At 43.1% G+C, this 144179-nt stretch overlaps 2 protein-coding genes and 1 long non-coding RNA gene across 4 annotated transcripts; 2 read left to right on the top strand and 1 right to left on the bottom strand.

The window, feature by feature from the left end:
- Positions 1–45712: 45712 nt before the first annotated feature.
- On the bottom strand, positions 45713–99439 carry LOC145357489 (uncharacterized). The gene is made up of 3 exons (XR_013889294.1): positions 98709–99439; positions 46779–46807; positions 45713–46628 (listed from the first exon to the last, which is right to left on the bottom strand). It is a non-coding gene; the product is annotated as an uncharacterized LOC145357489 (long non-coding RNA).
- LOC145357488 (claudin-3-like) lies at positions 50826–54177 on the top strand. Its single transcript, XM_080210861.1, has one exon. The coding sequence runs from the start codon at positions 50941–50943 to the stop codon at positions 51589–51591; it is 651 nt and encodes a 216-aa protein (XP_080066987.1). The 5' UTR covers positions 50826–50940; the 3' UTR covers positions 51592–54177.
- Positions 99440–119639: 20200 nt separating the features above from the next.
- abhd11 (abhydrolase domain containing 11) lies at positions 119640–128665 on the top strand. Of its 2 annotated transcripts, none has more exons than XM_080210820.1 (6): positions 119640–119750; positions 121870–122005; positions 122248–122421; positions 123510–123680; positions 126812–126993; positions 127853–128665. In XM_080210820.1, the coding sequence occupies exons 1-6, from the start codon at positions 119659–119661 to the stop codon at positions 127989–127991; spliced, it is 894 nt and encodes a 297-aa protein (XP_080066946.1). In that variant the 5' UTR covers positions 119640–119658; the 3' UTR covers positions 127992–128665. The 2 variants fall into 2 exon arrangements, with proteins under 2 accessions (XP_080066946.1, XP_080066947.1); XM_080210821.1 differs by lacking the exon at positions 119640–119750 and adding an exon at positions 119786–120090.
- Positions 128666–144179: the final 15514 nt, after the last annotated feature.

Below are 144179 nucleotides of genomic sequence, written 5' to 3'. Positions count from 1 at the left end.
GCATAGGGAGTGTGCCCTCTGTGGTCAGGTTTCGCTCTGCCTTTACTGTTTGAGCCTATCATCAGCAAATGCGGAGCAGAACCAGACTCTGATTGGATGAGCCACTTCACTGTTTTTTTCAAAAATCAGCCAGACCAGATGAATGTTCCTGGAAAGTGTCTCCCTGTCCTGTGAGTTGGGGGCCTGAGCCTAGGCACAATGCATTTCATTGTAGATCAGCCCCTTTTATCCTTCAATCAACACCACAGAAACAGATGATCTGGTCATTGTCATATTGATGTTTTAAGGGTTAGTGAGCAAACAGGCTGCCCATTTCCTACATTACAACAATGATTACACTTCAAAAGTACTTTATTGGCTGTAAAATGTTTTGAGATATTCGATGATTGTGAAACACATAACAAGTCTATGTTTTTAGACACGTGAAAGTTGACACTATGTTACTAATGATGTTTCCAACACATGAAACATCAAGAATGGATGCTAATCTCGAATTAGAGATATGCACCAGAATTCTACAGCCCCGCCCTCCAAGGAATCGGAGCGGGTGAGGGGCGGACAACAGAAATATCCATTGACCTCAGGTAGGAACCTCCGGTCTTGCTCAAGCAAGGCCGTAAAATCCCACCCCATGGAGTTGAGATGAAAAGCCATTAATAAAGATACTTTGACAATGGTTAAATCGGTAAGAGTGGAACAAGACAAATGTAGTCCCACTGAGATGAACAATAGAGAAGAATCGTCAGAGTGGATGGCATGTCAAAAGGTGCAGAGAGGGTGAGCAGGATGTGGAAGCATAGTGCTCTGCAGCCATAGTTATAAAGAGTGTTATTTATGATTTTCACTTGCCCATTTCAGTTGGTGAGAAAAGAAACCCGGAATTATCTTGTTTTCCAGGATAATGTTAGGACAATGGGAGTGATGGCGTGGCCTTAGTCAAAGCAGATTGAGGCCTAGAGAGTTTGTTTAGTCCAGCTAGACAGCGGTGGGGGAGGGCTTAAACTAATATTCATGATGTGGGTATGCCGGCGTTGGACTGGCGTAAACACAGTAAAAAGTCTGACAACACCAGGTTTTAGTCCAACCTATTTATTTGATAATAGACTCACAAGCTTTCGGGGTTAGTCCCTTCGTCAGGTGAATGGAGAGTTCTGGCCTCAGACAGAGCATATAAAGCACAGACAGTTTAGAGATTACTGATTAGAATGCAAATCCTTACACCTAACCTGCTGTTCAAGACCTGAAGTGGCTGATAATGTGAGTGGAAGGAGCACTGATCACAGGTTAAAGAGATGTGTATTGTCTCCAGACAGTACAGTAAGTGAGGTTTTGCAAACCCAGGCAAGTCACGGGGTTACAGATAGTGCGACATGAACCCAAGATCCCTGTTGAGACCGTCCTCATGTGTGCGGAACTTGGCTATCAGTCTCTGCTCAGCGACTCTGCGCTGTCGTGTGTCGTGAAGGCCGCCTTGGAGAATGCTTACCCGAAGGTCAGAGGCGGAATGCCCATGACCACTGAAGTGTTCGCCAACAGGAAGGGAACAGTCTTGCCTGGTGATTGTTGAGCGATGTTCATTCATCCGTTGTCGTAGCGTCTGCACGGTCTCCCCAATGTACCATGCTTCGGGACATCCTTTCTTGCAACGTATCAGGTAGATAATGTTGGCCGAGTTGCAAGAGTATTTACCATGTACCTGGTGGATGGTATTCTCATGTGTGATGATGGTATCCATGTCGATGATCCGGCATGTCTTGCAGAGGTTGCTGTGGCAGGGTTGTGAGGTATTGTGGTCACTGTTCTCCTGAAGGCTGGGTAGTTTGCTGCGAACAATGGTCTGTTTGAGGTTGTGTGGTTGTCTGAAGGCAAGAAGTGGGGGTGTGGGGATAGCCCTGGCGAGATGTTCATCTTCATCAATGATATGTTGAAGACTCCGGAGAAGATGTCGTAGCTTCTCCGCTCCGGGGAAGTACTGGACGACAAAGGGTACTCTGTGCACTGTGTCCCGTGTTTTCCTGGGTTTGCAAAACCTCACTTACTGTACTGTCTGGAGACAATACACATCTCTTTAACCTGTGATCAGTGCTCCTTCCACTCACATTGTCAGCCACTTCAGGTCTTGAACAGCAGGTTAGGTGTAAGGATTCGCATTCTAATCAGTAATCTCTAAACTGTCTGTGCTTTATATGCTCTGTCTGAGGCCAGAACTCTCCATTCACCTGACGAAGGGACTAACCCCGAAAGCTTGTGAGTATATTATCAAATAAATCGGTTGGACTAAAACCTGGTGTTGTCAGACTTTTTACTGTGTTTAAACTAATATGCCAGAGGGATGGGAACCTATGTCAGGAGTCAGAGAAGGAGGGAGCAAGGATTAAAACAAAAGGTAAAAAAGGGAATAAGGAAAATAATAGGCAGAGAAACCAAGGACAAAATTCAAACAGGGCTGTAGAGAAAAATACTGAGATCAGACAAACAATGTTAAAAAGACAAGCTTAAAGACTTTGTACCTTAATGCACGGAGCATTTGCAATAAAGTGAATGAACTAATCACGCAGATAGATATAAACAGGCATAATATAATTGGGATTATGGAGTCATTGGCTGTAGCATTAAAGTTAAAGTTAATTTATTAGTCACAAGTAAGGCTTACATTAACACTGCAATGAAGTTCCTATGAAATTCCCCTGGTCGCCATAGTCCAGTACCTGTTCCGGTCAATGCATCTAACCAGCATGTCTTTCGGGCTGTGGGAGGAAACCGGACCACCCAGGGGAAATCCATGCAGACGTATGGGGAATGTGCAAACTCTGCACAGACTGTGACCCAAGCCGGGAATCAAACCTGGGTCCCTGGCGCTGTGAGGCAGCAGGGCTAACCACTATGCTACCGTGCAGCCTAGGGTGACCAGGGATGGGAATTGAATGTCCAGGGGTATTCAATATTTAGGAAGGACAGACAAAAAAGAATGAGTGGTGGAGTGGCACTACTGGTTAAAGAGAAAATTAACGCAATAGTGAGAAAGGATATTGGCTCTGACAACGCGGAATCTGTATGGGTGGAGTTGAGAAATACCAAGGGGCAAAACACATCAGTTTTATATAGACCCCTAAACTGCACTGGTGATGTTGGGGATGGCATTAAATATGAAATTAGTGATGGAGGGCAGCGACAAGGGAATATAGTGATCATGGGTGATTTTAATCTACACATAGATTGGGCAAATCAAATTAGCCACAATGCTGTAGAGGAGGAATTCTTGGAGTGTATACAGGATAGTTTTTTTGGCCAATATGTGGAGGAACCAACTAGAGAGCAGGCCATCTTAGACTGGGTACTGTGTAATGAGAAGGGAATCATTGCCAATCTAGCTGTATAAGAGACTCCTAAGCGATGAGCAACCATAACATGATAGAATTTTTTATCAAGGTGGAGAGTGAAGTCGTTGATTCAGAGACTAAGGGATTGAGTCTTAATAAAGGAAACTATGAGGGTATCAGGCATGAGTTGGCCTTGATAGATTGGGGAGAGTTACTTAAAGGGATGACAGTGGATAGACAATGGCAAACATTCAAGGAACGCATGGGGGAAGTGCAGCAACTATTTATTCCTATCTGGCATAAAAGCAAAATGAGTAAGAGGGCCAATCCATGACTTACGAAGGAAATTAGTGAAAGTATCCGATCTAAGGAAGAAGCATACAGATTGGCCAAGAAAAATAATAGGTCTGGGGATTGGGAGCAGTTTAGAATTCAGCAAAGAAGAACCAAGGGATTGATTAAGGAGAAAATACCTTTCAAAAGTAAGCTTGTAGGGAACATAAAGACTGACACTAAGAGTTTCTACAGGTATGTGAATAGAAAGGGGTTGGTGAAGACAAATGTAGATGTCCCTGTACAGACAGAAACGGGGGAATGTATAATAGGGGACAAAGAAATGGTCGAGCAACTGAATACATACTTTGGTCTGTCTTCACAAAAGTGGCACAAATCAAATGATAGAAATGTTGGAAAATGCAAGATTTAGTGAGAGGGAAGAATTGACGAAGATCCATATTAGTAGAAAAATGGTACTGAGAAAGTTGATGAGATTGAAGGTGAACAAATTCCCAGGGCCTGATAATCTACGCCCCAGAATACTTTAGGAAGTGGCTCTCCAAATAATGGATGCATTGGTGATCATCTCTCAGGATGCTACAGAGTCTGGAACAATTCCTGCAGATTCGAGGGTAGTGAATGTCACTTTAATATTCAAAAAGGGAGGTGGAGAGAAAACAGGGAGTCATAGACCAGTAAGCTTAACATCGTTAGTGGGGAAAGTTCTCAAATCCATTGTCAAGGACTTATAACAGAGCATTTAGAAAGCAGTGGCAGGATTGGACAGAGTCAGCATGGATTTATGAAGGGGAAATCATACTTGACAAATCCCTTGGAATTCCTTGAAGATGTAACTAGTAGAGTTGACAAGGGGGAACCAGTAGATGTGGTATATTTGGACTTTCAGAAAGTATTTGACAAAGTCCCGCACAAGAGATTATCATGCAAGATTAAAGTGCATGGGGTTGGGGGAAGTGTATTGAGATGGGTAGAAAACTGTTTGGCAGAGCGAAATAAAAAGTAAGAATTCGTGAGTGCTTTTCAAACTGGCAAGCAGTAACTATAGGGTGCCACAGGGATTCGTGCTGGAACCCCAGCTATTCACAATATATATTAATGATTTAAATGAGGGAACAAAATGTAACATCTCAAAGTTTGCAGATGATTCCAAGTTGGGTGGGAGAGTGAACTGTGATGTGGATGCAGAGATCCTTCAGAATGATCTGGACAGTTCGGGTGAGTGGGCTAATCAATGACAGATGCAGTATAATTTGGACAAATTTGAGGTTATTCACTTTGGAAGCCTACCTGAATGGCTGTAAATTCGGAGAGGAGACTGTGCAGCAGGACCTGGGTGTCCTTGTGCACCAGTCACTGAAGGTAAGTATACAGGTGTAGCAGGCGGTAAAGAAGGCAAATGGCATGTTGGCCTTCATTGCGAGAGGTTTCGAGTATAGGAGCAGGGATGTGTTGTTGCAACTATACAGGGCCTTGGTGAGGCCGCACCTAGAGTATTGTGTGCAGTTTTGGTCTCCTTTTCTGAGGAAGGTTGTTCTTGCTCTCGAGGGAGTGCAGCGAAGGTTTACCAGGCTGATTCCAGGGATCACAGGATGTATGAGGAGAGATCGACTACGTTAGGATTGTATTCACTGGAGTTCAAATGAATGAGGGGGGGAATCTCATACAGACTTATAAAATTCTAACAGGTCTAGACAGGATAGATGCATGGAGGATATTCCTGATGGTGGGGGACTCCAAAACCAGGGGTCACAGTCTGAGGATTCAGGATTGACCATTTAGGATGGAAGCAAGGAGACATGTCTTCACCCAAAGAGTAGTGAGCCTGTGGAATTCATTACCACAGGAAATAATTGATGCCAAAACATTGAATGCATTCAAGAGACTGGATATAGCACTTGGAGCAAATGGGATCAAAGATTATGGAGAAAAAGCAGGATTAGGCTCTTGAGTTGGATGATCAGCCTTGATTATGATGAATGGTGGAGCAGGCTTGAAAGACCAAATGGCCTCCTCCTGCTCCTATCTTCTATGTTTCTAAAGTTCTACATAACGATAATGACTGAGCAGTGAAGTGCTTGGTCTCACAGAGGAGACCAATGCAACAGAAGCATGTGGGAATTATGTGAATTATAATACGACACCTTTCTGAGACAGTTGCAGATGAGGAATACCTCTCAGATGCTTTCTCTCAACTTTAGGCTGAGAAAGACAGATACAAAAGATGTTAAATTTGTCTGACAAGCATATTTAAGTCTCTCCAAAAGAAGGGAGTGCCCAACATTATTACCTTCCTCAAGTTAGCCTTTTTAACAACTTTCAGCCCAGTGATAATATCCCAGATACTATTAAGGGCCAGGTATTACTCCTCAGTAATGTACCCTGCTGCCCCCACTCCGAATAAAGAGAGAACAGAATCAGGTCAATGAGTTAGCAGTACTGAAGACTCTGTGAGGCAATGTAAATTGGGGTGGCACAGTGGTTAGCACTGCTGCCTCACAATGCCTGGGACCCGGGTTGACTCCCCGTTTGGGTTACTGTCTATGTGGAATTTGCATATTCTCTCTGTGTCTGCATGGGTTTCCTACGGGTGCTCCGGTTTCCTCCCACATTCTGAAAGATGTGCTGGTGAGGGTCATTGACCCGAAGAGGTGCTGTAGTGTGGCGACTAGGGGAATTTCATGGTAACTTCATTGCAGTGTTAATGTAAGACTTACTTGTGACTAATAAATAAATTTTACATTACTTTACATAAATTTCAAAATATATAGATGTCTATTAAATAATCTAACATGTATTTAACAGTGTGGTGAAAACGACAAATTGCAACATTAAATAGTTCCAGGAAAAGTTGAGGACATACAATCTTATTTCTCATAGAAAATCCAGTTTTTAAATTCAATTATTGTTACAGTGAAATATTTTAGGTAGGATAGCCATCAAATATTAAAAAAGCATTAACTTTAATCCCTAACGAAGACTATAGAGCTATTGACACCAAGAAGAGACAGACTCAAACAATAAACAGTGAAGAGACAGGCCCAGACAGCAGACAGTGAAGAGACAGACCCAGATAGATGATAGTAAGTAGATAGCTCTCAGACAGCGGACAGTGAAGAGACAGACCCAGGCAGCAGATGGTAAGTAGAGAGACCCAGACAACAGACAGTGAAGAGACAGACCTAGAAGACAGTGAAGAGCAGACCAATTACTGTATCAGTAAAAGTGAAATGTATAGTTATGACTCGTGTGCCTATTGGGAGATTAGGTAACTGCTTCTACAGTCACTTGGGTGTGAGTTGAAGGCCGCAGCTGGAGTACTGTGTGCAGTTTTGGGCGCCGCACCTGAGCAAGGATATTTTGGCCCTGGAGGGAGTGCAGAGGAGGTTTACTAGGCTGATACCGGAGTTGAGGGGGTTGAGCTATGAGGAGAGGCTGAATAAACTAGGCTTGTACTCGCTAGAGTTTAGAAGAATGAGGGGAGATCTCATTGAGACGTATAAGATGATGAATGGGATGGATAGGATAGAGGTGGAGAGACTCTTCCCGCTCAAAAAAGACAGTAGGACTAGGGGGCACAGCCTCAAGATAAAGGGGAGGCGGTTTAGAACGGAGTTGAGGAGGAACTTCTTCACTCAAAGGGTGGTGAATCTCTGGAATTCTCTGCCCGTTGAAGTGGTGGAGGCTGCCTCGCTAAATATTTTTAAGAAGCGGGTTGATGGGTTCTTGATAAGAGAGGGGATTAAGGGTTATGGGGAGAGGGCGGGAAAGTGGAACTGAGCCACAACAGATCAGCCATGATCTTATTGAATGGCGGGGCAGGCTCGAAGGGCTAGATGGCCTACTCCTGCTCCTATTTCTTATGTTCTTATGTTCTTACAAGTTGGAACTTGTGTTTGATGGATTTTTGCGATTTGTCACCAGCACACATTTACAATCAGTCATTGAGTCACAGAGTGAGCACTGTACAGAAGGGCGATTTCTTTCAATCAAAGGATGTGGGCATCACTAGCTAAGTAAACATTTATTGCCCATCCCTAATTACTCTTGAGAAGGTAGTAGTGAGTTGCCTTTTTAAATTGCAGTCCATGTTGTGTAGATACACCCACAGTTGGGAAGAAGTTCCAGGATTTTGACCAGTGACATTGAAGGAATAGCAATATAATTCCAAGTCAGGCTAGTAAGTGGCTTGGAGGGGAACTTCCAGGTAATGGTGTTTCCACATATCTGCCACCATAGTCCTAAATGATAATTGTTGTGGGTTGGGAAGCTGCTGTTCAAGGAGCCTTGGTGATTTCTTACAACACATCTAGTAGATGGTACACACTGCTGCAAGCAGGCGTCATCGGTGCAGGGAGCAAATGTTTGTGGATGGCTGCTTTGTCTTGGATTATGTCAAGCCTATCCAACGCTAAAGTTGGGGAGTCAGGAGGTGAGTTTCTTGCTGTAGAATTCCTAGCCTTTGACCTGCTCTTGTAGCAACAGTATGGGTAGTCCAGTTAAGTTTCTGGTCAATGGTAACTCCCAGGATATTGATAATGTTGAATTCAGTGACGATAATGCAATGTCAAGGAGCGGTGGTTAGATTCTCACTTGTTGGTTATGCTCTGGCTCTTACATGATGCAAATGTTACTTATCACTTGTTAGTCCAAGCTTGGATATTGTCTAGGTTTTGCTGCTTTTGGACATGGGCAGCTTCAGTATCTGAGGAGTTGTGAATGGTGCTGAGCATTGTGCAATCATCAGCAAACATCCCCACTTCTGATATTATGATGGAAGGAAGGTCATTGATGAAACAGCTGAAGGTGATTGTGGCTGGGACACTATTTCCAGGAGTTCCTGCAGTGATGTCTTGGAACTGAGAACCTCAACCATCTCCCTTTATGCCAGGAGTATGACTCCAATCAGTTTTCCTGCTGATTCCCATTGACTCCAATTTTTCTTGGGTTCCTTGATGCCATATTCAATCACATTCTACCTTGATGTCAAGGGCTGACATTCTCAACCTACCTCTGAAGTCAGCTCTTTTGGGTGTTTGAATCAAGGCTGCAATGAGATGGAGAGCTGCGTGACCCTAGCAGAACCCATACTGAGCATCAATGAGCAGGTTATTGCTGAGCAAATGCCCCTTGATGGCATTGCTGATGGTCTGTTCTATCATTATACCTCTGATCAGAAGTGGACTAATAGGATGGTAATTGGCCATACTGGATTTTTGTGTACAGGACATACCTGGACAATTTTCCATATTGCTGAATAAATGCCAGTGTTGTAGTTGCACTGGAATAGCTTGGCTAGGAACAAGCTCTGGAGCATAAGTCTTCAGCGCTATCGCCAAAATATTGTAAGGTCCCCATGGTCTTTCTGGTACCCATTTGGCATGCTGGCTTTCTGTAGGGCAATCCAGTCAGTCCCATTTCTCCCACTCTATCCCCGTCACCCATCAAGTTTATTTCATTCAAGTGCTTGTCCTTTCTCTTTTGATATCATTGATCATGTGACCTTTCACAGTTTGGAGGCAGTGGGTACTAGAATTTTAAGCATTTGTATCCTCTTAATGCAAATTAAAAGCAGAAGTAAGTCATTTGATCCATCAAACCAGATCCACCACTCAATAAGATCTTGTGATTTCAACATCAACTCCACATTCCTGCTTAGCCCTGACAACCTTTCACCCATTTGTTTATCAAACATCTACCTACCCATGCCTTAAAAAAAATTCAAAGATTCTGCTTCCACTGCTTCATAATTTCCAAGAGAAAAAATTTTCCTCTTCGGTCTTAAATGAGGATCCTCTTATATTTAAACAGTGCCCCCAAGTTCTAGTTTCCCTGACAAGAGGAAACATGTCCTCCACATCCCACCCTACCAGGTTCCCTCAGGATCTTGTATGTTTTAATCAAATTACCTCTTGCTCTTTGAAACTCCAGCAGATCCAAGCCTAGCCTGGCCAACCTTCCCTCATAACACATCACACCCAATCCAGGTCTTAGTTTAGTAAATATTCTCTAACCTGCTTCAAATACATTTACGTCCTTTCTTAATAAGAAGATCAATACTCCAGGTGTGCTCTCACCAATGCTGTGTAGAACTAAAATATAACTTCCCTACCTTTGTATTCAATTCCCTTGCAATAAATGATAACATTCTATTAGCCTTCTTGCTTCCTGTGTACTAACCTTTTGTGGTTCATACATTCGGAAACATGGATCCCTCTATATCTCAGAGCTTTGCAATCTCTCATCATTTAGATAATATCCTTATTTTCTATTTTCCTGCCAAAATGGACAATTTCACACTTTTCCACAGTATACTTTATTTGTCAAGTCTTTTCCCACTCACTTAATCTATCTATATCTCTTTGTTGCCTCCATATGAACTCTTTACATCTACCTATCTTTGTATCATCAGCAAATTTAGCAACCTACCTTCAATCCAAGCCATGTCCCCGTTTTCAGTTAGCTAGCCAATCTTCTGTCTATGCCAATTTGTTACTCCATGTACCATGGGGCTTTTATTTTCTGCAATTACCTTTGATGTAGCACCTTGTCAAACTCTGGAAATCTAGGAACAGTGCATCCACCAGTTCCCCTTTATCGACAGGTTATGTTACTTCTACAAAGAACTCTGAAGTTAGTTAAGCATGCTTTCCCTTTCACAAAGCCACAATGACTCTGCCTGTATGTCCTGAATTTTTCTAACTCCTTAACTATGATGTCTTGAATATAGACATTATCCTGCCACAGTGGGAGGACACAATAAATATTCAAATAGCCTCTTTACCATGTTTTTAGTGGGCTTGGAAGCCAATTCAATGGCCTCCCCACTATGCAGCCACCTCTCTAGCTGGTTTGGCATTGGGTGGTTTTCACTACAGGTCTTCACAGTCATGGACTTAGCATGTTGAATCCCAAAGGTCCAGGAGGCACCACCAACCCTTCAACAGAGAGGGGTATTCTCCTCCCCCCACATCTCGCAAACAGAGAGTGACAACTCACTTAGCCTCTCTTGCCCCTCAGACCCCCTTCTCAGTCTCCCTCCCCCCCTCCGACCCCCACTCAGACTCCTTCTCTCCTTAGACTCTCATTCAGGTTCCCCTTCCCTCTCAGACTCCCAAACAGATCTCACTTCCTTTTTTACAAAGCAGAAACCATAGACTGTCAGTGAGGATTCACTTGTGTTAGGATCAATGAAACCACCTCAGATTAGTGACAGCTTAAACTGTCACTAAAAGCTTTATGAAATTGACCGATTAAAGCCTTCTCACTCACTATGGCCTGAAGAGGGGAGAGCCTGAGGGGAAGTGGGGGGAGTCTGAATGGGAGTCTGAGGGGGAACGGGAGTCTGAAGCAGAAGGGGGGATTCTTAGTGAAAGTCTGAGTAGTGGTCTGATGGGGGTGGGGCGTTCAGGGCAGGTCACCCTCATGCCTATGTGGTGTGTGGGTGGCGGACTTACCTGTTATTTATGTGAGGGAGAAGATGCCCCCCTTTTGGTGAGGGATTGGTGGTGCTCCCCTGGTCGGTGGGGGAGGGTACCATTTCATTTTTTGGGAGGCGAGGCCGATAAACAATTGCAGAGATCGGGATATAATTTACAAATGGCGGTTCCATCTCAGAACAAGGCTGGCCAGTAGGTTGTCCATGATGCATAAATTAGTATCCATCTGATGGGAGAATCCCAGTTGACAGATGTTAGTAACACCAACAAGAAACTCTCCTAGCTTGAGCACTTCGTCCCAATTTAGGTATATCACAATCTGTGTCTTTCTATTTCAAACTAGCTTTCTTCTTTTATTTCAAAAATATATTTTATTCATTAAAAATACTCTCAAATAAACCATCGCAAAACAACATATCCAAAAATTACAAACAGTGCAAAAAAGTCATTTTTACAGCACTATGCAATGCTTATTTACACTACATTACATTCATTACATTTCAGTACTTGAAACAATATGCATACATCAGATTTTACCGTGTGCTGTTGTTTGAACCTAGCTTTCTCTTGTACTCAAATTTTTCTCCCTTATCAATCTTTTGGTTGTTCTTTGCTGGTTTTATTATTGTGTTTTCTGATCTCCCTCACATCTTTGTGCAACACTATATTTCTTTTTAAGTTTGATACCATCTTTAATTTTTTTTAGTTAACCACAAATGATGGCTCTCCCCCTTGGAATTTTTATTTCTTGTTGGAATATTAAATATTGTAGGAATTCTTTGTATTTTGAAATATCCCCTTAAATATCTGACACTGCATCTCTAATGTTGAGTGGCAAATTAGGTTAAGGAATATCTGCATATCCCTTAACCTAATTTCCCAGTTAACTTTAACTAGCATGTTTTCATGCCGTAATTGCCCTTATTTACATTTAAAATACTAGTCTTTAACCCATTCTTTTCTCCCTCAAACTGAATATAAAATTTTATCATATAATGATCACTGCTACTTAGGGGCACCTTCACTATGAGGTCATCAATTAATCTGATCTCATTGCACAATATCAGGTCCAGCATAGCCTGCTCTCTGGTTGATGCCAGAATGTGTTGTTTATTTCTTGGCCCTTTGGCTAAGATCAAGTATAGTATCGATATCCTACACTTGGTTGAAGTCATGAGGTTACACTGAGGCTTCATTTGATGCAATTTTTTAAAATGGCATTTAGGCCTTTTAGCTAAAATGCAAATGAGATCAAGAATTGGAGAAGGTGCAATGCCTCCAAACAGGTTGGACCATGTAGATCAAGCCCAAGGCAGGAAGTGGGAAGCCTGTCTTGTCAGCTTGGATCTGGAATGTGTCACTTGCTGAGACTTTGAATTGGACTTCGATTGGATTGAATTGGATATATAAACAAAAAAAACTAAGAAACTATCCTGAAAACATTTTATGAATTCCTCATTTAGGCTAATTTGCCCATCTGATTTTTTTCAATCAAGTACAGATTAAAATCCCCCATGATCATCACCATATTTTTCTGACAAGCTGCCATTATTTATTCCGTTATACCCTGTCCTACTCTGTTAGGGGACCTATACACAATTTCCACAGGTGATTGACTTATCTTTCTACATGCTGATTGCCTGAACTTTGGTCATCCCTCTTGTTGTACTTGTTAATTCTCAGATACTTTCAACCAGTTTGCTTACTCCAAGGTTTTACCCCAGTGCCCTTACTTGCAAGATGGACAAAGGACAAACACAAGTAAAGGTTCAACAAGTTTATTAATAATAACACTATTAACTCTTAAATTACTGACATAAAACAAGAGCTTATCCCCAGATTCAGGTATACAACCCTCTGTTCCGTCGTCACAGAGGTGAATCTCGATGGTCCTCCGTCCCTCCCTGGTCAGATATGCAAGGTCGCCTCTTTTGTCGAGTCTTCACTCCTGGTGTGTCTGAAATGTGTCCCTTTATCCCCCTGCCTACTTGACTTTCCAGAAATTTCTCTGGCTTCCAGCCAATGAGGTCCTAGGAGAGGATCCCAATAACCAGTGGGTTTCTTGACGTCTGCCTGACAGGACACCAGGGTCCGCCCCCAAGTGTCCATCTCCATGCTGTTGCTTACATTTAACCTGTTATCAGATAAGGTAACTGCAGGAACTCTCAGTGACAAGAAGTCTGGCCCAATCTGGGCTTCTAACAAAAGGCCGGTGCATTTCAATGGGGTGCAATGATCTCCTGCTAAGTATCAGTAAAGTGCAACGACCTTTGATGAATGATTGATGGGTCAGGCCCAGACATGTTTGTACAATTGGCCTGCCTGAGGTTTGACTATGTTTGATTTTTAATATGCCCAATTCTTTAATTTAGGATATCCAATTTTATCAGTCTTAAAACTAGGCCCTGTTTATATTACCACATTCTCTAATGTGTTAATACCATTGTTAATTAACTGAGCCACTCATTCACATTTTCCTAACTTCCTGTCCTTCCTAAATGTCACACACCCTTCAATATTCAGCTCCTAATTTACATCATCCTGCAGCCATGTCTCCATAGTAGTAATCAGATCATGTATATTTATTTCTATTTCACTGTTGATTCATTTCTTTTCAAATGCCATATGTAGTCTATAAGAGCCCTACAGTGTGGAGAAAGGCCACTCGGCCCATTGAGTCTGCACCAACTCTCTGAAAGAGCATCTTACCCAGGCCCAGCACCACGCCTTAACACTGTAATCCTATGCACTTACTATGGTCAATCCATCTAACTTACATATCTTTGAATTGTGGGAGGAAATCAGAGCATCAGACGAAGCCCATACAAATATGGGGAGAACATGCAAACTTCAAACAGTCACCCCTAGTTGAGCTACTCCAGTATGGCAGCAATACTGAAATCAACCTGACAGTGTGGAAAATTCCATTCAGTTCCAAAGCTGTGTTTGCTTGCTTCGTTATGGAATCCATATCATCCCTTTAGTGCAGAAGGAGACCATTCACCCCTTTGAGTCCACAACAATTTTCCAAAAGAGCATTTTATCCATGCCCACTCCCCTTCCCTATCCTTGTAACCCCACTCATTTACCATGGCTATTCTACCCAACCTACTTATCTTTGGACACAATGGAAATCAAATCCAGGTCCTTGGCACTGTGAGGCAGCAGTGCTAACCATTGTGCCACCATGCTATCAACACATCTCCACAAAACCTAGTCCCTTCAACTTAGTTATTGTTTGATGAACCTTTGCTCAACTTTCTCAAAAGACGGTTCATCCCTAATGTTGGGTGCCCTTAGGAATTAGGGAATTTGCCTTTCAGTGTAACAGGTACTACCAGCTAAGCATTGCATTACTCATTTGTTACAGCAATCGGCAAAATGGAGGAATGTAATTGTGCCTCTTCCATAAAATATAGAAAATAATAGCAGGAGTAAGCCATTCAGTCCTTCAAGCCTGCTGCACCATTCATTACTCAGAACCTTGTTCCCATTTTCCCCCCATATCTTTTGATACCTTTACCTACAATGTTTTGGCCTCTGCTTTCTGCGGTAGTGAATTCTACAGGCTGACCACTCTCAAAATGAAGAAATTTCTCCTGATCTCAGTCCTGAATGGTTTACCCCATATCCTTAGATTGTGACCCCCTGATTCTAGATTCCTCTGCCATCATTTTCCCTGTCTAGTCCTGTTAGAATTTTATAGCTTTTTATGAGAATCCCCCTCATTCTTCTGAAATCCAGTGAATATAATCCTAACCAACTTGATCTCTCCTCATACGTCAGTCCTGTGATCCTAGGAATCAGTCTAGTAAACCTTCACTGCACTCCTTCTCAGGCATGAACATTCTTCCTCAGGTAAGAGACCAAAACTGCATACAATATTCCAGATGTGGTCTCACCAAGGCCCTGTATAGCTGCAGCAAGACACCCCTGCTTCTGTACTTGAATCCTGTCGCTATGAAAGCCAACATATCATTTGCCTTCTTTATTGTCTGCTGCATCTACATGCTTAATTTCAGTGACTGATATACAAAGACACTCAGTCTCATTGCACATTCCTCTCTCTCAATCTGTAGCCATTCAGATAATATCCGTCTTCCTGTTCTTGCGATCAAATTTGATTTGATTTGGTTTGAAAAGTTTTGTTTATTGCGCACTGTACAAATAAAGCATACCGTACATAGAGAAGGGAAGGAGAAAGTGTAAAATGTAGTGTTACAGTGATAGCTAGGATGTGGGGAAAGATCAACCTAATATGAGGAAGGTCCATTCAGATGTCTGATAGCAGTACGGAAGAAGCTGTTCTTGAATTGTTGGCACTCAGACTTTTATATCTCTTTCCCAACGGAAGAAGGTGAAAGAGAGTATTTCCATGGTGCATGGAGGCCTTAATTATGCTGGCAGCTTTTCAGAGGCAGCAGAAAGTGGAAACAGCGTTAATGGATGGGAAGCTGGTTTGCACGATGGACTGAGTTTCGTTCACGACCCGCTGTAGTTTTTTGTGGTCTTGGACAGAGTAGGAGCCATACCAAGCTATGATACAACCATAAAGAATGCTTTCTATGGCGTATCTGTAAAATTTGGCGAGAGTCATAGTGGACATGCCAATTTCCTTAGTCTCTTGAGGAAGTGGAAGCGTTGATGAGCTTTCTTCGGCATGAGTGGACCAGGACAAGTTGTTGGTGATCTGGACACCTAGAAACTTGAAGCTGTCAACCATTTTCACTTTGTCCCTGTTGATGTAGACAGGGGCATGGCCTCTACTATGCTTCCTGAAGTCGATGACTATCTCCTTTGTTTCGTTGACATTGAGGGAGAGATTAATGTCATCGCACCAGTTCACTAGATACTTTATCTCTTTTCTGTACTCCATGTCAGCATTGTTTGAGATCTGACCCACTATGGTGGTGTCTTCAGCATATTTGATAATCAAGTTGAAGGGGAATTTGGCCGCACAGTCATAGGCATATAAGGAGTATAGTAAGGAGGTGAGGACACAGTCTTGTGGGGCACAGGTGTTGAGAATGATCAAGGAGGTGTTATTGCCCATCCTAACTGATTGCAGTCTGTGGATGAGGAAGTCTAGGATCCAGTCACAGAGGGAGGACCCAAGCCACAGGCCACAGTGTTTGGAAGTGGGTTTGTAGAAATAATGATATGGAAGGCTGAGTTGTAGTCAATAAATAGGAATCTAACGTAGATATCTTTGTTATCCAGGTATCCCAGGATTTTTGGGCCAGGGAGATGGTGTCTGCTGTGGACCTTTTGAGGCAATAGGCGAACTGTGGTGGATCCAGTGGATTACTTTTTGAACAGTAAAGGAATCAAGACTATGATGAGCAGGTGGATAAGAGTCCACAAAAGGATCAAACATGATCTTATTGGATGGCGGAGCAGGCTCGAGGGGCCAGATGGCCTACTCCTGCTCCTAGTTCTTATGTTTTTATGTTAATCTCAGAGGCCAGAATTGATTTGTGCCATGATTAACCTTTCAAAGCATTTCAAAATGTTGAATGTCAGAGCTATAGGGCGTTAATCATTAAGCCACACTGCCTGGCTTTTCTTTGGTGCCAGGATGATGGTCGTCTTCTTGAAGCAGATTGGGACCTCAGATTGGTGCAAAGAGAGATTAAAGAAGGCTGCAAATACCCCCGCCAGCTGGTCTGCGCAGGATTTGAGTAGTCATCTGGGTACCCCATCCAGGCCAGTTGCTTTCCATGGATTAACTTTCATTTATCCACATTATACTGCATCTGTCATGCTTTTGCCCATTTGCTCAGCTTGTCCAAATCACACTGCAGCATCTCTCCTTACGATTCACTTTCCACCCAGCTTTGTCTGCAAATTTGTAAAAATTACATTTAGTCCCCTCACCTAAATCAATAATATATATTGTGAATAGCTGGAGTTCTCATGCTGATCCCTGCAATACCCCACTAGTCACTTTGGACCCATTTATTCCCACTCTTCATCTCCTGTCTGCCAACTAATTTTCAATCCATCTTGATATACTACCCTCATTCCTATGCGCTTAATTTTACACGCTAATCTCTAATGTGAGACTTTGTTGAAAGCTTCCTAAAAGTCCAAATGAACCACATCCACTGGCTCCCCCTCATCAACTCTATTACTTACATCCTCAAAGAATTCTCATAGATTTATCAAGCATGATTTTCCTTTTGTAAGTCCATGCTGACCATGTCTGATCATGCCACTATTTTCCAAGTGCTATTAATTTTTTAATAATAGACTCTGGCATTTGCCCCACCACCAATGTCAGGCTGTCTGGTCTATAGTTCACAACAAAAACAGAAAATGCTGGGAAAGCTCAGCAAGTCTGACAGCATCTGTAGCGAGAATAGAGCCAATGTTTTAGTCTCAACGACCCTTCAATGGAGGATGATGGGGGATGGTGCTATAATTGGACAAAGGGAATGTAAATGAGGATGAAGCAGGTGATCTTCTGATTTTCTTTACTCTTAGCTCTGACGAAGGGTCACCCAGATTCGAAATATTGGCTGTATTCTTTCTCCACAGATGCTGTCAGACCTGCTGAGACTTCCCAGTATTTTCTGTTTTTGTTTCAGGTTCCAGCATCTGCAGTATTTTGCATTTATCTTGGTCTATAATTCCCGTTTTTTTCTCTACATCCCTTTATAAATACAGGGGTTACATTAACTACCCTCCAATCCGTGGGAACTGTACCAGAGTCTATACAATTTTGGAAGATGACCATCAATGCATTCACTATTTCTAGGGCTCTAAATCCTCTGGGATAAAGATTATCAGGCCCTGGGAATTTATAAGAATTGAAGCCATATCCACCTACACTGTATTATAGAAACATAGAAACCCTACAGCACAGAAAAAGGACATTCGGTCCATCGTGTCTGCACCGACCACAATCCCACCCAGGCCCTACCCCCATATCCCTCTAACCTATGGATCTCGGGACACTAAGGGCAATTTTAGCATGGCCAATCAACCTAACTCACACATCTTTGGATGAAGTTCAATTTTTTAAAAATGTTTCATATTTAATGTATAACACATCAGTTTATTGAAACAAAAAATGTATGATCATCTGCATTTATAACTGTTTTAGAAGACATAGAAACATACAAACCCGAAAACAGCATTACCTTCTCTCTTGTGGTTAGCTTCTGGAGCTTGCAATCAAATTGTGCATTTCCTGCAGTGAGTCAGCAGTTCTTTACATCAGTATGCGTGCAAAATAAAATCTCTTTTGACATGTGACTGCTGATTAAGGTGCAATTCATTTGTAAGTGTTACATTTGAGCAAGATTTCGACAAAGGTTTAAAATCCAGCATGCAGTCAAGATGAAAGGGGTGAGGCGACCTGTAATCAAGGCTGATAAATTGTTCATTGGAATTTTGCTTGTCTTCCAATTCACAAAGGGGGAAGTGTTAATCCTTTCCCTGTGAATCACCCAGGCTTATTGTGTTGGGAAAAAGACTTTTCATTCTGAAATCAGCAGGAGTTAGATTCAAGGGGCCCACATGGTAAGCAGAGCGGGGGTAGGGAAGGGCAGGGCAGGACAGATGGATGGGTGGTAGTAGGATTTCTTTGCTGTATTTGCCAACTCCATGACATAAATGATCAAGGGCCAAACTTTCTACCATAGGGACAGCACAAACTAAACAGATCAACACACAGTCCAGGATCTGTTGAAAGGTCATCAACCATAAATGCCAACTCTGTTTTTCTGTCCACAGATACTGCCTGATCTGTTGAGTATTTATGGCTTCCTCTGTTTTTATTAGATGTTCTCAGTTGGTTAGTATGTTCTATTCTGAGAAGCTGATGATATCTAGTCCACTCTAACTTAGGAAGAGAGCTAACACACCCAGAGCAAGCCTGGGTCTGATTCACTGGTAGGTTTGTCCAAGAAAAGTGGATGTATTTTTCTCATTAAGGGAGCTAGTTTGGCACATTTTTAATGTTATTTATCATATATTAAAAATTGAAAAACATGAACATGCATTCATACAACACAGTCATACAAAGATTGCTGCACAGCCATTGAAGTAGCTAGGGAAATGCAGTCATTGCTGTACTTAGGCAAATAAGGAGATTTATGGAATCAAATCACAGTTATACTGAAATTCACTTGCCTTTTGGATAAGATATTAAAAATTTGTCCGCCTCCTATGATACAGGTAAAAGATGCCCAAACTTTAACAATAACGATAAGTATTTATATTGCTTCTTAAACGTAGCAAAACATCCAAAGGCGCATCACTGGAGCACAGTCAGACAAAAATTGTCATTGAACCAAAGAAGATATTAAGACAGGCGACCAAATGCTTGGTTGAAGAGGTAGGTTCTAAGCAATGGTTCAAAAGTGGGAGAGAGCTGGAAATGCAGAGAAGGTTAGAGAGGGAACTCCATAATTTAGAACAAAAACAAAAAATGCTGGAAAATCTCAGTAGGTCAGACAGCATCTGTGGAGAGTGAATAGGGCCAACGTTTCAAGTCTGGATGGCCCATGTCTGAAGTGTTTTCTGTTTTTGTTTAATATTTTGCTTTTATCCAGAATTTAAAATTTAGATGGCTGAAGGCACAATAGCCAGTGATCAAGAATAAAATGGGGCTTGTGCTTGAAGAAAATTGGGGGACAGTGGGAGCAGTTTCTCACTGTCCAGCACAACATTCTTCCTCAGCGAACACCACCAATAAAATGACATTAACCTGTAATTTATCTCTTGCATACAAATGGACTGCTGTGTTTTCTACAAAATCGCAATAACTACATTTCAAAGTGTAATTAATTGGCTCTGAAGTGTTTTCTATTATGCAAGGCACAACATTAATATACCAGAAGTACATTTTTTAATTTCAAGATTTGGATGCAAATACTCTCCAAACCATTGGGGGGAGCTGATACTATAATTTTGTTCACTCGTGAATATCAGGCCTAACATAGCAATGCATTGTCAGGTTTCTTCCGAAGTCTGACATTGGTAGGTTGCAATCGTTGCACATCTCTGAGTATGTTCAAGTGAAATGGAAACATGGCTAATGATCTGACATGGGCAAAATATGGCTTTCGGATCAAATATAGATTGTGTACACAACAGGGATACTATGTGCTTTTATATATATAATGTGAACACAATGGAATACTGTGCACTTTTTTACGTGTTGTATACAGAATCGGGATACCATGTACTTTTATTATATCTGTCTCGGATACACAATGCAGATACCATGTGCTTTCGTATGTAAATCATGTGCACAATAGGAATGCTAAATGCTTTGTATCGTGTACACTAAGGGAATAATAATAGGTGGAATTTTACGGCCTTGCTCAAACCAAGACTGGAAATCCCACCCGAGGTCAACAGACCTTCCTATTGTCTGTCCCTCACCCACTCTGATTCCCATAGTAGATGGGGCAATAGAATTCCAACGATTAAGTGCTTTTATGTATGTGTCCTATTCACTATGGGTATACTATGTGCTTTTATACATGTACCGTGTACACCATGAAGATACTGATGGAAAATACAATTGTGTGAACATTGTATGGTGCAGGTTCAGGCTTGGCAATGCAACCCTCCATTGCCAAATAACACACCACTTTCATTTTCTGGACTCTTACATGAAATTTGCTCAAGCTGTGGATCACTCAGCACAATAAATCACTCAGCACTTTCATAAAATCAATAGTCAATAGTGTGAAAGCTGTGTGATCTTCCCAATCCTAATGAACAACCATTAAAGAAAAACTCAATGTACCCTCAGCACTGGTAACAAACAAATGTGTTGTCCATATTCTAAATAGTGACAAACTGGAAACAGGCCACTAAATTCAAACTCTTAATTTAATTCACTGTAAATTAATGATGAATAAAACTGAAGATCAACTTTACTCACCACCCTCTGAGTGAAAAAAATATCCCTCTGGACACTTTTGTATCTCCCCTCTCACCTTAAATCTATGCCCTCTTGTTTTAGACTCCTCTACCTTTGGGAAAACATATCGATTATCTAGCTGATCTATGCCCTTCATTATTTTATCAACCTTATAAGATCACTCCTCAGCTTTCTACGCTCCAGAAAAAAAAAATCCCAGTCTATCCAGCCTCTCCTTATAACTCACATCTTCAAATCCTGGTAGCATCCTAGTAAATCTTTTCTGTACTCTTTCTAGTTTAATAATATCCTTTCTATAATGGATTTCTGTGTTCTGTAACTCTCCCCAGTGCTCTACCATTAACTGAGTGAATGCTGCCCTGGTTCAATCTACCAAAATGCATCACCTTGCATTTATCTAAATTAAACTCCATCTGCCATTCGTCAGCCCGTTAGCCCAATTGATCAAGATCCCATTGCAATCAGAGATAACTTTCTTCACTATCCACTATGCCACCAATCTTGGTGTCATCTGTAAACTTTCTAACCATACCTCCTACATTCTCATCCAAATCATTAATATAAATGACAAATAGCAGTGGATCTAGCACTGATCCCTGAGGCACACCACTGGTCACAGGCCTCCAGTTTGAAAAGAATCCTCTACAACTACCCCCTGGCTTCTGTCAAGAAGCGTTGTTGCAACTGGCTCAATACTCAACGCTGACAACTACCAATCTCCAGATGCAATTCCACAACTCATCTGCTTCATCCTGGACCACAATGTCTTCACGTTCAACAACCAGTTCTTCATCCAGACACACGGAACAGCCATGGGGACCAAATTCGCAACTGAATATGCCAACATCTTTATGCACTGGTTCGAACAAGACTTCTTCATCGATGCTATACACTAGATACATCGATAACATTTTCTTCCTTTGGACTTATGGTGAACAATCACTGAAATAACTATATGATGACATCAACAAGTTCCATCCCACCATCAGACTCACCATGGACTACTCTCCGAAATCGGTCGCTTTCTTGGACATACCCATCTCCATTAAGGATGGTCACCTCAGCACTTCACTAAATCGCAAGCTCATGGATAACCTCACGATGCTCCACTTCTCCAGCTTCCACCCTAAACATGCTAAAGAAGCCGTCCCCTATGGACAAGCCCTTCGTATGTACAGGATCTGCTCAGATGAGAAGGATCGCAACAGACACATCCAGACACTGAAAGATGCACTCATAAGAACAAGACATGGCGCGTGACTCATCGATCGATAGTTCTGACGTGCCTCGGCGAACAACCTCCTCAGAAGACAAACATGGGACACGGCGACAGAGTATCCTTTGTCACCCAGTACTTCCCCAGATTGGAGAAGCTACGACATCTTCTCCGGAAGATGTCATCGATGAAGACGAACATTTTGCCATGGCCATCCCCACACCCCGACTTCTTGCCTTCAAACAACCGCACAACCTTAAACAGACCATTGTCGCAGCAAACTACTCACCCTTCAGGAGAACAGTGACCATGACATCACACAACCCTGCCACAGCAACCTCTGCAAGACATGCTGGATCATTGACACAGATGCCATTATCTCACGTGAGAACACTATCCACCAGGTGCACGGTGCATACATTGCCACTTGGCCAATGTTGCCTACCTGATATGCTGCAGGAAAGGATGTCCCAAGGCATGGTACATTAGGGCGACCATGCAGATGCTACGACAACGAATGAATGAACACTGCTTGACAATCACCAGGGAGGAGTGTTCCCTTCCACTCGGGTAACACTTCACCAGTCATGGACATTCAGCCTCTGATCTTTGGGTAAGCATTCTCCAAGGCAGCCTTCATGACACACAACGCAGAATCGCTGAGCAGAAACTGATAGCCAAGTTCTGCACACATGAGGATGGGATCTTGTGTTCATGTCACACTATCTGGAGCCCGCACAACTTGCCTGGGCTTGCAAAATCTCACTAACTGTCCTGGCTGGAGACAATGCACACCTCTTTAATCTGTGTTTGGCCCTCTCTCCACTCACATTGTCTGTACCTTTAAGACTTGATTATCAATAAAGACTCGCATACCAACCACTATCTTGTAAATTGAGTTTGTGTCTTTATATGCCCTGTTTGTGAACACAAGTCCTCACTCAGCTAAAGAAGGAGCTTGAGGCTCCAAAAGCTAGTGCTGTCAGATAAACCTGTTGGACTTTAACCCGTTGTTGTGAGACTCCTTACTGTTCTGTCAAGAAGCCAATTTTGTATCTATTTAGATACCTCACCCTAATCACTAATTTCCTAATCTCTAAATTCCCTAATTTACTAAACCATAGCCAATATGGATTCTGAAGAATAACATCCTGACTGACTAATCTCCTTGACTGACTTGAGAAAGAGATGTTGAAAGAGGAATGAGTAAAGCCAGATGATGCTGTGACTGCTGAGAGGAGGAAACAGTGGTGGAGGTTGGTGGGATAATGATAAGTAGTTGCCTGAGGTCTCGATAGATCACAAACTTTTCTTTCCATTTTTCATATGTTTGCACCTCAAACAAGTAGACATTCACAGTGTGAGCCAGGGTAGTAGTGACAAGCTATTCAACTGTGGAAGCATCACTGTCACCTTCAATCTTCTCCCTGATTTATGTTTTGCTTTCCAGCAGAGATCATTGGATAGCGATCCAAGAATAGGTAAAATCAATTAGCTTGGGACAGGCTTGGTTATATATGGAAACTTCAGAGTGCCCAAGAGTTTGAAATTTCCCTTTCCCTAATTTTAGTAAAATAATGAGTATGGGTTTTAAACAGGCACCATCATTTCAGGCTTCATCAAAGATAGGAATTTTGCCACCATGATCTGTGTACCTCAAGCCTCATTGGGTTATGCTATGCAAACATTTAGCGTGCAAGATATCACACATTTGATAGAGCCTGGTGTCCCTGTGTACCTTGATATGTTTAATGTGTTTGCAGAGAGCTGTACTCCTCTCTATCTACAGGCAAGTCTTTACTGAAACTGTTCCAAAAAGCATAATTACTTTGATTTCCACACTGATATTTGCTTCTAGAGTTCTATGTTATATTAAAGAAACAGTGATTATGGAAGAAGTGCTAAAATTCACCATGAGAGACTAAGATAAAGGGGTAGAGAACAGTCTGGCTCCATGTTCAGAACCAGTTTTATCCCTGAAAGAATACTCCCAAACAATCATGCAGGCTCCTAGATCACTCCAAACTTTGGGCCACTTTGGAGTGGACAATCAGCACCAGGCTGGCTTCCACAAGCAGCTTGCCCCAAGAGAGAAGGAAATTACAGATATGCCTATCCCACTCATAAATCAGGTGATAAACTCCTAAAAGTCAAGATATTTGGTATAAAATTCAAGTTGCTTTTTTGCAAACATGAAACAATACAGATTATAGGCTTATGGCTTATTTCATCTTTAATATTTAACAGGTGAGATCTCTTTACTAAAATTATATTACTGCACCTGAAAATGCTTCATACAAACTCCATAAAACTTCTATCTGATATCAGTTGTGCATTCTTTTCTCAATGGAGGGCTATACTTACAGCTGATAGTATCTCTAGATTCAGGAGTTGATTACTGAGGTTGGTCCATTTTTACAAAGATGCTGGCTTGTCTTTTCAGTCCTCTCAAATAGTACAGAAATCAGTGAATTTACCCTGTGTGGCCAAATTCCCCTTCAATTCAAATTTCAAGTTTGCTGATGACACCACTCTAATGGGTCAGATCTCAAACAATGATGAGACAGAGAACAGGAAAGAGATAGAGAGTATAATCTTTCCCTCAAAGAGATAATCATCAATTTCAGGTAACATAGGGGAGGATATGTCCCTGTTTACGTTGTAAGAAGTCTCATAACACCAGGTTAAAATCCAACAGGTTTATTTGCTAATAAACACCACTAGCTTTCAGAGCGCTGCTCCTTCATCAGGTGAGTGGAGAGTTCTGATCACAAACAGGGATCAGGACTCAGCACTCATCTGACGAAGGAGCAGTGCTCTAAAAGCTAGTGGTTTACTACCAAATAAACCTGTTGGCCTTTAACCTGATGTTGTGAGACTTACTGTGTTTACCCCAGTCCAACGCTGGCATCTCCACATCCTGTTTACATCAACAGGGATGAAGTGGAAACGGTTGAGAACTTCAGGTTTCTGGTTGTCCAGTTCCAACAACCCCCTGTCCTGGTCCATCCGTGCCGACGCTTTAATTAAGAAAGTCCATCAACATTCTACTTTCTCAGAAGGCTAAAGAAATTCAGTATGTCCACTACAACCATCACCAACTTTTACAGATACACCATAGAAAGCATCCTTTCCAGATGTATCACAGTTTGGTATGGCTCCTGCTCTGACCAAGGCTGCAAGAAACTACAAATGGTTGTGAATGTAGACCAATTTATCACGCAACCAACCTCCATTGACTCCATTTACATTTCCTGCTGCCTCGGAAAAGCAGCCAGCATAATCAAGGACTTCATGCACCCCAGGCATACTCTCTTCCACTTTCTTCCATTGGAAAAAAGGGTGGCATTGTGACATAAGAACATAAGAAATAGGAGCAGGAATAGGCCATCTAGCCCTTTGAGCCTGCCCCGCCATTCAATAAGATCATGGCTGATCTGAAGTGGATCAGTTCCGCTTTCCTGCTTTCTCCCCATAACCCTTAATTCCCTTGCCTATCAGAAATCTATCTATCCGTGACTTAAATATATTCAATGAGGCAGCCTCCAACACTTCAACGGGCAGAGAATTCCAGAGATTCACCACCCTTTGACTGAAGAAGTTCCTCCTCAACTCCGTTCTAAACTGCCCCCTCCACCCCCCCTTATTTTGAGATTGTGCCCTCTAGTTCTGTTTTCATAAGAACATAAGAACATAAGAACATAAGAAATAGGAGCAGGAGTAGGCCATCTGGCCCTTCGAGCCTGCCCCGCCATTCAATAAGATCATGGCTGATCTGTCGTGGCTCAGTTCCACTTTCCCGACCTCTCCCCATAACCCTTAATCCCCTCTCTTATCAAAAACCCATCAACCCGCTTCTTAAAAATATTTAGCGAGGCAGCCTCCACCACTTCAACGGGCAGAGAATTCCAGAGATTCACCACCCTTTGAGTGAAGAAGTTCCTCCTCAACTCCGTTCTGAACTGCCCCCCCTTTATCTTGAGGCTGTGCTAAGCGGAAAGAAACTCTCTACCTCTACCCTATCTAGCCCCTTCATTATCTTGTAAGTCTCTATAAGATCCCCCCTCAGCCTTCTAAACTCTAACGAGTACAGGCACAGTCTATTCAATCTCTTCTCATAAGCTAACCCCCTCATCTCCGGTATCAGCCTGGTGAACCTCCTCTGTACTCCCTCCAAGGTCAATATATCCTTTTGCAAATAAGAGGACCAAAACTACACAGTACTCCAGTTGCAGCCTCACCAGTGCCCTGTACAGTTGCAGCAAGACCTCTCTGCTTTTATATTCTATCCCCCTCGCTATAAAGACCAGCATTCTATTTGCCTTCTTGATCAGCTGCTGCACCTGCAGACTGAGTTTTTGTGATTCGTGCACAAGGACCCCCAGGTCCCTCTGCACCGTAGCATGCTGCAGCTTTTCACCCTTTAAATAATAATCCCTCGTACTATTATTCCTGCCAAAGTGGATAACCTCACACTTGCTAATGTTGTATTCCATCTACCAGATCCTCATCCACTCACTCAGCCTATCCAGATCTCTCTGCAGACTTTCCACGCCCTCCACACAATTCACTCTTCCACTCATCTTCATGTCATCAGCAAATTTTGTTACCGTTCACTCAGCCCCCTCCTCCAGATCGTTTATGTAGTTGTTTGCACTGCTGCCTCACAGCACCAAGGACTCGAGTTCAATTCCCGACTTGGGTCACTGTCCGTGTGGAGCTTACGTATTCTCCCCATGTCTGCATGGGTTTCACGCGAGTGCTCCAGTTTTCTCCCACAGTCCAAAAGATGTGCTGTTAAGTGCATTGGCCATGCTCAATTCTGCCTCGGTGTAACCAAACTGGTGCCAGAGTGTGGCCATTAGTAGATTTTCATAGTAACCTCATTGCAATGTTAATGTAAGCCTACTTGTGACTAATAAATAAACTTTAGTTTCCTTTAAAGTCTGAGGTCGCGTGCCAATCGACTCAAGGGGTGGAATTTTCCCACCCTGCCTGTTATGGGAATCATAGTGGGTGGGATGTAGACCATGATCTCAGTGGGATTTTCCGGACCTGGGGAAGCACAGCCGGAAAGTCCTGCCCAAGAACATCTTCTTCCCTGTTGCCATCAGACTTCTGAATTATATTAAGTTGATCTTTCTCTACACCCTAGCTACGACTGTAACACCATGTTCTGCATCCTCTCCGTTCCTTCCCCCCGTGTACTCTATGAACAGTGTGTTTTGTTTCTATAGGGCACAAGAAACAACACTTTTTACTGATCCCAATACATGTGACGATAATAAATCAAATCATAAGTTCATTTCAACAGTAATGTTGAGTGGGGATAGGAAGTGAGAGACTGAAGTACAACACCACCAATCACAATCAATATCAGTAATAGAAACTGAAAAAGATGTCAAGATAGCCCGAGAAACATATACAAAAAAGAGATAAAGAGACAGAGTGAATGAGGAAAGCAAAAGAGTCAGAAACACTAAGAGACGAAGACAGACACACAAATACAGAGATATACAGATACGCACAGAAAAAAAGAGAATGACACTTAGTAACACATACACGTGGAGACAGAGAGACACAGGGAGAAATAGAAAGCTGAAGGCGAGTGACTGATTTTCAGATAACTAACTGACTTTGTGTTGTGTCCTGTGAGAGAACAGTGCTGGAAAAGTTTTCAGATACACAAGTACTATTCAAATATGTCACAGCTCTGGGCTTTATGAAGAGTGAATGGATTAACAGTACTTGGGCACTAAAGAAGGAACCAAGAGGGAGGGGCAGCAGGGGGGATGGGGAAGGTAGACAGGTTTACTTTGTAGTCTGACAGTCATCAATCTGACCCCAGTCACTCTTGTTTGTCAATGACTCTTTTGTTGGAATGAAGTATCACAAGGCACAAGCTTTCAGAGTGCATATTGACACAGACCTGTAATGAAGGAGCAGCGCTTCGAAAGTTTGTGGCTTGTGCTATCAGATAAACCTGTTGGGACTTTAACCTGGTGTTGTGAGACTTCTTATTGTGCTTACCCCAGTCTAACACCAGCATCTCCTCATCAGGAATAAAGCATAGGCATATGCACAGAGGAGCCAATATAAGAAAATATTCTGGTTTTGTAATCCTGCAATTCTCATTAGATCAACCTTTACTTACAAACCGTGTTTGTCCCAAGCTGCCTCATTTGTTATTAATAGTAAGTTGTGAGTATAGTGCTGGTGAGTCAGTGGTGTGGGGAGTGGGGAGGGACATAGTATCAACCACCTGGCCTGTGATGCAGTGGGAGCAGAGCTGCTGCTTCTGGTTCAATTGGGGCAGTATGGTGGCACAGTGATTAGCACTGCTGCCTCAACACGCCAGGGACCTGGGTTTGATTCCCAGCTTGGGCCTCTGTCTGTGTGGAGTTTGCATGTTCTCCCCATTCCTCCAGGTGCTCGGATCTCCTCTCACAGTCTGAAAGATGGGCTGGTTGGGTGCATTAGTCATGCTAAAATCTTCCTCAGTGTACCCAAACAGGTGCTGAAGTGTGGCGACTAGGGGATTTTCACAATAACTTCATTGCAGTGTTAATGTAAGCCTAGTTGTGACTAATAAGTAAGTGAAAGATTTTTTTAAAAGATCATTAAGGAATCCCAAGCAGAAAAGACCCAATCCCTGGCCCCACTCATTGGAAATATATTTTATAGCAGCATCCTTCAATAGGTGTTTGATTGTTCACAAACAAACGTTAGATATTTGACACCTTTTTGTATCTGCCTGAGATGCCTAAAATGGTGCCCACGAATCAGGTATGTATATCAATTTCTATGACAAAATATCCACTCATTCTTAATAAATGTGTATTTTATAAGTTAAATATACATCATTTAAAGATCTCTCCACACCTGGGGACAATGGCAAGAATTTAAACCATCATCCCGACTCCCAGCCCTGGGCAGAAATAGACCATAGGAAGATCAAGCAACTGTACTCTCCATGTTTTTTCACACACCACATAATTTTACCCATTCGGCCAAAGCTCCCACTATAGGAAACAGTGATCACAGGAGTGACATGCAGATCAGGCTCCTATGATGTAATTAGGAACCTATCACAATACTAATTGGAAGGGAATTGCAAGTTGCACTTATCACGCAACCCACCAGGTAACTCCCAATGGGATTTGATCCAGAAACAGCAGTGTGCAGAGGTCAAGAGCCCTATGCAGGCACTCAGATTATAGGTCTTTGTGTGCTGATGCATTAGAACATAGAACATTACAGCGCAGTATAGGCCCTTTGGCCCTCGATGTTGCGCCGACCAGTGGAACCAATCTAATAACCCTCTAACCTAAACTATTCCAATGTTATCCATATGCCTATCCACTGATCATTTGAACGCCCTTAAAGTTGGCGAGTCCACAGCTGCTGCAGGTAGGACATTCCACGCCCTTAGTACCCTCTGAGTAAAGAACCTACCTCTGACACCCGTCCTATAATTACCACCCCTTAATCGTTGAAGTTTTGTTTCTTTATTTTTCATAAGACATGACAGTTAATGATGGGTGTGATTCTTGCACTATTTTACTTGATAGAGGATGAGGAGAAAAGGTAGAAGCAGCAATAATTACAGAAGCAGAGACACCAACATGCCAGAGGAGATGAAGGTGGGCTGTGAGGAGACAGATTGTAGAAGATCTCCCTCACTGAACAGGGCCTATCAACCAAAGGTAACCTTTTTAGATATGTCTGAAGAATAGTGCCTTTTCCGAGGCAGCTCATCTCTGACAAAATGGTACATGACTTCCTGTTGCCTGCTTGACAGGAGGCTGTTCTGGAGTCTCCCATATAGGTCACAGTTTAGTAGTACACAAATGCATCAAGGAGGTGACTAATGCACAACTTTTCCGATTAAAGGCAACAGTCAAAATTAAAATACCTTGAGGTTTTGACATAGTGCTGGCTTCCTTCAAATGCAGGGCACTACTGGCAACACTTTGCCTCTTCAGGGCACCTCAAAATTAAGCTTGTGAACTGCAGAAGGTTCACTCAATAAATCCACCATTTGTTGGCACTTAAACAGTGTCAGGGCAAATATCAAGATCATTTTGGAGAAGTCAAATATCCTCCCCACTTTTCCAGCCAGTCAGGAATATTAAAGGATTTTTTCTTGGGGACTAGGTTTGTTGCATCTTTTAACACAGCTCAACAAGCAAAACCACACCTGAGCAACTCCTGTATCACAAGAGTCGTAGCAACACAAGGAAAATCATTGATCTTACTATCAGTCTCCAATGGCGCTCTGTAATATTCTGGAGAGAGTCTACTGCATAGTTACGTTCTGCTATGTTCTGGACAACATCTTTATTCAGAAAGGTTTGCCGCTGAAGGCAGTAAATGGGAAACAAAATCGTCCATATGAGGAGAATTAGGTGGGTGAAAATGAGGGGGAAGCAGAGGGAGGAAAACCACTTGCTTGGCAGGCAGATATGTAAGGAATGCATTAATTGCCCAACAATCCAGGTGATAGGCTCAGTCTCCTGTGTGGTTATCTAAAACCAATCCCCTATTGCAATAACATTCCTGGTAACCTCAGCTACCATCTCCTGATCTTGCAATGTTTATCAAGTAATTCAAGCAACTTTTGACACCAACCAGTGGTTTGCTGTCAATGAGCTGCTCTGCAAATACACATCAGTCAGAAGAGTCTTAAATAATGAAAGTTTGATATGCACAAACAGAACCATTTGTTTCAGACCATAAATCACACATTGATAACTCAAAGTGGCTTTTTTGTACTCATTCAACTACTTCTACCAGGTGCTTCCCCCAATGGCTTCACTTAAAATAGTGGTGGGCTGCTGTGGATAATATTGGGCAATGGAGAAACTCATGAACGGTGCCCACCCCAGTGAAGGTTTGGCAGCAGACTGAAGCTCCTCAGCTGTTGGGAGGTCTGTTTGGCCAGTTAGCTTTCACACAACACAGCAGGTGTTGGTTGAAGGAGCTGGTCTGTTGCCATCTTGAGAAGTGGCAACACATAAGTCTTCCAACTTGGTACCATCACTCCTGTGGGACTGAAGGCTCATCACTCCCACAAATTGGAGGGAGGAAAAAAAAAGCAAGAAGTAAGTAGCATCTTGAAATGCTTATTCAGTGGCACCTTGACAGCACTTGTTCAGTGGCACCTTGACAGTGCTTGTTCACGTAATCCATTTGGCTATCCATCTGGTGGACTAGTCTTGAGCTGAGGCATACATTGATGTCCAAAGTCTGGATGGCAGTTGTCTGCAATGTAGAGAAGGCAGCCAGCAGTGGATGAATCTGTGAGATGTGAGAATGAGAAGCAGTACAATTTTCTGTTGTGATTGCTGCTGAGGGAAGCTACTGCTCTGAAAAAAAAAAGTGAGGTGAGGGCTATGAACAAGTGCAATGCAAGAGATGGGGAAAGGTGGCCCAGCTTTTCTATTTCTACCAGGTTTTCTTTGAGAAGTAATTTACCATCTTCTTCTCAACTTGTGGGAAAAGCACATCCTTCTTGACATTGCCATCAACACCGTTAAGGAGGTGGCTGCAAACCTCTGGCAACAACCCCCTTCCAGCAGAGCAATGATTATTTAGATAATACAATGTTCAAGCTGACTTGCTCTTACCAGTTGAGGGTTTTTTTTTTGGAAAGGAACAGTATTTATTGTTAAACACAAAGTAAAGCCATTAAGCCATTTATCCATGGTGCACATATGTAAGTCCCAACTTTCTTTTACTTTAAGAAATTTATCCAAATATATTTATTTCAGTCAATCTTATCAGTGTCTTCAAAATAGATGCATCTGAAACATGGTTCAGAATTAAGTATTTACCGGCTGGCAGAATTGGCCCATTTCCTCATCAATGAAGTTGAGAAGGTGGCCAGTTTCCCGTTAACTATCATCTGTAATAAAAAAACTGCCTCAATCAATTCTGACACAAAACCATGGCAACCTCATTAACATGGTTGATAGCCAGCACTAGCCTCTTTTCTACAAAGGTTAATAGCTTGAATGTTTTTACGCAATGATAAATTATTAAAAGAACAAGCTGATATAATCACAATATCAACAAATACCTCATACAAAGAAAACAGTTCATATCCTTGTATGTTAATTATATGAGCTGTTTAACTGAAATGTTGTATGGGTTTAATGACAATGAGTACTATTCACAGTTATGCTTTACTATTTCTACTTAATGCAGCAACCTCCCTTCCAAAGAAAATGGAGTCCATTGGAAGTTATCTGTCATCATCCAAGATTTCACCTTGCAGGGTTTCACCTTGTGGGGTTTCACCTTCCAGGATTTCGCCATCCAGGCTGTCACCATCTTGGGTTTCACCTTCTTGGATTCCTCCTTCGAGGACACACAAGTCCCAACTCGAACAACAGTTCTCACATAAATTCCAACTGGGACAATTGTGTTCCAGTATTACATTCAGGTATCATTGGTCATTTTGAGCAACAACATGTGTCACAAGTGAACTCAACCTGGTTAGATATCACATAGAAGCTCAAGCCATTTTACTCTTGGCATTTGCACAGGCATTTTCCATGAAGAGTTACTACAGAATGATCTGGAGCAGGAACCTTTGATGTGATTTTCCTCTTGTTAGCCCATAGACACTGAGTCTCAAGTATTTATTACCACCATGATAATACTTTGTGACGTCTGATTGACCAAACACCATCCTCTTCCATTTGATCAGGAGGGATTGAGCTAAAACAGATATGGGGATACCTCATATTGTCGTATCAAAGAGGAGTTGTTTCAATCAGGGGACTGTACTGGCTCTGATTGATGAAGGTTCAATGTATCAGCTCATATTATACTGACCTGAGTCAAATAATGAGAAATTTTGTTTTCACTCTTCCACTAAATCACCTGGAACATTAGCCGAAAGCACCAGATAGTTGCTCGCATTTTTTTAATGCATCAATTATCCTTGAAATTATGTAAAAGTGGACTTATACAAAGCATGTCTCCTTTTTTTCCATCAAATGGAGGAAGGACCTCACTGTGAAAATGTATCTTTTATTCACATAGTTCATAAAAAGTTTGTTCACTTGAAATGGTGCCTCTTATTGATAGTGTGTTTTCAGTTGTCTTTCTCAAAGGCCAGAGAACAGACATGATAGAGTGACAACAACAAATTACTTGCCCTGAACAAACATCAAAGCCAAAGAGGTTTTGATCAAGGTGAAATAATTTTAGCCAGAAATTACTCTTTAAGTAAGAAGTGGGAACCTGCCACAATACTCTCAAAGATGGGGCTATTTCTTTTATAGTGCAAACTGATGACAAGAAAGGAGGCACATAGATCAAATCCTCACTTCAAAAAATGATGTTGCAGAGTCAGGATCTGAAAGGCTAACATCTGACACTCAAGGTTTGGAAATCCCTGAACTTATAATCACGATTAAGCCAAGATTAGATTCAGTTGAATCAATAGCATCTGTGGAAGCTGAAGAAGGACCAACTTTACCAGATGCTGTGTCTGAACCAAGCTGTGAACAGACTATCGAAAGAATGAAAGCAAAGACTCTTGGACAAAGATTCTGCCTAAGCAAAACCAATGTCCAACTAGAAGACTTTTATACTATATACAACTGTATATAATGGCACTTGGTAAAATATTTATTGTTCATTGTAAGAGTTGAAGTTAATATTAGCTGTCATTTTACTGGAGCAAAGTGAGAGGGATCTTAAGTATTGTAAAACAATGCATCACTCTGTAGTGTGTCATATGATTACAAGGTGACATTATCGGGGCATTTGAGAGATTTTTCCTCCCTTTCATCCTGGGCTGTTAGCAAGCAACACATTTCTAATAAAGTTCCACTAACTGGTTAAGTAACCCATCATGTGGAAAATTTTTCATCCTTTTGTTTTTGCTGTATAAGTGAGCTGACCACATTAATATACAGCAATTGAGAACCGTTGATGTACAAAGGGACCTGGGTACTCCTGCATTTAAGTCATTGAAAGCAAGCATGCAAGTGCAGCAAGCAGTTAGGAAGTCAAATGGTATGTTGACCTTCATTGCAAGAGGACTTGAGTACAGCCCAATCACTGGCCCCCTGAACATGCCCTGACCAGCCTCAACCATCCCCAAGTTCCCTGCAGCCTCAATCTCTGGATCACACCCCCAATTCCCCCTCCCCACAGACCCAACCCCCACCCGCAGCCCCGACCCCTCCCCAGCAGGCCACACCTCCCCCCGCCCCGATGACCAGCCCCAATCACTGGCCTCCCTCCCTCTCTCACTCAGCCTGAATGCAGAGTGGGAGCAAGACCCCCCAAGCCTACAGATCACTCCCAGAGGCCCTGCCCCATCAGACCCCACCCCCATTAGGCCCTGCCCCTTGGCACTGCTCAATGCCTGGTGGGCAGTACCAAGATGGCATCGAGGCATTAGCACTTTGCCCTTGGGCAATGCCAGGGAGCCAAGGCTGGCACCGCCAAGGTGGCAATGCTAAAGGAGCATCTACCCTGCATTCCATCTGGGTTGGGTTGCCAGCTTACCGCAAATGGGGAGCTATAGTAAACCCTGCTGGAGTGAAACACTCCTGGCAGGTGGGGGGAGATTTGCAGGCCTGGAGACTTCAGTCCTGGGCCCGCTAATGAGATTACAATTATATTCAAATCAACATCTACATATATTATGTATCTCCATGCCGACTTCTGGTGCAGAGCTGATGGCGCTACAAGACGCGCGGAAGCTGTGGCACCCAGCAGGGAGCCAGTGAAACGGTGTCCACCAGAGTTTCCCAGCTGCTGCGCTACAAAAGCAGCGGAGCCAAATGATATAAAGTATTTATTAAAGTTAGGTGAGACTGTAAGTTGTGAGTTGGATACAAGCGTTTGTGAAGGTATGGGCAGGTTCAGTGAGTGGGCAAAATGCCAAGAGAGTATACCGTGACAAATATGAGATTATTCACTTTATTAGGAATAGAAAGGAGTATATTTTTGAAATGTAAGAAATGTTTTAGATGTTGATGTTCCAAGAGGTTTGCATATCCTTATACAGGTACAACAAGTAATTAGGAAGGCAATTGGCATGTTGACCTTTATTACAAGAAAGCTCAGATAACATCCTGGTGAATCTCCTCTGCAACCTTTCTAGTGCAGTCTAATGCATTCATTCCTACAGTGTGGAGACCAGGACTCCACACAGGACTCCACTCTATCATAACCTCCCTGCTCTTATATTCAATGCCTGGGTTAATAAAGCCAATTATCCCATATGCCTCTTAACTATTATTGTCCCTATCTCACTGCCTTCAGTGACCTATAGACATGCATGCCACTGTGCCTCTGATCCTCAGTACTTCCTAGCATTGATTGTTCATTGTGTATTCCCTTGCCTTGTTTGTCTTCCCAAAATGCATCACCTCACACTTTTCAGGATTAAATTCCATTTGCCACTCTTCTGCCCATCTGACCAGTCTGCCTATATCATCCTGTAATCTAAGACTTTCCTCCTTGCTATTTATCACAACACCAATCTTCGTGTCATCTGCGAACTTACTGATCATGCCTCCATATTCACATCTAGGTTAATGTACACTGCAAGCAGCAAGAGGCCCAACACTGATTCCTAGGATATATCACTTGACACAGCCTTCGATCATCATTCTCTGCCTCCTGCCCCAAGCCAATTTTGGATTCAATTTGCCAAATTGCTCTGGATCCCATGGACTCTTACCTTGTTGATCAGACTCCCATGTGGGATCTTGTCAAAAGGCTTACTGAAATCCATGTCGACTGTATTAACTACTCTCACCGATACATCTAGTCACCTCCTCAAAAAATGCTTTCAAATTTTATAGACATCATCTCCCCTTGACTAAGCCATGCTGAATGTCCTTGATTAATCCTTGTCTCTCCAAGTGGGGATTTATTCTGCCCCTTAGAAATTTTTCCAATAATTTCCCTACCACTGATGTTCGACTTACCGGCCTGTACTGACCTATTTTTTCCCTACTTCCCTTTCTTGAGTAATCAAGAAGGAGAATGTAATGCTATCCTTTATTTAGAGAAGAATTTAACATAAAAGTAAGGAAGTTTGCTTCAGTTCTACAGGATAGTGAGAACACATCTTGAATACTGTGTGCGGTTTTGGTTTCCTTATTTAAGGAACGATGTAAATGTGTTGGAGGTGATTCAGCGAGAGAAAAAAAACTACAGCACAAACAGGCCCTTCGGCCCACAAGCTGCACTGATCATATCGCTACCTACTAGACTTATTCATAACCCTCAATCCTATTAAGTCCCATGTACTCATCCAGAAGTCTCTTAAAAGACCCTATCGAATTTGCCTCCACCACCACCGACGGCAGCCAATTCCATTCACCCACCTCTCTGTGAAAAACTTACCCCTGACATCTCCTCTGTACCTACTCCCCAGCACCTTAAACCTGTGTCCTCTCGTAGCAACCATTTCAGCCCTGGGAAAAAGCTTCTAAGAATCCACCCAATCAATACCTCTGAATTGATATCTGAAACAAGTAGGTTATCTTACGAAGAAGGATTAAAGAGGCTGCGCTTGTTTCCACTGGAGTTCAGAAGAATGAGGGATGACTTGATTGAAGTATATAAGATCCTGAGTGGTCCTGGCAAGGTGAACATGGAAAGGATGTTTCCTCCTAAAGTAAAGTTTATTTATTAGTCACAAGTAAGGCTTACGTTAACGCTGCAATGAAGTTATTGTGAAATTCCCTGAGTCGCCACATTCCGGTGCCTGTTTGGGTCAACCTGCCTAACCAGCACATCTTTTAGACTGTGGGAGAAAACCAGAACACCCGGAGGAAACCCAAGCAGAAACCCAAGTCAGACAGTGACCCAAGCCAGGAATTGAACCCAGTTCCCCAGCGCTGTGAGGCAGCAGTGCTAACCACTGTGACCATGCCGCCTCGTGTTCTTTTGTTCATGAGTCAAGAACTACGGATACTGTTTAAAAATTAGGGATCAGTCGCTCTTATAGGACAGAAATGAGGAGAAATGTTTATGCCTCTCAGAGGGTTAAACTTCGGAACTCTGCCTCAGAAGGTGGTGGAAGTGGGGTCATTGAATATTTTTATGGCAAAAGTAAATAATTTTTGTTTGGCAAAAGATTCAAACAATAGCATGGCTAAATAGGAATGTGGAATTTGCAACAAAAACAGATCAGATATGAACGGTGGAACAGAGTCAAGGGGCTGAATGGTCTACATCTGCTTCTATTCCATATATGTTTTCAAATGTGATCTCATTGAAAGTTATAAGATTCTGAGGGGTGCTTGACATGCTGAGAAGGTTTTCCCACCTGGCTGGGGAATCTAGCACAAGGATAAGGGGGAAATCATTTCCAACTTAAATGGGGAAGTATTTCTTCACTCAAAGGGTTGTGAATTTTTCGAATTCTCTGTTCCAAAGGACTGTGGATGGTTAAAATTGGGTATATTTAGGGCTGAGATAGATAAATCTTTAGAATATAGGGAATTGGGGATTATGGAGAATGAGTGAGCCAAAGATCAACCATGATTAGATTGAATGGCGGACCAGGCTTAGGAGGCCATGAGGCCTACTCCTGCTATTGTTTCTTATGTGCTTATGTTAAAGTTTGTAAGTCCTTGGAGTGTATACAGAAATCCAAATTCTGTGGATTTTCTCCAAGTTTTCACAGACTTCTTTTTCTTCAAATTACAATTTGAGCTGGCCTGTTTGCATTCTTTCCACATAAAGGATTGTGGAAATCTGAAAGCATACCCCAAACGACTGGCTGCTGGAACAACTGAACTCTTCAATATTGCAATTTATATATCATTCTTAGCTAAGAGCATGAAGAGTTATGGAGCAAAGATGCGAAGGTATGGACATGGAGTTCAGGTAGAGATCAGGCTTATTCTTATTTCTCTTCAGTCCCCAATTCCAGGGCTTGGCCACCGGTTGTAACACACTTTTTTCCTCTAAGACCAGCTAACACAATACAGATCAGTGAATGAACCACAATGATAAAAGCACATTTTTCCTAAAGTGTCAGGAGATTTTGTTCCAAATTGCATGGTCACAGAGGATGGGTTTCATCACAATGTTATGATCAAGAAAAGTATAATTGCACCATTAGCTCTTATTTTCTTTTAATTTTCAGTTGCTTCCTTTTTTTCCCAACAGACACTTATTTTAATAGGAAACACAACAGAAGGCATTGGATACAGTGCCACACAACAGCTTGTAAAAAAAATTATAGCTCATAGAATAAAAGGGACAATCGCAACATGGATACAAAATTGGCTGAATAATAGAAAATGATGAGTAATGGTCAATGGATATTTTTCAGTCTGGAGAAAGATTTGAATGTGTTTCCTAGAGATCAGGATCTTTTCCAGATATATATTAATGATCTGGTGGTGCAGGGTGACCAGGGGTGGGAACTGAACAGGGTATGCAATATTTAGGAAGAACAGTCATAAAGGAAAAGGTGGTGGAGTGGCACTACTGGTTGAAGAGGAAGTTAACACAATAGTGAGAAAGGATATTGGCTTGACAACGTGGAGTCCATACGGTCAAAGTCGAAAAAAATACCAAGGAGCAAAAAACATTAGTGGGTGTTACTGCACTGGTGATGTTGGGGATGGCATTAAATGTGACATTAGTGATGGAGGGTGGTGATAAGGGAATATTGGTGATCATGGGGATTTTAATCTACACATAGATTGGGCAAATCAAATTAGCCACAATGCTGTAGAGGAGGAATTCTTGGAGTGTATACAGGATAGTTTTTTTGACTAATATGTGGAGGAACCAACTAGAGAGCAGGCCATCTTAGACTGGGTACTGTGTAATGAGAAGGGAATCATTGCCAATCTAGCTGTATAAGAGACCCCTTAGGGATGAGCCACCATAACATGATAGAATTTTTTATCAAGGTGGAGAGTGAAGTCGTTGATTCAGAGACTAAGGTGTTGAATCTTAATAAAGGAAACTATGAGGGTATCAGGCATGAGTTGGCCTTGATAGATTGGGGAGAGTTACTTAAAGGGATGACAGTGGATAGACAATGGCAAACATTCAAGGAACTCATGGGGGAAGTGCAGCAACTATTTATTCCTGTCTGGCACAAAAGCAAAATGAGTAAGAGGGCCAATCCATGACTTACGAAGGAAATTAGTGAAAGTATCCGATCTAAGGAAGAAGCATACAGATTGGCCAAGAAAAATAATAGGTCTGAGGATTGGGAGCAGTTTAGAATTCAGCAAAGAAGAACCAAGGGATTGATTAAGGAGAAAATACCTTTCAAAAGTAAGCTTGTAAGGAACATAAAGACTGACACTAAGAGTTTCTACAGGTACGTGAATAGAAAGAGGTTGGTGAAGACAAATGTAGATGCCCTGTACAGACAGAAACGGGGGAATGTATAAAAGGGGACAAAGAAATGGTCGAGCAACTGAATACATACTTTGGTCTGTCTTCACAAAAGTGGCATAAATCAAATGATAGAAATGTTGGAAAATGCAAGATTTAGTGAGAGGGAAGGATTGACGAAGATCCATATTAGTAGAAAAATGGTACTGAGAAAGTTGATGAGATTGAAGGTGAACAAATTCCCAGGGCCTGATAATCTACGTCCCAGAATACTTAAGAAAGTGGCTCTCGAAATAATGGATGCATTGGTGATCATCTTTCAGGATGCTACAGAGTCTGGAACAATTCCTGCAGATTGGTGGGTAGTGAATGTCACTCCAATATTCAAAAAGGGAGGTGGAGAGAAAACAGGGAATCATCGTAAGCTTAACATCGTTAGTGGGGAAAGTTCTCGAACCCATTGTCAAGGACTTATAACAGAGCATTTAGAAAGCAGTGGCAGGATTGGACAGAGTCAGCATGGATTTATAAAGGGGAAATCATGCTTGACAAATCTGCTGGAATTCTTTGAAGATGTAACTAGTAGAGTTGACAAGGGGGAACCAGTAGATGTGGTATATTTAGACTTTCAAAAAGCATTTGACGAAGTCCCACACAAGAGATTATCATGAAAGATTAAAGTGCATGGGGTTGGGGGAAGTGTATTGAGATGGGTAAAAAACTGTTTGGCAGAGAGGAAACAAAAAGCTGGAATTAATGAGTGCTTTTCAAATTGGCAGGCAGTAACTAGTGGGGTGCGTCAGGGATTGGTGCTGGGATCCCAGCTATTCACAATATATATTAATGATTTGGATGAGGGAACAAAATGTAACATCTCAAAGTTTGCAGATGATTCCAAGTTGGGTGGGAGGGTGGACTGTGATGTGGATGCAGAGATCCTTCAGCATGATCTGGACAGTTTGGGTGAGTGGGCTAATCAACGGCAGATGCAGTATAATTTGGATAAATGTGAGGCTATTCACTTTGGAAGCAAAACAAGGCAGATTACTACCTGAGTGGCTGTTAATCAGAAGAGGGGCATGTGCAGTGAGACCTGGGTGTCCTTGTGTACCAGTCACAGAAGGTAAGTATACAGGTGCAGCAGATGGTAAAGAAGGCAAATGGCATACTGGCCTTCATTGCGAGAGGTTTCAAGTACAGGTGCAGGGATGTGTTGTTGCAACTCTACAAGGCCTTGGTGAGGCCACACCTAGAGTATTGTGTGCAGTTTTGGTCTCCTTTTCTGAGGAACGATGTTCTTGTTCTTGAGGAAGTGCAGCGAAGGTTTACCAGGCTGATTCTGGGGATAGTGGGACTGATGCATGAGGAGAGATTGACTACATTAGGATTGTTTTTGCTGGAGTTCAGATGAATGAGGGGGGATCTCATAGAGACTTATAAAATTCTAACATGTCTAGGCAGAATAGATGCAGGGATGATGTTCCCGACAGTGGGGGAGTCCAGAACCAGTGTCACAGTCTGAGGATTCAGGATAAGTCATTTAGGACAGAGGTGAGGAGACATTTCTTCACCCAAAGATTGGTGAGCCCGTGGAATTAGTTGATGCCAAAACATTGAATGCATTCAATAGTCGATTGGATATAGGACTTGGAGCAAATGGGATCAAAGCTGATGGGGAAAAAGCAGGATTAGAAGTTGGATGATCACCCAGGATCTTAATGAATAGTGGAGCAGGCTTGAATAGCCAAATGGCCTGCTCCGGCTCTATCTTCTGTGTTTTTATCTTGGTGCACAGGGAACAATTTCAAATTTGCAGATAACGCAAAATTTTGACATATTGTAAACTGCGAAGAGGTTAGTGCAAAACGTTAAAAGGACAGATAGGTTGGTGGAGTGGGCAGGTAGGTCACAGATGAAGTTCAATGTGGAGAAGTGTGAGGTGATGCATTTTAAATAAGCAGTAAAATTCTTAAAGCAGCGCAGGAGCAGAGGGACCTGGGTGTGGGTGTGCATAGTTTATTGAAGGTGGCAGTACAGATGAAGAGAGCAGTTAATAAAGTATATAGTATTCTGGGTTTTATTAATCAGGGCACATAGTACAAGAGCAAGAAGGTTATGCTGAACTTATACAAAACACTAGTTAGACCTCAGTTGGAATATTGTGTACAGTCCTGGGCACCACACTATAGGAAGGATGTGAATGCATTGCAAAGGGACCAGAAGAGGTTTATAAAAAGGGATAAGAAACTTCAGTTACGAGGATAAATTGGAGAATTTAGGACATTCTCCTTGGAGAGAAGGCTGAGAGATTTAATACAGATATTCAAAAGAGTGGATAGAGAGAAACTGTTCCTGTTCGTAAAAGGATCAGGAATAAGAGGGCACAATTTTAAAGTGATTTGCAAAAGAAGAAAACGTGATGTGAGTTTTTTTTTCACACAATGAGTGGTGTGGGTCTGGAATGCAGGAAGTTGTGACGTAGGTAGGCTCAGGCTCAAAGAGGCATTCAAGAGGTTATTAGACGATTGCTTCAATAGAAACAGTTTGCAGGGGTATGGGGAAAAGGCAGGTGAATGGCATTAAGTCATGATTTTTCTTACAAAAATATACTTTATTTATAAAATATCTGAAAGAAATATTACAAAAACATTTCAAACTCATTACTAGAAAGTGGAATGATATTCACATTTTCTACAGAGATCAAGATATACTCTGAGGAATTTCAATTCAGTAATTAGAACATTATATACTTTCACTATTTCGATTACAAGGAGTATAATTCTGTTCAAATTATATATATTGATCATGTTGCTCTCTGAGGTGCTTCAAAACAGTTGCACACAGTTTGGACTAAGCACACAGTCTGAGGGAGTTTGTACAATTTTCCAACCCCGTGGTGTAAATTCATAGAATCCCTACAGAGCAGAATGAGGCCTATCGAGCCTGCAATGACCACAATCCCACCCTGATCCTAACCCCATAACCCCACACATTTACCATGCTAGTTTCCTCGACACCAAGGCAATTTAGCATGGCCAATCAACCTAACCCGCACATCTTTGGAGTGTGGGAGGAAACCGGAGCACCTGGAGGAAACCCATAGACAGAGGAGAACATGAAAACTCCACATAGTGACCCAAGGCCTGCAATAGAACGCAGGTCCCTGGCACTGTGAGACAGCAGTGCTAACCACTATGCCACTATGCCAGCCAAAGGCCTTACACTGTGGCCTTTCACTAAATCACGATGTTTGTTTGGAGAGATGGTACAGACAGGATGGGCCAAATGGCCTTTTCTGCACCATAACAAATTTCATGAAATCTCTAGCCTGGGTACAATCCATCATTGCAGCTGTTCTTTCCCAAAATAATTTGCATATTTCACATCTCCCTTGCTAATTACTACATCCCTGCTAATTTTATCTCTACAGGTCTTTACATATACCGAAAACTAGCATTGAACCACAGAGGATTCATTCATTCAGCTCTCATTATTAATGGGAAATCAGGGTGGTGTGTCTTTCCTCCATTGTCCTTCCATTATTTTTCATGTTGATTAAAGACTCACCACGTGGTGTGAACTATTCCCACTAACTCACATTTCACTCTAACCTTAACTTCATCACACGGTTCTGATCTGCTCACAAATTTAACACACCATTGCCATTACCATCTCCCTCCTTCTCACCTACCTTGTTACCTTTGATCTCACTCTGTCTTGTTCACAATTAACCATATTGATATTTTATGATGGTCCAGTTATTTGATGATGTGGTGAATGCTGGCATTGAACTGGGGTAAACACAGTAAGAAGTCTCACAACACCAGGTTAAAGTCCAACAGGTTTATTTGGTAGTAAACGCCACTAGCTTTCGGAACACTGTTCAATTGTCAGGTGAGTGGAGAGTTCTGATTGCAAACAGGACAAATAAAAGCACACATAGTTTACAGAATACTGATTAGAATGCAAGTCTTTGCAGCTAATCTGCTATTCAAATCTGAAAGGTGCAGACAATGTGAGTGGAGATAGCATTAAGCATAGGTTAAAGAGATGTGTATTGTCTCCAGACAGGACAGTAAGTGAGATGTTGCAAGTTCAGGCAAGTCATGGGGGTTACAGATAGTGTGACATGAACCCAAGATCCCGATTGAGGTTGTCCTCATGGGTGCAGAACTTGGCTATCAGTTTCTGCTCAGCGATTCTGAGCTGTCGTGTGTCGTGAAGGCCGCCTTGGAGAATGGAGTTATTTGAACCAAGGACTCAACAAACGGAAGGAGGCAAAATCGGGGTGTTAATTTCCTGACAAAATTATTTCATTGAGGCAAAAAATATTAGTTAAATGGGTACAGAGTTCCTGAAAAGAGAATAAAGCAGTTGCTGATACCACGATGTAGTATTGGAAGAGCTGCTGAAATTATTTTATAGGATATTACTGAGTGGGGAATTTCTATTGTTCCATTAGTGGAAATATTGTAATGTTTAAAGTTAAATTTAGAAAGCAAGTGAAAATCTTTTTGGCTTTCTGCTGGAAGTTGCTCCAGGTGTCCTTCTCTGCTACAAAAGTAAAATACTGTAGTTACTGGAAATCTGAAAATGCAGGAAATACTCAGCAAATTGAACAGTCTCTGTGAGAGGGAGAGAAAGATTAATAATCTTTCATTGGAACTTCAAAAAAAGGAATGTAAGCAGGGTTGGGGGGAGCTGTGGGAAGGGTGGGTTGTGTGTGATTAGATGAAAGCAGGAGAGATTAAATGGCCAAAGGAATTATGATACAAGGCAGGAGGCAGTAGTGGGACAATACACAAAAGATAGGTCTTGTGGTGTAAATAAGTGCACTGGAATCATCTTCAATGACTGCCATCGAAAAATGGGAGTAGAGTTTACAATCTGAAATTGCTGAACTCAGTGTTAAGTTCAAATGACTATAAAATGCTGAAGTGAAAGTTGAGATGGTATTCCACAAGTTTTTGTTGAGTTTCACTGGAACTTGGTAGAAGGCTGAGATTAAAGAGTGTGGCAGAGAATTAAAATGGCAGGTAACCCAAAACTTTTGAACCACTCTTAAGTTTGGGAGCACAGTATCAGTATTAGTTCATTTTTCTTGAAATGTGTTTTGACTTGTTTTTCTTCATTCATAGAATGTGGAAATATTGTCCAGTCCCAAGTGTCCTTGAGAAAGTGATAGTCTTCTTGAATAAAACTGAGTGGTGTGCTTGGCAATTTCAGGGAGAAGTTAGTTAGCTCTGGGTCTGGAGTCACATATACGTGAGATCAAGATAAGGCAGTGAATTTCATTCCCTGAAGGACATTCAATAATATGGTAGTATCATGATCATATTCCTGATGCCAGTTTATTTAATTACTGTGGTGAATGTGAACTCACTTCTCCAAATCATTAGCTCGGATAAAGGGTCATCCAGACTCAAAACATTGGCTCTATTCTCTCTCCACAGATGCCTTCAGACCTGCTGAGATTTTCCAGCATTTTCTCTTTTTGTTTCAGATTCCAGCATCCACAGTATTTTGCTTTTATCTCCAAATCATTAGGACAGCTCTCTGAATAACTCACCCAGTGACATAACCATTATGTTACCATACCCCAAATCAAACTATTTTCACCCTCTTTAAAAGTTTAAAATTAAACATCATTAACAATTTGTCACGTCCTTATTTGTCCTTTACATTCTCACTTCAATAATACACACTCACATGTTCTCTTTAAATCATGCAACAATGTCCAGACCATCCAAGCAGTTGAGACTGCATTCACACTTAGTGACATATAAATTGATGAACTTACAAAATAAACTTGCTAGTCCATATAGCCTATCCTATACATACTTTGCAAATTCAGAAGTGTCCTAAAATCTGCCTACATTCCTGAATATAAGATTACCAATGTAGTGTTCCACCCTATTTTCTGTCCAAAGTAAACATTATGTACACAGCTTCCAAAGTATCACAAAATTCTATATTTTGTAGATTAATTTCTGAACAGTACAAAATGTATGCTGGATCTATCAACAATTGCTTGAGAAAAATTAAAAGGAGTATCACATTCTTGACATTCTCTCCGTTTCCAATCTGTTATCAAAATTTGCTTCCGATCTTCATTATTAGGCTTCATTCCCAACAACTCTTGGTTTGATGCTGCATTGATATCATAGAATCCCTACAGTGCGGAAAGAGGCCATTCAGCCCGTCGGGTCTGCACCAATCACAACCCCATCCAAGTCCTATCCCCATAACCCTATGCATTTACCCTAGCTAGTCCCCCTGACACTAAGGGGCAATTTAGCATGGCCAATCCACCTAACCCTCACATCTTCAGACTGTGGGAGGAAACTGGAGCACCCAGAGGAAACCCATGCAGACATGGGGTGAACATGCCAACTCCACACAGGCAATCATCCAAGTGGTGAATTGAACCTGGGTCACTGGCACCGTGAAGTAACAGTGCTAACTGCTGTGCCACCGTGCCACCCCAGTAAAGTGCTGAAGCTTTCCACTCTGAGATTCTATGTTGCAAATCAGACTATGATCCATGTCCAGTTGCAGGGAGCACTTCGGTCTGCCTCATACTGCTACTATCTGTGTAATGGGCACAGCACACCACATAACCTTAAATGGGAATTCTAGAAAAGTCTGGAACCCTTTCTTCTGTCAACAAATAATATAATGTTACTCATTGAGGAGCTGAGTATCACAGTCTGTTAGACACTGTACTTACTTTCATGTCTGAGTTTTGGGTCTAAATCTAGACCAACTTTGTATGTGTTTTAATTGGAATAAGTTCAGGTAGCCACTGTCCAGTTGGTTTTGTTACAGATCCACAGCACAGAATATTCAAAATTCAGTAAATGGAAAATCTTACTCAGACAGGCCAGAAAGATGGGTGTTGTTGAAAATTAAAACATCACTTTGTAGAAGGAGGATGTTTATCTGGGACTGACATTGAGAAATATTGAAGGAGCAATGTACAGGCAATCTTGCTCTACATCTACCTCATGATACACCGGAACTGGAATTGTTTGATACTAATAGACATTCCATGGGGTCCTCCAGATTTTCAGGTCTATTTCCAATAGATGATCATCACGAACCTTGGAGAAATTAAGTAAACAGACATTTATTTCAGACATTGGATGTCTGGAATAGAAAATACAACTGTTTTTAAAAGTTATCTGAATTAACATCCTCATGTATACGCCTCAGAATGAAAAATAATAATTGATAAGTTAAGAGTACTGTACCTGTTTGGGACTACATTTGACCTTTGTTCCTGAAAAAGAAAATAACAAGTTTTGAAGTTTGTTTCTGCCAGCTCATGCAAACCTGTTTTTAGTGTTGCTTTAGTAGCTGTTGAGTAAACAGTGCTTGGCATCTAATGAAAACCACTCTCATTATATGAATCAGAGTTGCCTGACCTTCAACTTCAGAGACATGTCCAAGAAGGTAGTATATTAAGCCCTTAAACCACAAATGTTCCTTGTTCAGTCATGCGGAGAGATTATATGGTGTGGGTGTTGGGTACATGGAGAAAAATCAGAGCGTTAGGCAGTGCTCGTGGAAATGAGAACTGGTCAGTTCAGAAGTGAGCACATCAACTTTTACTGCAAAGCATTGGAATTCAAATTAATACATGAAAATATTACATACATGTAGAATAATAGAAAATATCTTGTCTTCCTCCTTTTTTGTACTTGTGTTAACAATTGATTCATGAGTGTATTTGCAATGGGGCCGCAGTCAGCTACCAGCACAATTATTTCCAAGTGTGGTGATATTTTAGTGATATTACGGTACAGTAGAGCAGGACTTGGCAGTTCATCATAGTCTGTCACAAATGACAGAGCACAGTTTTCAGTTTCCCAAGAGGCTTAGCATTCAACTAGTTCAGTATAAGTGTAAATTAAGAGGAAGGGTCTAATGAAAAAAGAAATATGGAACATGCCATTTTGGGCATGATCTTAATAAGCTTTATTGAAGCTTGCTAATATCGAGCAGGTTAAGGTACCATCCACTGGAATGAGCCATGCTGAAGCGATTGGTTAAATCAGGTTGGGGCATGCCGCTGCTGGCTAATCCACACTTCTCCCCTGAAATTATTGGTCTCATGGCAATTTTTTGGGCTCCAAAATGGAGTGGCTAAGAAAAGGTGATTCATCTACTTTTAGTTAACTAATTATTGATTTTATTTTAATACTAGAAGGTGATAATATTCAGAACACAGTCAAGGCAGTAGGAGGGATGATGCAACTGACCATAGTACTCTGAACAGCGAAAGGGGGAAAATCAATAAGGACCCCACTCCAAATCACTAACACTTGCTTGCAAGTTGTATATCCGGAGGTTGGATAAAATATTGTTTTGCCAAATAAGAGATCACAAATATATCAAAAAGGTGGTTGGAGAGACAAATGGGCACCAGGGCAAAAAAACTGCAGAAATAAAACACCAGTAAAAAATTCTTTCAGTATTTCTATTTCAACTGAGCAGGTACAGAAAAGGTGAGAATCATAAAGAATATGAATCACCTTTTGACAATGAATGAGGATAAGATAATAAATATTCTGATTACTTCTCTCCAAACTATTGTTCCAAATTAAAAATCTCATAAACAGGATTAATTACTTCAATATAAATGAAATGGAAACCTTATACAAGAAAAATGCCCACTAAACAAATATATCCTAGTGTAAACTGAAGCTCCTTTTGCCCTCACAGGTGGATTTATAAGATTCCATTCAACAATTTTGAAGATTAGAGGAATTCTCCCTGCTGACCTGGACAATATTTCTCATTTTTTTCACATCTATTCAGCTTCACTAAAAAGAGGTTATCGGCCATTATCACATTGTTATTTGTCAGACCTTTAGAAAACGCCTGTTGCATTTTCTAAATTACAGCAGTGATTACACTTTATAAATGCTTCTGTAATTGTGTAGCACATTGAAATGTTCTGGCATTATGACAGTTGCTACATAAATGTAACTAAATAATCACCCCTACTCTCATTTCTCTTTTTGTGAGATGTTGACGGTTCTTATAAAGTATTCACTCAGAACTGACTATATTCCAAATAGATTGAAAGCAGATTAACATGGTGTCACTTACCAAAGGGGCAGTAATGGACTGCAGATTAATTTGTCATACCTTTATTGCATAAATAATGGAATTGATTATCAGGAGTAAATTTGAGAATCCTCTGTACTGTAATAACTTGGTAAATAATCGTCAATATGGATTCAGATGGGGGAGATTCTACCTAACTATCCTTTTGAGCTTTTGAGGAAGTCGCATCCCAAGCAGAACGTGGAAACCTGTGATATTAAGGAGTCCCAAAAGACATGAGGCAAAGTTTCACATGGAAGACTACTAGTTAAGTTTAAGAGTCTTGGGCATTTCAAGAGTCAATCTTTCGCATGAATATTGAACATGTTAAAACATAGAAAATGATAAGTACTTATTAAAGGAGTTAGATTTGGAGACAGGAAGTGCTGAGTGTAATAGCCAGGAAATTGGGAACATTAGGGTTTTTGATTTAAATCAACAATGTTGATGCAGAAACTCAATGCAAATTGACTTAATCTGCATTAAGCTCAAAACGGCAAGAGGAAATCAATTTGGAGGATGGAGCCTAGTTATTAAATGTTGAATTTTAAAAATAGTAGGTGAAACAGTGTCAGGTAGAATGTAATGCATGTATATATAAAATATTATAAATAGGGAGGAAAGATAGGTGATATTTGTCCTTCATCAATCATGTTGAATTACAAAACTTACTAGATTTAAGATTTAAGATGTCCAACTGCTACACAGCAGCAAACTACAAGGCAAAGAGAATGCTCATGTATATAGAAGGAAACAATAGAAGATAATACAATGTAAGTTAGAGGAAATTATGCTGAAACTCTAAGTGCTTTGATCAAACCACACCTTGAATACAGTCCCTGAGCTATACTAGTTTTGCAGTCAGTACAAAAAGCCATGATGCTGAGACTTGTGTCCAGAGATCAGAACTATGTGGAACAGGAACACTGGATGAACTTAGCCTTTTCCACCTTAAGTAGAGGTGATCGAGTGCTGATCTTTTTGAAGTTTTTGATAGTAAATGGTCTGGAGATTGCAAATCTAGAAAATTACTTTACATTAAGTTGTGAGAAGTGGTTCAAAGGGACACATGACATAACTGGTAAAGGGCAAATTTAGCTGTGATTTTTGGGATTGTAGACTAGCCAGTACATGGTATTTCTGGAGATGAAAACTGTACTGAATAAAATGGTTGCTGCAAACCAGGAATTGTGAGGCCTTTCAAGACCACTCATTGAGATGGGCTGAACGGTCTTCCTCATCCCGAATGATCTTAGGTTCTTTGTGCCATGGCTGTATAGCTTGCTGTGTACACGTGGTTTAAAAAGAAGCATTTTCATGATAAATCTATTGACGTTTGATTATAAACACAGATGACATAATTCACATCATCAGTGCACATGTGTTGACAATATCGTGAGGAAAAGTACACAGCTATTTTCATTTTGTCTAATATATATATCATATAAAAACAAAAAATGCTGGACTCAACGGACCTGGCAGCATCTGTGGTGGGAGAAACAGTTAACATTTTGAGTCCAGCTTTTCTCATTCCCTGAACAAACAAAGATTTTCCAAATTTTGTACAGGAGTACACTGTCCTTTTATGTTTAAATGTGCACCAAACATAAATTAACCCCGATGAGCTGATACTAATTATAGCACGTCTGCTGAAAATTCAATAAGTTCGCCAATAATTTGTGGTTAAGTGAGGATTTACTGGTTACCTATAATTGTAAATCCCCTTTAAATATTCCCATTTCACTTGCTTGCTCCATTTGTCTTCAAAGTGTGAAAAAAATAATCTTTATGAGCGGGAACAGAATTTAATGAGTTCAGGAACTGCTCCGCTCATTAGGCAGCTGAGAGAATGGGCACTGCTCCCAATAACAGCAAGGTAAGAATCCGCCAGGGACACAACAGGCAAGCTGACGATGATGTTTATGCCTGTATCTGAAATCCAATTTAGGGCCCTGTTGTCTTGAGGAGTTTCAACCTGATTCAAAAATAGATTGCGAGCTCTAAGTCTGTTAGCAGGAGATAGCAAATGCTTGGAGTTATAAACATGGCAGAGTTTAGATTTGCTGAACACTGCTGTTTGAAAGCTGCCCAGTGATCCGTTAGCACTAACTCCTACACCTGAGAAGCTGCCGCTGACTCCGCCTCGGGCGCCAGCTCCTTTACTCCAGCTCATTGGTGTTCCCTGCCACACCGCACCACCCTACTCCAATTGGAAAGCTCCTCACCCTGCAACAAGTGCAGCACAGAGGCGAGGAGCGCACTAAGTTGAGGGACTGCACTTTTGTCACTGCAACGGTTTCAATGGCGAACGCTGGGCTTGAAATCTTGGGGGTCGCCCTGGGGGTGTTGGGGTGGCTGGGAGCCATCCTAACCTGCGCCCTGCCCATGTGGCGAGTGACCGCTTTCATTGGAAACAACATCGTGGTGGCGCAGATTATTTGGGAAGGTCTGTGGATGAACTGCATTGTTCAGAGCACTGGGCAGATGCAGTGCAAGGTGTACGACTCCCTGTTAGCCCTCTCCCAAGATCTCCAGGCGTCCAGAGCGCTGACTGTTATTGCCATTGTGGTAGGAATCCTGGGCATCCTGGTTTCCATTGTGGGAGCCAAGTGCACCAACTGTGTGGAAGACGAGGCGACAAAAGCCAAGATTATGATCGTAGCCGGGATTACTTTCATCCTCTCTGGGTTGATGACCCTGATCCCAGTGTCCTGGTCAGCAAACACCATTATCAGGGATTTCTACAACCCGCTGGTGACCGACGCTCAGAGGAGAGAGCTTGGAGCTTCCTTGTACATCGGTTGGGGAACCTCGGGTTTGCTGATCCTCGGTGGGGCTTTGCTGTGCTGTTCCTGTCCTCCCAAAGATGAGAAGTATGTGCCTTCCAGAATGGCTTACTCTGCCGCCAGGTCCACAGGTCCGACTGGGTACGATAGGAAGGACTATGTGTGATGGGGCAGCGGGCAGCTGGCCCCCCAGGGTCTCAGCCGTTCCCTGAACCCTTAAGGAGTCATCGCTTTGTGGTGAATCCTATCTCAGATTTTATTGTCTTTTTTTTAAATCAGATGTTGCTTTCTTTCAACTTAACTTACCTGTTAAACTGGAGAAATAATGTGGTGGATATGTGTGCGTGTGTATATAACGGTCTGGTACATTTCGCGAGTTAGCGGGACATAGGGTTTGATATATTTGTCCCGATTCTCTTGTGGGCTTTCGCTCTCATCTTGATGTGGCGCCGCCTTTGGTCCCATGAATCCGGGATCGTGTCCATAACCCGGGTTCTGTGATTGACATGGGGCGGCACCAATTAAAAAGTAACATTGCTGGAAATACACAGCACCAACAGGTCAACAGCGCAAGAAGCTGTGAAAAGTCGCCAGTTCAACGCTCTGCTGTGCATTACCAGAATGTGCAGTTTGTCTTTATTAATGAGTAACAGGAGGAGATGGTGGGGGAGGGTTATACTTGGGGCCGGGTAGGGAGGTAAGCAAGAATCATCTCAGTAGAATTATATTCACGCTTGTAAAATGCATGTTAATGAATAAACTTTACAGAAACTCACGTGGGCCTCAATTCCTTTCAATGACTAGATCCTGTGAAACTTGGTGAACAGGGGTGGAAACGATTTTGTAGACACACCAAGGGATAAGATGTTATTGTTGCTTCAGACTGGGATCTGGCTCCAGAGAATCCAATTAACATTCTATGCCCTGGTATTATATCTTATAAATGAGCAAACATGTTTTAACGCTTTGGTAGGATGCACCTTAAGAAATAGCTAAGTATGCAGATACCAATAACCTCCAACCACGCAGCCAGTCACTCCACCCAGTCAGCACTTCTCCCTGTCTTATTATCTACATTCCAGGGAGCTGAGTCGAGATTGAGAAAACTGGGAGTCAGCTCATTTTCATGTTTACTAAGTGCTGAACTGAGAAACTGTGTTACCCCCTCCCCCAAATGACCTGCCCTCTCCATGTCTCACTCTGTATTCCTTCACTTCCCCAATGATCTCACGTTATGCCCTTTCTGTTTTAGCTTGTCATCCTCCTCTCTCCCTCCATCCTTCCTCTTTCACTCTGTTCTCTCTTCCCTTCGCCTGTCTTCCAGTCATTTTCTTCCAGTTTCATCTCTCTTCCTCACTCTTCTCCATTCTTTTTCACTCTTAGCTATTCATGCAGTCTGTTCAACTCTTTCCTTTCTGTCTGACCTTCTCAATGTCCCCTCTTCTACCTCTCATCTGTTAATGTTTGTGCTGCACCAACCTTGGTTTACCTAACCCTAACAGTATATTATTTTATGCTTTTCTCCTCTATGTACTTATCTAGCCTCCCCCTAAATGCATTTTGCTGTTTTCCACTCCCAACCCCACCCAGTAGCTCTTGATTTTGTGGTGACCTTTGTACAGGGATTCTCACAGTATCCATGATTGGAGAGATATGCTTGTCCTTTAATAATGATTAATTGTGACCTTGGATGGCCAAAGTGAAATATCTTTTCTTCCCCAGGACCAACATTCTTCACAATAACAAAAAACAGAACATGCTGAACAAATTCAGCAGGTCTGACAGCACCTGTGGGGAGAGAATATAGCCAATGTTTCTCGTCAAAATGGCCCCTGTCCACAGATGCTGTCAGACCTGCAGAGTTTCTCCAGTGTTTTCTGTTTTTGTTTCAGCTTCCAACATCTGCAGTATTTTGCCTTTACTAACATTCTTTGTCTTGTTAAATGCAAATGTTGGTCACCTAAAAGCCACTGCCAAAGAGTTGGTGCTTGGAGGTGAATCATCTCCAAGGTTGAATGTTCAGATCTGTGGTTCATTCACTTCTTTCAGGCACTGAATGCTGCATTAAAACAGCACCATCCCTGTTGGTACAAATGAAAAGTGACAAATAAAGGAATAGAGTAGCACTTGCCATTACTACCTAATGTTTAAACCTAGTTAATTCTGAGCTTTAGCCCTCATTCAGCGGTCATATACTCTCCTTAATCAGAAGATTGTGGGTTATAGTTCCATTCCATAGACTTGAGAATAAAAATTTCAGTACAGTACTGCGGAGACTGCTATTGTGTCAGTGGTATTATCCTTCAGGTAACATGTTACTCTACAAGGCCTGCCCTCTTGGGTGGACCTAAGAGATCCAATAGCATTATTCAGAGAAAAGAAAGGCATTCACCTGGTGTCCTAGCCAATATCTGTCCCTCCACAAACATCACTGAAGTATTTGACCATCATCACTTCGCTGTTTGTGGGACCTTGCTGTGTGCAAATTGGCTGCTGAATTTCCTACACAGTGCTTTTCATGTCATGAGTGTTTCATTAGTCGTAAAATGCTTTGAGATATTACAAAATAATACTTTTAAATGCAAGTTTTGTTTTCTTGTTGGCTTCTCTTTGTGTAACAGCAATTGATATCAGGAATTATTTCCTAAATTCACCCATGAGGTGTTTGACATTTGCCATTTGCTGTTGTTTTTAATTACACAATGCTATGAACAATAAAAGCACAAGTACAATCCTACGGAGGGTTTCTTTACACCTGTGATCATAGTATTTCTTCTTTTGGTTTGCTGTTTATTGAATCATATGTTAAACACAATCGATACAGGAGGGTTTTAAAATTTATTTGTTCTTTTCTGCAACAGTGCCTTCATGCAGCACCTGTCAGTGTTTCTTTGTTAAAAGCTTTCTTCTGTTAAATGAGATTGAAAACCAGATAAAAGCCCATGCATCAATTATAGGAAACAATAGGGAGACAGTGCATTGCTTGATCAGTCTTTAATCTCCTGACGGTAAAGTACACTACCTAATATGATGCAGAACATTACAGGCCAGTCAGATGAGCTTAACCAGCTTATTACAATTGCAAAGTACTGCAGATGTTGGAAATGTGAAGTAAAAATAGGAAACTCCAGAAATACTTTGCAAGTCTGGCTGCAACTGTAGAGGGAAACAAGAAAAGTTCTGATGAAAGGTCGCAGTCGGTTTTTTTCTTTCTACAAATGCTGCCAAGCTTAGCAGCTGAATGCTCTGGAATCAGCCTGGATTCCTCTTACCGATCACTATTCAGAAAAGCTGGCTGGAAAGTGTGAATGCATTTGAGCTACTCTGTGATCATTAGTAACAAGCACATTTTTATGAAATTCTTTTGTCTGCTATTTAACAGAGTACTGCAACTTAATTGAAGATATCAACGAATTTGATGTTAATTTAGGTGAATGTTCTCTGTGAAATTACAAAGACAAAACAATGGCACACTTGATATTGTACATTTTCAGGATTTCAGTCAATATGGTTGGGTTTAGTAATGGTTATGTCTGTTACATAGTCAATGCAGACTCTCACAACTGGGGGAGCTGCTGGGACAATACGCCCCCAGCAAGAATTGGAGTCATCAGGGATGGTGTGAATTGGAAAAATCCATGCAGAAATTATCCAAAAGTCAAGTGAGTCCAATCCCCTGAAGTACATGGGGTCATGCCTAGGGTTTGACGTTAATGCTACCAGATTGTGCCATTTGTAATGCCAGCTTATAATGTATTCATAGAAGAAGATCTCAAAGCATGTCATGCCCTGCCCCATCTCTGCATGGCCCTTCCCTGAAAACAAGGTTTTAAACAGTGTTACAGTGTGAATTTCAAGGTATTAGGAGGTCATCCTGAGACAATAATTATGGAAATTTTCCGGAATTCTCAATTTTTGAAGGGATTAGCTTTCTCAATCCTCAAATTTAGGATTGAGTTTCTTTGACTGTACCTGTACATATTAAGTGACCTAAATGTTGGACTGGTTTAAAAATTGACTGGTCAATAAGAAAGCTCATTATGGAAGAGTGTACTTCCATAAATGACTAATTGGAATAAGAAATGATTCAGATGCTGACCCAATAACTTAGCTGGTGCGTGCATTGTGCCATGTAGTTGAGAATAAAGAAAAGCCCATCATAATTCATCCTCTGCTTCCTAAATTTCTCAATATAAGATTCAGCCTCTAATAAATTGCCCTATGGCTGCAATGCTGCATCATCCAAGTATTCATTTATCTTTCAGTAAATAAATCCATTCTAATATCTGTGTCAAATTGCTTCTTATTCATTTATATGTTGGCCCCAAATACCCCTTTTTATATCTGGAATCAGTTTTCTGCTCTTTTGCCTATGCAGAATGTTTTTTTTAACCAGAATTGAACACAGTCCTCCAAATGAGGAATAAATTATAAAGTGCACAGTAGGTCCCTGGTTTGTTCAATCTTTTGTGCTGAGAGAGCTGATCTGAGTCTCGAACAGGATGGCAATAAATTGCGTCTGGATTCATCAGCTTGGGCCAGACAGGGTTGATCTTAAGTTTGTGACAGACAATCTAATTTAACATATAGATAAACAACAGGTAAACTCATTGTCCAATGTGAATACAGGTTCGCAAATATGGCAACATGACAGCACCCAAGATCAAAGTCATTGTAACTCTATAGTCCTCTGGTTCATGCCAATAGTTTCTGCTCATCAAGTTAAGCATTGAATTTTTAGAGAAGTACATCACAGATTCACTTGGATGCTGCCTTGTGGGAGGAAATATAAATACAAAAGAAAATTAGTTGAGGCAAAAAAGTCAACATTTATGCTTAGAATGGATAGCTGAGTGAAGGGAAAGGAGTTGCAGGGATATGAGAATGGGGTGGGTGAACTGTGATGGAAACTATTTGCCGACATTAATTTGGAATGGCTGGGCTGAAAGGCCTATTCTGTTTTGTAGCTCCTATGTATTTCTGTACAGCTATTCAGCATAGAAACTAGATGTGGTAGACCATTCAGTCCTTCAAGCCTGCTCAACCATTCATTTTGATCGTGGCTGATCATCAAATTCAATATCCTGGTCCTGCCTCCCCCCTGCCATATCCCTTGATGCCTTTAGCCCTCAGAGCCAAATCTAATCTGTTCTTGAAATTAGACAATGTCATGGCCTCAACTACATTCTGTGGTAGTGAATTACATACATTCACCATCCACTGGGTGAAGAAATTTCTCCTCACTTCTGTCTAAAAGGTTTATCCTTTATCCTCAAACTATGACCCCTAGTTTGAGATTCCCCCACCATGGGAACATTCTTTCTGAATCTACCCTGTCTAACCCTGTTAGAATTTTATAAGTTTCTATGAGATCCCCTCTCACTGTCCTAAATTCCAGTGAATATAGTCTCTCCTCATATGACCGACTTGCCATTTCCAGGAATCAGACTGGTAAACCTTCTCTGTACTTCCTCTATAGCAAGGGCATCCTTCCTTAGATAAGGACACCATAACTGTACACAATACTCCAGGTGTGGCCTCACCAGTGCCCTATGCCTATACTCAAATCCTCTCACTGTGAAGGTCAACATACCATTTGCCTTTTTTACTTCCTACTGTATCTGCATGCTTACTTTCAGCGGCTGATGCACAAGGACACCAAGGTCTTGCTGAGTATCCACCCCTCTCAATTAACAACCATTCAAGTAATAATCTGTCTTCCTTTTATTGCTACCAAAATGGATAACCTCACATTTATCCACATTATAGTGCATCTGCCATCCATGGGCCCACACGCTTAACCTATCCAAATCATGCTGAAGCATCCCTAATCCTCCTCACAGCTTGCTCTTCTATCTGCATATTTGGAGATAACACATTCAGTTCCCTCTTCCAAATCATTAATATATAATGTGAACAGTTGGGGTCCTGGCACAGATCGCTGCAAATCACTGACTGCCAATCAGAAAAATACCCATTTATGCCAATTTTTCATGTCTACTGACCAGATTTCTATCCATCTCAAGACATTACGTGGAATTCCATGTGCTTTAACTTTACATAGTCGTCTGTTATATGAGACCTTGTCGAAAGCCTTTTGAAAGTCTAAATAAACTACATCCACTGGTTCTCCTCGGTCAACTCTACTAGTTACATCCTCAAAAAATTCCAATAGATTCGTCAAGCATGATTTCCCTTTTGTAAATACATGCTGACTTGTCTGATTATACCACTGCCTTCCAAATGCTGAGTTATGAAATCCTTGATAATAGACTCTATCAACTTTCCCCAGTACCAACGTTAAGCTCATTTGTCTATAGTTCCTTGTTTTCTCGCTACCTCCCTTTTTGAATAGTAGGCTTACATTAGCTACCCTCCAATCTGTAGGAACCAGCCCAGAGTCCAAACATTTTGGAAAATAAGCACCAACGGATTTACTATTCCCAGGGCCACTTCCTTAAGTACTCTGGGATGAAGATTATCAGGATCTGGAGACATGTCCACCTTCTGTCCTATCGATTTCCCCATTATTCATGTTTTCCTTTGTGAAGACTGAAGTAAAGTATGAATTTAATTCCTCAGGCAGTTCTTTATGCCCCGTCATAAATTCTCCCATTTCTGACTGGCTTACGTTCATTTTTGTCAATCTTTTTCTCTTTACGTAACATATCACATATGCAGGTGAGGGATATAGTTCATCAAGCTTGGATTTATTCTCCTTATGATTGAATAACCCACCTGGTGACCTCATGAACATCCCAGGCCTAATAAATCTGGGAAATTTACATCTGGTGTTGGCCGTTGCTGTGCAAGGACCATATGTCAGCATTCAGCTGTACTGATATGATATAAAAGTGAGTTTGGACAGAGAAGTTGTAACAGATAAATGACCACAGACTTCACTTTCACAGATCTCATAGACCGCAAGGAACTACAAAAGATTGTGAATGTAGCCCAATCCATCACGCAAACCAGCCTCCCATCCATTGATTCTGTCTACACTTCCTGTTGCCTCGGCAAAGGAGCCAGCATAATTAAGGATCCCACGCACCCCAGACATTCTCTCTTCCACCTTCCTTCGGGAAAAAGATACAAAAGTCTGAGGTCACGTACCAACTAAATCAAGAACAACTTCTTTCCTGCTGCTGTCATACTTTTGAATGGACCTACCTTGCATTAAGTTGATCTTTCTCTACACCCCAGCTTTGACTGTAACACGGCATTCTGCAGTCTCTCATTTCCTTCTCTATGAAAGGTATGTTTTGTTTGTATAGTGTGCAAGAAACAATACTTTTCACTGCATGTAAATACATGTGACAATAATAAATCATATCAAATCAAATTAATTGTTGCTGAGACCCAACTCAGATATAACACCTTGTCGATTGTTAAAGAGGTGCTGGACTCAGTTGGTGACAGCACACTGATCCCATGAGACACAATTGCAAGATCAGTATCCTGGAATTGTCTACTGGACAGTATCAATAGACTGCACTTATAATGTGCCTTCAACATGGCAACACTCCCAAGAAGTGTTACCAAGAAAAGTTTTACACCAGGCCACATTAAGGAGAAATTAGAACAGATGTCGAAAAGCTTCTTCAAACACATATGTTTTAAAGCAGAAAGAGAAGTGGAGAGGTTTCGGGTCCCAGCAGCTGAGGGTTTGGTCAAGCAATTAAAATCAGGGATGCTGAAGAGATCAGAATTAGAAGAGAACAGATATTTCATAACACCAACATAAAAACATTACCAGCACTAGGACTGCAGCAGTTCAAGGGGAAAGCCCCACCACCATCATCTCAGGGTGACTAAAAATAGGGAATAATTGCAATTTGGCTGATACCACTCATATTCAAAAAGAATAACAACAAGGATAATTGTTTGATACTTTGGTCTTTAGAAAACTGCAATAAACTTCTTAGTGGGGTCCAGTTCCATGGGATCCAGCAGCCCTTTGGTTTCTGTTCCACGTGGCAATTCTTGACTGTGAGGCAGGACAGCAAAAGGCTGCAATGAAGTAGCGCAGGCCAAGTAGAGAGCTACACAAGTGTAGCGCAGCCTTGAAATGTATGTCCCTATAGTGTTAGTGAGCTATTGAAAACAATGAAAACCATCACAGTTGAGCCTGCGTCCTGTGTTTACTCATTATGGATCAAATCTATGCTTTTCTGATTGTGATGCTTTGCTGAGGTTTATTGATACATGCCTCACCCTGCATCTCTGTCTGTTTTATAATAGCTGGACACAAACAGAACTTTAAAACAAACTGATAACAAGAGGCAAGCAGTATTAAGTTCTGATTCCAGTATATATGGTAGAATATAAATGCTGATGGTGATTTCTCTATTTCTCAATCAAGAGTTTGTGATCCTGACCCTCTCAAAAAGATAATGTAACTTCAATGCTATAATTTTGGTGTATTGAAACATATGTTTACCACAACCAAAACAATAATTTTTGAAAAGCATCGTCTCTCTTTTTCAATCTTGGTTGTACATGCACTATGGGTCATGGGTTTATATTAATTAAACATCTGGGAACATGTCCCTGACTTCCTCACTGGTGCTTACAGAATCAATAGGCTAAGTGTCACACACCTGTCCTCTTCCTTGAGTCAAAGGAATATTTATGGATTATGTTTACAAAAAGTGAGGAGGAAAATGCAAACATTGTTTAATAAAGAGGATGAATGCACGTGAAGTGGAACATAGTGTAGTGCAGTAAATTCATTGATTTTATGTGGAGATCCTAGAATCGTAGAATCCCTAAAATGCAGAAAGGGGCCATTTGGCCCATTGAGCCTGCACCAGCAACAATCCCTCTCAGGCCCAATCCCCATAACTCCATTTATTTGCCGTACTAATCTCCATGACAATAATGGACAATTTAACATGGCCAAACAACCTAGCCCATGTTTCTTTGGACTGTGGGAGGAAACCCACACAAACACAAGAAGAATGTACAAATTCTACACAGTCATTTGAGGCTGGAATTGAACCCAAGTCTCTGGCACTGTAAGGCAGCTGTGTTAACTACTGAATAGAATACAAATTGAAGTTAGAAGTGCAGGATTGGAAAATACATGCTACACTTGCCACATTTCCTTGTTCCCTTCTTGTTGGAATAGCATTTCACCCTCTGGTAACTTCATCATTTGGTAATTTTTTTCATATTTGTGCTAAACAGTGATCATTGACTTTCAGGGAATTTACCACAGCCTTCTCTCATCCAACATTCATCCATACAGGCCAACTCTTTAAATCCTGTGGCAACAAGAGAAGCTCAGAGGCTGGGAATTCTGTTGGGAGTAACTCATCTTCTGCTTCCTGAAAGCCAGTCCACCATCTAAGAGACACAAGTCAGGAGTGTAATGGAATACTTGTCATTTGCCTGTATGAGTGCAGTTCTAATGACACTCTAGAAGCTTGACACTATCCAGGACAAAGCAGCTCACTAGATTGACACCCCATCCACAACCATTCATTCCCTCCACTACCAACAAACAGTGGAAGCAATAAGTATTACCACAGCCATTCACCAAGCTCTTTTGATAGCACCTTCCAAATTGGCAACCTCAACACCTAGAAGGACAAAGGCACCAGCTGCAGGTTCCCCTCTAAGCCACACATCATCCTGATTGGAACTATATCATCATTCCTTCACTGTTGCTGGGCCAAAATCCTGGAATTCCCCCTAACAGCACTATAGGAGTACCTACACTGCGCAGTCTGCAATCCGTTCAAGAAGGCAGCTCAACATCACCTTCTCAAAGGCCATAAGGGATGAGTAATAAGTGGTGATGTAATCAGAGATGACCGCTTTCTGCAAATGAACAAATTTTAAAAATGTAGAAGTTACCAGAAAACAATGAGAAACTGCAGATCAGAGTGATCCTGAGTAAATTTAACACCCCTATTGCTGCAGTGGCTGCCATAAAGTAACTAGAGACAGTTATAAGTGAGATTCTTCAATCAGCGTGGTCAGTGAATGTGTGTATAGCATACTGTAGCAAAAGCCACGAGCTTTCCGAGCGTTGCTCATATGACTTACCTGACCAAGGAGCAGCGCTCCTAAAACTAGTGGCGTTTGCTACCAAATAAACTGTTGGACTTCTTATTGTGTTTACCCCAGCCCAATGCCGGCATCTCCATATCATAATATATTGTAGAGCAGGGAACGCTATTCTCATCCAGTGTTTATTATTTGTTGGGAGTATAGCACATCACTCTTCTTCCTGATTCCATCCCATGCCATCACCTCCTTTAAAGTAACGTTTATTTATTAGTCACATAAGTAGGCTTACATTCACACTACAATGAAGTTACTGTGAAAATCTCTAGTCGCCACACGGTGCGAGTACACTGAGGGAGAATTTAACATGGCCAATGCACCTAACCTGCATAGCTTTGTTCCAACATTAATCTCACCATTTTTGCGGAACATTATAACAGGAGGCAAAAAGTGCAACACGATCTGTCAATAGGATTAAAGGAAACAAACTCAATTCATATTACGGAAATGTAAAGTCCCTCTTCCATCTTATTCCGAAACAGTCGCAACTTCTTCTGAATGAATTTGCCACAAGCATTGAGGCTCAGGTTGCAGGCAACGTAATCCACCGTTTCTGCTCCTGTGCTCTGTGACCTTTTACTGTCTTTGTGATTACTTCTAGATATTGATGCTTCTTTACATCAGGACTCCATGCTTTTCACATTGTTTACCACACAACCGTTCATTTTGGCATCCTGGGCGGCTCACATATAGTGTGAGTTCAAGCTTCACAGAGAATGGATACTGCATCAGTCATTTAGGTAGACATTGCCTTTAGTTCAGGGAGGTTATTACAGATGAACAGAGATGGGGAAAGGCGGAAGGATTTAGGGCAGGATCTTTTTCAGGTTCTAAGAGCAGTGTTTGAAGGTTTTATCACCCTTGATGGGATGGACAGAGGGAGATACTGAAGTCTCACTGAAATAAGTGGCAGCGAATCAATTTCAGTATTTCCTCAGTTTTTGTTTCCTTTTAGAAAGATTACCATACAAAGTGAAACATTTTCATTATGTGGCAGTTACCACATATGCAAAGTCTCTTCCGTATATTTCAAAACAATGACAGGAATGAGAAGTAGCCTTGCGGTTCCTCTCCAGAAACCCAATCCACACATGATGTCAGGTTTCACATCAACGGTCAAAGGCAGGTGAGTGGGGGAGGGGTTCAGGACTTCTCCCAGATATTACAGAGCTCTGAGTACACTGCAAGCAAATGCCATGATGTGACACTCAACAACATTCTCCCATCTCATTATTGAACGAAGCACCTCAGAGTGCGTGGAGAAAATGTGAACATCGTTGCACTTTACTGTTACAACAATTTGACACGTTTTATAACGTGTCTTTCAAATTATATGTAAGTAAAGTATATTTTTTTTCAGAAAAAGTTATAATCAGTAAGCAGTTCCCTCTGAGTTACTGCTTCCTGCAATACGCCGCCACGACTCTTTCAACTATGTTAACATTTGAGGGAAATGGAAACTAGCTCCGAGCTGTGGATTCATCTGTGGGTGTCAACATAGCATAGGAGTCCATTCGGCCCTTTGAGCCCATACTGGTTCCCATGCATGTGCCACACGGGACTAAAGCTACTGCCACCTTCCTTTATTAGAACCCGTTCTCTTTTGCACTGTCAGTGTGACTTTGAGAAAGCAGGAACATGAAGATCTGCCAAGGTGGATCAGGGTGAAGTGTCCTGCTCCTTTTTATTTTGGCCATGTTTCAACTCCGGGAGATCGCTATCCGTGAGCCAACTCCTGCCACTCGCCTTGATACTTGCAGCTCTCATAGATCAGTGAGGTTCATGGACAGGTTTGTTTGTGTTTTTCTGCCTCACAGGGTCTGGAATGCAAATTAAAATGAGGTCAATCTGAAAACAATGTCAGAATGTGTTTATGTGAATCAAATCGCACTGCCATCTGGTGTGAGGTACCCAGGTTTACCATACATAGCAACAAACTTGCTTTCTACTTTGCAACGTGAAGAAGTGATTGTTAACTTGACCATCAGAGATCACAGTCAAATGGTAGTAATCCTTAACGCCACCCTCGCACTGCCGCTCATTCACCGAGGCATCATTAATCTGTCATTTGGTTACCTCAGATCAGAAAAAAAACTGATTATTTCCACAGGGTGACGAATTCTGCCTCCCCTTGCCTTGACCCTAGTTTCTGGAAAGGGAATGTGTTAACACCTCAATCAGTTACCCTGTTGGACAATGGATTTCAAGGTTTGGCCGCTAAACCCCATTCAGTAAGGCTCTTTAGACACAACCATAAATCTAAGATAAAAGCAAAGTACTGCGGATGCTGGAATCTGAAACAAAGACAAAAAATGCTTGAAAATCTTAGGCAGGTCTGAAAGCATCTGTGGAGAGTAGAGCCAACGTTTCGAATCTGGATGACCCTTCCTCAGAGACATAAATCCCTTAGTTCGGTAATCACTGCTGATATTTTCTGGGATAAAAGACTGGCAACAAATGACAAAGCGTTGAAATCCTCCAGGCTGCACCAGTTGTCATCAGCAGTGCTCTGCAAAGCCAGCATTCCAGTGAGGAACATATGAACCCTACATTATATATTCCTACTGTGCAACAGTAAAAAAAGTGAGGGCAGATAAAAGGTTACATACAGAAACTTGGTAAGGAGTCTTACAACACCAGGTTAAAGTCCAACAGCTTGTTGTTATTGTTAACCTGGTTACTGTTGTTACTGTCAACAGCTAACTTGGTGTTGTAAGACTTCTTACTGTGTTTACCCCAGTCCAAAGCCAGCATCTCCACACTACAGAAACTTGGCCCATGCATTTGACAATAGTCAACGGATTTAGAGTGGTCCAGAAATGCAGGAGTGGCACAGTCCCAGCAAGGGTCAGAAGTACTATCCGCTGGCATCCTCCACACCTGAGTTTAGACAATGATGCTGTCTGATCATAAGACATCAAAAAGGAATCTACCAATTCTTTCTACATTTTCTAGTAGGAGTCACTGGATTGGTGATCAGGTGCAACGAGTGGATTTTCACATTGTTAAACTACAAATGTTGAGATTAGTTCCAGTCCACATCTGCAATTCAGATCAACTAGCTGAGCAGACACTTGATCAAATCTGTGACCAATATCAGCCATTTGCTTTAGGTGTTATTTTAGATGTATTCATTTGAGAGGGGTCAATTATCTAGACATCTAAATGCTTTTGATAAAAGTGCCACGCAATAGATCAATGTAGTATCAGAGAACACAGTAAGAAGTCTCACAACACCAAAGCTACTAGCTTTTGGAGCGCTGCTCCTTCGTCAGGTACCCTTACGAAAGCTAGTGGCGTTTGCTACCAAATAAACCTGTTGGACTTTAACCTGGTGTTGTGAGACTTCTTACTGTGCTTACCCCAGTCCAATGCCGGCATCTCCATATTGTGTCAGGGAACAACAGAATAGACAGCTGGCTGCCAGAAGGATAGAAAGCAGACAAATATAAACTGATAGAAAGTAGGAAGCGGTTTTCTATAGGGATCAATGTTGGGGCCACTAGTGTTAACAGTTTGTATTAATGATTCAGATTTTTAAATTTCTAAATTTGCAGATGATATCATATTGGAAGGGAAAATAACTCTGGAGAGATATGTCAACAAATTACAAGAAGACACTAGTTAACTAAAATCAAATGAATTTCAAAATAGATAAGTGTCAGGTATTATTTTTTGATAAGAAAAATAAGAAGGTCACATATAGGTTGGCAAATAAGAATCTAAGTGAGGTAGAGGAGGAAAGGGATCTGGAAGCACAAATTCACTGGGTGATAGTCATTAAGGCACACTGCCTGGCCTTTCTTTGGTATAGGGATGATGATCATCTTCTTGAAGCAGGTAGAGACCCCAGATCGGAGTAAGGAGAAGTTAGAGATGTCTACAAAGACCCCCGCCAGCTGGTCTCTGCAGAATCTGAGTGCTGAACATTTTAATTATTAAAAACATATATGTAATAACACACATTATTGAAAGAAGATGAATTATTTTGCACTTTATGTAATGACAACATTGAACATTTATGTAATGTACTTTTATACATTTTAAGAAGAGAACAACGAACAAAGAAAATTACAGCACAGGAACAGGCCTTTCGATCCTCCAAGCCTGCACCAACCATGCTGTCCGTCTGAACTAAAAGTCTCTACACTTCCAGGGATCATAACCCTCTATCTCCATCCTATTCATGTATTTGTCCAGATGCCCCTTAAAAGTCACTATTGTATCTGCATCCATTATTTCCCTCGGCAGCGAGTTCCAGGCACCCACCACCCTCTGGGAACAAAATTTGCCCGTACATCTCCTTTAAACCTTGCTCTTCGCATCTTAAACCTATGAATAGACTGGGTCACATTTCTCTTGAAAACAGAAGACTGAGGTGTGACTTAATGGAGATCTTTAAAATGAAGAGAGGTATTGATATAGCAGGCAGAGATTTTCAACTTGTGAGTAAGAGCAAATCGAGAAGTCATCAATAACAGATGGTCACCACAAAATCAAAATGGAATTTTGTGTAAACTTCTTTATCCAAAGCATGGGAAAATATAGAATCCACTACCACAGGAGGCAATTATTATGTAGATTTGAAGGAATATTAGATAAGCTAATAAGGGAGCAGGGAGTAGAAGGTCAAGTGAGGAAGGATGGGAGAAGAATGAACAGGTCACATATGGACTAGCAGGATCATCTGGCTTGTTTTCTTTACCGTATATTGAATGTAATTCCATTTAATTTAATTTGTGTTTACATATATGAATATGTGTATTTGTGTGCATGAATGGTTTTCTGTGCATGTGTGTGTGTTTATATTGTACATGTTTTAGCATCTTCATATATATCTATATATGTGAATGTGTATCTGTGCATTCACATATGGTTAAGTTTGTGTACATGCATGTATTTTTCTGCATCTATGTATATGTATGTTTGTATATTTGTCTGTTTAACATGATTTTTGTTGCAGCTATACATGAAAATAAGTATGAAAGTGCAGTTAAGGGTTTCTGTGTTGATGTATATTTGTGTGTACATGTATCTGTGCACATATATTTCCCTTGGTAAGCACAGGTATTTGCATGACTGTATTTCTGTTGGTATGCACATATGACATACATTTATGTCTTGATATTCACCATTAAGGGCACTTTATTGAGCTGCACCTTTTTTACTTAGAACCTATTTATTATTTATGTATGAAACATTAATATAGTTAACTGCAGGAGACTGTCAGTTCTGGGCAGGAGTTCTATGTCAGTTCTAAGCAGGAGTCTGTTTTATTCTGTGCAGGAGACTATGTCAGTTCTGTTCAGGAGTCTGAGCTACTTCTGTGCAGGGGTCTGTGTTGGTTATGTGCAGATGGAGAGGCAGAGTCAATGGTCGGAATTTCACTGGCCCGCCCACCAAGCGAATTGAACCAGTGAGGGGTTGATCTGATTTTATAGTTTCAGGACTTGCTTGGGACTGTTAGTGACTTCCACTTATTGCCGAGACGTTTATAGATGAAGATGTGAAGCTAGGTGGTTACGCCTCAGTGGACAGGTTTATCAAAGAGTGATTTCTATCAGCTGACATTTCAGAGATTGCTGTCTAATGGTTCCCTCTTCGTTCCTCACATTTGCTTGAAGACAATAGTAAAATATTTGAAAAATGAAAGAATGAGATCCAATATTGCATAATTCAGTTTGTTCTTTCAGTATAGAAGCCTAATTTTTAAACTCACCAGATTGGCTGCTCTAGCCCAAAGGAAGAAAGGGATCCAAATAGAAATCAAAAGAAATAAATGCTCAAATAAAAATTTACATTTGAAGATTGAGTCAGAACGGACAGGTCAAACTTTTCTGTGTAAATCCAATCTGAGAAACTAGAAGTGCAAGTAATGATGCAACGCTATGTTTGAATAAATAACACAGCCAGCCTGTTGATAGTGTACACAGCTACAGGAACATAACTCCAGAGAAGTACATTACCACCGACCACAAGATTGTCAGTGAAAAGAAGTCTGTCAGGTGTGCACGGAAACGTAAAGACAAGAGTCACAATTATGTAAGATATTGACATATACCCAATAGCAAATATTGGCATTGATCCATTTGATTAACCTGTTCCCAACAGTGCCGACTCTTTGTTGGGTAACAGACGCAGGAATACCAACCATCCATTTCTGGCTCACTCACGCACCCATTCTATTTTGTGTGAACCTGGAAAGGGAAGAGCAGAGCTCTTTCCCTTCCTACCCCTTTCATTCTGCCTGATTTTGGGTGGGTGGTGGACAGTGGAGGACAATCGGCTGGGGAGCTATCCCACTAGCTCCTCATCATCCAACACCACATTTCCATCCTTTTTCACAGGCCTTTGCAAAGTACGTAGAGATGGAAGTTTTCCAGCATCTGTCGCATAACAATGCTAGGTTCTACAAATCACTCCTAATGCTTAACATTGCTATGGGGTCACCGCTGGGGTTTAAAGGTTAAAGGCCACCTTACCCACTGCAATCAATCACGGTGGCGAGTTGGGAAATTCAGAAAAAAATAAGAGGTTGAAATTCAGCAACAGTTCTGTCAATTTCCTTCAGTAACTCTGCTGGGAGACCATTGGCATTCTCAGGCAAAGTGAATTTGGAGGTGCATAAGATGCCAGTCATGGTAAGCACGGTTGCCTCACACCTCCGGGGACTTGGGTTCGATTCCAGCCTTGAGTGACTGTTGGTTTGGAGTTTGCATATTCACCTTGTGACAGCACGGGTTTCCTCCCGGTGCTCTGATTTCCTCCCTCAGCCCAAAGGTGTGCAGGTTAGGAGTACTGGCCATGCTAAATTACTCCATAGTGTCCCAAGATATGGAGGTTAGGGGGATTACAGGTGTTAGGGGGATCGGACAGGGGTTGCTCTGTCATAGAGCTGGTGCAGACTCGATTTGCCAAAAGGCCTCCTTCCGCACTGTAGGGATTCTGTGATAAAACTGAGTGCAAACAAGGCTGGCGAACATTGCTAAGGTAGGAACAAGATGATTTGGGGGACACAGAGTTAATATAGGATAAAAAGGATGGGGTTGATGGATAAGCAGGATATAATGAGCAATAGTTTAGACAAATTGGAATTTGTGAAGTGTAATGGTTTGGGGGTGGGTGTCAGAAAGAATGCTAGTTGAATAATAAAATCTCGAAGTGATAAAAGCAGGGATAAGGTACAGTAAGCAAGAGCTGAGGCTGGAGCAGAGTCAGATAATACTTCACAGTCTAAGTAGATGGAATTGATGATGGATAGGTTTTGAGGATCAATGTCCAGGATAAGTAAACCCACGCAAGTTTTCACAACATTCAGCTTGAATGAATAGACAGGAAAGGGTATCAGTGGCACAAAAACACACTTCATGACATGGGACAAGAAGAAACTCTTCAAATTTCCCAATATTAAGTTGGGGAAGGCTATGGTTCATTCAGGAATTGATGTGAGAGAAGTACATTGATAGCAGAGAAATGGTCAGGGACTCAGGAGAAGAGGTCAAGCTGTACAGCTAGATATCATCAATTACTCTTGTGGAAGCCTGGCTCTGTGCCAACAGAAAATACTGTGGCAAGACAACGAGGAAGTGAAGAATGCCAAAGTTTGAACCTGTTAATTTTTTTTCCAGTTTTTTCCCTTTCTCTGTTTGCGATGTTGACCCATCCTAGGTTCTGGTTCCACAGGACCAGTATCTGACCCAAGTTGATTATTCTTTAAGTGTGAACCTAGATATGAGTGCAGGAAGCATTGTGACCAAATTGATCCTGTGGTAACCTAGTATTCACTTTTTCTTGAAGGAGTCATTGGGAAGGTCTCCAAATGGAAAGTTTGCCTGATTTTTGTATTTGCTCAGGGCATTGAAAACTGTATTTAAACTTTTCACCACAATCTGGTTGGCTCAACTAGATTAGCACACTAGAGGCAACTATTTGGAGCTTTCTGATGTGCATCCAGCGGTTTACTTACCAACAGAGCTATTAGAGATATTCCTTTCCTACATTTTATTCTTCCAATCCTCTACCCAATTTGCTCCCCTTCGCTAATCAAGGAAATAATTATTAGTTAATAAGGCCTGTGGAGGAAAAAGTACACAGAACTGCTTTTATTCTTTCATGGGACATGGGTGTTATTGACAAATCCAGCATTTGTTATTTCTCCCTAATTCCCCTTGAGAAAGTAGTGTTGAGCCACCGCCTTGTATCACTGCAGTCTGTGGCGTAGGTACACCAACAATCTGTTAGGGAGGAGTTCCAGGATTTTGACTCAACCCTCGGGCAGGAACATGTGATGTAGATTCCATTTAGAATGGTATCTGGCTTGGAGGGAAACTTGCTGGTGCGCTCCCAGGCTTCTGCTGTACTTGTCCTTCTAGGGTGGCAGAGGATGAGTTTAGAAGAGGCTCTTGAAGGACATTTGCCAAGTTTTTGAGGTGCATCTAGTAGATGGTACACACTACTGCTACTGTACGTCAGTGGTGGAGGAAGTGACTGTTTTAACATGGTGAATGGGTTGCCAATCAAATGGCCTTATATCCTTGATGGTGTCAGGTACTTGAGTGAAGTTGAAGCTGCACTCATCCAGGCTAGTGGAGAGTCAAGTACGCTATCACACTCTTATGGATGGCAGACAAGCTTTGGAGAATCAGGAGATGAGTTACTCACCATAGAATTCCCAGTCTCTGACCAGCTCTTGTAGCCACAACACTTATATATCTAGTCCAATTCAGTTTCTGGCTAATGGTAACCACAGGGTGTTGATGGTGGGGGATTCAGCAATGGTATTGAAATTGAATTCAAGGGGAGATAGTTAGATTCCATCTTATTGAAGATGGTCATTGCCTAGCTGGCAATTGTCTCACACACATGTCAGTTGCCTCTTATCATCCCAAATTTGAATGTTCTCTAAGTTATGCTGCATGTGGACATGGACTCCTTCAGTATCTGAGGATTTGTAAATGTTACTGAACGCTGTGTTATAACAAACATCTCCACTTCTGACCTTATGACAGAGAGAAGGTCATTGATGAAGTAGCTGAAGATTGTTCAGGTTAGGACACTACCCTGAGGAACTCCTGTAACAGTATCCTGGGATTGAGATAATTGACCTCCAACTGCCACAAGCATCTTTCTCAATGCTGGCTATGACTTCAGTCAATGAATGTTTTTCTACCTGAATCACGTTGACTTCAATTTTGCTAAGGCTCTTTGATGTCACACTCAGTTGAATGCTGCCTTGATGTCAAGGGCATTCACTCTCATCTCTTGAATTTATTTCAGTTGTCCAGGTGTGAACCAAAGCCGTAGAGAGGTCAAGAGCTGAGTGCTCTCAACTGATGTGATGCTAATTGGCCCAATTGGATCTGTCCTGCTTCTTGTGGACAGGACATAGCTGGGCTTCATTGAGTAGATGTTGGTGTTGTAGCTATACTGAAACAGCTTAGTTAGTGGTGTTGCAGAGTTGGGTCTTGTAAGATTGTCTGTTAAAAGGTGATGTTTTTTCTGGGCTTAGAGAAAAAAAATGCAGGTGTATTTCATGCCAGGCAGAAACATTTATATCAAAGACCAGGCAGCAGAGTTGCCTTGGTAACAGGTTTTAAAGGCTTTTGAATTTTTAAAAAATTCAACCTATCGTTTTAAATTAGGCATTTAGATACCAGCAACCTATCAGATTTGAATCCGATGGTGTTGGCAACTTACTGCCAATCCTAGTGTAGGGGATGGTGAAATGTCATCACAGGTATAAAAGAACAGGCTGTCAGACAAATAGCAGAGAAAGCAACTGCCAATCACACAGCTCAAAGCCCTCAGCTCAAAACACCATCTCATAGCAAAGGTACCAGAGAGGAAAGCAGCTGCAGTTTGAAAAATCAACACAGAAAGCCCTGAATATTCCAGAAGATGACAAACCTGGTTGTAATTTAGAGAATGACTAAAATTCTATTTTTTTTGTTAATGAGTAGGAATTGTATTTATCTGAACAGCATTCCATTAGAATCATATTTTATTCAGCTTTTTAATAGTTTAGTTAACTTGTCACTGTTAGTTAGATAAATAAATTGTTGCTTGTTAATTTTAGAGAGAGTGTCAGTGAGTATTTTGATTTAACCACTAAAAGTTGTTGAAGAGCAGAGCACTGAAGAACAGTGGTGCAGCTAGTTCTGGAGCACATGTCTTCAGTACTACAATTGAAATGTTGTCAGGGCCCATAGCTTTTGCAGTATCTAGTCCTTCAGCTGTTTCTTGATTTCATGTGGAGCAAATCAAACTGGCTGAAGGCTGACATCAGTGATGCTGGGGACTTCCAGAAGAGGCTGAGATAGATAATCCATTCTCCATTTCTGGCTGAAGATGGCTGGAAATGCTCCAGCCTTATCTCTACAATAATATGCTGGGCTCTGCTACGATTGAGGATGAATATATTTATGGACCAGCTTCCTCCTATTCATTGTTCATTTGTCTACCACCATTCATTACTGGATGTGCCAGGGCTACAGAGATTTGATCTGATGCATTGGTTGTGGGATTGCTTTGATCTGCCTACCATATGTAGCGTCTGCTGTTTGGCATGCATGTAGTCCCATGTAGTAGCTTCACCAGGTTGGCAACTCGTTCCTAGGTATGCCTGGTGCTGGTCCTGGCATTTTTCTTACATTCCTCATTGAACCTTGGCATAATGTTAATAGAGTGAGGGATATGCCAGGATATGATTGTAGTTAAATACAGTTCTGCTGCTGCCGATGGCCCACAATGCTTCATGAATATGCAATTTTGAGCTGTTGGATCGATTTGGAATCTCTCATAAGAACATAAGAAATAGGAGCAGGAGTAGGCCATCTAGCCCTTCGAGCCTGCCTCGCCATTCAATAAGATCATGGCTGATCTGTCATGGCTCAGTTCCACATTCCCGCCCTCTCCCCATAACCCTTAATCCCCTCTCTTATCAAAAACCCATCAACCCACGTCTTAAAAATATTTAGCGAGGCAGCCTCCACCACTTCAACAGGCAGAGAATTCCAGAGATTCACCACCCTTTGAGTGAAGAAGTTCCTCCTCAACTCCGTTCTAAACTGCCCCCCCTTTATCTTGAGGCTGTGCCCCCTAGTCCTACTGTCCTTTCTGAGCGGGAAGAGTCTCTCCACTTCTATCCTACCCATCCCATTCGTCATCTTATACGTCTCAATGAGATCTCCCCTCATTCTTCTAAACTCTAATGAGTACAAGCCTAGTTTATTCAGCCTCTCCTCATAGCTCAACCCCCTCAACTCCGGCATCAGCCTAGTAAACCTCCTCTGCACTCCCTCCAAGGCCAAAATATCCTTGCATAAGTACGGCGACCAAAACTGCACACAGTACTCCAGCTGCGGCCTCACCAATGCCCTATACAGCCGCAGCAAGACCTCCCTACTTTTATATTCAATCCCCCTCGCTATGAAGGCCAGCATCCCATTCGCCTTCCTGACCACCTGCTGCACCTGCAAGCTGGGTTTTTGTGACTCATGCACAAGGACCCCGAGGTCCCTCTGCACCGTCGCCTGCTGCAGTTTTTCGCCACGTAAGAAATAGTCCTTCCCACCATTATTCCTGCCAAAGTGGACCACCTCGCACTTGCCAACATTAAATTCCATTTGCCATTTCCTGGCCCATTCGCCCAGCCTATCTAGATCCTTCTGCAGACTCTCCACACCCTCCGCGCAATTTGCCGTTCCCCCAATCTTGGTGTCATCAGCAAATTTCGACACCATACACCTGGTTCCCCCCTCCAGATCATCTATATAAATGGTAAATAGCTGAGGCCCCAGCACCGACCCCTGGGGCACTCCACTAGTCACCAAAGCATGGTTGTTGTTCATGATGGAAGACGTTGTTCATGATGGAAGACGTCGTCAGTGTGAGAATGGTGCTTTATTTCTGCACACACTGTGCAGTGGACACCCCCACCAATACAACCATGGTCAAAGACATCTGTGACAGGTACTTGTTGAGGGCAAGGTCGAGAAGGATTTTCCCCATTGTTGGTCCTCTCAGTGCCTATTCTGACAGATATGTCCTTTGACACTTGACCAGTTTGGTCAATTGTGGTGCTATTGAGCCACTCATGATAATGCAAATTGAAGCACCCATCCAGGGTGTGTTGTATATTGCTACAGCTTCCAAGTGGTGTTCATGGAGGAGTACTGAAAGGTAGTTGACAATTAGGAAGAGGCTTCTTTTCCCATGTTTAACATGATGCCATGAGACTTCAAGGGCTTGAGAACTTCCAAGGTAACTTCATCCCAGTGGTAAAGCAATGTGTTGCCATCTCTGCAAATGTGATAGGATTTCCCCATGGTTGATGATGAAGGAGTGTGGAATATTGTCTGCAACCTATGAGTATGATAAGTGTGACCATGTCAGATTGTTGCTTGACATATTTTGGCATAAGCCCCAGTTGTTAGTAATGAGAACAGAGAGTAGGAATAAATGGGTCATTCTCAGGTTGGCAATGTGTCACTAATACCGCAAAGATCAGTGCTTGAGTCCCTGCTATTCAGAATCTACTTCAATGATTTTGATAAGGAACAAATGTAATATTTCCAACTTCACAAATGACACAAAACAAGATGGGAATGTGAGTTGTGAGGAGGGTGCAAAGTGGGATCTCTGGGTAGACAAACTTAGTGGGCAAAAACATAGCAGGTGGAATAATGTGAGGTTATCCATTTTGGTGGGAGGAACTGAGGTGCTAAGTGTTTCATAAATTGTGAGAGATTGGGAATTGTTGAGGCCCAAAGGGAGCTGGAGGTTCTTGTTCATGAGTCACTGGAAGCTAATGTCCCTGAGAGAAGGAAATCTACCATCCTAGCCTGGATGATGTGGAGATGCTGGCATTGGACTGAGGTAAACACAGTAAGACTGTGGAAGCTCAGTCATTGAGTAGTTCAAAACTGAAATTGATAGATTTCTAGATACCAATAGCATTAAGGAAATGGGGATAATGTGGGAAATTGGCATTGAGATAGACAACCAGTCACCATCCAATTGAATAGTGGAGCAGGCTTGAGGGACTGAATGGTCTACTACTGATTGATCTCATGTTGGCAGTGTTGAATGGGAAGAGAATGTCCTTTCATTTATGGTGCCAGTTTGATGCCAGGTGGCCCATTCAGTTTTATTCCTTTTTAAACAGGGCATTTGGCACAACTGGTCCACACTAGTCTTTATGAACGACATGAGCTTCCTCTCACCATATGATATCTAACCATATCAAAATATCCATCCACATCTTCCCCATTTAAATCCAATAAGCTATATTCTTAACTGCCTTTGGAAAATAGCTTTACTGTTAAGGACTTGCAGCTGTGCTCATTTTCATATTTTCAGTTTAACTTCTTGTCTGAAAGACATAGCGTTCTGTGTTTTCAGAATGAAATTATGTTTAATTTCTTATACAGTTTGTTTTAGCTTGGACTCTTCCCAAGTTCCTCTCTAATGCCCCATACAATGAAGAATCTGTGTCAATTCAGGTAGTTCACTGTAAACCTCCACCCTGAAACCAGTTCTACACGTGACCGAAACCAGGGAAGTGTACGAGGGATGCAACCTGATACCATTTGCGATTTGAACCCTCCCACAGCACCGTTACATTACAACTCACAAGACCTGTAACAGCTGCAAAATTGCAGACACTGGAAGTAACACAACATTTAACCCTCTCGGCACGAGTTCTCAGCTTCAATTTCCCAGGTTAACTTTAAAATACTACAATCAGTGTCCGCTACACTGAGTTAGGGTGAGGAAAAGTTGGCTCGGCTTCTCACTCAGAATGTTAATCAACAAAACAAAGGAATTTCTAACATAGACAGTGCAATAACTGAGGACGGGGGGTGCGGGGGATTTTAATTGTCAAATAGACTGGACAAATCAAATCAAATCAGCAAAATAGTTTGAGGGACAAGTTCATGGAATGATTGCAAGGTTGCTAGAACAATACATTCTGGAACAAATCATGCAGAGGTTATTTTAGGTTTTGTTTTGAGTAATATGATAGGGTTATCTAGTAACCTCAAAGTATGAGATCTTCTGGAAGAAATTGGTCATAGTATTCCAATAAATTGGTAAACCTGATTTTCCTTTCACAAAATAATGTTGACTCTACCTGATTGCCTTGAATTATTCCAAGTGTGCTGCTTTAACTCCTTTAATAATGCTTCTAACATTTCCCTGGGATGTGCATTAGGTTAACTGGCCTGTAGTTTCCTGCTTTCTGTCTCACTCCCTTTTTGAATAAAGAAGTTAGATTGCTATCTTTCAATCCAATAGACTTTTCTCCAAATCAAGGGAATTTTGGAAAATTAAAACCAATGCATCAACTATCTCATTGGCCATTTCTTTCAAGACCTAAGGGTGATGTCCAACCAGACCCAGAGATTTGTCAACCTGCAGACCCAATAGCATTTCCCTAACTATTGTAATTTTCCTGAGTTTCTCCCTCCCTTCCATTTCCTGATTTACAGCTATTTCTGGAATATTACTTGTGTTCCCTATAATGAAGACCCATGCAAAATATCTGCCATCCTCCTACTTTCCATTATCAGTTCCCAGATGCACTTTCTAAAGGACCAATTCTCACTTTGCTAACTCTTTTCATACTTAAATTTCTATAGAATATCTTACTATCCATCTTTGGAATACTAGCCAGCTTTCTCTCAAACTCTAGTTTGTCCCTACCTATTAATCTTTTTCTCATTCTTTGCTGTTCTTTATATTCTTTCCAATCTTTTGATCTGCACCTTTCTGCAAATGTATGCTCTTTCTTTAAATTTACTACTGCTTTTAAACTTTTCTAGTTAGCCACAGATGATGGTCCCTTACTTTGGAATTTTCCTTTTTCATTGAGGTGTATCTATTCTGTGTATTCTGAACTATCCCTTTAAATGCCTGCCACTAAGCCTCTATTGACCTATCATTAAGCACATTTATCAGTTCATTTTCACTAGGTCCACTTTCATATTCTCATAATTGCCCTTATTTAAGTTTAAAACACTAGTCTTGGACATACTCTTCTCTTCCTCAAAATATGATAACTATTACTTAGGGGTGCCTTCTTTATGACAGTTGAAATTGTCAATTAATCCTATCTCATTGCACAATACCAGTCTAGTAGAGACTGCTCTCTGGTTGACTCCAGAATGTGCTATTCTAAGAAACTATCCCAAAATCATTTGATGACTCTTTATCTACACTGTCTTTGCCCATCTGATTTTTTTCCAATCTATATGAAGGTTAAAATCCTCCATGATTATCTCTTATCTTTTTGATAAGCTCCCATGATCTCTTATACACTGTCCTACCATATAGTTACAACTAGAGGGTCTGTACATCATTCCCATAAATGACCTTTATCATTTCTCAGCCTAAAACTGCTTCTACATCCCAGTGTCTTGAATGTAGGTCATCCTTCTCTAATGTGCTAGTACCATCATTACTTAACAGGGCTACCTTTTCCTAAGTTCCTGTCCTTCCTAAATGTCAACATTCAAGTCCAAATCTAAGTCATTGAGTAGCCACGTCTCTGTAATGGTTATCAGAACATATAGAATAGAATCCCCACAGTGCAGAAGAGACTATGCAGACTAGCAAATCTTCATTGGCTCTCTGACAGAGTATTTTAATCAGGCCTTCATATTAATACCTTTTTCTCTTGACATGTCTCTACTCTTTGGTTTATCACATCTTTCCAAATGTGATCCATTGCCCCCACAATTGAGTTTAAAACCCTCTCTACTTCCCTAGTTATGAGGCTCATTAGAGCAGCAGTTCCAGCATGGTTCAGGTGTAGGCTATCCCAATGGGACAGATCCTACTTTCTCCAATACTGGTGGCAGTGCCCCAAACTGAAACCCATTTCTCCCCACATCAGTCTTTCAGCCATGCATTAATTTCTCTAATCTTATTTGCCATATGCCAATTTGCACATGGTTAAAATAATAATCCAGAAATTATTACCTTTGATGTTCTGCTTCTTTTCTTAAAGGGAGGCAGTGGTATAATAGTATTGTCATTGCACTAGTGATCCAGAGACCCAGGGCAAGATCTGGTTTTGAATCCCACCAAGACAGATGGCGAAATTTAAATTCAATAAAAATCTGGAAATGAAACTCTAATGATGACCATGAAACCATTGTTGATTTTTGTGAAAACCAATTTGGTGCACTAATGTCCTTCACCTGATGGAAAGAAATCTGCCAACCTTACCTGGATTGGTTTCTAATCAAAAAGAAAAAAGAGGCATACATAAGGTCCAGGCAGCTAAAAACAAATGAAGCACCAGGGGAATACAGAGAAAATAGAAAAGAACTCAAACACAGAGTTGGAAGGACAACAAAGGGTCAAGACTAAGGAGAATCCCAAGGCATTTTATACACACATTAGGAACAAGAGGGTTGTCAGAGAAAGAGTTGGACCTTTCAAGAACAAATAAGGGGGATAATGCTTAGAACCTAAGGAAGTAGGTGAGATCTTAAATGAATATTTTGCATCAGTATTCACAAAGGAGTGAGATATGTCGATTCGTAGTGCCTCAAAGGGATGTGTAAACCCATTAGAATAAATTGCAGTTACAAGGCAGGAAGTGTTTGGTGTCTTAGGAAGCACTGAAGTAGACAAATCCCCAGGGCCAGATATCACCTGTCCGAGATTACTGAGAGAGACAAGAGATGAAATTGCTAGGCCTCTAACAGAAATCTTTGTTTCTTCATTGGACACAGGTGAGGACCCAGAGGATTGGAGGATAGCAAATGTAGTCTTGTTGTTTAAGAACGATAGCAAGGATAACCTGAGTAACTATAGGCCAGTGAGCTTGACGTCCGTGGTAGGGGAATTGTTGGAGACGATTCTTAGAGATAGGATCTATACACATTTAGAACTGAATAGTCTCATTAGCGATAGACAAGATGGTTTTGTACGAGGGAGGTCATGCCTCACAAATTTGGTTGAGTTTTTTGAGGAGGTAACAAAAATGATTGATGCGGGAAGGGCCATGGATGTCGTCTACATGGATTTTAGTAAAGCGTTTGACAAGGTCCCTCATGGCAGGCTGGCGCATAATGTTAAATCTCACTGGATCAAAGGTGAACTAGATAGATGGGTACAGAACTGGGCTTGGCTATAGAAGACAGCGGGTAGCAGTGGAGGGGTCTTTTTCTAATTGGAGTTCTGTGACTAGTGGTATTCATGATGTATTCAAGTTGTGAGACTTTTTACTAGTGGTGTTCCACAGGGCTCTGTACTGGGACCGCTGCTGTTTGTGATCTATATAAATGATTTGGAAGAAAATGTAGCTGGTCTGATTAGTAAGTTTGCGAATGACACAAGATTGCTGGAGTTGCGGATAGTGACGAACATTGTCAGAGATTACAGCAGGCTGTAGATAGGCTGGAAAATTGGGTGAAGAAATGGCAGATGGAATTTAATCCAGATAAATGTGAAGTGATGCATTTTGGTAGATCTAATGCAGGGGGAGCTGTACAATAAATGGCAGAACCCTCAGGAGTATAGACACACAGAGGGATCTGGGTGTGCAAGTCCATAGATCCTTAAAGGTGGCAGCACAGGTCAAAAAGGTGGTGAAGAAGGCATATGGCATGCTCGCCTTTATTGGATGGGGCATAGAGTATATAAGTTGGCATATGATGTTGTAATTATATAGAATGTTGGTTAGGCCACATTTGGAATACTGCGTCCAGTTCTGGTCGCCACACGAAGGATGTCGAGGCTTTGGCGAGAGTGCAGAAAAGATTTACCAGGACGTTGCCTGGTATGGAGGATATTAGCTATGACGTGAGATTGAGTAAACTAGAGTTGTTCTCCCTGGAACGACGGAGGTTGAGGGACAACCTAATATAAGTTTATAAAGTTATGAAGGGCATAGATAGGGTGAACAGTTGGGAACTTTTTCCCAGGTCAGAAATGACAAACACAAGAGGTCACAAGTTCAAGGTAAGGGGGGTAAAGTTCAATACAGATATGCGGGGGACTTTTTTTACACAGAGGGTAGTGGGGATCTGGAATGCACAACCAAGGAAGGTGGTTGAGGCAGACACACTGGGATCATTTAAGACTTATCTTGATAGGGACATGAACAGACTGGGAATAGAGGGATACAAACAGATGGTGTTGTTAGGAATACATGATCGGTGCAGGCTTGAGGGCCGAAGGGCCTGTTCCTGTGCTGTATTGTTCTTTGTTCTTTGGTCTGGTCTACATGAGAGTCCAGATCCACAGCAACGTGGTTGACTCTCTGAAATGGAGGGCAGTTAGGGACAGGCAATAAATGTGGGGCCAACCAGCAATGATCTCATCCTGTAAATGAATAAATATAAGAAAGTTGGTGGCTGACCTCTCATACTGGCTATGCAGAACTTCCTTCCTCACCCTGCGTACCACATTGGTACGTAGATGGACCATGACCACTGAATTCTCTCCCTCCAGCTCTGAGCAGATGTTCTGAACCCAGGCATTTGGCAGCAACACAGCCTTTTGGATTCTCGTTCTTTGTTACAGAACAGTGTCAATCCCCCTCACTATACCGTCCCTTACTATCACTGCTCTTGAGTGGTTTCCTGTACCACAGAGCCGTGGTCAGTCAGCTCATCCACGCTGTAGCCCCACACTCTCATTCAGGAAAGTCAAATGAACGTCTGACCTGTTGGACTGTTACAGTAGCTGACACTCTTGCTTATTGGGTCCCCTTACCTCCCTCATCTGCAGTCACACTGTCCTGTCCCAACCATTTTCCAAACCAGAAGACTCTATCCTAAGGGGTGTGATCGCTGTCTGATACAAAGCATCAGGGAAGTCTTGCACTCCCTGATGTGTCGCAATGTCTGCAGCACAACCACAAGCTCAATGACTCCGAGCCGAAGTTTTTCAAGTACAGACACTTATTGCAGACGTGCTTCGCTGGTTAACACTGATATCCATGAGTCCCCACATGCTGCAGCCTTGACACATCACTGTCCTGCCAGACTTCTGCGTTTTAATTAATTAATTAATTAATTCTGTTATTTCTTTTACTTCAGATATTGATTAAACTTATAAAAATCCAGTACTATTTTAAACCTTAAGAAACTAGACCTTTTGAAGGAATCACATGCTGCGCTTAAACAGGAACCAGTTGATGTATTGCATTTATATTTCTAGAAGACATTTGTTATGGTGCCACATCAAAGGTTATAGTGGAAAGTAAAAGCTCTTGGTGCATGAAGTAGCATATTGGCATGGATAGAAGATTTGCTAACTAACTGAAGACAGAAGATAGACATAAATTGTGTAGGGAATAACATATTGGCATGGATAAAGATTGGTTAGCTAACAGGAAACAGAGAGTAGGAATAAATGGGTCTTTTTCTGGTTGGGAGGATGTAATGATTGACATGCCATGGGAATCAGTGCCAGGGCCTCAATGTTTTAAAATTTATATAGATGATTTGGATAAAGGGATTGAAAATATGCTTGTTAAATTTTACGATGACACGAAGACAGGTAGGAAAATAAATTGTGAAGACAATGTAAGGAGACTACAAAGGAATATGGATAGGTTAAGTGATTGGGCAGAAATCTGGGAAATGGAGTATAATCTGGGTAAATGTGAAATTGTCCATTTTGGTTGGAAGAATAAAAAAGAATCTTATTATCTAAATCGAGAGATATTGCAGAGTTCTGAGGTACAGAGGGATCTGGGTGTCCTAGTGCAGAAATCGGAAAAGGCTAGAATACAGGTACAGCGGATAATTTGGAAAGCTAATAGAATGTTATAATTTATTGTGAGGGGAATTGATTATAAAAGTAGGGTGGCTATGCTTCAGTTGTACAGAGCACTGGTGAAACCAATCTGGAGTATTGTATACAGTATTATTGCTATCACTGGTGCTGCCTGCTCCAGGAGTCATGTCAGGCTGTATTATGTCATTGGTGGCACTATGCAAACAAAATTTTATCCCTTGAATTGTAATAAATTCAATAATCTAAGTATGAGTGAAATCTAAGATAGATTGGGAAATTAGGTTAAAAGTTATGATGGCAGATTAGCAATGATGAACATTTAAAGAAATCTATAACAGTGGTCATGTTTTGTCTGGTTTGTTTTGATTGGGCAGTTTAAGGAGCAGTTTAAGGACCAGTCGGTTGATCAGCTTATTTGATGAATCTGACAGCACATGAGATCTGCATAACATTGGAGTTTGTGACACACAAACAGTTAGTGACAGTGGCAATGCTGATAGCATTGGATGGGGAAGGGAGGGCTGATGGCAAACAAATCAATAGAGAGTAAGGGAGCCCAACAACCAGGTTATCCTGGCTGCAGAGACTGTTCACTGGGGATATGGAGGGAAGGAAACATCAAGAGCAGAATGAGGAGAGCATGACAGGAATGGCTTGACAAGGATGGAATGGCATAGGAAGGGGTGGCATGGCACAGATGATGCAATGATGGAAATAACTAAGTGTGGAAAAATGATAGGGACAATTTTTTAATGCAAATTATTTGAAAGCTATTCTTTGTGCTGTAAATGAGAATTCACTAGATTTGAATAAAAAAGTTTTAGGAAAACTGTCAAGTTAATTAAATGGATATATACACATTGATTCTATAAATAAAGATGACAACATTCCATACTTCCCAGAATTTTAACAATTTCCAACTCTGACGGACTTGTCACCACACGAGCTTAAACTTCTGGAAGGAACAGTTATAAGGTTGCTATGAATTTTGAATCCTAAATAAAGACTTTATCACAAATGATGGGATGGAGTTTATTTTCCAATGGGCTGGATTTGATTGGTGCTATATTTCTGTACACCCTGATTTAGAGAGGCTAGATGAAGATAAGTCTAGGGTATCGTCAGGGCTTGGCTGGCACGTCCCAGCAAGGAGGAGGATGGAAGTGTAGATCTGAGTTTGAGAGACATATGGGGAAGACTGAGAGGGGGCATGGCTTTGAGGTGGGGGGGGGGGGGGGGGGGGAGGTGGTAGTGATGCCTACGATGGGCATAGGGGAGTCCCAAACTAGGATCCCCATATCAGCTCAGCCACTAAAACCTCCCAGGCTACCCGATTTACTTAGGTTTTTCCCTGACATGGATTAAATTGTTGTGGGGGGGATGTAGCACTTAAATGCCATTAAATGGCAAGTTATGGGCTTCAATAGTGGATCATTCAATGCCTTTACTGCCCACCATAAAATGGGAGTGAGATTTAGGCTGATTGATAAGACAAGGGGCAGGTCAGGTACTGCATTTTATAAGTCTTCAAACATACTAGTGGAAGGCCGTAAACTCCAGCCCAACAACAGATGCAGAAATCATAGCAGCCTTTTTCAGAGTGAGGAGTTTTGACTCTGTAAAAATCTTTAGTGCAAGAATAAGTAAAAATTCTGCATTTAAAGAAGCTAAGTTGCAATAGTTGCAAATGTTTTGTAGATCTCTGCTATTATTTGACACTATTCTCCCCTGAATCTGGCTAAGTCAGGGGTTCTATTTGTAGATATGCAGGGTAGAATAGGTGTAGGGTGATGCGGCGGCACGGGCTTGTTGGGCCGAAGGGCCTGTTTCCCATGCTGGGTTGTTCTTTGTTCTTTGTTCTTGTTATTATTTCATAATTCACAACAAATCTACATTCCTTTGCTAAATAAAAATGCCACTGGAAAAGAGATCTAATTGTAGCTAACAAGAACCTACACGTTGTAATAAATTAAAAGAAAGAGGTTGGAATATTGCCATGAAGAGTAGGAAGTCTGGGAATTGGGAGAATTGTAGGTACCAGCAAAGGATGGCTATTACATGCATAAAAACAAAACAGGATAGTGAGAATAAACTAGCCAGAAACGTAAGAACAAATATAAATATAAAATATAAATATATTACGAGCTTATACAAGTAAGTAGAAAGAAGGGGAGGAGCGAAAGAAAACATAGGCCCTGTAATAATCTTACTGAGGCTAGTTTTCAATCACCAAAATCCTATATTTACATAATAAATAAGTGCCACTTCTGAGCTACAGTCCACAAGTCAAGCTCAGGAGTCCTCTGGCTGTCTGCTCAGGCAGATACAGCTAATTTTAAACTCCTGCTGTCCCTTTGCAGTTGAGTAAGCATCTGCTCACTCAATAGGGGAGCTCGTACTCCATGAGGCCCATATCGAGATCTAGAGATGATCCCCCATGGCTGTCATAACAGGTCCCTATAAGACTGAGGTCGGAGAAATTATAATGGAGAATAAGGAAATGGCAGAAAGATCAAACAACTAATTTGAGCTGAATTTTCATTTAGAGAGAAGTCTTCTCCCTCCCTCCTTCCTGAATGGCTTTGTTTCATTTTCTACCTTCCAATCCACTGGGATTGGTCCAAGAAACAAGAGCTTGGCTTTTAACTGGAGTACCAACCTAATAACATGGAGATAGATTTCCAGTCCTATTAACAGTGATAGGTGAAAACCCAAAGCAAAAGCACCAATTCGAAGCCTTCCAATTTCACAGGAGCTGCATTAAAGGGAGCTTAAACAGGGAGGTTCCCTTTCACCAACATCTTTAACAATTCAAATTACATTGAGAAATCAGCCAGAGCAGCACTGTTGGGAGTGCCCTGAGTGGTGAGGATCTCTTTACAAGGCAGCCTTTCACTAAACTTGCATACAGATAGGAAGGGAAAGTCTGTCTGTCTGCCTGGAGGGCTGACACCCCGGCCTGCTGCTGGGTGCCTGCCTCCAGGCAGTTAAATTGCCCCTGTGGCATTGCTAACCTGGAGACCAACTGAGAGATCCAAGTGGGCCTCCTTACATTATCAATGATAAAGTTCTCAATGTGTCTAATTGGCAGCTGATAACCTTTTGATGGTGCGAAGTTTGGCCGGTCCTCAAACACCCTGAAATGACCAGCATCAGCATTGCCAGAACGATATTCAGGACCTCTCTGGCTCTATTCCCAGTCAGAGGGACCCAAGAATCCTGCCATTTGTGTCTTGTTTTCACAGTAGAGTTTACAAAATAATGTCAGAAATAGTGCAGAACCAAGAGTCTAATGGTAGTGAGGAAATTAGATTCATTACTTTTAGGAAAGCAGAAGTACTGGAGAAATTAATGGAATGAAAGCCAACCAAATCTCTGGATCCGATGGCCTACACCCTGGATTCTACCGGAGGAAGCTGCAGAGATAGTGGTTGCATTGGTTGTGATCTTCCAAAATTCACCAGATTGTGGAGCAATCCCAGTGGATTGGAAGGTAGAAAATGTAACAAAGCAATTCAAGAAAGGAGGGAGAGAGAAAACTGGCAACTGTAGTCTAGTCAGCCTGACAAATGCTGAGATTTGTTACTATGGAGGTGGTAACAGAGCATTTAGAAAATCATAATTTGATTAGGCAAAGTCAATACAGTTTTAGAAAAGTGCCTTAAGAATGTAACTAGCAGGGTAAGAAAAGTGAGCTGCTGGATGTAGTTTATTTGGATTTCGAAAGGTGCCACACAAAAGGTCTTTACACAGGAACAGGAATCGGGACTAAGGTAATATATTAGCATGGATAGAGGATTGGCTAAAGGACAATAAATAAAGAGTAGGGATAAATTAGTCACTTTTACGTTGGTAGATTGTTACGAGTGCGGTACCACAGCAATTTACAAGGCGTCTTCATAGTTGAGATAAAGGAACCATGTGTAATATGTAAACTTGCTGATGAGACAAAGTTTGTGGCACAAAGCATTCTCAATAGTTAAAGTGTGAGAACAAACAGAGTGAAAGATGAGGTACAATGTGGATTTTACACTTTGATAAGAAGAATGGAAAAACAGAATATTTTTGAAACGGTAAGATTATATTAAATCTTACTGTTCAGAAGGATTTAGGTGTTCTTGCACAAGCAAGTTAGCATGCAGGAAATTTGCAAGAGAAATGGTAAATTGGCATTTATTGTGAGGGGGCAGGAAAACAAGAGGAAGGCAGTCTTACTGCAATTTTAGAGTTTGGTGATACCACATCAAGAGTACTGTTTCTAGTTTAGGTCTTTGTACCTAAGGAAGGAGGCAGTTGCCTAAGAGCTGATACAAAGTGATATTGTTGAGCTCTGAGGATTGACATGTGGTAGTTACAGGCGGTACTTCTGTGGAGAGAGAATCACTTGATTTTTAACACTTGGGATGGAATTTTCTCATCCTGCCTGCCACGGGAATTGTAACAGGCCTGAGGTGAGGGGAGGGGCTGGGAGAGAGGGGGTGGGGGAGGTGGAACATGCAAAGGTCCATTAACCTTTGGGAGGATTTTCCAGTTTCAGAGCAAGCGTAGCCGCGAAATACCACCCCTAGCATCCACACGTATATATTTTCAGGAACTGCTCCATTGAGAGAACTCCAAGGTGATTTTTCCTCACAGAAACAATGAGGATAATTGCAGTGTTTTAACTGTCATGCGCAGTAAAAGGCATGTCAAATTTATTAACTTTAAACATGGACTGTGCTCATGTGGAAGCTTCTGGAACTGCTTCTATTAATTTATAAATGGCATGCAGTCTGCAATGAGCGCATAACAGCTGCAGAGAAAAGCTGTGCCACCTTTGTCTTTAATGAGTCAAGAGTTTAAAAGTATTTTAAAAAGCCTCCCAGCCAGATTCCAAAGCTGCAAGCCCACCTGGAAAGAAATTGGACCTCGTGACACAATAGCCACAAGTATCTGACTTCATGATCAGTTAAACATTCTTCTCTTTGAAGTAATCCTGATAGCCGACACCAGGCCATCTGAATTTACCTGAACTACAACCAGAAAGGTTCTTACCAGCAGGAAAACACCTGGTCCCCATGAACAGGGAACAGTCATGATGGCCTCGCCAGTGGAACTGGAGGGCATTGAGGGCCCCGCTCCCATCCCCACCCCCCACCTCTGGGAGGTCACCCTGGCAGTGCCAGCATGGAAGCCTATCACTGCCCATCAGGTAGCTTGGTATTGTCTATTTGGCAGTGCTGGGGGTGGGGCCATGTGGGCAGGGTCTGAAGGGGATGGGGCCTGAAGGGAGTGGGGCCAGGCTGGGGCTATCAGTGGGAGAGGGGGAGCTCATTGCCACTCTGCAAATGATCAGCGGGAAGGGGCCCGCTGTCACTCTGCAAATGATCAGCGGGAAGGGGCCCGCTGTCACTCTGCAAATGATCAGCGGGAAGGGGCCCGCTGTCACTCTGCAAATGATCGGAGGGAAGGGGCCCGCTGTCACTCTGCAAATGATCAGCGGGAAGGGGCCCGCTGTCACTCTGCAAATGATCAGCGGGAAGGGGCCCGCTGCCACTCTGCAAATGATCAGCGGGAAGGGGCCCACTGTCACTCTGCAAATGATCAGCGGGAAGGGGCCCGCTGCCACTCTGCAAATGATCAGCGGGAAGGGGCCCGCTGTCACTCTGCAAATGATCAGCGGGAAGGGGCCCGCTGTCACTCTGCAAATGATCGGAGGGAAGGGGCCCGCTGTCACTCTGCAAATGATCAGCGGGAAGGGGCCCGCTGTCACTCTGCAAATGATCGGAGGGAAGGGGCCCGCTGTCACTCTGCAAATGATCAGCGGGAAGGGGCCCGCTGCCACTCTGCAAATGATCAGCGGGAAGGGGCCCGCTGTCACTCTGCAAATGATCAGCGGGAAGGGGCCCGCTGCCACTCTGCAAATGATCGGCGGGAAGGGGCCCGCTGTCACTCTGCAAATGATCAGCGGGAAGGGGCCCGCTGCCACTCTGCAAATGATCAGCGGGAAGGGGCCCGCTGTCACTCTGCAAATGATCAGCGGGAAGGGGCCCGCTGCCACTCTGCAAATGATCAGCGGGAAGGGGCCCGCTGTCACTCTGCAAATGATCAGCAGGAAGGGGCCCGCTGCCACTCTGCAAATGATCGGAGGGAAGGGGCCTGCTGTCACTCTGCAAATGATCAGCGGGAAGGGGCCCGCTGCCACTCTGCAAATGATCAGCGGGAAGGGGCCCGCTGTCACTCTGCAAATGATCGGAGGGAAGGGGCCCGCTGCCACTCTGCAAATGATCGGAGGGAAGGGGCCCGCTGCCACTCTGCAAATGATCGGAGGGAAGGGGCCCGCTGCCACTCTGCGGACAATCAGTAGAAGGAAAGGAGGGTGTGGTCCTTTGCCATTCTGCAGGTTATTAGGAGGGAGGCATGGTTGGTCTGAAAGACAGGGTCAATATTTCAAGGCAGTGTGGGGTTCGCGATTGGCAGTAGTTCCTCATGGTAGCTGGAAGGGGTGGGGAGGGGGGAGCATGTCTGGGTTGAGGCCAGCTGAAGTAGCAGTAGCCTGACAGATGTTCAGATTGATCGGGTTTCTGCTGATGCAATTACGGATGTGCAGCCCCAGAGGTTTGCAAGTGCGCAATGGCGCTCTTTGCTGCTACAGGCTGGCTGAAGATTTAAGCCCTGCCCCTTTCCCCTACAGGCAAGGAATGGTTTATCCCACTTTTTTATGCACTGGGTACCCAGAAACTGTCCTGCTTTTATGTCCGTCCTGGACTCAGAATTGTTGTGGTCAGATCGCCCCCATTGTGTTTCTGTGCTTTGAGAGTCTACTCACAGGCTCATTTTGTGATTTCATTGGCTATTTGTGGGCTCTTAGTCAGTCCAAGCCCTTTTACAGTGAATAACTTCTCAGTAAACCTGCCTTGCTGATTGCAACAAACACTTCAGTTTGTTTTATTCTCACAAGTGGAACCTATAAAAGTTAAAAAGAAAACTGGCAATGAGGCGTAGGTTAGAAATTATCTTCTAGTAAAAAGAAAAATTTGATATAAACAAATTATTGCGGATGCTGGAATCAGAAACAAAAACAGAAAAAAACTGGAAAATCTCTGCAGGTCTGACAGCATCTGTGCAGAAAGAATAGTCAACGTTTTGAGCCTGGATATCCCTTCATCAGAGCTTGGGGCTGCACTTACTTTGCAGGGTTGATATTCCTTTTGATGTTTCTGATGCTCAGAGCAGAATCAGCAGCAGGTCAACCATTGCATCTGACATCAGACCAGTAAGATAGTCAGGCAGGAAGAAAATTCCCTCCCAAAAATTAAACTGAAGCAATCAGAGGAGTTTACGATGCAAAGTTCACCACGTGTTTCATTTAAGTATGGCACAGAGGTAGAGTGAAAAATAGATCTTCCCTGCATTGCATTGAAATATAGAGCTCACTTTTACCTTGGCTCATGTTGTGAAATAAAACTAAACTGTCATTATCACAGGAAAGAGTTGCTGTACAGCTCCTGGCCACCCAGTAAAAATGGCAGAACACTTGATGTTTATGGCTCATTGAAGAAAAATCTGAGAACTGGAAGTCTAATGTAGAACAATTTCATTATTATATACTGGCAAATAGGATCCCAGAGGGTATTGTAGCTTTTCTTTGTACCATTGGCAGTAAAACTTTCAATTTACTCCCAAGTCTGGTTCAGCCTGAGAAACCTGGTAGCAAAACATACCAGGAATTAATTAAGAAACTGGAGGACCCTTAATTATAGCAGAGCATTTTACATTCTATAAATGAAATGAGCTAGAAGGTGAGGAGATAGCCTAATCGGTAGCAACCCTAAAGAACATCACAGATCATTGTGAATTTGGTGACTCTCTGGATGATACCATTAGAAACCGTTTAGTTATGGGCTAAGGAATGCAACTGTATAGCAGATAATGGCTACCTGAACAAAATTTAAGTCTTAAAACAACTGTTTTGATGGAGTTTACAGCTAAGAAGGCTTCTCAGCTTGGAGCACGAATGAGGATCCATAAGTTGGGTGCCAGCCGAGGAAATTCTAGGAAATCTGCCTAGAAGCCACATTGAAACACCTCCAGACACATGGGCCAGAATTTTACCACCACAGAATGGAATTTTCTGTTGGCCTCGAGTGGGATTTTACAAGCCTCGCCTGAGCGAGGTCGTAAAATCTTGCCCTAGGTTTTCATAAGTGCGATTTCTTTTAAATGTCAATACAATATTTAGGCCATGTGATTAACAGTAAGTGTTTACAGCTAAAAAGATGGAGACTATCATGGATAACCAACAAACATAATACCGTTAAGGTGATTGCTAAGTTATTAACTACAGTGGAAAATTTGTTTTGAATTTAGGAATCCTGCTCAAACTATTGTGCACCAAGGAAGGATGGTATTGGACATTATGTGCAAGAAAGCAGATAACTCTGTCAAAGAAGCACTGCAGAAGTCAGAAGTGTTAGTTCGTTTCAACCCAAAGTTACCACTTGTCTGTGATGCATCGCCAAATGGAGTTAGAGTGATGGTGTCACACATATTAGATTCAGGGGAAGAAAGACCTTAACAAGTGCTGCATAAAATTACATCCAGTTGGAGAAGGAGGCGCTGAGTATTATCTTTGGAGTGCAGAAATTCATCAATACCACTATGGTCGTCATTTCACATTGCTATTGGATCACCACCCTTTAACATCTGTTTTTGGACCACACTGGGATATTCCCGCACTTGCAGCGAGCAGACGACAATGATGGTCTTTAATGCTACCAGCATATTCCTACAAGATTAAGTACATCAGTCAGGGAGTCATGTCAATGCTAATGCATTGTCACACTTGCATTTGCCTGTTGGTCAAGTACCACTTAGTAATGTTTCCAATACCTTCTATTTTTCACAGATAGATAATGCCCCAGTAACTGCAGCTCAGGTCCCACAACAAACCAGAAATGATCCCATGATGAGGAAGGTACTGGAAATAGTGTTAAAAGGGAGGACAGTGGAAAAGCATCCTGAATTAAAGCCTTATAATTGCAGAAAACTCAAGATGACAGTACAGGGCAGCTGTCTGTTGTGAGGGTAACACTTGTTATTCTTTGAAGCTTGTGACAGGGTACTAAAGGACATCCAAATATTGTTCAAATGAAGGAACTTGTGAGGAATTACTTCTGGTGTCCTGGACGAGATGCCCAGAACAAGGAGAAAGCCACTCGTGTGCGGGTAAGGAACGCACTGCCGTTGTTCCCATTGGGAGTGGCGTAAAATGCTTTGGCAACATCTACACGTTGACTTTGAGGGCCCATACAAGGGATACACATTTATGGTTATACAAAGAAACCTTGGCATGTTTGTCCACAGATCTCTGAAGGTGGAAGGCCATGTTAGTAAGGTGTTGGAAAAGGCATCTGGGACACTTGCTTTTATCAATCAAGGCACAGATTACAAAAGCAGGGAAGTCATGTTAGAGTTGCATAGAACTATGGTAAGGCCACAGCTGGAGTACTATGTGCAGTTCTGGTCACTACATTATAGGAAGGGTGTGATCGCACTGGAGGGTGTGCTGAGGAGATTCACCAGGATGCTGCCTGGGATGGATATGTTATGAAGAAATGTTGTGTAGGCTTGGGTTGTTTTCATTGGAACAGAGAAAATTGAGGGGTGACCTGATCAAGGTGCACAAGATTATGAGGGACATGGACAGAGTGTGTAATGAGCAGTTGTTTCCCTTAGTTAGAGGGTCAGTCACAAGGGGACATAGGTTCAAAGTGAGGGACAGGAGGTTGAAGGGTTTTGAGGAAAACCTTTTGTTACCCAGAGGATGGTGATTGTATGGAATGTGCTGCCTGGGAGGATGGTGGAGGCGGGTTGCCTGGCATCCTTTAAAAAGTATCTGGTTGAGCACTTGGCGCATCAGACCACTCAGGTTATGGGCAAAGTGCTGGCAGATGGGATTAGGTGGGAGTTCAGGTGTTTCTAATGTGTTGATGCAGACTCGATGGCCTAAAGAGTCTTTTGTGTGCTGTATGATTCTATGATTCTGATACAAACTCCAAGTGGTTAGAAGTGGTCGTAATGAAGTCAACAACTGCGGAACAAACCATTGAAAAGCTTAATGAGATTGTTGCCAGATTTGTGAAACCAGAACAAATTGTAAATGATAATGGACCACAATTCGCGGCTCAAGAGTTTGAAGAACATCTAAAGCAGGGTGGTATCCAGCACATAAGCCAACACCATATCATCCTTCATGAATGGTTTGGTCAAGAGGTCTGTCCAGTCACTGAAAGCCTTTAAGGACCAAGCTTCATTAAATTCAGTAAGAAGTCTTCATCACCAGGTTAAAGTTCAACAGCTTTATTTGCTAGCAAAAGCCACTAGCTTTCGGAGCACTGCTCCTTCATCAGGTGAGTGGGAGTTCTGTTCACAAACAGGGTATATAAAGACACAAACTCAATTTACAAGATAACGGTTGGAATGCAAGTCTTTACAGCTAGTCAAGTCTTAAAGGTACAGACAATGAGAGAGGAGAGAGGGTTAAGCACCAGTTAAAGAGATGTGTATTGTCTCCAGCAAGGACAGTTAGTGAGATTTTACAAGTCCAGACAAGTCGTGGGGGTTACAGATAGTGTGACATGAACCCAAGATCCCAGCTGAGGCCATCCTCATGCATGCGGAACTTGGCTATCAGTCTCTGCTCAGTGAACATCGCTCAGCAATCACCAGGCAAAAGTGTTCTCTTCCTGTTGGGGAACACATCAGTGGTCACGGGCATTCAGCCTCTGATCTTTGGGTAAGTGTTCTCCAAGGTGGCCTTCACGACACATGACAGCGCTGAGTCACTGAGCAGAGACTGATAGCCAAGTTCTGCACACATGAGGACGGCCTCAATCGGAATCTTGGGTTCATGCCACACTATCTGTAACCCCCATGACTTGTCTGAGCTTGCAAAATCTCACTAACTGTCCTGTCTGGAGACAATACTCATCTCTTTAAACTGTGCTTAACCCTCTCTCCACTCACATTGTCTGTACCTTTAAGACTTGATTACCTGTAAAGACTCACATTCCAACCATCATTTTGTAAATTGAGTTTGTGTCTTTATATGCCCTGTTTGTGAGCACAATTCCCACTTACCTGATAAAGGAGCAGCACTCCGAAAGCTAGTGGCTTTTGCTACCAAATAAACCTGTTGGACTTTAACCTGGTGTTATGAGACTTCTTATTGTGTTTACCCCAGTTCAATGCCAGCATTTCCACATCATGATGTTCATTAAATTGCCATTGAAACAGTTTCCTGGTTTCGTGTTGCAATACCACAGATGCAACCATTCAAAGAATTTCCTGGTTTTACTGCTATTGAAGAAGAAGCTCAAAACTACCTTTGGTCTACCTCTGCTGCAGGAAATATCTGAGATAGGAGAACACAATCAGCAGTGGTTAATATTGGAAGGAGAAGGTAATTCCAAAAAATGCCTGTTTCAACAAGGGAAGTAGGTTTTAGTGTGCAGCTACTTCACAGGCAAGAAGTGGGCTTCCGCAACTGTATTGGCTCAAAATGGCCTCATTTCTGATACAGTACAAACTGAAGATGAGCTAGTATGGAAATGACACTCAGATTAGTTATTAGCTACACACATCAATGTGCCAGCCCTGTGTGTGTTAGATCTATCTCAGGATGAATCACCATCCATAATAACAGATCCTGCGACTGTGACTTCGGGTCAATCAGCAGAAACCGAGATTGCCAAAGATTTTTTACTGCTACTAGTTTTCTTTCTGCAACAGAGATTGTTACGCCTTCCACGGTAAAGGCGTCCTCAGAAAATCCTGAATATCTCTATGGTTGAGAACAACTAGATCCCTGAAGTGCATAGGCAACCAATGTGAACTAGATATCTACCAGATCGATTTTCTTATTAACTGTACTGTTACTGTGTAATAATTTGTTGCCTGCCATTATATAAATGTTTTAATAACTATGTAAAATACTATGGTTGTTTATTGTTGTAATTGGATCTTAGAAGTAAAGGGGGAAGGATGTTATAGATGTTGTGTTGTTGCCACTTTGAGTCTTGTCATGTGTTTAGTTTGTGATGCCATCACCTGCTTTGCGGGCTTTTAGTCACTCTAGGCCAAGCCTTCGCACAGTGAACACATTCTCAATAAATCTGCCTCATTAGTTGCAACAACCCAGTAGATATAGGAGGGATGTCCGAGGTAGGTTCTTCACTCAGAGAGTGGTTGGGGTGTGGAACGCACTGCCCCCTGTGATAGTGGAGTCGGACACTTTAGGAACTTTCAAGCAGTTATTGGATAGGCACATGGAGCACACCAGAATTATAGGGAGTGGGGTAGCTTGATCTTGGGATTGGACATAGCTCAGCACAACACTGAGGGACGAAGGGCCTGTACTGTGCTGTAATGTTGTATGTTCTATGTTCTAACCCAAATGCTGTGATGTCATATTCTTTAATCCTTACAAATTCAAAATATACAATAAGTAGATATAGAGTCCTGGCCATTTTCCCAATCCTGTCGTATACTGTATCACTCTAATGTAATAGATATTTATCCAGTCCTGTAGAATTACAAGATAGCTATTTATTTGGTGTTATAACATTACTGTAACGTAACGATAGTCACCCAAACCAGTATTACTGTAAGAAAATGGATATTTATCGAGTGCAGTGTATTGCTCTTACATAAACAATTATTTATTCAGACCAGTAGCAAGACTGAATTGTAACAGCTATTTGTAACCACTCTAGTATTACAATTGTAATCTAACAGGTTTTTTTGAGTTCAGGAGTATCACGTGGCAGTTATATATCTCAAAAGGTGAGGGGATCTAGGAGGAATCCATGTGAAATGCAGAAAACTAGAAGGGGAATTTCCTTCGTGTTTTTCCATTCCAACACAGCAAATTTGAGAGAACTCCCACTTGCACACATAAATAAGATTTCCAAGGAACTTCTGCCCAAGTTTCAATTCACATCCAAGGGGTTGGGTGTGGAACAAATGTCCGAATACAATTACCATGATTTTGCACCCGCATTTGCAGCGAGTGCAAACAGCGACATGGGCACAAGGTTTCTTGAGACTCAGAAAACAGGAATCTCCCCTCATCTCTTGCTGACATTTCAATAAATTTTATTATGATTAGCGTGCTTCCCTATCATAACAACCCCCCACATTTGGAATTTCCCCTCGCTGTTACGAAGTGGGCAAGGTTTACAATTGCTTTACAAAATCAGGAACTAGGTAAAGAGTGCCCACCAGGGGTGCACAGATAAGAACAGCCCCTGAGTGAGAGGGGCATCAATCACCAGGCACTACCCTGGCACTGCTCTCTGGCACCCTGGCACTGCCCCAACAGTCAGGACCATGGGACAATGCTACTGTGCAAAGGGGCAGTGCTGAGGGGCAGTGCAGTGCCAGAAAGCTCCATTTGGAGGGGGTAATTGCCTTTATCCAAGGTGGGGAATTGATTTGCCCTTATGCATGTGGAATGCGGTTCTCCCAATCAATGGGAGGAGGGGGGCTCCCTTATCCATGGGCAGGATATTTTTTAAGCATAGATCAGATAAAGGGTGTGCCAAACTCTGTAGAGCTGGCATTGCCCACATGACGGATCATGCCGAGAAGTTTCTTCTGCACAGACTGCTGCAAAATGTGATGGGAAATAGCAGCTATGCAACTTGCCAGCTGTACACTGGTTTTCTCACCTGAGCCAGCACTCTGTGCAAATAATGGAAAATTCTGCCATGGTTTACTGCAGCTCTTCAACAGGTTGCTGGATGAGTTTCAAACAGACAACAACAGATCAAGTTACACATGGTAATAAGGGATAGAGCTAATTATTGATATGAGTCACTGTAGCCTCCCAGAAATGGCTTGATCGCCTTCAGCAATCACAAAGAAATTTTGCCAGTTTTTTCACCTATCCTGGGTGTGACAGAGGGGGTGTAGTTGGTGCCAGGATACTGTGTCATATCTTGAGTGGCACAGGCTTGAGGGAGCAATTAGTCTTTTCATCCTTGAGGCTGCTGAACACAGAGCTCCCTCTGCGTACCTTTCATCCTGCTCCACAGAGAAGACCCTGGACTGGAAGATGACCCTGGAGACAAAGAGTGAGGCTTGCTGGCCCTTCACCTTCTGGAGTCCTCCTGGACATCGACCCCCATCGACTGGAGCCAGAGCAGACTCTGCATATGTTCTGGAGTCAGGACATCTCCCCAACTCTCTCTCTCTCTCTCTCAGCTTCTGAACACCTTTGCAGATGAAAATTTTCTTATGTTTTCCTTGATCACTTCACAGTGTGCCAAGGACTCAGAGAGGGATTTCATGTTTCTCCAACCTTTGTAACCACTTTTGAGTTCCTCCATGTACTCTGGATTTACAGTCAGCTTCCATGTTCCCCAGGGCTCCCTCTAGTTTTCCTGTAGGTGACTGTAGATAGGCTGAGCGAGTGGGCGAGGACCTGGCAGATGGAGTACAATGTTAGCAAGTGTGAGGTTATCCACTTTGGCAGGAATAATAGTAGGAGGGATTACTATTTAAAGGGCGAAAAGCTGCAGCATGCTACAATGCAGAGGGACCTAGTGGTCCTGGTGCATGAGTCGCAAAAACCCAGTCTGCAGGTGCAGCAGGTGATCAAGGAGGCGAATGGGATGCTGACCTTTATAGCGAGGGGGATAGAATGTAAAAGTAGGGAGGTCTTGCTGCAACTGTACAGGGCACTGGTGAGGCCGCAGCTGGAGTACTGTGTGCAGTTTTGGTCGCCACACTTGCGCAAGGATATTTTAGCCTTGGAGGGAGTGCAGAGGAGGTTCACCAGGCTGATACCGGAGATGAGGGGGTTGGACTATGAAGAGAGACTAAATAGACTGGGTCTGTACTCATTGGAATTTAGAAGGATGAGGGGGGATCTTATAGAGACGTATAAGATAATGAAAGGGATGGATAGGGTAGAGGTAGAGAGATTCTTCCCGCTCAGAAAGGACAACAGGACTAGAGGGCACAGCCTCAAGATAAGGGGGGGGGTGGGGGGCAGTTTAGAACGGAGTTGAGGAGGAACTTCTTCACTCAAAGAGTGGTGAATCTCTGGAATTCTCTGCCTGTTGAAGTGGTGGAGGCTACCTCGCTAAATATATTTAAGACATGGGTAGATAGGTTTTTGGTCGGCAAGGGAATTAAGGGTTATGGGGAGAAAGCAGGAAAGGGGAACTGATCCACTTCAGATCAGCCATGATCTTATTGAGTGGCGGGGCAGGCTCGAAGGGCTAGATGGCCTACTCCTGCTCCTATTTCTTATGTTCTTATGTTTATGTTCACTGTTTCCTCATTGTCACAAAATCCTGTGACTCCCTACCTAACAGCAGAATGGAAGTACCTTCAGCTCACAGAGTGCTGCAGTTCACCACTCACTTTTCAAAGGCAATTAAAGATTGACAAAAAGTGCCAACTTTGCCAGCTGGGAATATCCCATATCCTATGAACGTATCAATAAATTAAAAAGTTCACAGAGCAGCGAGACCTGCCTCAGGAACTGGGGACCATATTGAAGAATGAAGTTAAATAAACGAGCAAATCAATGAGGGTAAGCAAAGGTTTGCTTTACATTGTGAAGACTGAAACCGCCACAAAATCCATTTTCTAGGCAATGACCACATCCATCTTCTTGGCAAATGTCTGAGACTAAAGCACACTGTTCCCAATTTTCGTTTGTATTTGACTCTGAGATGAACTTCTCAATCATTAAGACTGCCTACTTCAACCTCCAGAATATTGCCTGGATCCACCCCTATCTACTTGTCTGCCTCATTCTTTTGTTATCTCTGGGCTCAATTCTCCTCATTTCCTGGCTGTCTTTCATCTTCCACTCACCATAAACTTGAGTTCATCCAAAGCTCTGCTGCCTGTGTCTTAACTTGCATTGACTCCCTTTCACTATCAAACCTATGCTTGTTGATCTATATTGGTTCCCAGTGTGGCAGTGCCTCCATTTTAAAACTCTCATCTTTAGTTTAAAATCCATATTGTCATCGAAGTGCAAGTGAACAGCATGAGAATCTCCAACCCTTTTCCCACTGTGTAACACCACAGCAGTTAAAGGGACATAACACTGGCAAAAACAATTTTCCAATTATGGTATTAATTTTGCCCTGAAGTAATTGTCAGTGTTGCAATGCCCTTATTTAACATAGTTCACGCTTAAAAATAAGCTTCCATAAGAATGTAAAGTTGCTTCCAGGCTGCATGTTAAGTGCCTTTGATTCTCATTCCTTACAGTGCATCAGGGCAAACCTGGTGTATCCTGACAAAGCCGGGCCTTGTGTTCAGTCTGCACCACACCTTGTTGCTGGAACACTATTGTATTGCCCTCTGCTGAAGGATTGAGCATCGCAGCTTGGTTTACTGAAGCTCCCCCATACTTGGATCGAATTTGCTACCTGACACTGCGAATGCCCATGTTTGAGCTCAGCCAATGCAATTCTCTCAGTCTCATTGCCCTTTCACCTGTGGCCCTTTCAAATATAAACCAGAGTGCTGATTGGACAGTGCTGAAAGAAGAGCTGTGATGTGGTGACCTTCATCCTGACTGCTTCTCTGAGACAATACTGACCCTCCCTGCCAAGGGCAAGGCTGTTGAAGGGACTGGTTTGTCAGGAAAATATAAATGAGGCAGACATCTGTGAGGAAAGCTGAAGCAAGAGAAACAAAGTATAAACAAGCCAGTTAATCAGTAATGCCGCAGTTTTAGTCAGCAGCCACACAGGTAGCTGTAAATAGATTGATTTTACCAGTGGAAAGGTAGCTGCACTCCACCACATCAGTCAGCACCAATATTTTGTTCCTCCTGGGTCCTAAAGGTTGAGCATACTTTTAATGACAAAATGTTTGCTACATGTTCTGAGGGATTAGGATCTGTGTGATTATTTTTAATGAATAGGATCCAACAGCACAGCCTCAGAGTACAGGAACAATCCTCTGGAACTGAGATGAGGAGCAATTTCTTTAGTCGGAGGATAGTGAATCTAAGGAATTCATTGCCACAAAAGGCTGTAGACGCCAGGTCATTGAGTAAAGTTAAGGCAGAGGTAGAAAGGTTCTTGATCAGCAAAAGGTTACGGGGAAAAGGTGGGAGAATGGAGATCAGAAACATATCATCCGCAATCGAATGGCAGAGCAGACTCGATGGGCTGAATGGCCTAATTCTGCTCCTACATCTTATGGTTCCACAAAAGTTGTTGATCCAGGGAATACCACTCGATTTGTCACCGTTCTGCTGGAATATCCTGAAACTGTACAAACCCAGGTGAGGAGAAATGACTGGCTCCCTGTCTATATTCAACACACCCTCTGCTGAAAAGCACACATACATCTATATTCATATGGATTAGAAATAAGAATTGAATCCAATATTAAGTAAATATATATAAAAAGTTATATGGAACAGACCTTCAGCTACGAGGAGTAGATGAAGATGTGTTGTGGCTGATGCAGCTTGATTCTAGTAGTTGACTTTGGCTGGTGAACAGTTGGTTCTTTGGTTCATATATCCAGTGGTTTTGTCAAGATTTTAGTTATTTTTCCAGCTGCAATCCTTCTGCTGGCTGATTAACTTTCACAGTCAGAGACAGACGCCAGAATTTCACCGCTATGCCTACCCCGGAATCAATGCGGAATTCTCCATTGTCTTCGAGCGGGATTCTATGAGCCTCGCCCGAGCGAATTCATAAAATACCATCAGAGTTTTAGATGTTCCTGCAAAAGCCCAGCATGGGCCCTGCCTTGATCACCTTCCGTGTGGCAATCGTCAGCTGACATTTTTCTCACAGCACATAAACACATGGACAGACACTGTGGTTACAAACAATCTTTTAACCTCTTCCACTGCACATTTCAGCTGGAGACCCAGAACACATTCTCCCATCTAGAAAGTTATACCCGGTGTCTTTCAGATGAGATTGTCGTTATGTCCCTTTGTCTTTAAGGGAGATTGTAATCAGTGTCTGGATGATTGGAAGTACAGGGAGGAGTTCCATTGTTCTTAGAGAATCCCCTGCAGCCAGTCTTGTCACGAGCTAGTTATATATTCTCAGCCACCTTCGGGTTCTATGTCCATTTTTAAAAATGTACAACTCGTCTTTTTTAGCTTTGGGTCATTGTCTGTGTGGAGTTTTTCTTCCCGTGTGTCCATGGGTTCCCTCCGGGTGCTTCTGTTTCCTCCCACAATCCGAAAGTTAGGTGGATTGGCCATGCTAATTTGCTCCTTAGTGACGCAAGAAGTTTAGGGTAGATTAGAAAGCAATGAAAAATCTCAGCAGGTCTGGCAGCATCTGTAAAGAGAGAAAGGAGTTGATGAGCTAAAAGGCTTTGACAGAGGGTCACCTGGACTCGAAACATCAGCTCTTTTCTCTCCTTACAGATGCTGCCAGACCTGTTGAGACTTTCCAGCATTTTCTCTTTTGGTTTCAGATTCCAGCATCCTCAGTAATTTGCTTTTATTTAGGGTAGATCAATTAACCATGGTGAATGTGCAGGGTTACGGAGATGGGGCAGGGGACAGAGCCTGGGTAAGACACTCTCTTAGACAGTCAGTGCAAACTCGATGGGCCAAATGGTCTCCTTTTGCACTGTAGGGATTCTATGATAATATTCAATATTTCCAGGTTTTTTTTCCATCATTGCAACAAATGGTTGGGTATCCATCACATAGAATCATAGAATCCCTACAGTGCAGAAGGAGACCATTTGGCCTATTGAGTCTGGACCAACCCTCTACAGAGCCTCTTACGCAATCACTCTCCCCCACCCAATTCCTGTAACCCCATGCATTTTCCATGGCTACTCCATCTAACCTACAAATCTTCAGATATAAAGGGGCAATTTAGCACAGCCAATCCACCTAATCTACACATTTTTGGACTGTGGGAGCAGCCAGGGGAAACCCACACAGACACGGGGAGAATGTTCAAATTCCACACAGTCACCCAAGGTTGGAATTGAACCCGAGTCCCTAGCACTGTGAGGCAGTGGTGCTAGACACTGTGAGGCAGTGGTGCTAGCCACTGTGAGGCAGTGGTGCTAGACACTGTGAGGCAGTGGTGCTAGACACTGTGAGGCAGTGGTGCTAGCCACTGTGACACCATGCCGCAGACAGATTTCCAGTTCCCAGACAATCCTGTGAGGGGCAGGAAAAATTCATTCAGAGATTGGTTGAAAGTTGAAGTTATGTCGTGATGTGAGGTAGTTGTGATTGTAGTGCTCAGTTTTGGAACAAGGACTTTTTTTAATGACATACATTCTGTAACTCACAGGGAGAAATTTAACTTGCAAAAGAACAAGCAACAAATGGGCTTGACAAACCTATGATTCATTTGATTATAATCTGCTCAATGCTGGTGTTACTCATGCTGGATTTTGGCAACTCGTCACTTGGTTATGCAGGAAATTAAATGGCTGAGACGCTACTTAATGACAGTCTGTTCTTCTTAAAGGGAACATGTACTTTTGGCATTTTTAGAATCATGTCTGCTATATAGTGAAGATGTCAGCTAAGACAAGTATTAAACATACGAGAAGGATGAAATACTTGAATATACTCCCTGCTTCCCAAATCTGTGCCCATCTTTCTGGGAATTGCCCACTTGAATCCTTCCATCAGGTTTCCAGTCCTGCCATAATACCAAATTCCTCTGAGGCAGAACTAGTAATGGACTTCAAGTTCAAAAGCAGTCTGAAATGACAAACTGGCAGCTTGGAGCTGAGGATTGCCCCAAATAACATTAGCAAACCTCTTTGCAAGTTTATTGCAGCAGGTTTTAGAATGAAGGTGAACAAAGTTCGAAAGATTATGAACTTTAAATGAGTGTCTTTACTTTAAATGAGTGTCTTACGCTTGATTAAGGAGGATTGCACCTCCTTTTCTTCTCGTGTGTCCATGGGTTCCCTCCGGGTGCTTCTGTTTCCTCCCACAATCCGAAAGGATTGCACCTCCTTAATCAGGCGTAAGACACTCATTTGCATGTATTTATTAGAACCCTGTAGCTTAAGGCTTGAGGTGGAATTGTTGTTGCTGCAGACTCGATGGGCTGAATGGCTTCCTTTTGCTGTGTAGGGTTTCTATAATTCTATGATTTAGATGGCTCTGAATGACTGAAATTAGTACAAGTCAATGTGATGTCCCCATAATTCCATGTAGTTTGAGCACAACTGATTACAATGCAATACTTGGAGGTCTTGTGCTTCTCGCACTGGAGAGCTGGATGGCCGTATGTTGAATATCTCCCCATCAATGAAAAGTGATCAAATTCACAGATAATATCAAACTAGGAGGAGCAGTAGTAGCAGCAGAGGCTGCTCAATAATTACAGATGAGTTGGATAATATATGTCTGTGGGTAGAATAATTATAACTGAAATTTAATGCAGGCAAGTGTAAATTACTGCAATTGGAAAGAAGAATGTGTTCACACCCACCATGAATGGTGTTAAAATAGCTGAGGCTGAAGTGGAAACTCACGTAGGAGTCTTAATAAACTCGGCATTTGACAGAGGAGCAAAGCCAATGGAATGTCAGATTGCATAGCCAAAACATTAAACTATAAATCAGAGAAAGTCCAACTATTTAATTTAGTTAGACCATCTTTTTATTACTGGGTCCAGTTCCAAGAACTCAAACATTGGAGGCAGTGACAGTTCAGTTTCTAAGCCTGGAAAAGAATGGAAAAGGTAAATCTCGGGCACAATGATGCCCACCATTCCCAGCCCTCGGGATGAGTTCAGAGGTGCAGGTCCATTTGATTGGGTGGGAGAATGTGGGTTGAGGGCTCCATCACCTCCCTGACTCATTCCAATAAAGCTCAGGGTGGGAGTCACTTAGGAGTTTCATCCTGTCACCAGTGACAAGCGGGGCACTTGCCACCTGAGCAGCCCAAAGGGGTGAGGAGGGATGTCAGTGGGGAGGTGAGGGTGGGGGTGGGAGGGTCAGGAGAGGTCCCTCGTTCTCAGCTACAAACCCTTCTCAGGCATTCTGTGTCCAACCAAGGGACTGAGAAATCCTTCTGAGTCCTGGACTGAGCATTAGGAAGGGCCCGAAGGGACTTCAGGGTAGCCAGCCACTGTCAGGGCCCTTTCCTACCCTTGGCCAGGGACTCCCTCCCCACAATCCCCATATCATCCAGGCTCCCCTCTGTTTGGGGAGCCATGGCCAACTTCTCCTGCAGACCTGAGTATAGTACTAGAAGTGGCTATCACTTCTGATGGTGCTGCCAGTGGAGGAGAGCTGCTGGCCTCGATTGGTCAGCAGCTCTCATGGGCAGGACTCACCAGGGCCTTAACTGAGTGGGAGGCCCGATCCTACCCAGCTAAATGCCTGATTACTTGATAATTGCATCAGGTCTCCCAAAGAGAAGGTGGGTGAGACGCCCATTATACCCATTAAATTCTGTCCCCTGAATAAACAAAGAGTAACTCACACCGTGAATGGGCTTCCACATAGACCAGAAGAGTTGAAAACTTCAGACTTATTTGTAACAATTCTACAAGCATAAAATTCAGTGGATGCTGGGAACCTGGAAAAAAAACAGAAGATGCTGGAGGTTCTCTGGAATTCAGGCAGTATCTGTAGAGAAACAGGATTAACTTTTCAAGTTTGCAGTGATCTTTCAGTACTGAAAAAAGTTAAAAATGTAAGAATGATAGAGTGGATAGCAAGACAGAGTAAATAACAAAGGATGCAAGGCCAACCAAAGATGTCTCTGGAAGAGTGAATAACACAAGAGCAGCTGTGTGAATGCAAAGAAATTCAGAAAAAAACAAGAGAAATAAACAAAAGAGCTTGAAACAAAATGGGGGCAAAGGTTACACAGAAGATGGATGTTGCACAGAAAGCTCTATCAGTTCTTGCTGGATGGATGTGTAATATTATTAGCTTACTAACAAGAACACTAGCAGCTAAAATCTAACATCTTATTTCGGTAGAAACTTGTCAGTAGTAGGTAAGAATGATAAACTTAGAAATAAGGCACAGTATAGAAGAATGCCAAGGTAGTGAGACTCGAGAGTTGATGCCAAGTTTTAAAAGCTTAGTGCAGAATGGTAGCTGAAACCTTGAAGGCTGCTTGTGTAACCTAAAGGTAGAAATGTCTCTCAGTATGAGACAAAAGACCAACAGATGTAAATACCTTAAAATATAATGGTAAATACGAAGAGTATTACATAATTATATAGGATTAGCAACACCCTTATAAACTTTGCTTATAGAGAGGAAGGGGTTAATTGGATAAGAGCAGGGATAAAAGAGAGCCTCCCGATCAGATTTGTGCAGCAGAAAAATCTAGAAACGAGAAATTAAGATGAGGGGGAGAGAGAGAGAAAGAAGCTTGAGGACCAGGAGATCAAATGCTGCAAAAGAAATTATGCACTCCCTTCCTGGTCATAATACGGGAAGTGTATCACCCACATTAAATTATAAACCATTGCTTGGATTTATTCCTGTAGTTTCCCTGAGAACTTAATAAACTTCTTCTGGCTTTATCTCATTAAAACAGTCTCATAGCTGGACTTTTTGATAGTTCACTCCCTCAAGAATAATGAGCTTAAAAACTCCTACAAATCAGCAAAGAATTATGATGGGTCACATTGGCTTTGTGCACCTTTTTTATCACATGCTTCCGGTGATCAGCTATGTATAGATTGCGGTGATGATGATTGTATGAATACAATTAGGAATGTAAGTTTTGCAGAGATGACTAACCCAGATGGTGTGGCTGATTTTAGTGTCACGGGGTAACTTAGAACGGTAGCAACTGCTGTTTTACCCACATCCCTGATCAAGTGAAATGCACAAAGAACAAAGAAAAGTACAGCATAGGAACAGGCCCTTCAGCCCCCTATAGATCTATCTTTCAGGTGAGATATTTCTCAGATAGATATTATCATGGTCTGAGACATGGGAACTACCCCAATATCCTGGCTATTTATCCCTCAAATCAACATAACACAAAAAATACTCATTTACCTTACTGGTGCTTGTGAGATCTTGCTGTGTGTGAATTGGCTGCTGCTTATCCTAACACCAATACAGCGACAACACCTCAAAAAATTAGTTAATCAGCTGTGAAATGCATTAGAACATCCTGTGGTTGTGACAGCAGTTCTATAAATGCAAAGTACTTTCTTCTTTCACAGTGCAATGATGAGATATCCAAGTATTGCAGTTATGTTTGTATAAATTGCAATCATTTAAGGTGTGATGTATTACCAGGTTTAGTTGGTTTCTCTTTGTCTTAAGGGTGTTTGGATTGTAAGAGATTTTTCAGCTGGACTTGTGTTTGATATGCTGATGTGAGAATGGCAATCTTGTACTGGCCTCAGTGTAGGATGGGCTAGTGGGAGTCAGTTAAGGGTTGCTAGCTGGTATGTGATTTTGCAATTTTTTTCATTTTCTGCTCAATCCACAAATATCTTTTCTGATTAAAAAGCAAAGATAGTCTGAGGCACCAGGCCAGTGTGTAGGAAGCTTGGGGTGTGATCCAAAAAAGAGAGAAATGGTTGGGCTGACTGACTTTAACTCTAAATCCCGGCTTTAAATGCTCAAGATGGGCTGCACTCAGTGCCGGATTTGGACATGGTGAGGCCCTAAGCTATATAAAGCTTGGACGCCCCTTGTTAAAAAGTTACACCAAAAGGTCTCACAAAGGTACGTACCAAAACAGGGCCTTGGATAGCCATAAAAAAATTGGAAACATAATTATGCCTTTTAATTATTGAAAGTGAAAAATACAAATTATTTTCAAATGAACGCATTTACTGATTACATATTTATCGTTTGACTGGCTTGATCTCTCAGATTGTAATATAATTTATAAAATAGATATAATCTGGAAACAATGCTTAAATGTCATTTTTAAAATAATTTTAAGATACATTAAGATATATACAAAATGCTGACAAAATAAGTAATCAGGGTCACTTTTATTAATATAAGTAATAGTGAAATTGTTTGCAAAATCAGAAAATCAGTTGATGTTGAAAAGAGCTTGCAGACAATGCAGTAAACACAGCCAGTTGTTGGAGAGTACACTAGCCATTCCCGATCATATATTTCACCATTAACTTTTCTGGACTAAAAAAGACCTTTTGAACAATATCTATTTTGATTTTTGAATGACTGCTTTGATGTTTTCAAATGGGCCTTTCCAGTGTTGACACTCTGAAGGACGCTTAAGGATCCAATATGAGAGTTCATCCTCAGTTAAGACACTCCATTGACCTACATCACTTTGTTTCATGAATTTTGTTGTTTCAACTGTGGATGTTGGCTCTGCAATATGCACATTTGCATCACTTCCAGTGCTTTCCTCAGCTGAGATTCCAGACTCTGTTCACTCAGTAGCAGAGGCACTGGGCTGTGGTTGTTTTGGACTTTGCTGATCACCTTGGGTTTGTGGATCCTTATCTGTTTCTGGAGTAAAGTAACTGTCAACTTTTGGTAATTTTTTGAGTTGCTGGTGCTTTCTTTTTCTTTTCTGGTATCCGCTCTTAAATGTTCTCTTCATTGTAAACCCTCTGAAATTTTGTGAGGTCCTTGTGGATTGTGAAGCCCTAAGCTGAAGCTTGTTTAACTTATGCCTAAATCCAGCACTGGCTGTACTTCAAACTGGGCAACAAGCATCCTCCAGTCAAGGTTAAGGTCCTGACCCACAGCCAGTACTGTGCCTAACTGGTATCAGCTTCAGGTTTGCACTATTTTAGGGGTAATCTGTCACATTGTAATAGGGCTGGACTATTATGAGGTCAGTTTGTAACATTGTAAAGGCTGCACACAGGCTAAACCACACAGTCGATTATTCAGCCTGTGTGAAATTAAACAGAGTATAAGCATGCTATTCTACCAGGGAAGACATGCTTGACACTTCTCCACTCCGGCTATCTGTGCACATTTCTTCCAAAGGATCAGCAGCAACTCCTTAGGTTTCCTGGTCAGTTACGGCATCCCAGCCTGGGGAGCAAATTAGCAAAACTTTTTTGTCTTTTCCTGCACATTTCTTCCAAAGGATCAGCAGCAACTCCTTAGGTTTCCTGGTCAGTTACGGCATCCCAACCTGGGGAGCAAATTAGCAAAACTTTTTTGTCTTTTCCTGAAATTAACCTGGGCATTAAATTGTAACCATGGTGAGCAGCCCATTCCAAGCCACACTGACTGGACATCAGTAACCAATCAATATTTTCTTAATCAAAAGCAAAATACTGCAGATGCTGAAAATCTGATATAAAATCTGGAAAATAAATAAAACTGGCAGTATCTGTGGAGAGACAAACAGAGTTATCATTTCAGTTCGATGGCTCTTCATTCGTAGAATCATAGAATTCTTAAGGTACAGAAGAGGCCATTTGGCCAGTTGAGTCTACATCAACTTTCCAAAACAGCATCCCACCCAGTACTCCCCCACTCCCCCAACACTACCCCACCACCCTGTCGTACTCCCAAAACCTCACACATTCCCCATGGCTATTCCATCTAACTTGCAAATCTTTGTACATAAGAACAATAAGAACATAAGAAATAGGAGCAGGAGTAGGCCATCTAGCCCTTCGAGCCTGCCCCGCCATTCAATAAGATCATGGCTGATCTGTTGTGGCTCAGTTCCACATTCCCGCCCTCTCCCCATAACCCTTAATCCCCTTGCCTATCAAAAACCCATCAACCCGCGTCTTAAAAATATTTAGCTAGGCAGCCTCCACCGCTTCAATGGGCAGAGAATTCCAGAGATTCACCACCCTTTGAGTGAAGAAGTTCCTCCTCAACTCCGTTCTAAACCGACCCCCCTTTATCTTGAGGCTGTGCCCCCTAGTCCTACTGTCCTTTCTGAGCGGGAAGAGTCTCTCCACCTCTATCCTATCCATCCCATTCATCATCTTATATGTCTCAATGAGATCTCCCCTCATTCTTCTAAACTCTAACGTGTACAAGCCTAGTTTATTCAGTCTCTCCTCATAGCTCAACCCCTTCAACTCCGGCATCAGCCTAGTAAACCTCCTCTGCACTCCCTCCAAGGCCAAAATATCCTTGCGTAAGTGCAGCAACCAAAACTGCACACAGTACTCCAGCTGCGGCCTCACCAATGCCCTATACAGCCGCAGCAAGACCTCCCTACTTTTATATTCAATCCCCCTCGCTATGAAGGCCAGCATCCCATTCGCCTTCCTGACCACCTGCTGCACCTGTAAGCTGGGTTTTTGCGACTCATGCACAAGGACCCCGAGGTCCCTCTGCACCGTCGCCTGCTGCAGTTTTTTGCCACGTAAGTAATAATCCTTCCTACCATTATTCCTACCAAAGTGGACCACCTCGCACTTGCCAACATTAAATTCCATTTGCCAGTTCCTGGCCCATTCGCCCAGCCTATCTAGATCCTTCTGTAGACTCTCCACACCCTCCGCGCAATTTGCTGTTCCACCAATCTTGGTGTCATCAGCAAATTTCAACACCATACACTCGGTTCCCTCCTCCAGATCATCTATATAAATGGTAAATAGCTGAGGCCCCAGCACCGACCCCTGGGGCACTCCACTAGTCACCAACCGCCAATCCAAATAGCACCCATTAACCCCCACTCTCTGCCTCCTATTTGACAACCAATCCTCTATCCACGCTAACACCCTACCCCCAACTCCATGCCCCCTTACCTTCTGCAATAACCTCTTGTGAGGTACCTTGTGAAGCACCTTCTGAAAATCAAGAAAGAACACATCCACCGGCTTTCCTCTATCCACCGCCCTAGACACATCCTCATAGAACTCCAGTAAATTTGTCAGACACGACTTCCCTTTAATGAAACCGTGCTGCGTCTGCTCTATCAAGCAATTCCCTTCAAGATGCCTCGCAATTTCCTCCTTAATGACAGATTCTAACATTTTACCTACCACAGACGTTAAACTAACCGGTCTATAATTCCCCGCCTTTTGCCTGGCACCCTTCTTAAACAACGGCGTAACATTAGCCGTTTTCCAATCTTCCGGCACTTCCCCAGAATCCAGCGACGTCTGGAAAATAACCACCAAGGCATCCACTATCACCTCCGCCATTTCTTTCAGAACCCTCGGATGCATTCCATCCGGTCCTGGGGACTTGTCCACAGTCGGTCCCTCCAGTCTGTCGAGCACCACCTCTCTAGTAACAATAATGTCATTGAAACCCTCCAGCCCTACCACCTAACACCCGGCAAATTATTCACGTCCTCCTCCGTGAAGACCGAAACAAAAAAGTTATTCAAGACCTCAGCCATTTCCCCATCCCCTACCACTAAGTCCCCCCTCTCATCCTCTAAGGGACCAACGTTCACCCTAGCCAGCCTCTTCCTTTTTATATATTTATAAAAACTCTTGCTATCCTTTTTTATATTAAGCGCTAGCCCAGCTTCATAGTTTCTCCTACCCTTCTTTATCAACTACTTTGTCAATCTTTGTTGACATTTAAACCTCTCCCAATCCTCTTCTTGCCCACTACTCTTAGCTACTCTAAACGCCTCCGCTTTTAATTTAACACTTTCCTTCACCTCCTTCGTTATCCACAGCTTATTACCTCTCCTCCTACGGTCCTTTTTAACCATCGGAATAAATTTCTGCTGAGCACCAAGAAAGATCTCCTTAAAGATCCTCCACTGCTCCTCAGCAGACCTACCTTCCAACACGCTCCCCCAGTCAACATTCGCCAATTCTTCTCTCATCCTACCGTACTCCCCTCTGTTCAAACAAAGGACGCGTGTCCGGGAACCCACTTTCTCCTCCTCCATCTGCACCAGAAACTCCACCACACAATGATCACTCTCCCCAAGAGGATCCTTCACCACAAGGTCCCTAATTCTACCCGCCTCATTACATAGCACCAGATCCAAGATAGCTCGCTCCCTCGTCAGCTCCAACACACACTGTTCAAGGAAACTATCCCGGCAGCATTCCAAGAACTCCTCCTCGAGCCCACCGCGTCCAACATGGGTCGACCAATCAATATGTAGATTGAAATCCCCCATAATTATCGCCGTCCCATTCCTGCACACCGCACTTATTTATGCGTTAACAGCCCGCCCCACCTCCAGATCATTATTCGGGGGCCTATAGACGACACCCACCAGTGTCTTCCTCCCTTTGCTGTTCCTAATCTCCACCCACAACGATTCCACTTTCTGCTCTTTGGTTCCTATATCACCCCTTGCTACCACCCTAATGCTATCCTTAATCAGCAGAGCTACGCCCCCCGCTTTTTCCTCCCACCTATCCTTCCTAAACACTTGATACCCTGGACATTCAGCTCCCAGTCCCTGTCGCCTTGCAGCCACGTCTCTGTAATGGCCACCAGATCGTATCCATTTGTGTCGATCTGCGCCACCAGCTCATCCACTTTATTCCGAATGCTTCGTGCATTCAGATAAAGTGCCTTCATCCCAGCCTTCACCTGGACCCTATTTGCCAGAACGCCACCAACCATACTCACGCCTCCTACTCCCTTTATTATTGGGACATCCTCAGCCTCTTCCCTTACCTGTACCCTCTCCTTAACTTTAGACCCCGTAATGTCACCTACCCTCGCACCCTCCCCCCCCAATTAGTTTAAAGCCCTGTCTACAGTCCTATTTACACGATTCGCCAGGACTCTGGTCCCAGCACGGTTCAGACCCACCCCATCCCACCTGAACAGGTCCCACCTACCCCAATACTGATGCCAATGCCCCATAAATTCAAACCCATTCCTCCCACACCAATCCCTGAGCCACTCATTCACTTCCTTAATCTTATCAACCTTACGCCCGTCTGCACTCGGTTCAGGCAGTAGCCCAGAGATAACCACCTTGTCGTTCTACTTTTTAATTCCATTCCCAGCTTTTCATACTCCCTCCCCAGATCCTCAGTTCGCATTTTGCCTACGTCGCCGGCACCCACATGTACCACAACGACCGGATTCTCACCCTCCCACTCCAGGTTCCTCTGCAGCCCAGATGCAGGAGTTCTACAAGGATGTGTCTAGGGCAGTGGATAGAGGAGAGCCGGTGGATGTGGTCTTTCTTGATTTTCAGAAGGCGTTCGACAAGGTACCTCACAAGAGGTTATTGCAGAAGGTCAGGGGACATGGAGTTGGGGGTAGGGTGTTAGCGTGGATAGCGGATTGGTTGTCAAATAGGAGGCAGAGAGTGGGGGTCAATGGGTGTTATTCGGATTGGCGGATGGTGACTAGTGGAGTGCCCCGGGATCGGTGCTGGGGCCTCAGCTATTTACCATTTATATCGATGATCTGGAGGAGGGAACCGAGTGTACGGTGTCGAAATTTGCTGATGACACCAAGATTGGTGGAACAGCAAATTGCGCGGAGGGTGTGGAGAGTCTACAGAAGGATCTAGATAGGCTGGGCGAATGGGCCAGGAACTGGCAAATGGAATTTAATGTTGGCAAGTGCGAGGTGGTCCACTTTGGTAGGAAGAATGGTAGGAAGGATTATTACTTACATGGCAAAAAACTGCAGCAGGCGACGGTGCAGAGAGACCTCGGGGTCCTTGTGCATGAGTCGCAAAAACCCAGCCTGCAGGTGCAGCAGGTGGTCAGGAAGGCTAATGGGATGCTGGCCTTCATAGCGAGGGGGATTGAATATAAAAGTAGGGAGGTCTTGCTGCAGCTGTATAGGGCATTGGTGAGGCCGCAGCTGGAGTACTGTGTGCAGTTTTGGGCGTCGTACTTATGCAAGGATATTTTGGCCTTGGAGGGAGTGCAGAGGAGGTTTACTAGGCTGATGCCGGAGTTGAAGGGGTTGAGCTATGAGGAGCGGCTGAATAAACTAGGCTTGTACTCATTAGAGTTTAGAAGAATGAGGGGAGATCTCATTGAGACATATAAGATGATGAATGGGATGGATAGGATAGAGGTGGAGAGACTCTTCCCGCTCAGAAAGGACAGTAGGACTAGGGGGCACAGCCTGAAGATAAAGGGGGGGTGGTTTAGAACGGAGTTGAGGAAGAACTTTTTCACTCAAAGGGTGGTGAATCTCTGGAATTCTCTGCCTGTTGAAGTGGTGGAGGCTACCTCGCTAAATATTTTTAAGATGCGGGTTGATGGGTTTTTGATAAGAGAGGGGATTAAGGGTTATGGGGAGAGGGCAGGAATGTGGAACTCAGCCACGACAGCTCAGCCATGATCTTATTGAATGGCGGGGCAGGCTCGAAGGGCTAGATGGCCTACTCCTGCTCCTATTTCTTATGTTCTTATGAGGAGAGGCTGAATAAACTAGGCTTGTACTCGTTAGAGTTTAGAAGAATGAGGGGAGATCTCATTGAGACGTATAAGATGATGAATGGGATGGATAGGATAGAGGTGGAAAGACTCTTCCCGCTCAAAAAAGACAGTAGGACTAGGGGGCACAGCCTCAAGATAAAGGGGGGGCGGTTCAGAACGGAGTTGAGGAGGAACTTCTTCACTCAAAGGGTGGTGAATCTCTGGAATTCTCTGCCCGTTGAAGTGGTGGAGGCTGCCTCGCTAAATATTTTTAAGAAGCGGGTTGATGGGTTTTTGATAAGAGAGGGGATTAAGGGTTATGGGGAGAGGGCGGGAAAGTGGAACTGAGCCACGACAGATCAGCCACGACAGATCAGCCATGATCTTATTGAATGGCGGGGCAGGCTCGAAGGGCCAGATGGCCTACTCCTGCTCCTATTTCTTATGTTCTTATGTTCTTATGTTCTATGTTCTTATGACATCCCGGACCCGAGCACCAGGCAGACAACACACCCTTCTGTGCACTTTGTCATTGTGACAAAGGACAGTGTCAATACCCTTAACCCCACTATCCCCAATTACTACTACGTTCCTTTTCACCTTCTCTTTGCCTATGTTCTGCGTCTGCATCACTGTACTGTGTGCAGTTAGCTCACCAACCTCACCTCCCTCGTTCTCGTCCAGACTGGAAGCAAGAACCTCAAACCTGTTATGCAGATTGAGAGGCTGAGGCCTCCTCTCCCCGCCCTCCTTCCTCCGCTCCCCACCCTCCTTCCTCCGCTCCCCACCCTCCTTCCTCTGCTCCCCACCCTCCTTCCTCCTCTCCCCACCCTCCTTCCTCCTCTCCCCACCCTCCTTCCTCCTCTCAGCAGCCCCCTCTTGTTCCTGACCCTTAGAGTTAGCCAGTCTAGGGGGGGTGGATGTCACTTGCACCCCATTGACAATGGCACCCTCTCTCCCCCTGATGAGCCTCAGTGTCTGAAGCTCAGAGGCCAGCTCATCTACCTTGAGCTGGAGCTCCTCCAGCAACCTGCACTTACTGCAGACATGGTCACTGGGAAGGACCCTGGGGTCCACCAGCTCCCACATCATACAGAAACAACACATCACATGGCCCTCCATTATTCACTGTAGTAGTATTGAAAATTTCAACACGAACTTACCTGGCCCTTTTTCTCCCAAGCCCTTTTGCTCCTAAGCCCTAATAGCTCCTCCAGATCTGTGTGCCCCCATAAGTGCCATCCAGTCTATATCACCAACAGGTCAATCTAATCTCATCACTACTATCATATTCGTCCTCAAGAGGTGGAAAGATTTTATCAGTACGATGCAGTTTCATTGGTGTCTGCTACAAAGTGTTTGTCATCACTTGTGAGATTTTGTGGTGATATCGCTAGATGACTGGTTATCAAGGTCACAGTGTGTTTCTATAAGTGTCATGTTTGAAAGTACATGTGTTAGAACCTAAGTAGATGCTTTAGCAGCAGAACAGGAAACCAGAACTCAGTAAAATCCAAGATCACATCGTGTGGTCAGGCAGGGCTCGATGGTACATGTGCCTATTGTTGAAAAGAGGAGGAAGTGGAGGTGTTTATTTTTCATTTGACTCATGCTGTGGGTGGCACAATGGCACAGTAGTTAGAACTGCTGCCACAGCATCAGGGACCCAGGTTCAACTCTGGCCTCGGGTCACTGTCTGTTTGCACGTTCTCCCCATGTCTGCTTGGGTTTCCTCCGGATTCCTTCCACAGTCCAAAGATGTGTGAATAGGTGGATTGGCCATGCCGAATTGACTAATGTCAGGGGATTAGCAGGGTAAATATGTGGGTTACAGGGATTGTGGTCTGTGCAAACTCAATGGGCTAAATGGCCTCCTTCTGCTCTATAGGGATTTTATGATGCTATGCTGGGGAATCCATCCTGTCTATTGCCTCATCGTCAATAGATGACAGTCGGTTGAGGATGGCTTCAAAGTGTTCAGCCCATCTCTGCAGGATTTGAGCCCTCTCCGTAATGAGAGTTGTACTATCTGTACTCAGGAGGGGAGATCTCCCACGAGATTGAAGTCCGTAGAGAGTGTTGAGGGCTTCATAGAACCGTTTCAAGTCATTTCTGTCAGCGTATCCCTGTATTTCATTTGTCTTGGCACTCAGCCAGGCATCCTGCATTTTACGCAGTTTATTCTGGACTGTCCTGCGAACACTGGTAAAAGCATTTTTCTTGACAGCTAATGATGGGTCGTTCTGACAGGTCCAGTGAAGAAAGTGCTTTTCAACAAGTAGAGCCTGTATCTCCTCATCATTCTCATTGAACCAGTCATGCTGCTTGCAGATAGAGGGCCCAAGCATCTTCAGTGCAGATGAATAGACAGCATCCCTGAAGCGTTCCCAGTCATCCTCAGCGCTGCCTGCGAGGTGTAGGTCAGCAAGCTTGATTTCTAAATCTTCAGCATGCTGGAGCTCAATGCTGGCATTAGAGCTTCCCAGGTCCCTTGGCACTATGGACAGTTTGAAATATGTCTTGACAAGAGTTTTGTTCACCTTATCAATGTATCCAATCTCTTTGTATTCTGCCTCCGGGGAGAATGCCTCGCCAAAGTAACAGCAGAATGGACACGATCAGATGAGAAAGAAGGCAGAGTCGGCCAAAGAAGACCTGGCAAAATCCATTGAAAGAGAACCTTCAAGAGCTGGGAATCCCCTGAGCAGCAATGAAAGAAGTTGCAAATATCTGGGGCCAGTGACCAAGTCTTCCTCCCCATTGTTCCACATGAGACTGGAGGAACTTTCTCTCTCTTTCTCTGTTAGTAAGTTCTCTTTCCAGATGCGTTCTGATGTTGCTGAACATTTCCAACATTGTCTGTTTTAGCTCCTGGGATACTGTTTTGTCAAAGCTTGGGCTACTTCCATAGCACACAGTCAGCACATCATTAACACAGACCTCAGGAAAACAATGGTTAACAACTCAATATTTATCACCCACTGTAAGGCTCATCACTACTCAACACACAACACAGATACTAACAATGATTTTGTTGAAAGTTGTGCCATCTAGTGGCCACACTTTTGAGAGTTTCTGTCTCAAACAAATCAAAACAACTTGTGTTTATATAGTTAACGTAATAAAATGTGCTTTACAGGCACATTATAAAATAAAACATCAAGTTACGTAAGCAAACATTAGGGCTGATGACCAAATGCTTGCAAATAAAGATAGGTTTTATGGAGAAAAGTGAGGTCGAGAGTTGCAGGGAGGGGTTGTCACAGTTTAGAGCCTAAGGGTAGGATCCTCCCAACCCATCGTGAGGGATTTGTTGGAAGATGGGAGTGGTGAATCTAGTCGGAGCCAAAAATTCAGAAACCCACGTACAAACGTGTTGCAAATCTCCCAGTTGCAGGTTAGTGGCAGTTTGGTTTTCCCTCTGCCTGGTGGCATGAACACCATTTGCATTAATTTACATCTCGTGAATGCGCATTAAAACAGCTGCTTCCTGGAATCTCCTCACATTGAATCCCTACAGTAAAAAAAGGGACCATTGGGCCCATCAAGCCTGCACCAAAAACAATCCCACCCAGACCCTATGCCCGTAATCCTATGTATTTACCCTGCTAATCCCTCTAACATTAAGGAGCAAGTTAGCATGGCCAATCAACCTCACCCGCACATCACGCCTTCCTATCTTGAGTTGCGCCAGCAAGAATTTATATCAACCTCAAACTCATTTGAAAATGATCAGTGAGCACCAGATGGACCTCAATTTGTTTGAGGAGAATGAAAACTCTGTCAGTCCTAAGCACTGAAAGCCACCATCCTTAGTGTCACAAGTAGGCTTACATTCACACTCAATGGGATTACACTGAGAATCCCCTGGTCACCACACACAGGCACCTGTTCAGGTAGACTGAGGAGAATTTAGCATTGTCAATGCGCCTAACCAGTCTTTCGGGCTGTGGGAGGAAACTGGAGCACCCAAAGAAAACCCGCACAGGCACAGGAAGAATGTGCAGACTCCACACAGACAGTGACCCAAGCTGGGAATCAAACCTTTGCACTGTGATGTAGCAATGCTAATCACCCCGGTAAGTGCAGAGCAGTTTGTGCTCTCCAGTTCCATACCGAGCTGGTCTTGATGGACAGAAGTGTGCTGCGGAACTCATGGACCTTCCTGTTTCATTGGCTCAGATCAGTACTGTGTTTGAGGTTGAAGAGTGCAGGGTTTTGTTTGCTCCCGGTGCCACACACCATTCTCTGTCTGGACAGCATTGTGTTGCATGACTCATGTGGGTCAGCTAGAAAGATCTTCTGTAGCCTCCAAGCCATTTCCTGTCATTGCAGGGTGTAGCCGAACCATCAAAAGAAGGACAAGTCTTGCATTCACATTTGCACATTCTGAACTTTAAACTCGCTGGGTCAAAATCTTAGCTTTAGTCGGCGCTGCCCTGCTAATGCACTCACTCTGTAAACGTCAGTCCAGTGAGGAACAACAGCAATGTGAGACAAGGCTTGAAGTTTTTGATGACATTTAATGCAAACACTACCACTAATGAGCTGTAGACCAGTATAAGGATCTCATAAGGGCAGCATAGTGGCACACTGACACAATAGTTAAGAAAACCTACCAATGCCCCTATTTTCTCAGGAGGCTAAGGAAATTCAGCAAGTCCACTACCAATTTTTACAGATGCACCACAAAAAGCATTCTTTCTGGATGTATCATAGCTTGGTACGGCTCCTGCTCTGACCAAGACCACAGGAAACTACAAAGGGCTGTGAACGCTGCACAGCCCATCATGCAAACCAACCTCCCATCCATTGACTCCTTTCACAAGGATGTTGCCTGGATTGGGTGGCTTGCCCTGGAGAGACAAAGGATAAGAGGTGACCTGATAGAGGTTTATAAGATGTTGAGAGGTACAGATAGGGTGGATTCTCAGAGGCTATTTCCCAGGGCTGAAATGGTCGCTACGAGAGGACACAGGTTTAAGGTGCTGGGGAGTAGGTACAGAGGAGATGTCGGGGTAAGTTTTTCACTCAGAGGGTGGTGGCTGAGTGGAATCGGCTGCTGTTGGTGGTGGTGGAGGCAAACTCATTGGGGTCTTGTAAGAGATTTCTGGATGAGTACATGGGATTTAATGGGATTGAGGGTTATAGATAGGCCTGGTGGGTAGGGATATAATCAGCGCAACCTGCGGGCCGAAGGGCCTGTTTGTGCTGTAGTGTTCTATGTTCTATACTTCCCGCTGCCTCAAAAAGGCAACCAGCGTAATCAAGAACCCCATGCACCCCGTACATACTCTCTTCCATCTTCTTCCATCAGGAAAAAGATACAAAAGTGTGAGATCTCATACCAACCGACTCAAGAACAGCTTCTTCCCTGCTGCTATCAGACTTTTGGATGGATGTATCTAATATTACACCCTAGCTATGACTATAACACTATATTCTGCATCCTCTCCTTTCCTTCTCCCTGATGAAAGATATGTTTTGCCTGTATAGTATGCAAGAAACAATACTTTTCACTGTGTCCCAATGCATGTGACAATAACATATCAAATCAAGTCAAATGAAAGTGATGTGATGATCAGGCTTCCTGAAGCCTTCCCACAGGTAGAGGACATGCCTCTGCATTCAGATTCTACAGATCAAGGTGTCGAGAGCATGGGGTGCTGCCTTCTGCTTGGGGGAGGTAGCTTTTTGCTCCTGGCTTCCAGAAATTGTGGATGGTCTCCTGCTGACAGGTGAGCTGGAGAGAATGAGATGTATGTGTTGGACTAGTGTTTAAATATGGCATCAGGACCTTTGAACCCATTAGCTGATATCAGGCAGATGAATCATTTCCTGACCTGCTAGCTGATTGAGATACTCGCTCTTGCCAAACTAATTAGGCTCCAAGCCTGGAATCAGACAGAAGTTCATGTCATTCCCCCAAACTGGAATGTTGCCACTGGAACTGCCCACCACCGCACTTTGACAAAAAAACAAATGGAGAATTCAGCCCCAGGTAACCAAAGACATGAACACCAGCGGTGGAGCAATTAAAATCAGGGATGCTAAAGACACCAGAATTAGAGGAACTCAGATATTTCTGAGGGTTGTGGTACTGGAGGAAATTGTAGAGATAGAGAAGGACAAGATTGTGGAAGGATTTGAAAACAAAATGACTTTTTTTAAATTGAAGCATTTCTTAATCAGGAGCCAATGTAAGTCAGTGAGTACAACAGTATAGTTGGAAGGGATTTGGTATGAGTTAAAACATAAACAGCAGAGTTTTGAATGACCTCAAGTTTACAGAGAGTAGAATGTAAGATACTAGCCAGGAGTGCATTGGAATTGTCAAGCCTTGAAGTAATGAAGGATGAGATGAGCATCTCAGCAGCAGATGAGCTTAAGAAAGTCAGGATGGACTATGTTGTGGAGGTGGAAATAAGCTGTCACAGTGACAATACTGAAATCTGATGGGCAAATCAGCTTGGGGTCAAAAATGACACTATAGTTGTGAACAACCTGGTTGTTGCTAGGGAGAGAGGTGGAGTTGGTAGCTATGGAGTGGAGTTCACAGCGACTGAAGACAATTGCTTCAGTCTTCCCAACATTAAACTGGGGGGAATTTTTGCTCATCCATTCCTGGTTGTCAAATAAGAAGTCTGAGAATTTAGAAAGGGTGGGAATGATTGAGAGATGGAGGAAAGTTGGACGTCCTCAGCATACACCTCCAAACTGACATTGTGTTTTCACCAAAGGGCAGCATGTCAATGAGAAATAGGAGGGGGCCAAGGATAGATCATAGAATCCCTACAATGCAGAAAGAGGCCATTTGGCCCAATGCACCGAGTACAATCCCACCTGGGCACTACCCGCACACCCCTACATATTTATCCACTAATCCCGCTAACCAACGCAGGACTCTTAAGGGGCAATTTTTAGCATGGCCAATCAACCTAACCTGTACATCTTTGGACTGTGAGAGGAAACCAGAGCACCTGGAGGAAACCCACACAGACACGAGAAGAATGTGCAAACTCCACACAGTGACCCAAACCAGGAGTCGAACCCAGGTCCCCGGAGCTATGAAGCAGCAGTGCTAACCACTGTGCCATCGTGTCGCCCTTGGGGGGACATCAGAACTATGTGGGTGTGGAAAAAGCCACTGCAAGTTATTCTCTGCTACGAGTTGATAGTTAAGAATGGAAGCCAGTGAGTGCATTTCTAGCCAGCTAGATGGCAGTAGAGAGCAGTTGGAGGAGTATGCTATGATCAACTGTCATGAAGTGGGTATGCCGGCGTTGGACTGGCGTAAACACAGTAAAAAGTCTGACAACACCAGGTTTTAGTCCAACCTATTTATTTGATAATATACTCACAAGCTTTCGGGGTTAGTCCCTGACTTCACCTGACGAAGGGACTAACCCCGAAAGCTTGTGAGTATATTATCAAATAAATAGGTTGGACTAAAACCTGGTGTTGTCAGACTTTTTACTATGATCAACTGTGTCAGAAACTACAAGTTTGAGAAGCATAATGAGTGTTTTTTTTATCTTTGTCACAGTCATATAGGATGTTGTTTGTGAGTTTGAAACATTTTGGCATTGTGCCTGGGCTGGTGATAACCTAACTGGACACATTCAAACATAAAGTTTTGGAGAAGGTCAGCATGCATTTGGAAAGTGACAGCACATTTCAAGGGCATTGGGAAGACTGCATTCTATTGTGTCACCAAAGGAGCACTTCAAAACTGTATCCCAGTTGCAATTTTTGTTGCAATTAAAAATTTGGGAATTTGGGTTAGAGTTGGATTTGGTCCTGCAGGTCAACCATCATCTCTCTACATTCATTGTGACTAATCCAGGCCAATTGAGAAGCAAATAGACTCATCCTCAGCCCTTTCCCCTGGATTATGAGTCACACTACCTTTTCCCTCGTGTCCTATACTTATTATAACTAATAAACAAAATTGTTTAAAGGGATGCTTTATATAGCAATGTCCTAGAGATGTAAAGCAGTGCAATTCTGAACGAATTGGTTTCTCTTGGCGCAAGGTTGACATTCTTCATGTCAGCGACAGGTGGCGCCGTCGAACAGCGGTGACATCATCAAGGTGCGTCGGTAACCTCTGGTTACCGTGAGGCTGTTGCTGCGATTGCGCAATGCTGCTGCGGGGTTGGCGCTGGGCCGGGGTCTGTTTGCTGAGACCAGGACCGGGTCTGGTCCGAGGAGCCGGCGGGGCAGCAGCGGGGAAGTGAGTGAGTGACAGTGGGGCCCAGTGCTGGATAGGGGGCTAGGCCGCTCGGACGGCTAGTGCCTGAGGGCTCCACTCTGCTCAGTGCGGGGCAGGTTCAGCACGGTTCCGGGTCAAAGAGCTTTAGAGGGGTCTGATTGATGAAACAGCCTGTTTTAGAAGGGTCAGTTCGTACAGGATATTTCAGTGTGATGGGAAATTTGGAGTCAGCTTGGGTTTTGTGAAAGGAAAATCATGTTTAACCAATTCATTGGCATATTTGAAGAAGTTACTTGTTACCGTGGAGGAAGGGGAACCAGTGGATGTACTGCATCTGGATTTCCAGAAGGCATTTGATAAGGTGCCACTTCAAAAGCTATTGTGGAAAATGGTATAAGAGATAATTATATTCGTCTGGGTAAAAGATTGCTAGCTAACGGGAAACAAAGGCAGCAGTAAGTGGATCTTTTACTAGTTGGCAAGATGGTGTGCTGCAGCGATCGGTGCTAGGGCTCAACTTTTTACAATTTATATAAATGATTTGGATGAAGGGATTGAATGTATGGCTGCTAAATTTACTGATGCCACAGAGCTAGCAAAGTAAGTTGTGAAGAGGATATAAGAGGTTGAGATGGGTTAAGTGAGTGGGCAAAGATCTGGCAAATGGAGAACGTTGGCTGAAAATGTAACATTATCAATTTTGGCAAGAATATGAAAGAAGCCTAGTTAAGTGGTGAGAGATTGCAGAGCTCTGAGATGCTGAAGGGTTTAGTTGTCCTAGTGCATTAATCACAAAAGGTTAGCATGCTGATGCAGCTAGCAATTAGGAAAGCGAATAGAATATTATCATTTATTGTGAAGAGAATTGAACACAGAGGTAGGGAAGTTGTGTTTTAATTACACAAGGCATTGGTAAGATGACATCGGGGAAACTGTGTGCAGTATTGGTCTCCTTTTATAAGGGAGGATGTAAATACATTGGAAGCAGATCAGAAAAGGTTTACTAGATTAATACCTGTAATGGGTAGCTTGCCTTATGAGGAAAGGTTGAGCCGGCTAGGCTTATTATATCAGCTGAAGCTTAGAAGAGTAAGGGATGACTTAACCGAAACGTATAAGATCGTGAGGGGTCTTGACAGGGTGGATGTGGAAAGAATGTTGTTCTTTGTGGGAAAATCTAGAACCAGGGGCCACACTAAAAATATGAGTTCATCCAATTAAAATCATGATGAGGATTTTTTTTTCTCTGATGGTCATGAGTTTTTGGAACTCCCTTGCTGAAAAGGCAGTGGAAGCAGCCTCTGAATATTTTTAAGGCAGATGCAGGTAATTCTTGATAAACAAGGGGGTGAAAGGTTATTAGGGCAGGCAGGAATGTGTAGATTACAATCAAATCAGCCAAGATCTCATTGAATGGCAGAATTGGCACAGGGGTTGATTGGCCTACTCCTGCTCACAGCTTGTCTCCAGGGGAATGGTCAGTGGGATGGATTTTAGGATGTTTGCTCAAGGTTGGTCAATTGGATGCATTTAGAAGATCCATTTGTAGGGATTGGTCAGTTGGATAGATTTGGAGGGTCAGTTTGCAGGAAATTGGTCTGCGGGATGGGTTTGGAGGGTCTGTTTGTGGAATTGTAATGCATTAGACTTAAAAATCTATACCCTATACCCATTTTATACTGAGCATTCTGTTTTTAGCTGGTTTGTTCAATACCAGATACTTTTATGCCTGACATTTCCGGATCATTAACTTTGCAAACAGTTGCTACAGGACCATCCCTGTGCTTCACGCTGACCACTGTAACAATGAAGAATTGGTAGCAACCGATGTTCTCATTCCTTCCCTCATTGTTTTGCAAGCTCATTACTATTTAGTTGTGGATTACACACATGATTAGGGTGGGAGCCCTAATGTGCCAGCAATGACTTCTTTCGCCCAGTGTTGCAGCACTGCTGGACTAGTATCTGATATTCTTGGATTGCACTAGTGACTACCTAACTGGGAACTGGAGTTTATTTTTCTGTAACCCAGAACTAGTTATTCGCTATCTGTGGCAGTCCAGTTTCATTCTGTCATTCCCATTAATGATGAGAGATTTTCTGTGAGTTAACTGGCGAATCATTCTTTTGCTTCCTTTAGACCAGTGGACCTGGCCTATGATGTGATAGATGGCAAAAATACAGAGACTCCCTTGGTCTTCCTCCATGGTCTCTTTGGCAGTAAATCAAACTTTTATTCGATAGCCAAGTCATTGTCTCGTCGGACAGGCAGGATGGTGAGTTATAGGAGAATTGTGAGATACAACTACTTCCTTTCTCAAAGCTCCATATTTGAATGCCACCCTTGCCTCTTATGGCTTTAACAACATCTTTCATGCAGTAAATGTCTGAATAATGCAGAGTCCGTGAATGTGTGAACAAATCCCAGTGCAGTCGTTCAGTATGCTTTGTGAAAAATGTAAACGGTATATTAAACCTGTTTTAATAGAATTATAACTGTATTCTTTTGTCTAAGTAGGTGGTGACAGTGGATAACCGGAACCATGGTGATAGTGGACACAGTCCAGTGATGACGTATGAAGCAATGAGCTTTGATATTCAGAACTTGATGGACAAGTTACAGCTACCAAAGTGTATTCTGATTGGACACAGCTTGGGTGGCAAGATTGCCATGACAACAGCACTGCTACGAGTATGTTTGATTGGCAGCAGGGAATATGTCAAGTGAGCTGGTTATGATTAACTTTGGAATTGTAATGATCCTAGTTTGTGTGGAGTTTGCACGTTCCTGTGCGGAGCTTTCATTTTCTCCCAGTGGCTGTGTGAGTTTCCTCCGGGTGTTCCGATTTCCTCCCACAGTCGAAAGATGTGTGGGTTAGGTTGATTGGCCGTGGCAAATTACCTCTTAGTGTCAGGAGGATTAGCAAGCTAAATGTGTGGGGGATAGGGCCTGGGTGGAATTGTTGTTCATGCAGGCTTGGTGGGCCAAATGGCCTCCTTCTGTATTGTAGGGATTCTAGTTTGCCCAACAGCCTGTTGCATGAAGTACTACCCTGTGCAAGACTAAGCCACATTATAGTTCCCAGGGCTTGATCTCTGATTTGTGCTGATTTTGTTTATCTGAGATGAATCACTATTTGGGGGCTTAGGTGAGTGCTTTACAGGGAGGATGATGAGAAAGATCAGCTAAGGTTCCTAATCATTATAGGTGTGGATGTCAGCTGAAATTAGTGCAAACTTCATGTGGACAGGTTATTTGCTCATGGGCATCATAGTCAAGCATATTCCCATCTATGCTTTTTTTTTTACTTATCAGTGTCACAAGTAGGCTTACACTAACATTGCAATGAAGTTACTGTGAAAGTCCCCTCGTTGCCATGCTCCGGCGCCCATTCAGGTGCTCTGAAGGAGAATTTAACATGGTTAATGTGTCTATCTAGGTGTGTTGTCCTTTGTCCATGTTCTATCATATTTACATATGCATTTTTATGGCAACAAATATTGATGGACAGTCAGGAGATGGAACAATTACTTATTTTTCTTCTCCCAACCCAAGGGCATTGATGCCAATTTTATCAGTCCTTTTGTTGCTCTCATTACAAAGTGGACATTCAATTTCAGGACCATTTGGTCTGTTTAGCTCAGTGCCACATTAGGCTGTGTATTTACCCATTGAAACATTAAAGACAAGAGTTTTAAACTTGCTTTATAAAGTGCAGTAATCTTTATCTTTTGGTGACAGCCACTGAATGGTGATAATGTTCTGTTGCCTCTGCTTAGCCAGAACTGATAGAAAAGCTTGTAGTGGTGGATGTCACTCCCAGTCAGACCAGCTCGTATACACCTTTCCCAAAATTCATCACTGCCATGAGGGCAGTAACCATGGATAATGACTTGTCGAGGTCTGCTGCACGAAACCAAGTTGAACAACAGCTCCTACCATACGTTGAGGTAAAAGTTTCAATCATATCTGTGTTGGTTTATACAAGCAATATTTGAATGTGAACTGCAGAAGAAGGATGCTTCGCAAGCAGAGCAAGGCAGCCATTGTATCTTCTGAACAGTTCAGTTAGTTCTGAACAGTTCAGTTCTCTGGCATGTTGACACAGAGCTGCCTGCCCTGCTGGGTCTGCAGTAAGTTTTTCTCAAGCTACTGCATCCTCTTGGCATAAATTGGGTTAGTCTCGCATCAGTAAGTCCTCCTTGGGCCTGGGTGAGTTATTCTTCCCATGATTCTTCTCCTGAGCTTGTGTGCAATTATTCTCTCCTTGTCTCATCCCTCTAGGGCATGTGGCAGGTTATTCTTGCATTTCTCTGTTTCCTCTGGATCTGTGCCGGTTATTCTTCCAATGCTTTGTCCCTAATATTTAGGATATTGCTTCTCTTATCTCCAACATCTATCTTGATACTCAATGATGGTCAGGATAAGATTCCATAGGGAGTGTTTTAACTGTTCTTTCCATGTGAGCCCAGGGAGTGATTGTTGACAGGTTAGTTAGAATTTGTAAATCTTGCATGAGATCTTGCTGCGAATGTCCTGCATAGATGAGTAGGATGCCCTATGCATACTGCCTGGGCTTGTGCATATTGAGTCACTGGGTGGGCAGTGTTTGTAGGATGCCCACCAGCAGAGCAGTTGTACCTCAATGAATTCCACTCCATGAACTGTGTCTCAATGAAAGTCATTGTTTTCAGGAGAGCAGGGGCAAAAGAAATTCCATTACCCAAATGGCTGATGGTCAATGATTTTAGTCCAATAGGGAGAGATGGCCTTAGTTGTAAAGATTAGAATGTCAAATCAGTTTGGGTAAAGAGAAGGAATAGTAAATGTAAGAAGTCACTTGGACTACTTTATAGTTTGCCCAATAGTAACTACACTGTACGATGGGATATACAGGAAGAAATGACTTATGAGAAAAGTACGATAATAACCATGGGTGACATTAATCAACAAATAGATGAGGTGACTCAGATCGGCAAAGGAATGAGATCATGCTGTGTTTTCAGGACAGTTTCTTAGAGCAGTACATTCCAGAGCCAAATAGAGAGCAGGCTGTTCCAGATCTAATCATGTACAATGCGACAGAATTATTTGCTGCAACTGTCCAAGGTACTGGTGTAGTGAGACCACATCTGGAGTACTGTGAATAGTTCTTATTATTTCACTTGAGTCAGTTTTGAGAAGGTTCACTAAGGTGATCCCTGTTATGGAGGGGTTGTCTTGAGGAAAAGTTAAACAGATTGGGACTCTGCTCAGGAGTTTAGAAGAATGAGAAGTTATCTCCTCGAAAGATCGGATTCTTAAGGGGCTTGACAGCATAAGCGCTGAGTGAATGTTTCCCCTCATGGGAGAGTCTAGGATAAGAGGGCATGGTCTCAGAATAAAAGGGGCCAGTTTAAGACTAAGATGAGGAGGAATTTCTTCTTTTGAGGGTTGAGTTTTTAGAATGCCTTTCACAGAGAGCTATGGGGACAGAGTCATTGTGTATATTTAAGGCTGAAATAGATTTTTGATCAGTAAGGGAATCAAAGGTTACTGGGAAGTGCAGAAAAGTTGATGTGAGGGGTGTTGGAACAGCCATGATCCTATTGAATGGTGGGGCAAACAGCCTACTCCTGTTTCTATTTCTTATGGCCTTAATTGCTGACATAAATGTAATGATTACTCAGGTATCTGTGATCACAACATGATTGCATTCTGCATTTGGTTTGAGGGAAAGAAGAGTGGATCTAAGACTAGTGTTTTAATTTTTGATGAGGGCAGTTTTGAGAGTATGAAGACAGAGGTGGGTAATGTGAAATTAGATTAAAGGATAGCTCACAGATACAGTGGCAAACATTTAAAGAGAAATAAGGGAATAAGCTGTCAATCAGACTTGTAAACATTGCCCTTAGGAACAATGGGAGTATTTCAGATGCATTCAACCATGAAGGGAAAGATAAGTAAACTGAGTGGAGGCTCAGTAGAAAACAATTAAGCAGTCAAGCAAAGCCTATTTCAAAAGACTGCATTATGCAATTGAATGAAATCATACCACTTTTCGGCGAAATAGAGAGCATTCCAAAGGATTTCAGCTTACCAGGAAGGCTCAGTCTTCATATAGAAGCTGAAAGAATAGAAGGGGATTGAGTGAACAGCTGTGGAGAAGGGATGGCCACTGCCCCCCCCCCCCCCCCCAATGAATGTGACATCTCTTTGTCAGAGGACTTCAAAGGGGTCTGTTCCCACTTGCAGCTTCACTGATACAGAATGGAGTTCTGCTGAGCCACGTTTGCAGGGGGTATGGAAATTAAAGTGACCAGGTCGCTTCAAGGTTTTCACAGACAAGCAGCAGGAATGAAGATGTTGAGCTGCCTGAAATCACCAGACTAGGGGTGATCTTCAGGTCTGCGAGGGCTAGAAGGAGCAGTCCAGGGTCCCCTATTCCAGAGGACAGTGCCAAGATCAACCCCTTGACCCAGCCCAAGCACACCTAACCTGCAGTACACTTGGTAGACCCTTCCTCTGCAGTCTGGCAGTGGTAGAGGGGCAAATAGCCAATGGACTGACCTCTTTGAACGCCTTGAGTCCAAGGCACCAGGCTAGGTTGTCAGTGCCAGATGGCAGTGCACTGTTGGCACTGCCAAGGTGCAGGAGCTGAAGGTGGGGGTTTAAGTGGGGTTCTGAAGAAGAAGGGGGTTGAGTCGGGGTCTGTGAGTTGTGGGGGGGTGGGGGGCAAGGCAGGTTCTGACTGAGTCACCCTCGTGCCTGACTTTTCACAGAACTTGCTGTTTTTATTTTGGAATCCACAGTATTTTGTTTCCGTTTTAGTCTAGGACTAGGGGACACAGTCTAAAGCTAAGGGGTCTCCCATAATAGATGAAAATGAATGGCCCACTCGTGCTCCTAACTGGTATGTTTGCATGTTATTCCAGATTGTGTCTGAATTCTTGTCATCAATTAAGCTTTGAATGGTAGTTATTCTGCTTTTGTTTTTTATATAAATTTAAGTATTGTTTAATGGTTCTTCAACATTGAGTGTTGGAGTAAGTGTATGTCACGAGTATGATACCTTTTGTTAACATCATTCTTTTCTTTACAGGATACTCGTATCAGGCAGTTTCTCTTGACAAATCTTGTGGAACGTGATGGCCATTACGTTTGGAGGGTTAACTTGGAGGCCGTTGCAAACCATATGGATTATATTATGACCTTCCCAAAATTCAACACTCCTTACACTGCCCCCACTGTCTTTCTGGGTGGAGGCAACTCCCCTTACATCAGGTAAGAAATTGCATAACTTCATCTAATTTGCTCATGATGCACTATTCAACCTCATTTTGTACCAACTAGCCTTCACTTGGTTGTATTGGGAAGTGATACTTGAATACAGGAACTTTAGCTCTGTTGAAATAGTGACACAGTCTTTTGTATAGAACAGCACTCAATAAACTTCACAGTGCAGAAAAAAAGCATAGAACGTTCCATATTTTGGGATCCTTTAAAATCACCAGTTTGGCATGCCATTTGAGCAATGCTGCAAAATTTGGTATGAACTAGGTGTTCTCTCAGACTTATCACTAGCAGCTCCCACAAGTGGACCCACATCTCTTACAATCACAAGTCTTTTTTGTCTAATATCTAATTATGTAATAGGCTGTAACAATAAGACCTCCTCATGTAGTGGATAGTATTTCTTATCTTTGTCCCTCTGGGCTTTTTGGAAGCTAGGCTGCTGAGTACAGTGAACGGGGTGAGGCCAATTATACATCAACAAACTGGTTTATTCTACACAGAATACGTGAATGAGCTTACTTTTCATAATATTAAAAATAATAAATGATAGAAACCTTTCCCCTGATATTGGTCTGCTTTCAAGATAGCATCACCAACTGCCACGGATTTAGAAAATTAAATTTTCCCCTTCCTAAATCACAGGAACTGTCACAAGTTATTGTTGACCTCAGCTGGGCTAATATTTGGGAGTGCTAAATCATCATAAAACAGGAATTAAACCTTCTCGCCTGTATTTCTTAGTGTTATGAAATAGTGTGGAGGTTGTGCTTCAGCTGGTATGTGGATGTGTACATTATCGTTAACATTTGCTGCTCCGGTAATTAATTGTTTTGTGTTCTTTTCAAAGCTCCAAAGATTATCCTGAGATCAAGCGGCTATTTCCCAATTCCGTTATCCAACATGTTCCTGGAACTGGCCATTGGATCCATGCTGAGAAACCACATGACTTCATGAATGCCATCTGTGCATTTCTGGGAACCAGTTAGCAACCAGTGGTGGGCTAAATAGAAACTCCTACAGAGAGGTTCACCACACAAGACTCAGATTTCTGTCAACTGCTTCTGTGGTGTTTGACAAATTGTATGGTTCATTCTGTGAGGTGTACATTTCAGATCGGTTAACTGAGCGCAGATTCATGACTCAATGCCTATACTATATTCTAAATACAATTATAAGTAACATGTTTGAAATTAATGTGAGTATATTTTAATTCCTGAATGGAGGAAGCAGTTAAGGACTGAGACCAGATGCAAGTGATTTTACGTAAGTGTTATAAACACACTGGGGAGAAATGAATTTACGTAGCTTCTAGTTAGGTATTGATGAAGATTGCTGTGAGAGCGCACAGGTAGCCTGCCGCCAGGGAATTGGTGCAAGTGCGTAGCAGTGCTACCCAAACAAATTCCCCTCTGAGTTTGAATCTGGGATGCTTTGGACAAGAGTATCCTGCAAACAGACCAAAGCTTTGCTTACTGCAGTTTACTGTCTGCCACCTGCTGCTGTTCTCATTTTCCTGCTTGCTAAAAGATAATTTGCAAAATTCAATCATAAACTGTGTGAAGGTCCATGGCTTTAATTTGTACAAGCTCAGTCATTAATGCATTAACCATGGAATTCAGTAATTTGTTTCTTAATAAATTTGCAATAATTACGATAACAACTTGTACTTAAGTGTCTCAAAGCACTTCACAGTAGTGTTATCAAACAAAATTTGTTACAGAACCAGATGGGATATTATGGCAGATCATCAAAAGCTTGGACAAAGAGGTGGATTTTAAGAACCATCAAAAAGAGGAAAGAGAGCTGGAGAGGTTTACAGAGGGAATTCGGATCTTGCAGCTGAAGGCACAGCCACCAAAGGTGCAAGAATTAAATTTAGGGATGCTCACGAGGCCAGAATTATAGGATTGAAGATATCTGGTGAAGAATTATCAGGTGGTCACACGGTGAAGCCTTCCATTGTTTGCTGGAGCAGACGAGTGAAGGAGCAGAGGGACAGATAAGAAATTACCTGTTTTAAAAACCTGTTTAAATAAGTTTAAAGCACTTTGTTGTAAGAACTAACCTTGTAGAACTGTTTAAATCATTTAAAAGCATTACCGCTTTAAGAATTCTGAGGGAGTGGTTAGAAGGGAGTGTGGGCCAGCAAGCTTTAAATCAGCGCCAGTCTTAAAAGGAGGCCTGGTGTAGACAGTGGGCAGCGGAGTGAGTGGGAAGCAGAGTGAGCTATTAGGGCTTAAGATCAAAAGGGCTGGGGAGAAAAGGGGCCAGGTAAGTTCGTGTGGAAATTTTCGTGAATAATGGAGGGGCATGTGATGTGTTGTTTCTGTATGATGTGGGAACTGGTGGACCCAAGGGTCCTTCCCAGTGACCATGTCTGCAGTAAGTGCAGGTTGCTGGAGGAGCTCCAGCTCAAGGTAGATGAGCTGGCCTCTGAGCTACGGACGCTGAAGCTCATCAAGGGGAGAGAGGGTGCCATTGTCAATGGGGTGCAAGTGACATCCATCCCCCCTGGACTGGCTAACTCTAAGGGTCAGGAACAAGAGGGGGCTGCTGGGAGGAGGAAGGGGGGTGGGGAGAGGAGGCCTCAGCCTCTCAATCTGCATGACAGGTTTGAGGTTCTTGCTTCCAGTCTGGACGAGAACGAGGGAGGTGAGGTCAGTGTGCAAACTGCACACGGTACAGTGATGCAGCAGGACGTAGGCAAGGAGAAGGTGAAAAGGAACGTAGTTGTAATTGGGGATAGTGGGGTTAAGGGTATTGACACTGTCCTTTGTCACAATGACAAACTGCACAGAAGGGTGTGTTGTCTGCCTGGTGCTCAGGTCCGGGATGTCACAGCTGGGCTGCAGAGGAACCTGGAGTGGGAGGGTGAGAATCCGGTTGTTGTGGTACATGTGGGTGCCAACAACGTAGGCAAAATGCGAACTGAGGATCTGGGGAGGGAGTATGAAAAGCTGGGAATAGAATTAAAATGTAGAACCGACAAGGTGGTTATCTCTGGGCTACTGCCTGAACTGAGTGCAGACGGGCATAGGGTTGACAGGATTAAGGAAGTGAATGGGTGGCTCAGGGATTGGTGTGGGAGGAATGGGTTTGAATTTATGGGGCATTGGCATCAGTATTGGGGTAGGTGGGACCTGTTCGGGCGGGATGGGGTGGGTCTGAACCGTGCTGGGACCAGAGTCCTGGCGAATCGTGTAAAGAGGACTGTAGACAGGGCTTTAAACTAATTAGGGGGGGAGGGTGTGAGGGTAGGTGACATTAAGAGGCTTAAAGATAAGGAGAGGGTACAGGTAAGGGTAGAGGCTGAGGATGTCCCAATAATAAAGGGAGTAGGGGGCGTGAGTACGGTTGGTGGCGTTCCGGCAAATAGGGTCCAGATGAAGGCACTTTATCTGAATGCGCGAAGCATTCGGAATAAAGTGGATGAGCTGGTGGCGCAGATCGGCACAAATGGATATGATCTGGTGGCCATTACAGAGACGTGGCTGCAAGGTGACAGGGACTGGGAGCTGAACGTCCAGGGGTATCAAGTGTTTAGGAAGGATAGGCGGGAGGGAAAAGGGGGGGGGGCGCGTAGCTCTGCTGATTAAGGATAGCATCAGGGTGGTAGCAAGGGATGATTTTGGAGCCAAACAGCAGAAAGTGGAATCGTTGTGGGTAGAGATTAGGAACAGCAAAGGGAGGAAGATGCTGGTGGGTGTCGTCTATAGGCCCCCGAATAATGATCTGGAGGTGGGGCGGGCTGTTAACGCGCAAATAAGTGCGGCGTGCAGGAATGGGACGGCCGTAGTTATGGGGGATTTCAATCTGCATATTGATTGGTCGACCCATGTTGGACGCAGTGGGCTTGAGGAAGAGTTCTTGGAATGCTGCCGGGATAGTTTCCTTGAACAGTGTGTTTTGGAGCCGACGAGGGAGCGAGCTATCTTGGATCTGGTGCTATGTAATGAGGCGGGTAGAATCAGGGACCTTGTGGTGAAGGATCCTCTTGGGGAGAGTGATCATTGTATGGTGGAGTTTCTGGTGCAGATGGACGAGGACAGAGTGGGTTCCCGGACACGTGTCCTTTGTTTGAACAGAGGGGAGTACGGTAGGATGAGAGAGGAATTGGCGAATGTTGACTGGGGGAAGCGCGTTGGAAGGTAGGCCTGCTGAGGAGCAGTGGAGGATTTTTAAGGAGATCTTTCTTGGTGCTCAGCAGAAATTTATTCCGATGGTCAAAAAGGACCGTAGGAGGAGAGGTAATAAGCCGTGGATAACGAAGGAGGTGAAGGAAAGTGTTAAATCAAAAGCGGAGGTGTTTAGAGTAGCTAAGAGTAGTGGGCGAGAAGAGGATTGGGAGAGGTTTAAATGTCAACAAAGATTGACAAATAAATTGATAAAGAAGGGTAGGAGAAACTATGAAGCTGGGCTAGCGCTTAATATAAAAAAGATGGCAAGAGTTTTTATAAGTATATAAAAAGGAAGAGGCTGGCTAGGGTGAACGTTGGACCCTTAGAGGATGAGAAGGGGGACTTAGTGGTAGGGGATGGGGAAATGGCTGAGGTCTTGAATAACTTTTTTGTTTCTGTCTTCACGGAGAAGGACGTGAATAATTTGCCGGGTGTTAGAGATGGAAAGGTGGTAGGACTGGACGGTCTCAATGACATTACTGTTACTAGAGAGGCGGTGCTCGACAGACTGGAGGGGCTGATTGTGGACAAGTCGCCAGGACCAGATGGAATGCATCCGAGGGTTCTGAAAGAAATGGCGGAGGTGATAGTGGATGCCTTGGTGGTTATTTTCCAGACGTCGCTGGATTCCGGGGAAGTGCCGGAAGATTGGAAAGCGGCTAATGTTACGCCGTTGTTTAAGAAGGGTGCCAGGCAAAAGGCGGGGAATTATAGGCCGGTTAGTTTAACGTCTGTTGCAGGTAAAATGTTAGAATCCGTCATCAAGGAGGAAATAGCGAGGCGTCTTGAGGGGAATTGCTTGATAGAGCAGACGCAGCATGTTCAGGGGAAGTCGTGTCTGACGAATTTACTGGAGTTCTATGAGGATGTGTCTAGGGCGGTGGATAGAGGAGAGCCGGTGGATGTGGTCTTTCTTGATTTTCAGAAGGTGTTTGACAAGGTACCTCACAAGAGGTTATTGCAGAAGGTCAGGGGACATGGAGTTGGGGGTAGGGTGTTAGCGTGGATAGAGGACTGGTTGTCAAATAGGAGGCAGAGAGTGGGGGTCAATGGGTGCTATTCGGATTGGCGGATGGTGACTAGTGGAGTGCCTCAGGTCGGTGCTGGGGCCTCAGCTATTTACCATTTATATAGATGATCTGGAGGAGGGAACCGAGCGTATGGTGTCGAAATTTGCTGATGACACCAAGATTGGTGGAACGGCAAATTGCGCGGAGGGTGTGGAGAGTCTGCAGAAGGATCTAGATGGGCTGGGCGAATGGGCCAGGAACTGGCAAATGGAATTTAATGTTGGCAAGTGCGAGGTGGTCCACTTTGGTAGGAATAATGGTAAGAAGGATTATTACTTACGTGGCGAAAAACTGCAGCAGGCGACGGTGCAGAGGGACCTCGGGGTCCTTGTGCATGAGTCGCAAAAACCCAGCTTGCAGGTGCAGCAGGTGGTCAGGAAGGCGAATGGGATTGAATATAAAAGTAGGGAGGTCTTGCTGCGGCTGTATAGGGCATTGGTGAGGCCGCAGCTGGAGTACTGTGTGCAGTTTTGGGCGCTGTACTTACGCAAGGATATTTTGGCCTTGGAGGGAGTGCAGAGGAGGCTTACTAGGCTGATGCCGGAGTTGAGGGGGTTGAGCTATGAGGAGAGGCTGAATAAACTAGGCTTGTACTCGTTAGAGTTTAGAAGAATGAGGGGAGATCTCATTGAGACGTATAAGATGATGAATGGGATGGATAGGATAGAGGTGGAGAGACTCTTCCCGCTCAGAAAGGACAGTAGGACTAGGGGGCACAGCCTCAAGATAAAGGGGGGGGGGGGGGGGGTGCAGTTTAGAACGGAATTGAGGAAGAACTTCTTCACTCAAAGGGTGGTGAATCTCTGGAATTCTCTGCCCGTTGAAGTGGTGGAGGCTACCTCGCTAAATATTTTTAAGATGCGGGTTGATGGGCTTTTGATAAGAGAGGGGATCAAGGGTTATGGGGAGAGGGCGGGAATGTGGAACTGAGCCACGACAGATCAGCCATGATCTTATTGAATGGCGGGGCAGGCTCGAAGGGCGAGATGGCCTACTCCTGCTCCTATTTCTTATGTTCTTATGTTTATGTTATCTCAGAGGATTGTGCAGCATGATGAGGTTATGGGGAAAGGGAAGGGCAAGGCCAAGGTAGGATATGAAATCCAGGATAAGAATTTTAAAGTCAAATTGCTGCTCCACTGGATGCCAATATAGGTCAGCACAGGGTGAATGGGACAGTGCAATTCGGACAGAGTAGAAAGTGGGAGGTTGACCAGGATGTATTGAAATATTCAAACCTAGATGAAAAGGCATGAATGAGAACTGAGGCAGCAGATGAGTTGAGAAAGAGGCAAAACAGAACAATGTCATGGAGGAAGTAGTCTTGATATGATGTGGAGTTGCTGTGGTTGGACTGGGGTAGACACAGTAAATAGTCTCTCAACACCAGGTTAAAGTCCAACAAGTTTATTTGGTAACACAAGCTTTCAGAAATTGCTCCTTTATCAGATGAGTGCAGGATTTGTTTCATAAACAGGGCATATTTAGACACAACCTCAATTACAAGATAATGGTTGGAATGCAAATCTTAACAGGTAATCAAGTCTTTACAAATGTGGCATGAGTATTCCCCTCCTGTTGGAGGACACTTCAGCAGTCAAGGGCATTCGAGTAAGCATTCTCCAAGGCGGCCTTCAAGACACATGCCAACAGAGAATCCCCAAGCAGAAACTGATTGCCAAGTTCTGCACGCATGAAGGCGGCCTCAACTGTGATCTTAGGTTCATGTCACACAATCTGTAACCCCCAGACTTGCCTGGGTTTGCAAAATCTCACTAACTGTCCTGGCTTGAGACAATTCACACCTCTTATTGTCTGCACCTGTAAAGACTTGATTACCTGTTAAGACTCGCATTCCAACCATTATCTTGTAATTGAGTTTTTGTCTAAATATGCCCTGTATGTGAAACAAATCCTGCATTCACCTGAAGAAGGAGCAGTGCTACGAAAGCTCATGCTACCAAATAACCTGTTGGATTTTAACCTGATGTTGTGAGACTGCTACTGTAGTATTGATAATATAGATATGTAGTTGGAAACTGATATCAGTGTTAATTATGATACCAAGATTGCAAACTGTCTGCTGCTGCCTCAGACAGTTGCCAGGCAGAGGGGTGGAGTCGGTAAGGGAACAGTATTTGTAGAGACACTGAAGGCCATGGCTTCAATCTTCCCAATATTTAATTTAAGGACATTTCTGCACATCCAGGACTGGATATCAACAGTGTGACAACAGTGAGGCAGTCGTGAAGTGATGTTGCAATACAACTGGGTTACACTAGATTACACTGTAATCATTAATGGATCAACTTAAACATAGACCCATATCAACAATGCCACATTCTCAACCATTATCCCATCAAGAATCCATTCGTGGCAAACATCAATCCTAAATTAGTTAAAGCTGCACAACTAATAAACACCAACATGAGAGGTTCAGGGCTAGTATTTCTCAAAGTGTCAACGTGGCTTGTGGTATTGCTAAACCTCAGGATTTTAGGGAAAGGGTATACTTTTGACTTTTTGTATTCTGTCAGCAGCAGAGCCGTTGTCATTGGTGCATGTTCATTGGATAATTGAACAAAGGATTATAAGCCCAGCAGTTTTTCTACACATAGCATTGCTGCAGTGCAGCACAGCAGGAGAGTTCGATTCAATCAACATGAGTTTCTTTTGTAGAATTGTCTTTATTGGTGAGCTCTACAATGAACATCTACAATTGACCACCAGAGGTTATGGTACCCTAATGATGGCAACCTACATGATACCATGGCATTGGAATAAATCTTATCGTTTGCAATACCACAAAATGACCATAAAAGCTGCTTGAGTGTCATAAGAACTTAACTGATTCATTGACTCCAGTGCCACACTATGGTTGCGTTGTAATGCCCTCGGGGCAATTAAGGATGGGGGGGGGCAAATAGTTCCTTAGTAGTGATGAGCACACCCCAAGTGTAAGGATATTTTAAAAATGGATCTATAGCACAATGAAATGAAGCCTTGGGCTAATATTCAGAATGATAGTGTTGCGTCAGTTATGAAATGTCTCAACTTTAAACTGATGTAGTATAGGACTTCATACACTTTGTGCAGTTATCCTTCCTATGGTGCTAGTATTAGATTATATTTTAGGTTGGTTGTGGTTTTCATGTCAAAAGCACCCATAAAAGTCTTAAGTAATAAAATGCAATTTAATTTACTCTGTGAGTCACTAAGTTAGTGGGTCTGTTTCTAACGCACTTGACTCTTAAATATGCAAAGACATTTTGCTTTTGTGTTACGGTCATTTGCTGAATGGAGGAGGGAGTGTGTTGTGATGGAAATTGGAATACTGCATTTTCTTATTCTTCCATGCCAACTATGTTCTTCCCCTGCAAGAACATCCCCACCTTGAAAAGCATGGTGAAAAGTTAAATATTGAGATTTTATTATCTTGGTGCTGATGTGCATAGCTGCCAGGACCAGGGTAAATGGGATGTTCTTATTATGGCTGTTTTCATGCAATGGGTATAATCTTTTAATTTTCCACTTGGTAAATAAAACTGAATGTAGAATGATAAATAATGTAATTCACCAAAAATGTTTAATTTCACTTTATAGAGGGCATGATGTTGGGTATTCGCAACTGATGCAAAGCTCATAACAATCATTAACTAGACTCGCAGTGGCAAAGGGGAATCAAGCGCTCATATATAATCTAATTGATTGCTGGGTCCACATTAAACAGTTACCTCAATAAGCTCTTAATCACTTTCAATGTTCCATGCACCATTTCCTTAGGGAGGGCGATCAGGTGCTGCTGTACCTTTGCACCCAAGTGATGACTTTCCACCTTTAGACACTAAAACTATTCCCCTCCTTGATGGTGTGCCTTGGTGATGTATTTCTTCTGCCAGTTGTGCAGTCTAAACTATGATGTTCAGCTCCCGTTCACAGACTGAGGGGTCTTTGGGGCCCTTGAAGGCATTGCCTGTCTTTCACAAGGACTTCCTTAAAGTCTGAGACATGGCTGCTTTGCGCCACTGTTCTTCTCTGTCTGGAATAGTGGCTGCTCCACCAATACCATTTCCAAGGGCTGGCAGAGAGTCAGGTTGTAGTTGTCAGAGTGACCAGGGTCGTGGACGTGCTGAGTGGTAGAGGAGTGGGCTGGATGACATCCCACAAGCTGGCTGAGCACATAGCAGTGGGAATTCAGCTTGTGACCAATGCCATCCATGACCTCAGTTGTGCTCGGACCTAACGTCACACATGGCCTTGAGGAGGCGCAACTGTATAGTGGAATCCTGTCTTAAGCGTAAGCTTGCTTGGATGGAATTTCACTTTGGCCTTAAACCCAGACCCTCCTTCCCAGAGCTGGGGCCCCACAGTTTGAGCTGCCTCACAGAAATGCTGTCTGTGCCTTTTGCCACTGCATGGAGGGATTTCCTGTATGGGATGCTACTTCTACTACCATGCCGTCACCCAGACAGACCTTGGCTGGCCTTGTCGCCAAGCCCAGTGGAGGTCTCCCTATGGAGGGAACCTCCCCACTACATTGAAAACCTAGGGTGGAGGTTAGTGCATGCAGCAGTACTAAACAACCAGTTGCACCAGTTCATGGACTCACCAGATACTTGCCCCTTTTGCGATTTTGCGGACTCCTTGGACCACGTCTATGCTCAATATTATTGGCTGCACTCCCTTTGTAGTTATCTAAACAAACTTTTATTGATCTGTTTGCACTTCAGTCCCACACACCTAATTTCTGGGCACCCGGTGCTGAGGGGGGCAAGGAAGGCGGAGGACCTCCTTGTGAACTTGCTCCTGGACCTAGCCAAACGTGCTATTAACAGGTCGAGGCAGCAGTGACCAATGGTGTAAAACGATCTGACTGTCTGCTCCTCTAATGTGGCTGCATTCACAGCTGGGTGTCCCGGGAGAGGGAGCATGTAGAGTCTATGAGTAACATCATAGTCTTATGATGTTGCTCATTGGTCTTATGAGGAAAGGTGAGGGACTTGAGGCTGTTTTCGTTAGAGGGAGGAGAATTAAGAAGTGACTTAATAGAGGCATATAAGATGATCAGAGGGTTAGATAGGGTGGACAGTGAGAGCCTTTTTCCTCAGATGGTGATGGCTAGCACAAGGGGACATAGCTTTATATTGACGGGTGATAGATATAGGACAGATGTCAGAGGTAGGTTCTTTACTCAGAGAGTAATGAGGGCGTGGAATACCCTGTCTACGACAGTAGTGGACTCGCCAACATTAAGGGCATTTAAATGATCATTGGATAAACATACGGATGATATCGGAATAGTGTAGGTTAGATGGGCTTTAGTTTGGTTCCACAGGTCGGCACAACCTCGGGGGCTGAAGAGCCTGCCATTATGTTCTATAATATCGAGGCCTTGCTCATTGGGCACCCTAGGGATGGTGTATTATTGACCACTTTAACCATATTTTGATTTAATGGTTTAAATTTCCTTTCTGCTTTTTTTTTGTTTTGGGTGGTTCTCTTTTTGGGACTGCCCTTCTTGCATTGTCCTTGAGTTTGCTTAATTTGCTTTATTTGGTTGGAATCAAAAATAAATGCTGGTCATAGACACTGCATTACAGAAACTCAAGGCCCTAAACTTCAAATTGGAACCAACTGCAGCTCGTTCCAAACTGCACAAATGTTGACTTTGAGTTGTAGCAGACAATTACAGAATGGTTTCTTTCCTCTCTGGGTAGAATTGTGCAGTTAATGTAAAAACATTTTATTCCATAAAGCAGAAAGAGTATGGGGTCAGGGTTGGAGTTAGGGTAATGAGGAGAGTTACAGATAAAGATAATTGAATTCTACATTGAGAGAAGAAGTGTGAGGATGGTAGGGGAGGAGGGGTAGTTTTGGGAGCACCTGAGGTAGGAGGGATTGAGAGGTAGGAAAATGGGATAAAGGGGCTTATGGAAGTGACTGGTGATGGAGACAGTTGGAGGGAGGGAATGGGGTTGGAGGAAGAGCATAGAGGGAAGAAAGGGAGATTGAGAACAAGGAGAGGGATGAAGGGATTGGAGTTGGGGAAAATAGGATGGTGATATTTGGGGATAGGGGCTGCAGATGGAGAGGGATGTGGCAGAGAGAGTTTGGGGCTGGAAAAATTTGAGATGGAGAAGGAAAAAGATAGGGAAGAGTGGAGATAAAAATCCTGGAAAGAATGGAAATGGGCAGGGTGGGATCAGGGGAGAGAAAAAGAAAAAAATAGTAATTTATTCAGTCCCCTGAACCGCCTACACCATTCAATAAGATCATCGTTGACTAGACCTCATCTCCACATTCCTTGAGGAGAGGTGGTGGTATTATGGTATTCTCACTGGGCTAGTAATCCAGAGACCCAGTGTAGTGTGCTGGGGATGTGGCTTTGAATCCTACTACTGCCAATGGTGAAATTTGAACTCAATTTTAAAATATTGAATCAAAAGTCTAATGATGATCATGAAACGATTGTTGTAAAAAGCAATCTGGCTTTAGTCAATGCCTTGACTGTGGCATGTGTGTCAGAAGGTGGATTTGCAGTTTTAGAGGAAAGTGGAGTGATGACCATTACTATATCATTAAGACAGAAAGAACATAAGAACATAAGAAATAGGAGCAGGAGTAGGCCATCCAGCCCTTCGAGCCTGCCCCGCCATTCAATAAGATCATGGCTGATCCTCAACTCCGTTCTAAACCGCCCCCCTTTTATCTTGAGGCTGTGCCCCCTAGTCCTACTGTCTTTTTTGAGCGGGAAGAGTCTCTCCACCTCTATCCTATCCATCCCATTCATCATCTTATACGTCTCAATGAGATCCCCCCTCATTCTTCTCAACTCTAACGAGTACAAGCCCAGTTTATTCAGCCTCTCCTCATAGCTCAACCCCCTCAACTCCGGTATCAGCCTAGTAAACCTCCTCTGCACTCCCTCCAAGGCCAAAATATCTTTGCACAGGTGCGGTGCCCAAAACTGCACACAGTACTCCAGCTGCGGCCTCACCAATGCCCTATACAGCTGCAGCAAGACCTCCCTACTTTTATATTCAATCCCCCTCGCTATGAAGGTCAGCATCCCATTCGCCTTCCTGACCACCTGCTGCACCTGCAAGCTGGGTATTTGCGACTCATGCACAAGGACCCCGAGGTCCCTCTGCACCGTCGCCTGCTGCAGTTTTTCGCCCCGTAAGTAATAGTCCTTCCTACCAAGTTCAAAAATTTTTGAGACAGAGAGATGTGAAGTCTGGAGGTGAGTTAGGATTTGTATATTATGTTACAATTTTTTTTCCAATAAGCTACCTCCAGCACTCATTCAGCCACTGCTAACTCCAAGCTCACATCGCAGGCATTCTGCAAGCACAAACACTGGAGAATTATGGTCGAGAAATCAGCTCTTGCAGCCAAGGCTGAAATGCTGCACGTGTGGAGCAGATGTCCTAAAAAAAACCAAGCATGGCAGTGGTGATCACCAGATGAGGCAACGTCAACCTGAGTAATATAATTAACTAGATGTCTGAACCCTATAACTAATACTGATGACATTACAACGATAATGTTGCACGGGCACCACTGAGGCGTTGTGTGTCCATTGGGCCCTGCAGGGGCTGAGGTGTACTATCCACTATTTTAATCACGTTTTAATGTTTTAAGTTTCCTTTGCACTTCGGTTTATTTTATTTGGGGCACTTCCCTCGCTTTATAAGGGGCTACCTTTTTTACTTTGTTCCTCAGTTTATTTGATATAGTTGATGTTGTTTGTCATAAAGGTGCCTCACAGCATACTGCTTTGTGTTGGGCCATTTGAACATAAGAACATTTGCTTAGTTACCCAGAGCTTGAGGGGTTTTGGTGAAGCAATTGCCAATTGACAGGAATTGTAGATCAGTACAGAGATGAAGTCCTGGATTTATTAAGGTCAACTGGGGCACAGAAGTCCAGGAATACCATTCCACAGCATGTATAGGGAATGCCATTCCACAGCATGTATAGGAAACCAAAGCAATTGGTGCACTCCTGACCCATTTGATGAAAAGTTTATATTCTTATGTATCAAAAGAAAATTCCATTACGGTTTACTATTTCAAATCCAATCTACTCTTCCTTCCTTTCCTCTGCTCCCCTTCTGAAGAAACTGATTCTTGTTGAAGAGGAAGGCAACTGTTGATACCTAGTGTAAAGACAACATTGTTATTGTCAATCTAGGTAGAGTTAGTAGGCAATTTTACTGTCAGCGCATTGTGAGAGAACTTGATCCTGCTGTCTACCAATGATCATAAGTACTTCCAGCTGGAGTCACCGGGTCAGAAGCTGGATCCTGGATGACTTCCTTCCCACATGGGGCTGCTGAGGCTAATTGTAGCATTGAACTGCTTTCCTGACAGCAGCTTTAGTAATGGGCAAACTAGACTAGTGAGTGGGCCACATGACTAGCCCTCCACCTCTGGGCCACATGACTGGCCTTCCCCCTCTGGGCTGCATGAATGGGCCTTCCCCCTCTGGGCCACATGACTGGCCTTCCCCCTCTGGGCTGCATGAATGGGCCTTCCCCCTCTGGGCCACATGAATGGCCTTCCCCCTCTGGGCTGCATGAATGGCCCTCTATCACTAGGCCGCATGAATGGCCCTCCTCCACTGAGCCGCATGAATGGCCCTCCCCCTCTGGGCCACATGAATGGCCTTCCCCCTCTGGGCCACATGAATGGCCCTCCCCCTCTGGGCCGCATGAATGGCCTTCCCCCTCTGGGCCACATGAATGGCCTTCCCCCTCTGGGCCACATGAATGGCCTTCCCCCTCTGGGCCACATGAATGGCCTTCCCCCTCTGAGCCACATGAATGGCCTTCCCCCTCTGAGCCGCATAAATGGTCCTCCCCATCTGGGCTGCATGAATGGCCCTCTTACCACTAGGCCGCATGAATGGCCCTCCATCTCTGAGCCGCATGAATGACCCTTCACCTCTGGGCCGCATGAATGGCCCTCTTACCACTAGGCCGCATGAATGGCCCTCCACCTCTGGGCCACATGAATGGCCCTCCACCTCTGGGCCACATGAATGGCCCTCCACCTCTGGGCCGCATGAATGGCCCTTCACCTCTGGGCCGCATGAATGGCCCTTCACCTCTGGGCCGCATGAATGGCCCTCCACCTCTGGGCCGCATGAATGGCCCTCCACCTCTGGGCCACATGAATGGCCCTCTTACCACTAGGCCGCATGAATGGCCCTCCACCTCTGGGCCGCATGAATGGCCCTCCACCTCTGGGCCGCATGAATGGCCCTCCACCTCTGGGCCGCATGAATGGCCCTCCACCTCTGGGCCGCATGAATGGCCCTCCACCTCTGGGCCGCATGAATGGCCCTCCACCTCTGGGCCGCATGAATGGCCCTCCACCTCTGGGCCACATGAATGGCCCTCCACCTCTGGGCCGCATGAATGGCCCTCCACCTCTGGGCCGCATGAATGGCGCTCCACCTCTGGGCCGCATGAATGGCCCTCCACCTCTGGGCCGCATGAATGGCCCTCCACCTCTGGGCCGCATGAATGGCCCTCCACCTCTGGGCCGCATGAATGGCCCTCCACCTCTGGGCCGCATGAATGGCCCTCCACCTCTGGGCCACATGAATGGCCCTCCACCTCTGGGCCGCATGAATGGCCCTCCACCTCTGGGCCGCATGAATGGCGCTCCACCTCTGGGCCGCATGAATGGCCCTCCACCTCTGGGCCGCATGAATGGCCCTCCACCTCTGGGCCACATGAATGGCCCTCCACCTCTGAGCCACATGAATGGCCCTCCACCTCTGGGCCACATGAATGGCCCTCCACCTCTGAGCCACATGAATGGCCCTCCACCTCTGGCCACAGGATTGAAATTTGGCATATTCACTAACTATGACCTATGAATATGAGTGAATACATTTAATAGATGCCAAACATTTCACAAGTTATAAAAAATGCTCAATCTTATATTAATAGAACTGTCATCAACTTTAAGTGATAAAAGCAAAAATATTTGCAATTGGATGGATATTGAGGGAGTGCATATCACTTTAGTTACAGAAAAAAAGCTGCATGGATGAAACCAGCAGAATTTGGCAATCCTGCACCTGGGCAACAGTCAACAAAATGTCTCAAAATGCACTCAGAATAATGATGGGCCGCAGGGACGTGCCCGGCCCACCACTGAGCTGACACAAATCCATTCTGCAACCATCTTGCCTGTGTGGCCTAGTATCTCAGATAATGGTGCCTTTACCTGTTGGGACATACTGGAATAGCATCTCTCCCCCTTGCCTTTCCTGAAGACATTTCCCCTTTGCTGAGGTTTAGTCTCTCAATGCTAAACCTCAGTACGTTATTTAACCGTCACTGAGTCTGTCCAATCCTTGCTCTTCAGCACAACTTCTGGTTTGCAATTGAAAATGGGACACCTGACTGATGCATCACATGTGTAATCCAAAGATACCAAGGCAAATTGGAATGTTTAGAGATTAAAAGGAAACCTGCCCCAGCTAGTAACAGGTTTATATATATAAACAACATGTAAAGAAAAACTTCTCCAACAAAAATTGCCCTCTATTTAATAAATGCTGACTGCTCGTATACAGCTGGCTTCTTGATACCAGAATTCCTTATAAATTTTTATCTATATTTTATTCTTTCTCTTCTTTCACTTGTTGCAGATCCAATCCCAGTTTGTGATGTGCTGTGTGTTCAACTTGGGTACAGCATGTCAAAATGACAATGTCATTATTCTGGAGGAAAAGATATTCATTTCACCGATAGAGGGCAGACTTGCTATGTCAGAGTAAATTTTGATGTGATTAACTTGAATTTACTCCCAACGGTTGACAGATTTGGTCCTAATCCTCTGCATAGATTTGATTGGAAGTTAGAGGAAAATGGGAATGACTGACTATCCCCAGCTGAGAAGTTGCATTATTTGCTGCTCATCTTCATCTGTTATCTGGCTGTAATAGATTGAGAGCAACTCAATGCAGCTTTAACTATAAAGACTTTATTGCTAAAAGAATATTTATGTACATGTAGAACAAGGTATGACTGGACTATAAGTGCGACGGCTCTTCTGGACTCACAGACTCCAACTCCCCGTCCCTCCTTGATCCATGGCCAGCATCCTTCTGCCGATTGGCACAGCTTCCTGCCAAAGCAAACATAGGGCTCTTACTGGTTACTTGGCCCTCAGAACACACACCACCCCCCCTTCAAATTACACTCCTTCCCCCAAAATTTGAAACACTCCTCAGGAGAAACAAAGAACAGCATTAGTAGACATCTCACAGGCTCTTACACTTAATTCCCCGAGGAACTGGTGGTGAAGCTACTGTTTGTGACAAAGGATACGGATTCATGTGACATTTGCATACCTGAGCAATGTTGAAAGCTATAACTGTAGGCTACTGACAAAAGAATCCATCTCTGCACCCTTGTAGAAGCGATAGGAAAGCACGGTATCACAGTAGTTAGCACTGCTGCTTCACAGCACCAGAGACTCGGGGTTCAATTCCCAGCTTGGGTCATTGTCTATGTGGAGTTTGCATGTTCTCCCCATGTCTGCATGGGTTCCTCCAGGTGCTCCGGTTTCCTCCACGTTCAGAAAAACATGCTGATTAGGTGCATTAGCCATGCTAAATTCTCCCTCAGTGTACCTGAGCAGGTGCTGGAGTGTGGCGACTCGGGGATTTTCAAATCATAGCATCCCTACTGTGCAGAAGGAGGTAATTCAGCCCATCGAGTCTGCACTAACCACAATTCTACACTGGCCCCATTCCTGTAACCCCATATATTTACTCTGTTAATCTCCCTGACATTAGGGTCAATTTAGCATAACCAATCAACCTAACCCGCACATCTTTGGACTGTGGGAGGAAACCGGAGCACCCGGAGGAAACCCACAAAGACACAGGGAGAATGTGC

The sequence above is a fragment of the Carcharhinus amblyrhynchos genome, chromosome 23, assembly GCF_965287045.1.
Source record: "Carcharhinus amblyrhynchos chromosome 23, sCarAmb.v2.hapA, whole genome shotgun sequence".
NCBI lineage: Eukaryota > Metazoa > Chordata > Chondrichthyes > Carcharhiniformes > Carcharhinidae > Carcharhinus > Carcharhinus amblyrhynchos.
The sequence above is the reverse complement of the archived record's forward strand: the minus strand, read 5'-3'. Positions and strand labels throughout refer to the sequence as shown.

Coding starts and splice junctions, on each gene's coding strand:
- abhd11 (XM_080210820.1), top strand. CDS start 119,659: ATGCTGCTGCGGGGTTGGCGCTGGGCCGGGGTCTGTTTGCTGAGACCA. Junction 119,751..121,869: donor GGCGGGGCAGCAGCGGGGAA/GTGAGTGAGTGA, acceptor TGCTTCCTTTAG/ACCAGTGGACCTGGCCTATG. Junction 122,006..122,247: donor CTCGTCGGACAGGCAGGATG/GTGAGTTATAGG, acceptor TTGTCTAAGTAG/GTGGTGACAGTGGATAACCG.
- LOC145357488 (XM_080210861.1), top strand. CDS start 50,941: ATGGCGAACGCTGGGCTTGAAATCTTGGGGGTCGCCCTGGGGGTGTTG.